Raw genomic sequence first — 124010 nt, 5'->3', positions numbered from 1 at the left:
GCAGCATCTGATGGGAAGAGATTGGCAGTTGGGGGACGATTTGGGAACCTGAGTTCTTGTCCCCAGTTCCTCCCTTTTCTCTCTTTCTGCTTCCTGGATGCCACGAGTTGAGCGGCTTCCCCCTGCCATGCCCTGCTGTGGTGTCCTTTCTGCCTGGGAGTCTCCCACCCGATCACCTGACACGCACAGAGTCCTCTGAGACCATGAGCAAGATAACCCTTCCCTCCTCAGGTGCGCCAGGAGTTTGGTATCAGTGACTAAGAAAAATGACTGACGTGATACATTAGAAGATTTTGAAGGATGGTTCAGCTCATGAACTTAATTCTTTCCCTGATTCTGGTTAGAAACTGAATCAAATTTGCTGGTTAGGTTCAATGTTGACCTTATGGAGAAATTTAATTCTGTTTGCAACCAGTTTGGCTTGAGACCAAATCATGGAAATAATTAAATTCATAATATTCATCTCAAGAACTCACTCAATGGGTTGGGGATATAGCTCAGTGGGACAGTGCCTACCTGGCAAGTGCAAGGTCTCGAGTTTGATTTCTGGTAAAACAAACAAACAAACAAAAACCCCACCTCACTCCAACATCACTGACATTTTAAAATTAATTGATCTTGAACAGGAAATTATGCACATGATACAGAATTTAAGAGAAGTAAAGAACATGCAGAGAAAATGTATATACTATTACCAGGTTTTTGGTACCAGGGATCAAACTCACAAACTTGTGCATGCCACGCAGGTGCTTGTGCCACTGAGCTAAATCCCTGGCCCACTAGAGATATTTTATGAATATCTAAACTCTCTAGCCCCCTCCATACACCCACACACCTTCAAATACAGTCATGGATTGTTTAAAATGGAATAGAGGGTATCCTGTGAGAAATGCATTCTTAAGTAGTTGTGTTATTTAGTGAGCATTATAGAGATTTACACAAACTAAGGTAGCTACAATGTTTCTCAGAGGTATAATCAGTGTAATTCATCATTGGCTGAAACACTGTTATATGGGCATGTTATTATTCATTTAGCAAGTACATTCAATAGGAGTCTATGAATTGTTTTTTCTGAGCTATACCCAAGCTCCAAGCTTTTGAAGACTTGGTGCAAGAGTTTTAGTTTAGGAATATTGATTGTTTCTTTAGGGAAATTTTCTTCCTATGAACTCTGCCAGTAACCACCTCACCTGGGATGAGACCCAGAGGATCCCTCAGAGGGAAGCTCATAATTGAGTGTAGGGACTGAAAGTGATTAAGGAGGAGGATCAAGGCTGGTGAAGACCTATTTGGTGGCAGATTATGACTCTAAGACTTTAATCAGCTACCTGGCAAGATGGCTATGAATTGTTCTTCCCCATTTTGTAGATGAAGAGTCAAATATAGGAAGATGCTGTGGCTTGCCCAAGGTAGCACAGCTAGAAAGTTGAGGAGGCAGGATTCACACTTATGTCAAGCTGATATTAAAATCCCAAGTGCCCAGTGCCTTTCGAGCAATGAACAGGCAGATTAGGAAAGGAAGGGAAACAAAATCAGACAACCTGACCTTTTCAATATCAAAAACAGTATGCAACAGGCAAGTTAGCAGCCCATCAGCACCTCTTCAGACATGTGGGCTGTGGACCAGAATCCATGTTAAATATTCATAGGGGACAAATGCGACACAATCACTCAGTGATCATGGGATTTTGCTGGGACAACAGGAGTTCTATACCTAGTGTTACTGTTTTAGTCTATTGAGAGATTCCGTGCAGCTTTGACAAGGTAGAAATTGGTTATCATCACCTGAGCACATTGTTAGAAATTTTAGTAAATGAAAATTTCTGCCTAAAAAGCTGGGCATCTTCTTCAGCAATGGTGATGGTGTTTCAGAACAGAGTATGGACTGGGCGATTCAGACAACAGACATTTGTTTCTCACAGTTCCAGGAAAGTACAAGATGAAGGTGCCAGTGGGTTTTTTCCAGAGAGAGAGAGAAAGAGACAGGCAGAGGGAAGAGAAAGTGTGGCAGGGGAGACAGAGACAGAGAGACAGAGAGAGAGAGAGAGAGAGAGAGAGAGAGAGAGAGAGAGAGAGAATGAGAGTGGGGAGAGAGACCTGTTAGTCACTTATTATAAGAACACTAATGCCAAATTCTAAACTTGGGGTCTCCCCATGAGTCATCTAAGGCTGAACATCTCCTAAGGCCCAGCCTCCTAATAACATCTCCTTGGAGTTAATGTTTCATTGTATGACTTTCTGACAGTCACAATTACAGTTTTTGGTCCATAGCACTGATGATAGCAAAATAATGCATTCGTGTACACTTAGCACGTTTACTTAGCCGCTGGCAAAGTAAATTCACATAAATCACCTCATTTGAACCCCGGGGTTGTTATATGTGAGTTAGCTATTTTTACTTTCCCTATTTTAAGGATGAAGAAGCTGAAATGAGAAGCGTTTGGTGGTTCTCCCAGGGTCACGTGGCTAAGTAGCAGCAGCGGAGTGCAAAGTCAGGACTTCTGATTCCAAATGCTGTGTTCTCACAGCTGCACCAGGATTTAGGCCGTTCTACCCTCATATTACCAGCAGCACTAACAAAAGAGGCACAGCAGTGGGTGTTTGTTTAGTGCTGTGCTATGTACCTGTTTCTTTCGGCACACAGGTGGAGGACAGATGAAACTCTCTTGGAGCAGATACCAGTACTCCCTTGATCTTCCATCCTTGATGAAACTTCAAACCAGTGGTGAGGAACCTATGTGTGCTTTCTTTTAAGGCAAAAGATGCTAAAGTATGAGTTGTTTTTCTAAAAACTAAAACCCCAATATTCAGGTTTAAGGCAGTGTTGGTACTTAGTGATCACTAAGTGGGTTTTCAATTACAGTTTGGGCACTGATCTCTGAAAGGTTCATCATCACTGCTTCAACTTAGCAGGGTTAAACAACTTTCCAAGAGCACAGCTGGTACATGACAGACCAGTGGTGGCGAGTCTGTGGCATGTGTGCCACAGCGGGCATGCAGAGCCTTCTCTGTTGGCATGCGAGCCAGGTTATCCCAGCAGCTCAGCGTTGAATAAGAGTTGTTTTTTTCTAAACTAAAACCTCAGTATTTAGGTTTAACTGCACTGTTGGCATTTTGAGATACATAGTAGGTTTTGGGCTGTAGTTTGGGCACTTGGTCTCTACAAGGTCTACCATCACAGAGATAGGCTGTCTTTGACCCAGGTCTGGCTGACTGTAGAGATTATGTTCTCATTAAGCTACTCTGCTATTGTGGCCTTTAAAAATACTCTTTGAAAATGATATGTAAGATGAAAATATTCTGTTAGACATATTTTTTCAAGATTTTGGTCGGAAATGGATTTCTTGCCCTTTAAAAACATTAGTGTCCTACAAAGTACTCCATTGAAAGTCCTCTTTCTCAGGCACACAGATGGAGGACAGATGTTTCTTTATGCTCTAAAAGGTCCACTCTATGTAGCTGACTATAATGAGATAGTATTTGTTCTGAATGTCTCACAAAAATGGCATTGGGCAAATCATTCCCAATGAAAGGCAAATCAAAGGAGTTACTGCACGGATGTGATGAAAAAAAGTCCCAAACAACAGGGTGCTATTCAGTGGTATGGGTAAAAACTTTTCATTTCAGAGTTCACTCTGAGCCCAGACATCTGCAGATGTGTTCCACCCTGGCATTCAATCTGAAGTCAGAGAACTGCGTGTGTATCTGACTGAGGGCTACGTGATGGGCAGACAGGACAGGAGAAAGGGCTGACAGAGATTGTGTAATACAATGCTGAACTGTACTTTGATGAAACTCAGAATTGCATGGAGCATGGAGAGTGCATGGAAACTTTGCTGTTACTGAATTAGGCTATTCAGGTGCATGGAACCATGGCATGTGCTGAGAAAAATCATACGTTAATGTTCGAATCTATTTGAAATACTCATTTGGAAGAATGATCAGATGGACTTCTGGAGGTAGTGTTTTGCAGCTTTTGTAGGGTTAGAGTCTGATTGCAACCTCTGAAAACAGTCTTTCTCGGCAAACACACGTGCACTCATGTTTTGATTTCCAGGCATGGAGATCAGAGAATCATAACATCACCAAGCACACAGGTAGCCTTAAGTCATCATGTACATCTAATCTCATTTCATGAAAGAGAAAACTGAGGCTCACTAAGAGTCAGGGACATGTGAAATCAAATTCAGTGCTCTGGGAGAGAATTTCCTGGAGATCTGAAGACTATTACTCAAAGTGGTGTTTTCAGCTTTGGTTGAATTTTTGCATAGTCTTTAAGGACAAAAATTTTGAAATGTGATCTAGATTTTAAATCAGATTCTTTTCTTACCAGCCTTTTAAGTTTCCCAAAGTGTCAGTTTCCTCATCTATAGGATGGGTATAAGATTTTCATTTTGCTGTGTAGGGAAGTATGTGCTTATAATGTTAGTACTCTGGAAAGCTGGGGCAGGAAGATGGAAAGTTCAAGGTCAGCCTGGGCTACACAGTGTGTTAGTGAGAACCTGTCTCCAAAACAAAAATTTTTTTAAGAGTAGGAAGCTAGGGATGTTGCTTAGTGCAAAGGCCCTGGATTCAATCCCTACTACTGAAAAAAAATTGTTTTTCACTTAACCTAATTATGCCACTGTACCATTAGAAGGTGTAAATTATTTTCTCCGCATTCCATTCCCTTGCCTACATATTTTTAATGTTTCTACAATCAGTACAGTTTCTGGCACTAGACTCCCCCTGTGCACATGAGATACACCTTGCTAGTGAGGCTGTCTGCCTTTCACACATTCTGTAGCTACAGTGTGCAGGCACTGCACCAGCTGAAGGGGAAAAAGTATAAACAAGAGTTGCTTTCTGTCATCAGTATAGTTAGAGGAAAATCCACAGATATCCTCACTGCATTGTTCTAAGGGTTAGGTATAAAGGCAGTTACCTTTCAATTTCAGGGAGGGAAGGTGGTCAGAGGTGACTCAGATGGAACACAGTCTTGAAGAATGAACTGAGGTCCAACAGACATTTGTCTAAGGGATAAAGAGAATTCCAGCTGAAGAACAGCCTGGGTGAAGCAGGGAGGTTGGAAAGGATGGCATGGAAGATGGCCTTGTGGTTCCATGGTGGCCCTTCGGGAATGCACATGGGAAGCCCAGAAATGCTTGGAGGATTTGGGTTCTGACCAAAGGAAAACCACCGGGGTCGAGTCATGCCGCTGCTTTGTGAAATCCCACAGGACACAAAAGGGCAAGAGCTTGACATTTTCAGTGAGTCACATGCAAATGGCTGCTAAGTTGTCTCCTGCAAGGTATCAAGGCTTCTTTCATACCAGATCATGGTGAGAGGTCAGCACGGTTAATTCCCCACCACAGAAACTATTCCAGCCTTGTGAACTGAGATTTTAGCTTTTTCAGCTCTCTCTTGCCTGTTGTTCTGGTGAGATGTTGTTCTTGAAACCACACTCTCTGGCTGTGATGATAATGGACATGAGTATGCCTGTGGGACACGGCTTTGAATAGGACCCTGGCTGCCCTGTCCTCAGCAGCTCTGATTTGGTGCAGGATAAGTGCTTGTTAAACACTGGGAACAAACACCAACTTTGTACCCTGATGTGGCTTCCAGTTGCTTCCATGGAGTTGTGGGTGCCACTCATATTTTTCAGTTATTTCTTGGCCAGTTTTCTTCTTCATGGTAGGAAAAAAGAGGGACAAATGGATCATGTGCTCCCAGTAGGTCAGATTCTTTTCTGGCTCAGTACAATTTTTTATTTGGAAACAAATATCCCTGCAAATGTTAGCAAGTCAGATGGTCAGATATTTATGGAGAATCTCAAAGCTAGGTACTGGGACTCAGGATAGACATGGATACTTGTCTCTACAAAAGGTTTTAGAATACTCAGGAAAACAGACATCAGAGAAACAGCCATCACCAAAGTGACACATGCCTCAAAGTATAGAGCCAGTTGCCATGGGAATGTACAACAGAGGAGCTAAGTGTGTGCAATCCTGGTCAGAAGTCCCAGTGTGGCCATTGATACTGAGAGCTGAGTGAACAGGAGATAACGAGCAGAGTGAGGAGGAACCTCGTAGGCAGAAAGAAATACATACAGACAGACCAAAGTGCAAAGGGCTTGCTTTCAAAGACTTCCTACCATCCTTGGAGGGAAAACTATTAGGGTTAACATGTGGTGAGCACCCACCAGGGTCAGATGAAAAGCTAAGCATTTGGCATACGCATGGAACACTCCTAAATTTGTAAGGTTTGTTTCTAGAAAGTTGGGGCCGTTTGTCCCCACTGTTCCTGCTTCCCCAACCCCAAGTCCTCAATATTAGAGGTAGCATTTGGGCAGTAGCAGCCAAATCAATATTTGCAGAAGTTTATATTTGTAGAAAAGAAAACTGAGGCTCAGAGATAAAAGATAGACTAAGAGTTACTGGTGAGAGTAGGACTCCAATGCAGCTTAGAGGTGAGTGTCTTCCAGGCCACCAGCAGACAGCTGGGCTCTGTCCTAGTCTTGCCTTCTCTTTTTCCTGGCGCAGTAGGCTCTGTAGCTCTGAGTCCTGGCTGCCTGTGTGGCACCCTGGTCTGGGATGCCCTGGCATATGGTGGATGAGCCTGATGGTGCACAGCCTGCTCTGTAGCCTGCATTCTAGGTTTAGCCAGAGGCCCTCCTAAGGGCACCCACACTGAGAGGTGCCTAGGAAGGAGCCTGCTAACTGAGCTGGCACTCAGGCCCTGAGCCCCACGGAACAGGAACTGATAACTGCAAATTGCAGGCATCTCTCTGCCCCAGGTCATACCCTGGGCTGGAACAGGATCAGCCTCAGCTCTCCACCTTTGGTGTTAAAATCCAAGAGGACTGAGCACCTCACAGGTCCCTGCTGACCCCTGCAACCTCAGGACATTTCTCCTTCTGGAAACTGTTATGCTGTATGGGCTCTACAGGAAGTGTTTCTCTCTGTGCTCAGCTAAGCAGATTCTGTTCACTGTGGACTTGGCTCTCCTGATGGTGAGACTCTGCAGATAAACAGCCTTTAGTTTTAGGATGACTATATTTCTTCAATCCCTATGTGCTTCAGGTTCTTCAGTGAAAATTTTGTGTGTCAGAAAAATGAATCATTTCAAAAGCTGAAAAAAGAAATGCATGACATGTTCTAGCTCTTAAGAAAATTACTCACTATTAACACTGATCAAAGCTTCCCACTCATGCAGCACTTTATATACATCAGAACACTGGAGTCAGAAGGCACCTAGGGAACATCTCTAGGCTGAGGCCGGGACCCGAGCACACCGACACCAGGTCAGTCACGCTTCAAATGGCAGGATCCTTGGGTGGTGGTGGTGCTGCTGAAGCCCAGAGCCCCACTTTTTCCTCCCTCTTTGAGACAGCCTCCAGTGTCCTCAGCACTGTGAAATTCCGAGTCACAGTTCGCCTTGGAAGCCTGTTATTTTCCTCTGGGCTCCTCCAGTCATTGGCTCATTTCAGGCCTTCCCATCTGACATGACGCCCAAGCCATTTGGCTCATTTCCAGCCCTACAAAAAATATCCTCTTGATACTCTCTGCTAAGCCCCAGGGTTTACATTCTGACCAGAAGAGAAGGGAGAAGGGCCAACTTCTTTCATCTTCTAGCAGAAAACAAAAGGCATCTGATGTGACTGTGTGAAGTGCCAGCGAGGTCCCTAATGTGTCATATTCCATCTTTCTTTTATCAGCAAAGTTCCGAGGAGGGGCAGGGGCACCCCCGAAGCATTTCGGGTTCCTCTGTGAGCCTCAGAGACAGCCAAGCCAGGTGATGAAACGCCACATGGCTCAAAGAGCCAGTATTTGGAAGATCCAAGCAGAAAATGCCAAGTGAGGCAGCGCTACAAGGCAGTGGTTGTGAGAACTTGGGCTGACACGGCACAGCCAGGCGGGAAATGCCGGGGTCACCGCAGCATCTCGGCCAGGAACACAGCTTCTTATCTGGAACACGGCATGAATTCAATCAGGACAGTCTCTCTCCACCCTCCTCCTCGTGCTCCAGCTGTTTAAATCAGCAGCAGAAGAATGAAGTTAGCTCTGAACTGTGGTAGGAATTCATTTTTTGAGTCTAAAATGTCTGCCAGCATTTTCCTATAATAAATCAGGACTGTCAGGGAGGTAATCGTAACTTCTATTCTCTTAAAAACACAAAAACAAAATCCAAACTAGGTGCCTCATTGGCAAGTCAGAAACTTATATAGCTTCAACAACTCTTTTTTAATTGGTTAGGGTCTTTATCCCCCATCACCCTCAGGGTCAGAAATCCAACAGGGACACACAATCCTAATGCAAGCAATATGCTTATAGATTTAGATTAGAATATTAAAATAAAAGCTGTGCATGTTCAAAAATAACCATAAGGCTTAGAAGTAGTCATTTGATGACATTATATTTACACTGAAGTGTTTAAAACTGTGTCTGTTGGCATGAACATGTGTATCAAGTCTTTCCCATAATATTCATAGTTCATGCATTGTAAGGGAAGCATACTTGGTAAGGTGACAGTATGGCTGTGCTCACAACCTCACCACTTGCTGGACACGTGACCTTGGTAAGTTTTAAAAAGTAGGTTTGTGGTAGAAAGTCTGGTTCAAAACCTGGCTCTGTCAGCAGTTTGATATGTAATACAGAAGCTAGAGTGTTCATGTGCCTGAGTCTATTTTGCATTTATATGATAGGGCTCATGCCTGCTTAGTAGCTGTAAGCATTAGTGGCATTTCTAAAGTCTATGGCAGGTGCTGTAGGCATCCTCAGTAATGGTAGCCATTGGAGGTTATCTAATAAGAAGAGCCCAAAGTGCTCTTCAGTGACATTGAGCATATGAAGGGTTTATAAAGACTGAGATCCCCATTAATATGGATACAGCTTGTTGGGGAATGCGCTGACCCTCGAGTTAGGCAGGAGGTGCACATGCGAGTCGGGCTATGGTTAAATGCATGTTATCTGTGTCTGTCAGAGCTAGCCCAGCAGAGTGAAAAGAGTGCTTGCCAGGACCAGATACAGACCTATACACTGTCTCCTTTCTTTAAAGAGGCTGGGGTCTCCAACCAGCCACTTAAATTTTCTCAGAAAATTCTCCATGGTTCTTTCTCATGTCGTATGGTCTATGATTCCAGGCTTACATGAGAGGATGAGGTGGACAAATTAAAGGGACAGAAAATAATTCATTGGTTCAGAAAACAGAAACCAGGGCAGATACAGAACAGGAAGAAAGCAAAGGTATAAAACAGAACAAAAGACACCACTGAGTTCTGAAAGTTTTCAAGGCACCAAGGTGGAGGACAAAACCCTAATGCTAAGTGTTCAGTTCAATTTCTGTAGAAATAGGCTGTGCAGATCTGTAAGTTGTATATGGTTCCTCTTTTGAGCAGTTGTGAGACCTTGTGAGACCTATATAATTTTTTTGAGACAAGGTTTCATTATGTAGTCCAGGCTAGCTTTGAACTCATAATGAGCCTCCTGTCTCAGCTTTGTGAGGGCTGGGATTACAGGTGTGTGCTAGCCCACTCAGTAGGTTATAATTTTTAAGATTCGTATCTCTCTTATTTTTTAAAAAGTCTTATTACCTTTGGAGTACAAAACAACTCCATTCATTGCGGGGCACTGGTACATATATGTAAAACATGCTTCCTCACTTGCCTGTTTTCCTTAAGAGAGTTGTTCGATGGACTGAAACAGCACACATGAAAAGCCAATAGAGTAAAAAAAAGTTACTCTTCTCCTCTCCCGTGTTAATTCCCTCTACGGCGCTGCCTTCCAAGTTTAAGGAGCATGGACTATATGGTTGTATCTCTATCTCTTCCTAATTTCAAGCTGTGAAAGAGGTTTATGATGTGCATTATTCTTCCCTGATATTGCAAGGTCACAAAATTTCCCTTAGGTCTCTTAAATATGAGCTGAATCGAGTCTTCACTTGGCCTTTGCCTTGTCACAGAACTGGCTGAGCAAGGGTCCATCTACTATGAAAAGGATCACTGGGCTGACCTGGAAAAGTGACAGCTGTTATTTTTTTCCTTTCAAAGGATCGAGTGCTTTATGCATATCCATGGGACTAACAAGACAGATTTGAATCCAACCCAGATGGGTGAAGTAGAAAACTCTCTTCACAGAGGTGGCACATGGTTCCCCCTAGTGGTGCAGTTTGGGAACTCCAGGAAGGAAACCTTTCCCTTATTAGTCCTTAACCATGTCGAGCATTTCATGGAGAGGAACAGTTTCTTCATCTGCAGTGGTCATTCACTGATGCATGTAGAGAAAAAAATAGTCGTGGGCAGGATCAAGGCACTCACATTCCTGGATGAGTTGAATTAAGGGTTATTACATTTAGATAGTTTCCTGTGCATATTAACTGAAAAAGTGTCAAACGTTACTTGAATAATTGGAAATACGGGGTCAGCAGCTCAGGCAACACAGGTCACCGGCCTAAGAAGTGGAAGTAGGCCTTCTATTCAGCATATTAATCTATTTTGAATGTGAAACTGGCAACAAACTACTTCCTAGATGGGAAGAATCTTGGTAGAAGACAATTTTGTTGATAAACCAAAGATAATAGGTGAGGTATTTGATATTATTGGAAATGACACTGAGGTAGGAAAGAGGTGGAGAGAGGGAAGGAGAGAGAAAGGGAGAGAGAGAGAGGGAGAGAGAGAGAAGAGAGAAGAGAAGGGGGAGAGAGGGAGAGAGAGAGAGAGAGAGAGAGAGACTGATCTCTGATGGGGGGCGGGGCAAAGGATGGGGACCAAAAAAGAGGGTAGGGTGAGGTAAGTTGCTTGGAAAAAGAAAGCAGAGCCACCCAGCAGCAGGCAGCTTTGCTCAGGAGGCCCAGGAGATGTTGGTTGGCGGTGTTTGACAGAAATGCTATGACATGTGGGAACTGTCCCTACAGCTCCCATCTCCACTTGCCTTTCTGCCAATCATGTTTGAATTCTACCCTTGTTAGAATTTAATTTTTAAAGAAGTGATTACAAGACAGTTAACATAAAGATCCATGGATTTTACTAATGGAAAACTAGTTCCCAAACTGTGATGCCACATACCTGTTGTCTCAGCATACCAGGAAGCTGATGCAGGAGGATCACAAGTTCAAGCACAGCCTGCCCAACTTAGTAACTTAGGAAGACTTTGGCACAATAAAACAATAAAATAATTGGGGACAGAGCTCTGGCTAAAGGCCTTGGGCTCAATCCCAGTATCAAAAACAATCAAAACGAGGTCACCTATCTTTACCAAATTTATGTGGAATATTCAAAGCATGTTCTCTAAAGGTCTGCCCAATTCTTATCCACCCAGGGATTCCACATCATATTTTGATTTTTCATGCCAGGCACTGCATAGGATTTTCTCTGGGCATCTAATTTGAGACAGTCACTGAGACTAATGTTAAACTTTACCTGGGGGGGGGGCGGTGTCAGGGAGCTGCATTTCATAAAGGTGAGGGAAAGCAAACCTAAACATCAGAGCAGCAAGTGGGGACACTGTAGTTTAAAGACGCTATCAGGGAAGAGAAGCTCAGCTCTGAGGCAAATTCTCTAGTAACAGGGCTGCCCTGCAACTATGTAGGCTTCTCCCACGTTGAGGGGAGGCCCTCCAGGGTGGCAATGTTGACCCAAAGAATGGATGATAAACCATCAGAAAGCATCTTTCCTCTGACTGTGGAGGCTAAGACTGAGATGCCACTGTACTTGGCAATAAGTAATTGACAATCTGTGTTAAGAGAAATTACAGGATGGAGCTGCATGTGGGACATGAGCCGAACCAAGTGGATTAAGAAGTGAACAGTAAGGGAACAGGGCTGGCCAGGAGCTCTGGTGGTAACAGAACTAACAGAATGACTGTGTAGGCCGGGTAAACATAAAAGTTGTTTTCCCAAATGAAAGAACGGGCTGCATACTTGGTGGGTGCCCCAGCTTCTCCTGGGCTTACTCTCCACTCAGCAGCAGAGGGAGGTAGAGAGCAAAAAATGCTGAGGGCTGAGCCCTACAGGAACAACAGGAATGCATAGAAAAAGGCACACATATTTTAAGGTACTACTGACATACTCTGAAAATCTCAGTAACAGGCAGCTGCTGTAATGAATCACTGGCAACTAGCAGTCAGAAAAGCTTTACCTGAGGAAGATGACTTAAAATGGTAAAGGAACGTCAAGACTGTACACTTTTTAAATGACTTTTTTCTTGGATCTTTGGCCTGTGCTACTCACCATTATGGAAACATGGGTCTTGAGTTAAAGATCCAACATTGCAACCTTTGGGTAAACTGCTTTTTCTAGACCTCAGAGATGAAGGGTGAGAACATGAGGTGGGAGCTGTGCATTGAGGAGGAAGCAGAAAGCAGGGCAAAATATGCAGCTCCACAGAAGGGCACCCTCCCAACAGTGTCCACCCAGCCTCCCTGCCAAGGTCAAGCTCTTTATGACCATTTTTGAAGTCATTTTGAGAGATGAAAGTGAATGCTGATGCACATGAAACCATAGCAACGCTGTTTGTGGGGACTATTAGCTCAGGACTTCCTCTCAGAGCTCCTAGCACTCCCCCAAAGGCTGCTTAAGTCTCCCGGCAAGCATGGCTAAGGCCAACGAGAGCATTGTCTTGGGAACAATGTAGCCAGGAAAATGCTGGGTAGCAGCTGTTGTATTCGTCATTTGCTGTGCGGACACCGTAGCTGAAACCTACACTTTAGTGGGAGAGCTTACATTTGGCTCAGGGCTCAGGGTTTAGTCCATGGCTGGCTGCAAGTCACATACACCCATGGTGAAGGGAGTGGCTGAGGAAAACTGCTCACTTCTAGGCTGTCAGGAAACAGAAGGGGAGGGAACTGTAACCTGGAGAGGTTCCCGGGAGACCACCCGCCAGTCGGGTCCTTCCTGCTGAGGACGCATCAGTGAACTGACTCAATGGTGAGTGTCACAGCATCACGGTCCAATCTCTCCCATAAGCCCCACTGCTGAACAAGATAGTTTTGGGGAACATTCTAGATCTAAACCCTAACAACTTTCTAATGCGGGCCTGATGTGTGTGTACTCAAGTGAGACTGAGAAATTTTCGATCCAAAACATCACACTGTTATATGCATATTTTACCCAGTAAGTAACTTTCTTCTCCCTTGACTATCTTCAGCAGGGCCTGTCTTGCAGTTACTTTGGTTTTATGTATCTGGTCCACTGCCCAGTGTTAGTGTTAATACTAAACAGAGGAACAGGTGACAATAAGAGAAAGTTGGTTTCTGAGTATTTGTTCCTGAAAAATATTCCAAGGACAGACATTGTTGGAAAGAGACCAGCGACTCTGGATATCTGCGCCCAGACTGCTGGAGTTCCCTCAGGCTTCCAGGTGCAGTGAAGGAGAGAGGTGGGTTTGAGGCTTCCACATCAGCCTCCCCATTCCCGGCTTCATTTGGAGACCTGCTGAGCTCCCGATAGGTGGGCTGGCCCACACTACCAGCCTAGCCCAGCCTGTTTAGCTGCCGCGCCTGGCCATTGGTCTGCAGAGGAGGAGCTGGGCAGATTTGGGGTGCCTGCATCGGCCTCTCCATGTGTCTGGGGGACTGTGGGTATCTCTGCAACCAGGGAGGGTCCACAGGTTCCTGAAGCACTGCGGCCTGTGGTGAGTACCCTAACCCGGCTGCAATTGAAGAACTGTGGAGCTTCCAAGGGGCAGGTGGGCGCACAGTGTCCCTGAGGCCCAGCTTGTCTGGAACTGCGGAGTTCTGAGCAGGCAGAGGAGGGCCACTGGTTCTGTAGGACTAATGGCTTGGGGTAGCGTGGCGCCAGAGTCTCAGTAGCTCCAAACATAGAAGGGGATTTTCAACAGATCCTGAGGAAGCTTTCAAATAACACTTGAAACACAGAAATATAGGAAAATGACAAAATGAAAGACCAAATTACAACCTCAAGCCTCCAGCCCATCTCAAGAAACCCTAGGAGCGATGTATATAGAAGAAAATATATCCCATCCACCTCATATATTGGACACAATAGCCACTGAAATTGACAAGCAACTCCAGGAAGCTTTAAAGAAATTCAAACTCGAAATAGTCTCCCAGATAAAAGAAGAAATGATAAAAGAAATGAAAGAGATTCTAAATATATCTAAAGAAAACACAGATAAAAAATTGGAGGAACTAAACAAAAAGATAGAATCCCTAGACGAGCAATATAAGAAACAAACAGAATGCATAATGCAGATGCACAGAGATATACAGGAAATAAAAAACTCCACTGAAAGTTGTAAAAACCGCCTTAATGAAAGTGAAGATAGAATTTCAGACCTTGAAGACAGGATTGCAGCTAGTGAACAGGAAAGGAAAGATCTTTTGAAAATAACAAGGAACCAGGAAACAACAATTCAACAACTGCAAGACGATGCAAAGAAGAATAACATAAGAATGATAGGGATTAATGAAAGAGAGGGAGACAACATGAAGGATGTCAGGAGGATATTTAGAGAAGTAATAGCTGAAAATTTCCCAAGCATGAGATCAGAAACTGACATCAGGATCAGTGAAGCATATAGAACTCCAAACAGTCATAACCAAAATAAAACTACACCCAGACATATAATAATCACCATCCCAGAAATCCAACACAAGAATAGATTATTAAAAGCTGTCAGAGAGAAAAGACAAATTACTTATAAAGGAAAACCTATCAGAATCACAGCAGACTTCTCAGCACAAACAATAAAGTCAAGAAGAGCATGGAGTGAAGTATTCCAGATCCTAAAGCAAAATGATTTCCAACCAAGACTGATATATCCTGCAAAACTATCATTCAAAATAGATGGTGCAATACGATACTTCCATGACAAAGAACAGCTGAAGAACTTCATGAACACCAAACCAACCCTGCAAAAAATATTGAAAGACAGTTTAGATACACAAAGGAAAAAAGCACTAAGCAAAGCAAATAATTAAACAGAACAGAAAGATAAAGATGCAACAGCAGAGAGATAACATTCCTACAATTAACCAGCATTTAACAGTAATAACCATTAATGTAAATGGTCTCAATGCACCAATCAAAAGAAACAGACTAGCAGAATGGATCAAGAAACAAAATCCAACCATATGCTGTTTACAGGAAACCCATCTAACCCAGAAAGATACTCACAGACTGAAAGTCAAAGGATGGAAAACAATTCTTCATGCAGCAGGAATCCAAAAAAAGGCAGGAGTAGCCATTCTGTTTGCAGACAACGTGAACTTTAAACCAACAATGACCATAAAGGACAAAGAAGGTCACTACATACTCGTAAGGGGAAAACTCCAAGAGGAAGAGATAACGATCTTAAATATATACGCACCAAACTCCAGAGCACCCAGTTATATAAAACAATTATTAACAGAAATGAAAACTCAAATTATCAGTAACACAATTGTAACAGGAGACCTTAATACACCACTGACACCAAGGGACAGATCAACCAGACAGAAAATGAGCAAAGAAATAACAGAACTGAATCACACCTGTGAACAAATGGGTTTGATAGACATATACAGAATGTTCCACCCAACAACATCAGAATACACATTCTTCTCAGCAGTACATAGATGGATCATTTTCTAAAATAGACCATATATTAGCTCACAGAACATATTTAAGCAAATGCAAAAGAGTTGAAATCATCCCTTGCATATTATCGGATCATAGCGCTCTGAAATTAGAAATTAATGACAAAGGATACTGCAAAAATTCCGCAAACACATGGAAACTAAATAACACACTCTTGAGTAATCAGTGGGTCACAGAAGAAATTAAAGAAGAAATTAAACAATACCTAAAAGAAAATGAAAATGCAGATACAACTTACCGGAATCTGTGGGATGCAATGAAAGCCGTTCTGAGAGGAAAATTTATTGCACTGAGATCCCACATCAGGAAAACAGAACGAATACAAATAAATAACTTGATGCTACACCTCAAACAGCTAGAAAAAGAAGAGCAAGTCAAGCCCAAAGCCAAAAGAAGAGAGGAAATTATAAAAATCAGAGCAGAAATCAATGCAATAGAGACTAAGAAAACAATCCAAAGAATCAACGAATCAAAGAGTTGGTTCTTTGAAAGAATAAATAAAATCGGTAAGCTCCTAGCCAACCTTATTAAAAAAAGGAAAGAAAAAGCTCAAATTCATGCAATAAGAAATGAAAAAGGAGAAATCACTACAGACCCAATAGAAATACAGAGGATCATCAACACCTATTTCGAAAACCTCTACTCTCAAAAGTTTGATAACACAGAAGAAATAGACAGATTCTTAGAAGCATATGAAGTACCAAAGCTAGATCAAGAGGATATAAAACTGTTGAATAACCCAACCTCTGCTAATAAAATTGAGAATGTAATTGGGTCCTTGCCCACCAAGAAGAGCCCAGGCCCAGATGGATTCACTGCAGAATTCTACAAGAAATATAAAGAAGACCTAATGCCGACACTCCTCAAACTATTCAATGAAATTGAAAGGGAAGCAATCCTTCCTAAGTCATTCCTGGAAGCAAATATTACTCTAGTACCAAAACCTGAGAAAGACCCAACTATAAAAGAGAACTATAGACCGATCTCCCTAATGAACACAGATGCAAAAATCCTCAATAAAATATTGGCAAATAGGATCCAGCAAATCATCAAGAAGATTATACACCATGACCAAGTGGGATTCATCCCAGGAATGCAAGGATGGTTCAACATACGCAAATCAATAAATGTAATCCACCATATCAATAAAGCCAAAAATAAGAATCACATGATCATCTCTATAGATGCAGAAAAAGCCTTCGATAAGGTCCAACACTTATTCATGATAAGAACTTTACAGAAAATTGGAATAAATGGTCTTTACCTCAATATAATAAAGGCCATTTATGACAAACCAACAGCCAGCATCATACTAAATGGCCAAAAATTGAAAGCCTTTACTTTAAAATCGGGTACAAGACAAGGATGTCCTTTATCACCACTCCTATTTAATATAGTACTGGAAGTACTAGCCAGAGCAATTAGGCAAGAAAGAGAAATAAAAGGGGTAAAGATAGGAAAAGAAGAAGTTAAATTATCATTGTTTGCAGATGACATGATACTCTACATAGAAGACCCCCTAAACTCCATTGAAATACTCTTAGATACAATAAATAAATTCAGTAATGTGGCTGGATACAAAATCAATACACAGAAATCAATAGCATTCCTATACACGAACAACAAAATTACAGAGAGGGAAATAAGAGAAACTGGACTATTCACATTAGCAAGCAAAAAAATGAAATATTTAGGAATTACTCTTATGAAAGAAGTGAAAGACTTATACAGTGAAAATTATAATACACTGAAAAAGGAAATTGAAGATGATCTCAGAAAATGGAAAGACATCCCTTGCTCATGGATAGGAAGAACAAACATTGTGAAAATGGCCATTCTCCCAAAACTGTTATACAGATTCAATGCAATCCCAATATAAATACCATCAACATACCTTATAGATCTAGAGAAATCACTCCTAAATTTCATCTGGAACCAGAAGAGACCTAGAATCGCAAAGGCAATTCTAAGCAGCAAAGACAAAGCAGGAGGCATCACAATCCCTGACTTGAAGTTATACTACAAAGCAACAGTAGTAAAATCAACATGGTATTGGAATCAAAACAGAGCTGAAGATCAGTGGAATAGATTAGAAGATACAATCACAACTACGAACACACTCAACCACCTTATTTTTGATAAAGGAGCCAAGCAGGTTCACTGGAAGAACGACAGTCTCTTTAATAAATGGTGCTGGAAAAACTGGCTCTCCATTTGCCGAAAACTAAAGCTAGAACCATGTCTATCACCATGTACTAAATTAAAATCTAAATGGGTCAAAGATCTGAATATTAAAACAGAAACACTAAATCTATTGGAAGACAAAATAGGTAGAAACCTTGGAGACATAGGAGTAGGTAAAGAATTCATGAACAGGACTCAAACCGCACGGGAAATACTTCCCAGAATCATTAACTGGGACCACTTCTTATTAAAAAGTTTCTGCATGTCAAAAGAAATCTCCAGCATAGTGAAAAGAAAACCCACAAACTGGGAAAAGATTTTAGTGAACTCTCTCTCAGACAAGGGCCTCTTGTCTAAAACATATAAAGAATTAAAGAAACTCAGACCTCTGAAATTCAAAGATCCAATCCAAAAATGGGCATCTGAGATGAATATGCAATTCTCAGATGAAGAAATGCAAATGGCAAATAAATACATGAAAAAATGCTCATCATCATTGGTCATTAGAGAAATGCAAATTAAAACCACACTGAGATACCATCTCACTCCTGAAAGAATGGCCAGGATCAAGAAAACCGACAACAAATGCTGGAGAGGCTGTGGGGAAAAAGGAACTCTCCTGCACTGCTGGTGGGAGTGTAGACTGGTACAGCCTTTGTGGAGATCTGTCTGGAGATTTCTCAAAAAGTTGGGACTGGAAATCCCATTTATTCCAGCTATTCCACTTCTAGGCATATTCCCAGAAGAACTGAAAGCATCATACCACAGTGATATATGTGCTCCTATGTTTATAGCAGCACAATTTGTAATCGCCAGATCTTGGAAACAACCCAAGTGCCCATCAACTGAGGAATGGATAAAAAAAGTTGTGGTATTTCTATACAATGGAGTATTATTCAGCTATAAAGAAGGATCACATTGAGATATTTATCAATAAATGGGCGCAGCTTGAGACCATACTCATTAGTGAAATAAATCAATCTCGCATGTGTGAATACCGAATAGTTTCCCTAATGTAAATAATGATTCAAATATATAAAAATATGTGGTAATCATGATTCCCCATTAGGTGGCCTTGAAGCCTTATAAAGTTTTCACTCATTAATTAGAAAGGCTTTATTCTGGGCTTCTTGATATGAAAATATTTGAAGCTAAAGTATATGAAGTTTTATCCAAATATTTCAAGGAAAAAGACACTATGGTAACTACTATTAAGTCAGGTTATAAGGTGGTGAAGTACTAGGTTGTTGAAACAGTCATGCTGTGACCTCTATTGTTATATTGTTATGTCCTGTTTTATCTCAATCTCCCCCTTATTGTTTCAAAAAAAATTATTTAGTCATTTCTTATGTTTGTCTTAATTAAAGAAAAAATTAAAAAAAATTAGGATATATAAATAGTAACTCTTTTCGATTTCCTATTAACTTGTTTTGAAGTCCTGTAGTACTCCCACGATCTTGTTTTGACTGATTAGACTCTGTTCCATTCTATATGATAGTATCAAGTTTGAAGACATAGGCAACTACTTTGAAGACAGTAAGATTCACTAAGATACCCATTCTGGTTTGACTATTGTCTTCTTTGGAAGTCCTGTAATGTTTACAATGCCTAAGTTTTATTGGTCTTGTTCTCTACTGTTTTGTCCAACTTTATAATATCTAATAAGATAGACAAGGGACAACGTTGATAACCATTGTTGATAAACTTGTACTCTGTTCTACACCATGTGCTATGTCTATCCTTGGTATTGACTGACAGCTTTGTTTTGCCATATTTGACTGTATTCTTCCCCCCCCCCCAAAGAAAGTAATAAGCACTAAGGAGTAATAAAATCCAAGATGTGTAAATTTTGTTGTAAAAAAGAGAGGGAAAAAAAAAAAAAAAGAAAAGGAGCTCTAACGGATATAACAGCAAGTGTGTTTGGGGGTGATAAATAGCTGACTTTATCAATGTTTTTGGAACATTGAACACAGCTGTTTGCAGTCTCCCTGTTTGAATGTCCACCTTGTGTTCTTTGATACTGTGATTTGAGGAACTATTTTCAAGAAGATAGTGTGTAATCTACTAGCAGGTGATTTCTTACTGTTATGTTTTTTTGTTTTGTTTTGTTTTGTTTTGTTTTGTAGTTCTGTATTGCGTGTACCCTTACGCCGCTTTGGTTTGTTTTGTGTTTTTCTCTTTTTCCTCTTAAATAAAAAAAAAAAAAAAAAGAAAGAGACCAGCACAAAAGTGACAGCCTGCCCCCTCCCCCATATTCTAGGACCCAAGTTCCTCTTGGTCAGGTGCTCCCTACTTTGTGGCCACTGAGCGTATTTTGAAAACTCATACTGTCATGAGATTCAGTGTAAATCTGAACTCTCTCACCAGGAAAATAATGGCACAGCTGTCGGGGGTCATGAAAAGAGGGAAGCAGTCACCGTGTGAACCTCAGCCCTGGTAAAATGAGTACAGCCAATATCTTCCAGAATTTCATCTGCTTTTATTTGCCATTATTATAAAAATTGAACCTTTATTTTTGCACAGATACTTTAAAAACTGTAAAATTTACCAAAATCTACCGAACCTGAGGGATTCAGCAGAAGTTGAAACCTGAGGGCCAAAAATATTGAACAAAATCTTACATTTTTCTAATAATTTATTACCAGAACCAAAACCTATTGAACAAATATGTGACAAACATAAAATAATAAACCCTACCCTTTCTTGTGAAGAAAAGAAAATGCCTACTCAAGTCTGGCCCGTTTAAGAGCAAAATGTTTCAAGAATTAAAAAAATCTTGTACAGTTAATATTTACGCTGCTACACAATATACATGTGCACAAACACATCCATTGTAACTCTGTACCCCTTTGTATTTTTACAATTGCACCATCTCTGTTAGAGATAATGTAAACATGCAGATGGCATTCATAATTATTTTCTCTGCAGTAGTATCAGTCAAATGCAAAATTTTAAATATGAAATAAAGTTCAATTGGAGGCCATCTCAGCTAAGTACTTTGGCTCATACGTTTGTGTTAATGCTTTAGTGCTAATTGTTCATATAACAAAATTGAAAAAAAATAGTCCATTACCAAAAGTACCTCAGGAGAGAGATATCACCTGATACAGAAACAATGAACTAGAATCAAGAAGAGGCCAATTAAATATGATCAAAGCATTTTCTTTTCTCTCTCTTTAAGACAGGGTCTCACCATGTAGTTCAGGTTGGTTGTGAATTCACTATGTAGCCTGGGCTGGGCTTGAACTTGCCATGAGTCTCCTGCCGCAACCTCCCAAGTTCTGGAATTAACAGGTGTTGTACCACCACACCCAGCTAAGATTGAAGCTTTTTAACTGCTTCTGCATTTAGCTTCCAGCTGAAGATAAGAACTAATGCTGTCCAGGGCATTTTGCAACATTACTGTTTTATAGTATTTCACATATATAATATATTCAGAATGTAAAGCAGGATGCAAAATAACTCCTTTCCCCTCCCACCAATCTTTCTCTTGTTCCCAGGAAGAGACAGATGCTAATGCAATGTACAATTAATGAGAACAAACTGAACCTACAGCTGTATTCTTGCGTTTTGGTAGAGATGAAGGATCATAGGATCAGTTCAAAATACTAAAGGGATGGACACAGTAGAACTACTCAGGCATAATTATAGTGCTGGCTTCCTCCCAAGTGAACAGGAATTCAGGTGTCACTGAGAATCTTCTAGCACAAATCCTGTTACTATATAAGCACTGATTAAATTTAGTGGGGTAGGAGAGTGTAGAAAAAGCAAAATACCTTGTGGATAGTACAGTGCTGAGAGAAAATAACAGCAGAAAGACGATTTCATTGAAAAATTCAAGGAAGTATTGTCAAGTCCACAGAATGATCATTTTAACAAAACTATCAACATTATGAAATATTTTAATTAAGAATATAAAATGTCATGAACACTTGAAAAACAAATGTTCACTATCAAATGGTAAGATTATACACATAAATTACTGTTCCACACCACAGCACATCTGTCAGAGCGCTGCTGCAGCACCAACTTGCTTAGGATCTCCTTTACCCTGATTCACATAACACGAATGTTGGTGATGCTGAACTGTGGTGACATGCAGGGGAAAAAAGACTGAAGGTGAAAAATGAAACTATGGCACCTCTGTTCTGCACAGATGTGCCCGGATGTAGGTGAGGGAAGGAACACTATAGCTTTTCAGGAATACTCAAAAATACTTCTGTTCGCAAACTGAGATTGAATATTTGGTTTCTTATAAAGTGATAGAATACTTCCTGATTGCAAGTAATGGATTTATAAAGATTGCTATCCTTATATTAGCCCATAACCTCTTGCAACTTCGGAAAAAATGCTAAATATAGCAAACTAATGTTACAGTATACATACGTGGAACGTGTGTGCGCGCGCATGAGTGCAAATGAAACGAACCAATGCCACTGCCTGCATAAGCCATAAACTTTGTTTTTAATTCCCCACATTTAGTTTTTGGAAAATACATTCTTGGGAATCAAATGCCAACCAAAGTCGCATGATTATAATGTAGCAAATGTCATTTTTTAAAAACATACAACTCTTTTAAATAAATGTGAACACCTCTAAAATAAAGATCTGCTCCAACAATGTAGTCAATGCGGTATCAATACCACGCTTTCCCACGACAGACAATAGTGTCATTGTTCACTGCATCAGGGCTGTGTTGTGTCACAACCTGCACAAGCTGGTACACGGCATCTAGATAACAAAGACACTGAAAAGCTGCAGCATCAAGAACAACACAATTTGCACCAGTTACCACACTGTGGTGTGTGGGAAGCAGCTTATATATTCGTTACTCAATCTCCTACCAAACTGCTCTGGGAATTTTCACAGGTGATAAAGATTCCCTCCCCGACTTTTTTTGTATCAGGGATCAAACTTATAACCTCATGTTTGCCAGGCAGGTGTGTGCCGCTGAGCTGTACCCCTGGCCCCATAGTGGTAAGATTTATGTGCACTTGAACAAAACCAGTGCTTAGCCATAGAGAAGTTCTAGTTTGTTTGGTGAACGGTAGCACATCTGAATTCTGTTTTGAAAATTCTTCCTGTTAAAGAGGGTAGGGTTTCTCATACATACTGTGTGTAATTATGTGGCCAAAAACATTTAAACATCCCTCCACACTTTACACTCATGTGGAAAACTTAAGAGAATCCTATCCAACACTGGAATCAGTACACATGACAGTGCTACTGGGAAGCACTAAAGTAACCACCAACTCACAGTTCAGTAAATGAGAATAACAAAACCTGGGTAGAGTCAGTTATGCCTGGATCCCTGAGAACGTAAATGTTCTGAGTAAAGGCAAGTTTTGGTAAGAAGGAAATCTTTACACCATCATTTCCCATTCAGAATACACAATAATGTGTTAGGCAGTTTCTGGTGTCTAAATTCTTTATGGCTAATATTCAAATTTAATTTGATGTGAATAATTCTTTTCTCTGAACTTCAGCCCAGGCAGATGTGGCAGGTGAGAGAAGCTACATTTCTTACACTCTCCAGTGAGGGCGAACCTTTTAGAGCTCTCAGTGATAGCAACAGTCTGCTGCGGTACATGTGCCATAGGCTTGCCGATACAAATCTAGACATTTACTTTCAACTTGCTGGAACAAAGCTACAGAAAACATACACCACGCAGCACAGTTCCATGTTTACAGTGCTCTTTACCCATATGGTTTTCCAGTTTTATACAGATGCAGGTAATAGATTACTTCATAGTTATATTCAAAATGAGGCAGTATCGTAAGGCCTAGACCCATTAGAGAAACACATTGAAAATGCACATTTCCCAAAAGTGTGTCAGTTTTATTCATTTAATAATGTGCATGATAATAAAAGGCCAACCGCAAAGGTCTTTATGAAGAGGAGCAAAATGTTTTCCAGGAGAGTTAAAAGCATGAGATCAATTTCCATTCAATGGATTCATTTCTATGAGAGCTCTGAAAGCTCATTTTAGATACTGGATAGACACCCAGAGATCATACAGATGGAGGGAAAAAAGCATTTTGCTTTAACAATGAATTTCTACAAAGTATTGTAAAATCAATTCTAAAATCCAAATCTGTCCCTCTTTTCTCCATCACAGGTTTTGTAAGTAATTAAGAATTGTAAGCTTGGTGTTTGTGTGTGAAATCTCAGAATTGGGAGGCTGAAGCAGAAGGATCCCATGTGTTCATGCCAGCCTGAATACACAGAGTTCAAAGCCAGTGTGAACTGCTTAGTGAGGTCCTGTCCAACCCCCCTTCAAACAGAAACATTGTATCCATACAATTACATAGCAGCAGGGGGAAAAGAGAGACAATGTAGACATCTTCTCACAAGGAAACCCCCAAATATTTTACAGCATGAAACACAAGCCTTTCATTATCTAAAAGTAATTAATTTCAGAGTACAAAAATCATTTTGGTGCAGAATGCACACAAACATGACAGACAGAGAATCATAAACAGACCAAAGCAAGTATCGTGAGTTCTTGAAGAAATGTGTATGGTCTCTGTACCTTACAAAAATTATTTTCACAGATGTAAAATCCAGGATCACACAGTAGAAAATATTTATATTTTATATTTTATAAAAAAATTCTTAACAAATAAAAAAAGCTTTGACAATAATAGACAAGAAAAATTTTTGAGAATATATTGATTTTTAGAATTCTCCAAAGATGACAAATCTTAATGACCCTGTCCAGGCAAAGGCCAAAGTCAGGCCGTTTTCTCAGGGCTCCTCATGGCTGTTCAAAACAAAGCAGATTAAGGAAAACTCAAGCTGGAAAACGAAGCAAAAATTGAGCCAAAAGGAATTTTGCCAACCACAATACACCCTATCTAAAAACATGTAAGAACATAAATCATAGACAGTAGTGAGCATACATCAAGGAAATTTATATTGATGAATTGTGATCTCTGTGATGATCATCAAAGCAGGAAGTCAGTAAAAGCAAATGTGGAAATAAGTAATAGGTTCTGGAAAGAAAGCAAAAAAACCTTATAATCTTCAAGGGTAAAACTACAAGTAAAGATTTAATAATTTCATGCCTCCCAATTCATCCTCAATGTATACTGCTTATAATATCTCAATAAATTAAAGATCACTTACAAGATTCCAGTTCAGTGTTAATACTTTTACCTGTTTAACTTCAGGACAGACACTGAGTTGCTTTAGTAAGATATTTGGTGGATCATAATCATCACCCTTTATTGAGTTTTATAACTTAAAAATCACTTCTCCTTTAAAGCTGTGGAACATAATTTCAAAAATGCTCTTGAGATGTGGGTCCCTGATCTTTAGGTCAACATTTATCTAAGCATGTCTGCAAACGTTCAGTCACAGGGAGAGGAAGTGTGCTGAGCAAATTGTCCTCCACAATCAGACAGCTGCGTTTCAGAGCCTGACACCCTTCCAGCTCTGGAGGCAATGTTTCCAAGTAATTCCCAGTGAGCTCCAGATAAGTGAGGTTCGACAGCTCACCCACGTGAGGGGACAGTTCAGTCAGGCTGTTTCTCCCCAAAAGCAAACACTGCAGCTTCTTGCACTGAAACAGCCCATCTGGTAGTGTCTCGATCTGGAGAGGAAGAAAAGAAGCCGGTGAAACTGGCTGGATGTACCGTGGTAGGACATGCAGTTGCTTGAGACCCTAGATATGTTTCTCTAAAAACACACCTGCATGTTTACAAGGATATGCAAACAATGGTGATTAACTTGAGGTAGATAAAAAGAGGAGGGGAAAATAAGGACAAGAGTATCCTAGGGATACATGATGATGCTCTTATGAGCCTCTGATGCACTGCTGTGCATGGGTGGGCAGCTGATTTCGCTCTGGGCATTCAAATAAGCAATTCTTAATGACACAAACTCATTGTCCCAAGTTTAAAAAACAACAGCAACAACAACACAGTAACCAGGAAAATCATTAATCTTGAGGCCTGGATCAGAAGCAAATTACTCTCAAGAGTCCTCATAAAGCGTTTACTGTGTATTTAATGAGCAGCATCCTTAAAAACATCCTAAAAACAGTCACAAGTCTTTCTCCTACATTGTTTCTCTTGGTATAAACTGAAACTTGATTCTGTTTTTTAAAGTCTACAGTAGCATGGACAAGAGGGTATGACATATGCATGTACATTCTGACCCCCTCTATATACTCCCCTCCCCAACACAGCTGGCACAGTGGATCTGTGTTAGTGCATCAGAGGATGCAGGCTGAGCCCCAGTGTTCCTTCACTCCCATTTCTAACAAAACCACTTCTCGTGTATTTAGCCTTCTTTCTAAGCTCTGAGATGGTTTCAACTAAATAATTCATGTTAGAGGGGTAACTTAAATATAATAAATAGCCTGACCTGCTGGACTGCTCCCACAGTGTGCCTGGCAGGCTAGAGGCAAGCAAGGAAGTCATAGTGCACAGGTGCCACGACGGGTTCCCTGTGGCGAGATGACCAAGGAAGTTGAGTGCACATACTTCAGCTCGTCTCTCCATGGAGGTGGGTTTGAACCAAGCACTGTTGGACTACACAGCTGACATATACTATGCTTGATCTTTGCCACAAGGCTGAGAAGCGATTACACCTCACCTAAATAAAGTATTCCAGATATTGGCTAGGGACAACAGGAACCTGTTGACACTGGCATAGTGTACTGTATAAGCTCCTTGATTCAGGAAGCAGCTTTGTTACAAATAGGGCTGGAAGGTACCTGAGCTCAGCCTGCATCCTTTGATGCACCTCTGTTGGGGAAGCTAGCTCTGTTGGGGAAGGAGATCCTAGAACTACCCAGAACTCTTTCCTCAAAAGGACAAGCACTCTTCAGATAAACTAAAGGATGAGCAAACTATTTAAAAAATGCTTGTTATTTTAGAAATTTCCTTCTCCTGTTTCACTACTACATACATTCATTGCTGTATATCTTTGAAAATAAATCTAAAGGTCACTGTTGTTAAGACCAAAATTTAACATAGATCATCACAATACACCACGATACTAAGTATAAGCCTAAAAAAAAAGCATACACACATTTCATTTTTTCTCAAGAGAAGATGTATACCTATGCACATAGATAGTCAATGTTGAGCCAGATGAGGTAGCGAGCTGAGACAGACAAGAAATATAATGCCTCTAAAAGCTACCCTTTCTGATCATAAAACCTCCAGTTCATTAGTAGGGCCACTGCTGTAATGTGGAGGGAAGTCTGCTAAGTATGCCTGGTGGTGCTTAAACAATGACTTAGACAAATTCACAGGAAATAGGGAAGGCTTGACTTTTATGCATTCAATGGACATGAGCTAAAAGCTTCTTTACAGACTCAAAGCTAGGTGCTGGGGATAAAGTACTGAGCAGGACAGACAGCCCTTGTGAACTTTCATTTAGAGGTGGGGGTACAGCTCAGTGGCAGACCACTTCTGTATCATGTTCAAAGTTCTGGGTTCCAAACAAACAAGTGAACAAAGAAAGAACTTTTATCTGGGCCAGGTGGCCATGAACCTCGTAGCCTTGCCACTGTTGACACTCGGTGGGGTAATTCTCCATGGGGCCATCTTGTGCACTGCAGTGTTCAGCAGCATTCCTGGCCCCTACATACTCACCAGCACCACTTTCCTCCCTAGATGGAACAAAGGAAGATATTTCAAGGCAAATACATCTTGATAGAGTAAATCCTTCCCACCTTCCAGTTGAGAAGCACTGGTCTGATGGGAAAGAGAAACACTAAACAATAACACAAAGAATGAGAGAGTCTGGAAAGGGTGGTATGAGGGAGACTGCTCTAATCCTGCAAGAAGGAATATATATTCCCCTTATTTAGTCAACTCTCACTCGCAGCAATGGATGAATTGGGTTGATTTTTTACTGGCAGATTAGCCTGAAACCACTACCCTCACACTCCTGTCCAGTGTCGGTGCTGTGTTCCTACCAATTCTCTTTCAAATCTCCAAATCTGTAATTTTAGTGGACTTCTCATCCTACAGCAAATGATTTCACTTGGCAGTGGAGGGGGTTCTAGGACTGGGCTCCAACCTGCCAGAGGCTCCAAGGCCCTTCAACATTGCTTCTGGGAGTGATCAGGGGCTGTGGTTGGTGGGATTCTCTCCTACTGCTAGGGCTTTCTCTGTTTGCCAGTGCCCAGCTAAGAATGAGGCCCTTAACATCACCTCAAATTCAATTTTCCAAAAGAAGGGTGGGGAACTCTATTAAAAAAACTGAAGTCTCTTTTCAATTTAGTAATGTTATCAAGAGTAAATTTATTTGCAAATAAAAAGATTTCCTTGAAGTTTACATGAACATGAAGCACATCTGCTTGTCAATAAATTCTATAAAAATGCTTCATAACATTAATGTATATTTAATTCATTTAGTGTTCTTTCTCTTAGACTGTATGATACACAAGTCAGAGAGGAAATGTTACTTTAAGCTGACCATTGGTTTTTCACAAAAGCCAAGGGAAAAATTTACAAGCTATTAGAGATGATAAATTTCGTAAACAGATGTTTATACAATAAACTATAATACATAATATAAATATATACAAAATATATAAGAAACTAAAAAAAGCATAGAAAAAACTAATAACTGTATTATAACGCTGTATCCCTGATAACCAAATATCTTCAAAATGGATTGGAGACCCAGGACATAGTTTCTTTCTGTATCTATGGCTGACACCGATAGTTGAATACCCGGCCCTGCCCTGTTCCAAAGACTGGGAGGGACCTCCCTTTAGAATCCTTCTCAGTATTAGAATTCTTTTTTAAATGCATGGTATTTTAAGACACAGTAACTAAACCCATGGAGTCAATATTTTAAGAAACAAGGCAGTATATTCCCATTTAAGTAGTGATGTCAAAACAATAATAAAAAGCACCATCATGTAGATGAGCTTCATATTTACTTTATGGCTAGAAGGCTTTGAGTTCATAAAAGGAATAATGTATCAATGTGGAATGTGAAAGACTGGGATGTAAACTGGAGTGGTTTATAACATTTGAGAAAATTTACTTAAATCTCACACCTTGTGCTTCTCCTTCAAAACAAATGCCAACATAATCTACATAATCCAAAGTTCTTTTAGCACTTGGAGAGGGATGGAGGCTGTCTCCTCTCCCAGCTTCCATACCATGCCCACACATCTGAAAATATTATGTACTTATTAAGTGTTATACAAAATATTATGTAACTTTCTCAAGTTTCTGAGAGAGACCACTCATACATTTTTAAGTGGTGAAATTAAAAATATAACATTTGAGTATAAATTCTTTGTAATGCAGGCCTACTGATGAAAAGAATGGAATTTATTCATGAACACTGGAAACTGAGTTCCATGTAATTTTCATGTGTCATGAAATGTTACCAATTTGATTTTTCTCTGAATCATTTAAAAATATTGAGACCACTCTTTTTTGGATCATATGAAAAAAAATAGGCTGGAGGTGGATCTGAGCCCAAGCTAGTAAGCTGCAACCTTTGGATCAGACAGTGCACAATGTTCATTTGAGACATGCACCTCAGCCTCTTGTTTTAAATCTAACCCTACTTTGAACTCATAACCAGTTAAACTTTCCATGGAGATTTGCTTGAATGCCCTCTCCCAATCCAGTTGTGTGCATATTCAGAGCTTCCTATGAAGCTCCAGGTGCAGATTACTTAGCACTTTCAAGTCTTACCTACTCACTGTCCAATGAGTCACACATAAACTGGAGGCAGACTTTCAGTCATTCCCCATTCTCACCCGCCTGGTTAAACATTCTTCTCTCTTATCACACCTGGACATCCTATTGCACTGCCCTGCATGCCCTCTATCATTTTACATTTCCTGAATAGAGTATTCTTAGGGTGTGCTTCACGGAACTCCTCCCAGAAGTTGCTATGAAGAAGGCATCTTGCTCAAACATGTTGGCAAATGTGCACACTGCATTTTCCTTTTGGAAAAGCACAGGGCATAATGACATGCCACAAGTACTGAGGATTCTTGCAAGGATATGATTAGAAAAGAAATATTTACTTTTTTTGGTGATAGTACCTGTCACCATCCTGTGCAGAAAACTCTGGAGAGACCTATTAGTGAATAGCTGTCACCTGGAACTCCCAACTTTACGGTTGGTGGGAAACAGAGCTCATTTCCTTCCACAGAAACTAACACAACCAGATTCTTACACCCCTATACCCCTTACACTAGGTTATGGGCATTCAAACACTGCTGACCAGGTACTCAGACTCAAGCTTGGAACTGAGGCTGTCACAAATGGAAAATATGAGTAACCAGGTTTGTTTTTGGTGGGGTAGAGGGTGGAGAGGGAGGCGTGCAGTTTTCAGAGGCAGAACTGGCACCCACTGCTGGTGTGTTAGCGTGGTCAGTGGTGGGGTACCCTCACTGTTTGCTTTTGTGTCACTCTGGCTGTAGTCCTCACTGCTATGTGGCTTATTTTGTGTGTGACTATTCCAAGCTTGACTTTGTGGCCTTTTTGTTTTTCCTCATACTCTGAGATGCTCAATGTCCTTCTACATAAAATGTCACATCTAAGTATCTATGAATCCAATATGTTTTATTTTCTAATTTTCATAAATGTCTTGGTCTCTCTTATAGAATCATGAGAATCCAATGCTACCTTACAAACAGTTAAATCTCCATATGGGACATGAATCCGACTTCTCTTAACATTTCCACCAAGAGGCTGGTAATTTATGTCTCGTGAGTTTTGGTAGGAACACAATCCCTTCTCCCTCCTAAAATACTCTTGCCATTGTTTAGCAGCTAATATAGACATGTTTAGAAACTCTATGGCTACCCCCTCAAAAGCATGTTCTTCATGTATACCTTCCAAATATGAGCCCGATATAGTAACTAGTCTCCTTCCCACCCCACTTCAACAGCCCTATCATTAGGTGGGAGTATTCTATCAGAGAGCCACTTTTTATCTTCCTGGGTGCTATTCCGTGTGTGGATTCCAGTGAGTTTCTTCATCTCTTAAATGAATCCTCACAGTGCTGCTTTTGATTCTAGGTTCTGAGGTGAGTGTTTCTTATCCACTAAAGGTATCATGTTTTTTATTTTGGCTCTGAGGCTGTTTAGCAACTGTCTTTTCTGAGGTTTCTAAGACGGGGCACTCAAAGAAACTGTTCTACTTTGGCCACAGAATACCTTTAGCCTAACATTTTTCACGTGCTATATACTATCTCCCCTATGCATAACAGAACTTATTCAATAAAGGCTATGTCTGATATTCTCCTTTCAATCTCTCAGCCAAGACCAAAAATTTTGTATCAAAAGTACCGATGTTGTTAAAAGTTTCATTAAATTACCCTAAAAGCACTAACCTGCCATATATTTAAATTATGTGTGGCCAGTTAACAATTTAATGAGTTGTGTCTTTCAAAAATTATGCACTATAACAACTTAGTATAATTAATGCTTCTCAAAATAATTATTTATGTCTTTTTACTACTAATCTAACAATGGAAAAAATGTGACCAAATATTAAGCCTCTAGTTTTGAGATTTTCAGAGGCTAGTCACCAGGAAAACATCATCAGTTGGCCTGGAAATTTCTCAGAAATGTAAATTCTTACTTACTACCCCAATGCAATCAGAAACCTGGCGGGGATTGGGTAATCTGTGTTTTAGCTCTTCAGGTAACTCAGACCTCCAGGCTAGACTGATCTTAATGTAGGTTTAAAACTTTATAATCTGAAGAGTTCTCACATATCTTAGAATAGAATCTCTGCTTTTACATATGAGCAAAGCCTCAGATTTCTTAAGAAAAAAAGCATGAATTTTCTTTTCATTTTCCAATTTTTGGCATTTTTCTCACATGCATGGTTTTCAACAATATCTGATGATTATGTTCACTAGCCAACACCACACTCATAGCTATGTTTAGAACAAAATATGAATTACAAAAAGTCTAAAAGATAATGCAATTTTGGGTGGGGTAGGAGAAAATAGCAGTACCCACTTTGCAAGTAGAGGAAGATCAGTTTCCTGTCTTGGGCAATCTCATTTCTTTTTCCCTTTGGACATAATCCTTATTCTCTTGTCCTTCAGACTTGGCCCAAGTTTTTTTCTTTTTCCTCCCCCTTCCCATTTTAACCTACAAAACTGCTCATTTATTTTTTTTTTTCTTGTTTCAGTAAAGTTACATTTTTCTTACTTGGCTTTACTGTTGCAAATTATGGTTCATTTTTAAGCATGGATGCTGGAAAAGGCTTCTAAGAAGCCCTACTGTTGCATTATAGAACCAGGCCTTTCATTTTGAATTGTGTTTCTAGATATCCAAGCAGATGTCAAGTCTTCTTTTTAAACGACATCACAAAAAGGATTTATGAATAATTCAAAATCTTGATATTTTTAAACAAAAAGTTATTCTTTTATGATAGATTTAAGAGGCTGCAGAGTTTTACTAAGCTTTATAAGTACTTAAGAACTTTCCAAAACAAAAAGAAAGCTCTATTATAGTTCATTAATTCATTTAAAATACTTTAACTGTGATGCTCATGTAGGAAATGGAGAAAAGGGCTACAGAGAACAAACATTTGTTGAGCAACTATTATGTGCTTGGAACTATGCCAATACTTGCATATTTTTTTCAAGCACAGCAGAACCTTAAAAGACTAGCAAGCATGGATTTACTCACATTGTTGTTGGTCAGGGCCAAGTACTGCAAATTGCTCAGATACTGGATTTCTTCTGGAATGAAGGTCAGGTGGTTATAGCTTAGATCCAAATAATGTAGTTTGGTGCATAGAAAAAGCTGCAAGGGCAGATTCTCAATATTATTATGATCCAGGAAGAGCTGCTCTAGGTTAGATAATGCCCCAATCTGGGCAGGAATATAAGCAATGTTATTGTGCCATAACTTTAAGCAGGAAAGATTCTGAAGATGCTGGAAGCTAATGATCTCTTCCACAGTTTTCAGGTTATTTTCCTTCAGATCTAACTCATGCAAATTGTTCAGGCTGAAAATGGAGTGTGGAATGCGTTCCAGGTCACAGCTGATCAATTCTAGGCTTTTCAGATTGACCATCTTTTTCAAGTTGTTCAACACAACCAGCTTGCTGCCCTCGTTATCAAGGGACAATTTCTGCAGCGAAGGGAGGAGGTCTGTAACAACCTGGGGGATCCGGGACAGGTTGCTCTTCAGGTAGAGGGTCCTCAGGTTTTTTAAATCCTGAAAGGCCTCCAACTGCATGGTGCTTAACTGATCAGGGAGAACACAGCCTGACAGATACAGTTCCTTGAGATTTTTCAGGTGAAATACCCAGCGTGGAATTTTTCCCATTTCAGTGAATTTCAGGCGGAGGATTTTTAAATTTTCCTCTAGGAAGGCCAGGGCAGGGTGGTCGACCACTAGGGAGGAGTGGTACACGTGAAGCTCCTTGAGATTGATCAGCTGTGACACTGCAGAGGGCAGCTTAACCTCGGGGATAAGTTCTAGGCTTAGCACTTCCATTTCGGTTAACTCAAAGACATTGTCAGGAAGACCACTGAGCATAAAAAGATGCAGCTCTATCTTGTCCTGGGAGTTTTTCACAAGCTTACTTTTCAGTTTCTCAACTGTCCACTCATTGTTGAGGTTGATCTGTTTCAGTTTGTTCTCACTGACCTCTGACAGGAATATGGAGAAGCGTTTGGAATAAAGAGGATCATACTGATCGGCCAGATGAAGGATGAAGGCAAAATCATTTTTGACATCTGGGATATCACTGTAGTTACTTTTTTCTCTTAGTGCTTCAAAGGAATATTGCTTCAGGGAACTCCTCAGCATCCACCACAAGCTGTAGGAGGAGGTGAGACCGTAAAGTATTACCAAAATGACATAAAATGAAGCCAGGACCTTAAATATTTCTGCCAAGGAGTAGACACACTGGTAGCGCTTATATCCTGTAAAAGCCTGCACATCAACTGAACAGTCAATTTCAAGAGTTATGTAGGTTAAAAAATATGGAACATAAGTTATGATGAAGACAAACAAAATGACTTTGACTATAATCTGCTTCAGATATACCCGATAAATTATGTCCTTCTGTTCCACATGCATGCGGAATCTTTTCACTTTTTCAAAGATGGCTTTGGCCTGTTCACCCTCCTTTTTGTCCAGGACACTGGAAGTTGGGCTTTCTATGCCAGCTGACTCCAGGCCTGGCTGTGGGTAGGGCAATGACTGCTTGCTGGAATCAATTTCAGCCGAACACCCTGAGGTTGAAAGCAAAGTCTTGGACTTGGAGGGCTTCAGGGGCCTCACTGACTGCTCGGCCACTGTTTCTGAGAGTGCCCGGGTGGTCCACGGAGAATCAAAGCACTTGTGAAGGATGGCCACAAAGTGCTCCAGCCTGGAACTGGTACTGGGGTAGTGAAGCCAGAAGTTGCTGCAGGCTGCAAAAATAAGAGTGTGCAGGAGCACCAGGTAGGGGAAAAACTTTGCAAACCAATGGAGCTGCTTCTCGTAACAGACAGCATCAATGTAGGAGTACTGCTGCCGGTGGAGATCGTTCTGGATTCGAAGGGGGAGAGGAAGTGGCATCTCAGAATTAGAGGATGTGTTCATGCTGGCTTTCAGGATGTCCCAAGGCACGGCGCAGTGATTGTCGAATTCCACTTTGCATGGAAGACAGCACAGAACCCTGCTCTGTGTAAGCTGGAGCGCTCCAGCCAGCACGGCCACCAACAGCATGATGAGAGTGATGTAATACCAGAAGACGTCCCACCATGGTTTTAAGATGTGATAAGATGATTGGGCATCTGCTAAACATTTTAGCTCTGTTAGTGTAATCATGACTTTCCTTTGTATGAGTACAGAAACTGCAGGAGGAAAATAAAAGACACACTAATGAAATGAGCACTCAAATTATGCATTAACTCTAATCCTCGTATGTAACATGTTACCTAGGTAAGATTTAACTCAAGGGTAAAACATGTAAGGTAGGGCTGATCAAGGGCACATAAGTCTTGTGGTTTCATTTAAAACTGCAGCCCAAACCAACTCTGCACTGTCCAGTTCCTCAGATGGGACCATTTCATAAGAGAATGGCTCCATTAAGGGATAAGGGATTACCTTGAGGTAATTATTTACTTATCTCCCAGACCTCAACTCCAGTTTGGGATACTAAAAATTTTCTTCAGCTGACTCTGTAAGAGTCAGTACTCTTGTTTTAGTACTACTACTTTGTCCATTTCATACCCCTAAAAGGTCTGAATAAGTTTCTCCCCACATCCCGCCTCACGAATACATCAAGAATTATGGAGCCTAAGTGTTATTGCAGTCACCACAAGGAGTACCTTGTGAACAAGCTGAGCTTTAGAAAACTATTCTTCGGTCTTAGAGCAATATCCCCATTGCACCTCAAAGCAATCTGCCCCTGAATGGGTTATCTCCTTTCCTTTCTAAGCTCTGGTTAGATTTTTTTTCTCTTTATAATTTAAGTATACAAACATAGAGGATAGATGAAATAAACAGTTTTGGACTTAAGATGCCAAAATACCACAAACACAATGCAGGGTTGGCGGATGGAGTAGCAGAAACATTACTGTATTAAAAAAATGTAAAAAAAAAAAAATGTATGGATTTTAATTGACATGAACAACTTCAGTCAATCACATGACAGCTCTTATGCCAAAACAGTGATACACAACCTTTGGCCGCGTTGACAGTGAACCAGAGAAAAGATGAGGCTTCTGTGTCTGCCTGGAACTCTAATGCTCAATAACAGGTTAAAGATTAAATAGGCAACAAAATAATCAGAAGCTACAACCTAAAACCATTCCTTAGAGAGGAAATAGGGAATTGATGATATTTAGCTGAGATAAAATTGACTGGTGGAAACTGAGAATTTATCTTTACATTTTTGTGCAAATACCTTGTGGATTAAAGAATAAACGGCTTGGTTTCAGAGGCAGAGCAAGGTGGATAGAAGATTTATAAAGTCATATTTTGATCCAGTCTGTTGCTGGAACATCACAGAAATGGTAGATCTTCCAAATAATTTAGCTTCCATCCCCAGCTGAGTCTATATGGATAAAATGACCATCCACCGAGGAGGTTGCAAAGGAATTTCCTGTAATGGATAAAGAGAGTGCACCAGATAATTTTAAAGGGCTTCTTCAGCTCTGAGTTCACAATTTTATTTGTCCTCTATAGGTTCCTGAGAGTTGAATTCATTTAAGACATGCAACTGAAATTGCAAAAGAATAAAAACAAACAGCTCACATGATGATAAAGATACCTGACCGAGAACAGAGATTTACGTGACCAGAAATACAAGCCAGCATTGACCAAAATTAGTTATACTTACTAAAATGGAAAAAAATGAGTCAAATGTATCACTATGTTTCAATCAGGAGGTCTACACCTTTTGAAGTTTCTTAGACACACCATCTCTGAGTCTGTCTTCATTCTATTAAGAAAACATAAATATCTTGAAAGACATGGACTTACTCAAATAAAAACATTGGAGAGACACTTTTCCAAAGACTTTCTCCATCAGCAGACATGACATGGCCAATTGATTTCCATAAGCCACTTTCTTTTCATAGAGGAGCCCATTTAGGCAAAGCTATAATTCAGGACACCACCCACACTCATCAGATCACACTTCCTGAATTTTGTTTAAATCAGAGAAGTTTCTACAGACATTTAGGTGCAACGTATTTTAAAATTCTGTATTTATAACACTTAGCTTTCTCCAAATAAATTACATATGCTAATTTCTCTCACTGAACCTCATACACAGTTGGTCTTATTTGCATTTATCAGATGGCTTGTCAAACCATGTAATTTCTGTTCCCTGATTTAAAACTGCATCTATGCAAATAAGTCTCAAAGCTCCAAAAATTTAGCTTACCAATTTCATTAGAAAAAGATGCAACACTTTTTACACATAACTCAGACATATGGCTAAAATATTCCTAAATTTATTAGTTATTAAAAATATCAAGCTGAACTAGACACGGTGGTACACACCGGTAGCCCCAGCACTCAGGAGACTGAGGCAAGAGGAACGCCGTGAGTTCAAAGCCAGCCTGGGTTACACAGTGAGTTCAAAGCCAGCCTGAACTACAGTTCAAAACAAAACAGGAGAGTAACAGCAATGAATACATTGTGTCTTGCTATCTTTAAGTTAGTTACTCAGAGTACAAAACATAGACATTTAATTGTTCAAACAATAGTAGCATAAATCTTTCTTTCGATAAATTAAGAGCAATTAGTAGTATAGTGTAACTATCTTAACTACTGTATGTAAGGCTTTCCCCTTCCTTCTTTTCTCCTTTCCCCCATCCCAGTTTCTCTTTCCTTTTGAACAGTTTCTTCCCATTTCACAGTATCGGTTATGCATTTTCGATCTTATTTACTTTTCAGCTTCTCCACTCTAGGGAGACAATATGATGTTTACATATGAGTCTGATTTATTTCGTTTGTGAGTATGGTCTTGACCAAGCATTCGGTTACTTATAAAAGTCTCCAGCTTATCCTTCTTTATGACTGAGTAGTACTCCATTGTACAAAAAGACCACTTCTTTTATTCGTTCCTTGGTTGATGGGATGTTATACATTTTGACACTGTCTCTGAAAACGAGACATCAATCCCACCTGACAGCAGTATTCTAAAATAATCATGAGAAGTGACTATGAACTCATCAGCAGGACTGCAAATGAATTAGGATTGCCATAATTATTCTAACTTGAAAATTAATTGTATAGAACTTTTTCTATTTTCCTTTTTAAAAACTATAAACTTAACTGCATGTGGTAGATGTGTACCCTTAATTCTAGGACTCAGGGAGGTTGAGTCATTTCTGGGAAATTTGGCTAAACTCTGCCTCAAAATTAAAGAAAAGAAGGCGGCCAGCAGCAAGGAAGGAAGCAGGAAAGAAAGAAAAAGGAGGGGAGGGGAGGAGAGAAGAGAGGGAAGGAAGAAGAGAAGTGCGGATGGAAGGAAGAAAGGCAGGCAGGTTGACCGGCTGGCCAAACTGGGTTTACTCGCCCAGTACCACAAAACAAACAAAACAAGAGAACTATAAATTATCCTCTATTCATCTAACTCAAAGTTCTTTTGATGGGTTGCTTATCAGTAAGAGTGAATAAAAATCTATTACTAATAATCTATTATCTGCTTGTTTACTTTCATAGAGCATTTCACTTATATTCATTTCAGAAGTCACTGAAATAAATGGTTCTCCTTTTCACATAATAAAAACGTGGAAAATGAAAATGGGCCAAAGAATTAACCTTGCTCAAGGTAACAAAGTTGGCAAGAAAAAAATTACAACTGGAGCTTAAGAACTCAGCTCCCACGCCTTGTTCACTCCAAACCACAAGGCCTCACCAAATCCAATTAACTATGCCACGTCTCAGTTTTCTCAAAAGCTGGAGAAAAAGCTATTTAACTCTTTCCTTCAACCTTGTAACTGGGTTCATTATAATCCTGAAAAACAAGGATGCAAATTAGTTTTCTGCAAAGTCTCCAGCTGCATGGCTACATATCATGTAGCCTACTTTCTTAGCTAAATATTTTTCTACTATATATTTTCTCCTGAAGTATCTAAGACTTAATGTTTAAATGCATAGCATCTGAATTTAAGGATGCATGCAAGTTTCAACCATTCCTGTATGTCAAATGCTGCTAATTTTTCTAACTGAAGGGCTTAACTGGAGTTAAATTCATAATACAACCTAACACTCTTTGTGTGTGTCCCATACTTTTTCCAGACCATATTTTACCAAATAATGAGAATTGAATCCAAATAATATCCTTATTTCTAATATACAAAGGCATCAAATCAGTTGAAAGAAATGATGTTAAGAGTAAATGAATTTTATGATCCTAATCCTATTCTTTTAACCTTTAAATCTCTTGGACAAGCCTAAAAGCTTGTCAAAGCACATGAATTCATCTGACAGTTTCATCCCAAAGACTCTAAGACTGCAACAACAACATCAAGCTGGCACCTTTATTTCTCAGTAGTCCTTTTACTTTGAACATATTTCGAAAACAACCAGTGAAACATAAACAAATGATCAGATGGTATTCAGAGTCATTATAATTCTGGGAGGCGGATTCTACTTCAAAGACCTGTCTCATATTTCAAGCAAAAAGTGGGGTTCTCTACCTGACTCTTCTAAAAATTGATTTAAAAATTATCTTACAATCCTCAAAAATGTTCAGTGCTACTTCCCATCAGTATGTTACTTGGGTCTTGCCTATATCTAACTGAGATTTAAATTTACCTCTTGGAATTCTTTCTCTTGGAAATGACAAATGAGTATTTCTGATTAATTTACCCCTCTTCTTATGCTAAATAATCCCTTTACTCTTCAGAAATCTGTGGACAAGCATTTGACATTTCTTGTACTTAGGTGACCATCGGCAAGGACACACTTGATACATCACTCTCCTTATGTCCCTTACCAACTCTTTCACATCATACAAGTAGAAATTTTCAGGTAACAAACATTCTTTCCAAACATAGTGGCAGTTTTGAGACCAAGAAAGGAGACTAAGATTTAGTTACTACAGAGTTTTTCTAACATTGATGTCCATAAAAATCACCAACAGCTTAGTACAACACAGTGATAAATCCCACAATCAAGAGTTTCTGATTTGTTGGGTCTCTGTTTCTAACAAATGCCTTCTTAATGTTGATGCTATTGGTCCAGGGACCAGCTTTGGAGAATCACAAGTCTAAGATAGCAGTTCTCAGTTGTGGCTGCCTTCACAATGGAACCACTTTTATAAGAAGCCTAATCATAAGCCCCACTTCCACAGAGCAGTTCAAGTGGTCTAGGTGAGGGCCAGAATTATTCCTGGAATAAGAAACTTTACATGATAAATTGCCAATAAACTATCTGTAAAAGGGTCTACCTTTTAAGTCTTCTTGAAAGTTGCACTAGATGGCTAGGATACTCTTCTGCACAGACCAGAGTCACAGCTACCACCCCTATATGAGACCTTCAGAGACGCAGGTATGCAAGAAAGTGAGTGTTTGAGCAACAGAGATGGACTGAAGGAGGAGAGATCAGAAACACAGAGCCAGCTGAAAGTCTATTTCAATCATGGGATAAGAATAAGACAAATAAATTGTATACTTTTCAAAAGAGAGAACAGTTGAAATAGTTACTTTGTTTTGAATCTTGACTGTCCCCCCCAAGGCTTATACATTGAGAGTGTGGCTCCTAGTCTGTAGAACTACTGAGAGAAGGTAGAACTTTAAGAGCTAGGGGCTAGAGGAAGAATTTATTGTCGGGATGGCCTTTGAGGGGATACTGAAACCAGGTCCCTTCCTTTTTCTGTTACTTCCTGGCCACTTGGAGGTAAGCAGCTTTGTTGGCCAAGGCTGCTGCCACAATGTGCAGTCTCACTGTAAGACCTGGAAGAATGGGGCCAACCGGCCATGGATCGAAACCTCTAAAACCATAAGCCAAAGTGTACCTTTCCTTTTTAAATGTAACTATCTCAGGCATTTCATCTTTTTTTTTTTTTTTTTGACTAGTCGAGTGCAGTAGTGAGAAGGGGGGAAAGAGTTGAACAAGGAGTTCAATCTGTACTGACTGTGAACAATCAATTGAGATAACTCACTACCTTCGGACCGGCCCAGGCATTTCATCTTAGTAATAAAAAGTTAAGTGAAATTCAATCACAACTACCAACATGGATAGAGGTTCATGCAAAAGTGGGAGACAGATTTAGATCTTACTCTTATGCTCTTATTGTATTCTCACAATACATAAAGTTTCTAGTACATAGTATACTATGTACATAGTATAAAGCTTCTAGTACATAGTACACAATGAATGTAAAATATGCTAAGTGTATAAAAAATGCAAAATACAGGGGAAAACCTTTTTAAAGATTTTTATGCAGGGTTATTAAAAGTAACAGAGTCTTTAAGGTGGTCTTAGGAGGCATGTGGTTAGAACTCAGCATCATATAAGGAGGGATTTTGAAATATTTCACTACATATTCTAAACCCTGATTTTTTTTTTTTTTTTTTAAATTAAGGCTTTATTTCTCAAGGTTCTCTGGGGGGTTCTTCTACTTTATGCTACTGGGTAGTACAATGGTAACTGGGAGGTCCAAATGTACTCATTCAGCATGCTGGCAGTTGCCCACTGATGGCTGATAACTTCTTCATAAGGAGACGCTATGTGGTACTTTATGTATCTTAAAGAGCATGGCGGATTCTGAGGTAGTGCATTATCTACACACACGTCAAAGTCACAGATCTTTCAAATCATAGCATTTAAAGCCACAAAGAGCTACATGTTATGAAACCTTTTAATCGAGGAAGCCATAAGGCCAGTCCAGATTCTAGGTGGAAAGCAGCAGATTGTACCTTTCAGTGGCAAGAATGACAAAGAACGTGTAGCCCTGCTTATTCCACCACGGGCTACCCTCTGTCCATAAGTGACTTATGTTCCTCCTGCATACAATCTACCGGCCCTCTCCCAAAAGTTTCACCCCACCAGGGCTTCCAGTTCAGGCACAAACACCACGATTGTGCCATCTGAATTAAGTGCAGAATAGGATAATGCCGCTGAGACTCTTAAAAGCCCTTTCTTTCATCTAGCGTATAGGACGCTAGGAGGGATGGACTTAGAATTATTTGAAGTTTTAATACAAGGTCTTACAGCTGTGCCTTTGCCTTTTTACTTTACCTTGAGGCCATGGTGTACTGGCAGTAGTGCTGTGGATTTGACCTTTGGACACGAGCCTGATTCTTTTTTTGAGTACCTTTTGTTGTGTGGAAGAGCTGGGAATGAGAAGTAGTTTTATTTACAACCCTAGAAAATTCTGGATTAGAAATATGTCCTCTAAAGTCCAAAGTAAAAATTGAACAGTTTCTTCTTAATCCATTTTTTATAATACTGTGGTCATAGAGGGTCTAAACAATGAACCAGTTTCTGTGTGCAATATTATGCTAAAAAAATTAGATCCACAAGTTTTTTATGCTACTGGTTACATGTTTATGTTTTGTGTTGCACGTATGTAATGCAGTTGTTACATGGATATTACCTGCATGTTAGCTGTTATATATAACTATGTCTATGTTACATGTTACTGTAGGTGATACTTCTGCTAATGTTATGTCTATATTAAAACAAGGGTACCACTTTATATCTTCCAGTTGCAATTTCCTCACTGACATTTAGTTACCATTAATAGTATTCTTACTCCGCCAAAGGCATTCTCTGCCACCTCCTCCAAAGGTAATGCCACATATTTTCTTATGGCAGATATCAATTTCGGTGTTTGGTTTCTTATTCTGTGTACCAAACCACACTAAATCTCAGTGACTAAATAACAATTCATTATTTCTCTCTGTTTTGTGGCACTTGTGTCATATAGCATGTGCTGGGGTGACCAGAAGGTCCAAAGTGCCTCAGTCCCTGGCTGGTACTGGAGAAGAACAGAATCTTTGTCCAGATGAGGAAGAATCATTAGATGAAGTATAAAAGAGCAGTAGTATCACTGAGATAATGGAGTTTTTTTTTTTTAATTTTTATTTTTTCCAAATACCAAGAATTACTGAGCTGTATCTTTAGCTATTTTTATTTTAGACAGCATTTCAGCAAGTGGCTCTGGCTTGTCTCTTCTACCTCAGCCTCCTAAGTAGCTGGGATTGCAGGCATGTATTTTGGGAACTCATAAATTAAAAGTTTCAAGGAAAGAACCTGACATCATTGTCAAATAATACAGAGAAAACCAAAGAAGAACAGAGATGTGTATCTACCATTTGGCAATTTGCTATTCAAAGCTGTAGAGAGGTAATGGTTCTGTGACCCAGTGAAAAAAACCTTTTTAAATATTGAGAAAATCACCCTAATCATCAAGCCCCAGGAGACAGTGACTAAATAAATTAAATGGAATACATAAGAAATACAGTTAGTGAATGAATTAAAAACCATGGGAACAACTCGACAAATCTTAACAAAATGTGAATTGTCCTGAACCTTGAAGAACACTGTTTTACTATTCCTTGTTTCTAGTGGCTCTGAAATATATATTTAACTTATATAAATGCATTTTAAGGAAAATACCTCAGTTATTTGATGCTGGTAGTAGGCTGCCATGTTATCTAAACATTGCAAGTAAAGACATTGATGATTAAGCTTAACCATCACAAATATGTAGCTGCTTTAGATGGGGATTGTCAGGGAAGCTCATAAAATACAGATTAACATAGAGCCAGTCACCAGATCAAGTTGAAGCAGATCATTCCAGGGAGAAGGAATAACAGGAGTAGGATGTGTGAAGATCAAAAAGGAGGCCACTCTGGCCGGAATCAGAAGCCTAGAGAAAAGTGAGTGCCACATAGCCTGCAGCCAGAGTAAAGAGCTTGGATAATAAATAATCCAAGAGTGACAGAAAAGTCACTGAGGAGTTAAAAATCAAGGACAGAAAGTTCTGTTATCAGCATTTAAAAGTTTACAGTCAGCTCAATAAATCAGAATGTAAACAGACATATATCCTCTCTAATTGAAAAAAAAAATCAAAGGTTTTTCACTTTTTACCTGTAAAAAGAAAAGTTCAGAATACAGCAGGTAACAGATCTACTGTTCTCACCACTGAATTGCCTTGATTATATGTTTATAGCTGGGTGACACTTTTAAGACATATCCTGTATTCACGTTCCTAATTTATCGTGTCTATGTCAAAAGCTCTGCCACAGAACTAACAAGATTAATCTTCTGCAATTATAACAGGAGAATGATGTTTGTGAGAAGCAACAGAATATCGGGCTTATTTAATTCTGTCTTGCCCAGTCAAGAAAAGAATGGGCATCTCTCACAGAATCACAGTAACTTGATTCTATGGATTAAGGACGCTCCCTTAAAGCATCAGAAAGAGACAGACATGGATTTTCAAGTCTCTCATAGATATTTACTATTTTTTAGATCTTTAAGGTTAAAAAAGAGGACAAGTATTATACATAGGCAAATATAGTAGATATTTTCCTGCTTACCAAACCCACAAAGGACAGGAAGATGGCATTTTAATTAAAATATACAAATTTAAATTTGTTTTAAAAACATCCTAAGGCTTTACTTGAAACATCTGTAACAATAAGGATCTTTCTATTTTTTTACCCCAAGCTACCAACTTAATTGTAATTATCTTCACCACGTGATCACAATTCAAGACATTTATCTTACCCTATGAATGCTGGTCAACTGGAAACTGCAATTAGTTTCAATTTGAGGAATTCCTAAAGAGAAATCATAAACATATTGTCATATATTATACATCACGGACTATAAGATTATTTATCTACTTACATGGTTCTAAAATTTTTAACAGGTATAATAATTTTATAAAACATAAAAGGATAACTTTTTTTTTAAAAAGTAAGTACTTTTTAAAAAAAAGATCAGCCTATGACCTCTCATAAAAGGTATTAATACCCCGGGAGAGAAACAAGTCATGTAACAAATTACATATACAATCTCATCACAATGATAATGTGCAAGACATAAAATGTGAGTATTAAATTTTTAACAGAGAATAACTATTGTATCTGAGGCACTGGTTATTTTACAAGTAAAAGAAAAAACCCACTGAAAAATGTATTCTTCCTGGATTCAACAGAAAGGAAATGACCAGAAAATACTTAATATTTGGGGGCAGTTTTTGTCATCTAATTTGATAATTATTTTTGTTGTTTGATAATCTGCTAGTTTGATTCATGACACAATATTAAGATTTGATTTTGCCTCATTATATATCATGGACTTTCTTAACATTGTTAAAGTTTTCTCTAAACATCATTTGGGTAGAAGATAATAGTTTATACATGAATATGTCATAGTTCACAAAACCACTCCCCTAATGAACTTTTAGATTTTCTTTTCTTTTTCCCCAACAATGTAAACATCTGTATACTGTACTCTGTCATATTTCCAAAATAAGAGCACTGGGCCAAACATCGAGAACCTTTTAAAGTTTCTGGTATACAGTATTAATTTATTCCACCCCCCCCAAAAAAGTTGTAGTAATTTTCTTTCTTATAAACAATGTACTAGTAGTACTCTCAACAGGTATGAGTTGTCATTTAAAAAAATTTGCCAATTCCACACATGAAAATTAGTATTAGTTTTATTTTGCATTTCTTTGAATTAGGTTGACTATTTTCTATCATGTATATTGATGCATTTCTTTCCCTTCTCTATTCAAATTTACTAAAATCAGAGGAGTATTTTGCTAAGAAGACATAAACGCAGAATTTAATGAAAGCTCTCAGAGAGAAGCCATTGCTACCATGTAAAAGAAACACAATGTAACATAGTTTCTTTAACCAGGCTAACACTAAGTGGTTCAAACCAATCTTAGAAACTGTAGCAAGTGTTATCCTCTTTCCTCCTCTTCAGCATCATACAACAGTAATAAACTGGAGGAATGAAATCTGAAAATACTAATTAGAAATGTTTCTTAGAATAAATTATTCCTACCAGGCAGGATAAAGCAGACCCAGCAGCCTGCTATGCTAATTAATAAGTGTTACCAAACTAGCTTTAACTACCCCTCAGAACATTTTCTCTCCCTATAGGTTGGACACAACATTGTATATTTTAACCCTGAAAGTCAATTCCAAGATAACCTTTCAAGCAAAGTACACTGGAAGGTTTGGAGAAAACAAGCATACCACTGAGAATTCCCTTCTTTCTCAAATAAGAGGTCCTTTTAGAAGGCTCTCAACAAAGGACATAAGGAAATCTCCAAAGTGACCAAGGATTAAGGAACAGTAGATGCCATAATCTGATCTTTGATAGAAAAACAAAAGATCCCAAGGTTTTTACTGTTAAAGTAGACAAGTCTGGATGCTCTTTCTTCCCTCTGGTCAGCACAGATTAGGGTCAACAAAATAAATTTCTCTATAGTAGGGCAAGAATCTGCTATTCAGTTTTGGAACCTGAAATGAACTTCACATGAACTTCTCAAAGTGATAAGGCACATAAAATAACAAAGGAAAGATCTAAGCAGCTGCCAAAAATTACTCATTTATTCATTTTTCTGGTGCTAGAAATCAAAACTAGACCGTTGCACATGCTGGGAAAGTGCTCCAGCAGTGAAAGTATCCCCAGCCCTCAGTCAAGAATCACTGAGAAGGACCTGAGGGTGAATGCACAGTCCTGGGACATTGTACAGGTCAGCTATGGGGGAGTGAAGCTACGGTCGGTAATGTCATACTCACTCACTCTGCCTTATGCAACCTGTAAGTTCAAGTATATAGTTAAGTACACAGTTAAGTTCTCTTATACCATCAAGTTGAAAATTTCAAAATCAATGTCCTAAAAGGAGGACACTGACATTCATCATCTGTCCCATTCAGGACTGTATAGAAGCTCTTCATGGGCCACTCTGACCACCACAGGCAGGGTTCCTTTGCTTCTGTTTATGGGATGCATATTTACAGATATTTTTCTTAAACTGTTTATGGTATATGTTAATTGCCTGAAGTTCCTTGAGCTCTTATTTATGGGGCAATGTTTTATTTATTTAAGCCCCAGAAATCAATCACAGTGTCTTTTCAGAGCTAGATTAAAGAAGATAATGAAAGTTTTTATTTGTAGTTTAGATTTCTCATATAAGAGAAACCATGCAGTACTGAAGTTGTGTTTCTAATTTATTTCACTTTATATTATGGTCTCAAGGTGCATCCATTTACTCAAAATGTAAATAAAAATAAAAGATAGGTAATAGGAAGTAGATCTTTCTCAACTGGGAAGGGGAATAAGAAATGAAGGGGAAGGAGGGCAGGAGAAGGGAATGAAAAAAAAATTTTAAAAAAAGTGTAAATAGAGCTTTTGTAAATGGGAAGACAACCAAGAGTTGGAAAGAGCAGGGAGGGATTGGAAGAGTCAGGATGAAAAACAAATTAAGATGGGTTATATACATATACAAGTCACAGCAATAAATGTAATTGTTAATTACTGTGAACATGTACTAAGGGGGAAAAACGGAAAAACAGCAGGAGAAAATAATGGAAGTGGCTGGAAGGAAGAAAAGGGTCCTAGCTGCTATTTCTCTGGTCAGCTGAGATCCCGGAAAGTGGCAAAAGGGAGAACTAGAGGGGTTCTTAAATTTTCTCTCTCCACATGCAAAGTATTTGGTTTTTCCACTTAAGTGCTGTGAACAAATATTTAAAAAGTAAGTCTGACAAAGTATCAAATCTTTAACCTAACCAATGCCCAGAGTAATAATGACTGATTGGCACACCTCGGGTGACCCCAGGTCTGGTTACGCCCAGTGTGCACCATGAGTATCTTAGTAGTCATCACTGAATGATTACACGACATGATGCCAGACCAAATTCCATTACACAGTTAGGAACCAGGAGGCCTGGCTCTCAGAAAATGTGAACATAATTTGTACGCAAGGATGCTAGCAAAGAACGTGGTAGAGACAGAGCCACAGGCATTTTCATTTTACCATTGCAGGTACAGAGATCAGGTGCATGGGCTCAGCCTTCACCTTTCAGGAATAAATAAGAAAAATTCATACCTGCCAACTTAGCCACCAAACACGACATCTCACAAATGGAATGTAGAACTGTTGTCAAATTCAGCATGACTGGCTGCATTAGAATGACTGTAAGTCATTTTGAATTAGTGATGGGCCACTGCATAATGACACCACATTCTTAAATGACCTAAATATCTTACCGAATTATTTCACAATTTTTTTTTTACCATGTTAGCCTTATAATGCATCAGGAATAATGCTAAGATGAAACTAGCAAGCTATCGCCCAAACGAGGATGTTGCATACTGTGCTGTTCTATGCCTACTAATTGTATTGTTTGCTTTCTGTCAAGACCATGAACTCCAGGAAAGTGAGGACCTTTCTTGTCTTCAAAAGGCCTGCATGAGCCAGGGATTTAGCTCAATGGCATAAGCACCTGCCTGGCAAGCACAAGGTCATGAGATCCCTAGTATCCAAAAAAATAAAAATAAAAAATAGAAGAAGAAAAAGAAGAAGAAACAACAACAAAAGGCCTGCCATATATCAGGTGCTCCATAAATATTAAGATTCCACAAACCTGTGAGCAGTAATCAGGCTAACAATATTGCATATCCTTGGATAGTTTTAGTTTTATAAAGTTAGTCACCTTTAATAGTAATCACTATAAAGAGTGCTGTATTTGTTGTAATACAGTACTTGACACAATGACAAAAATTAAATTGCTAGGTACTACAAATTAGCTATAGTTGCAAGTTAGTCTAGCCAAGCTTCAGCTAACTTCTGACCAAAAAACAGGTTTAATACCCAACAGTTGCTAAGTGATCATGAAGCATAAAAGTCTTTTTTTATTTATTGTAATGGGGTCAAACCTAGGGCCTTCCCAATGAGACACATCCCTGAAACATGAAAGATTCTTAAAATGAACGCTGCTACCTGACTGGTTCCTCCAAATCAGTAGTCATGCCATACTTTACCTTTTTTTAAAAATTTTTTTGTGTTAATGAGGATTGAATCCACAGCTTTCACACTGAAATATATCCCCAGCCCTTTTAATTTTTTTTTTTTTTTTTAGTTTTGAGACAGAGTTTCACTACATTGCCCAGCCTGAGCTTGCAATCTCCTGTTTCAATGTTCCATAGTCCTGGGCTTACATGCATGCATCACCATACCCAGCTAAGTCAATCTCATACTTTCTTAGCATTTGAGAGTGTATTATACTTCCATTAAGCTATATCACAACTATCTGGTTAAAACCTTTCCTGTCTCTGAGGTCTTGGAATAGTTGAATGTGCAGGACAGAGCAATGGAACAAATTCCCAACAATTATTTCCTAAGTGCACAGGAACGATAGGAGATAGAAAGGGGAAGGCTAACATTGGTACTGGGTGAAGTAGTTATTATGATCTCAGTTCTGAAGGTAAGAAAGCTGAGAAATCAGAGAAATAAAAAAACTTTCTCATGTTCACAGCAAACCCAGAATTCACACCAGTGCTAAGAGCCATCTGCTGCACAGCCTTCTCCAAAAGCTATATAAAAAGGAGTTTTATATAGAATATGGCATCTCTCTTTTTCAAATCTATAATTCATCTTTTAGAGAAAAGAGATGATTAAAAAATGAGATCTACATTTCTGTTCTAGTTCATCATCCAGTATTCCTTCTAGCAAAACAGAGCTAACAAGAGCTTCTTCCATCCTGCCTGCCTATTAAGTAATTAAGATTGACATGATAGATAGCTAGAGTAATGTTGCATCCTGCTTGAACAATCTCATACAGAGAAACATGCACCCTCCAATTTAATAACACGATAAATAACCTACATTTAATCTGTATGTAAATGATCGTATTTTGCATGGTTTTTGTTCCTGGCATGCACAGAAGTTAAAATAAATTTCATACCACCTAAATACAGCCTGGTTTTGAATGGATTAATAAAGAAACATCATTTGCCTTCAACATGTTAAGTTACAGTGTTAGGTCTGGTTCTTATCCTAAAATCTTAAAGAACATTCAGAAGACCTGGAAGAGTGAGTAGCTAGCTAACTTGCTAAGATCAGTGTCTTTGTCATTTACCACCTGTTGCATTGCATATATGCTATCCAAGTATCACCTTTCTCATCTATAAAATTGTAAGAATGGTAGCTTCTGCTGAATGAAATTGTTTCAGGAAGTAAATAAGGCAACTATAAATCAAATGCTTATCATAGAAGCAGGGATAAATCAAGCCCTTAAAATGGTAATTTATTAACATAATAGTGGCTTTATCTAAGATTAATCATTTAAAGCTTGGTTCTCTACTATTATCCTACTATAATCAGACTTGCTATTAAGGAGTTTAGCTTTCCACCTAATTAATGATTTCCAAGTCAGATTTAGAATGTATCACATTACTCCAGAACTGTAAATTTTCTCAAACATGTACCATATGGACCACAAGGAAAACAAAGTTTTGTTGAGCTAAAACAATACACTGAGATGCAACATGTAAAGAAAGTTAGTATCTTAGTTATTTTTCTTGTTGCTGAAACCTGACACCCACAAGTTAAAGGGCAAAGTTTTACTTTAGCTCACAGTTTGTGGAGGTTTCAGTCCATAGTTAACTGGCTCCAAGGCAGGGTAGCATGGTGGAGGGGCATCAAAGAGGAGAAACAGTTCATGACAGGCAGGCAGAAAGGAGCAGCAGCAAGCAGACTTTCTCTTTTATCCCATCCAGACTACAAACCTTTTGGGCAGTGTCACACCTAGGGCAAGCCTTCTGTCTTCAGTAAATCCACTCAGCCACACCCAGAACTACGATAATTCCAATCAGTACACCATTTTAGTATTACACGCCTCAATACCACTATCACATTCCCTAGATTCAGCCAGCTCTGAAAAGCCCCACCTATCAGTGCATGAGGCTTTGGGGGTCATCTAGATACAAAACCCAACAGTCTGTGAAGTTATCTTCACCCTTTGACACAATCTCAGTCAAGATTTCTGCTGCAGACAAGTCAAATATGACCAATGGACCCCTAGCCAAGGGCTGTCTTTAAAATCTACAATAATCATGGTTGTAGAACAGTATGAATCAGCCTAATGTTACTGAATTGCACATTTAAAATGGTTAAAATAGTATACCTTGCATGTGTATTTTACCACAAATATCATAATCATATAAAAGAAGAAAATTATTTAGTGCTTTAAAAGGAATACAAATCATACAAATTTAACATACATACAGTGGGGCCCTCAATGTTTTAGAAAACAGGCAAACACACAAAGCTTTTTTTTTTTTTTTTTTTTTTGTCTTTTTGAGACAGGGTGTCACTATGCAGTTCAGGGTGCTCTTGAGCTCACTTTGAAACCCAGGTTGGACTTGAACTTGCAACAGTCCTCCTGCTGAATGCTAGGATTACAGGTGTGGACCACCATGCCTGGCTAAAAAATAGTATTTTAATGTGTCAAATTTGCTTTGCCTATGACTCACAGTACACTATAATAAATACTAAATAATTATCAATTTTGTTTGTGACTCTGAATTAGAAGGATTTGGTTAGGAGACATGTTAGATTCCCCAGATTTTTCCAAAAAAAAAAAAAAAATGCTTAGGTTTTTTTCTTTTTCTTTTTTTTTTGTAGGTAAATGGCCATACATAAGCTAAGATAGTAAGAAAATTTCCAGTGGTTAGTGAGTTAAATGAAAATGAATTTTGTGATTTTTGTTTTTAACTAACGTAACCATTTAAGCATACACATTTACAAAACATTAAGTACAGTAATAACTTTAGATGGCTTTGAAGTACTGGACCTCCCCTTGTTTAGAAGGTCAGCCTATCTGTATCAGAGGCATTAAGGACAGCATAATGTATGCCCTTAAAATCTACAATAATTTTGTAGAAGTAGCAGGTCATAGTGAAGAGATGTGTGAGTGTTTTGTGTATGCATGTGTGCACACATGTGAGTGTTGGGAAGTGGTTAAAAGACAACATTTATAACCCCAGGGGCTTAGTGATAGCTGACTTACTTACTGGGCACTTACATGCATCAACAGATCAACTCCCAAGAGTTTCAGAATAACCACCTCATTTTTGCAGGATTGGCTTGTTTCTTCCTTGCTCTGTGGATGTATAGAGTTGAAATCCCCACCAAAAGCACGAGTGGAGGCAGTTGGCCCTGTCAAATGAAAATCAATTTAATAACAGAGAAATAGCTACTCTACTTTCTCATGGAACTACAGTCAGTACAGTAGAGGGCAACAGGAATGTGATAATGTGGTTGGGTTGTCACAAAAAGGAAAGTAAACATCAGTGAGGCACGGGGAAGAATTAAGACTGTCTCTTTCTAAGACAGCTGCTTCTGGATTTGTTAGGAGATCGAAGTGATTGAAGGTAGTGAGTGGGAAACAAACCTCTTCTTGCTTCCTACCTTTAGCCTCTTGGGAGTTTCCTTCCCAGGAATGCTAGGATTTGACTCCCAAAGGCTTGGTTAGTATATTCTGTGGTCATATAAGGGATTTAGCAGCTGTGCCCACAATGCCCAATGGGTAACTAAAAACAGAATAGAACTGGCATCTCTGCCTTCATTTTTTTTTTTTTTTTTTTTGGTACTGGGGATTGAATTTATGACCTTGCATTTTCCAGCCAGGCATTTGTGCCACTGAGCTAAATCCCTGGACTCTGACTTGATTTTGTATCTGTATCCTTTATTACCTTAAAACTTTGGGTCAGATCCCTGCTTAACTTACATATAGGAAGGTTAATTACTTGAACATCTGTCTAAAAACCAGTAATACAACATTCATTAGACCTAAATTTACCTAGCCTATCTTATTCTCCTTTAAGGCTGAGGATATAGGAGTAACTACCATATTTTCAAGATTTGTAGGGATATCTAATTGCCAGCTTTTGCAAGATCCTATCCTAGAAATCTACAGCCATTATCTTAAACCTGCAATCTCCTTAGATTCCAGGAAAAGCTGAGACTTTTAAAAAGATCAACCCATGATAAGATCACTTCCAAGTGGCAGCAACTATCCCATGGTGGAAATGAGGCTATTTTCTAAGCAGTCACTTCACAGGAACTGGATTTCACCCTGGAGTCCTAAGGTCTTCCCTGGAGCCACACTGTAGAACCAGTCCTGAGATAACTATCAGGATTGGTAATCATGGACTGGCCAGGATTACCTACTCTGCCAGCTACTCAAACCTTCAAACCTTGTCTTTTCCATAACAGTGCAAATTTCCTGTCTGGACCCTGAAGTCACACCTTGAGCCTTTGTATCTGTCCTTCCCATGTGGATATGCTCATTTCTTTGGAGTTAAGGGATGGGAGGCCAAGCCTGGTCTATGGGGACCCTGGGAGCTGGGGCTTCCTCACAAAAGCTCCAGTAATAGTCGTAGCAATCACTGATCATATGACAATAGCTCACAAAGGAAGATAGGGCATTTCACCATATGTGAGTGTGGGGCGCTGCGGCCACTCAGGAACTCCAACAAATCAGTTTAGTCACCTCTCACTTCACCATGCTGGCTGCACTGTGGACTTTGCCAGTCTGAACCACTGTTGCAGAGGGAAGAATATTGTTGTTTAAAGCTTTTTACTCTGTCTCTGTCTGTGTCATGGAGTTGGTGCTCACAAACATGGGGCATCATTGCAAAAATTTTCTTTGCTTACTGGTCTGCAGCAATCAGTTATCAGTCATTTCTAGAAGAGGTTTTCCTATTGCTGATCTCTTGCCCTATAAATGTTTTGAGGCCACTTTAGGTAAAAGCTATGGCTCCATTTTTATTTACTTTCCTATGTTTTGTTCACAAGCCCCAGGGGCCAAGGGTTGACTGAATTTAGTCTTACGTCACTTTTCTACTTCCTCCACCAGGGGCTGGCTTTTCACAGTGGCAATATGGCAAATGTATACTTGAGTCCCAGGCCTGTCTCCACCATCATCTATGTGGCCGTAAATCTAGATCCTCATTCTGTCAGCTTTAAAATACAAGCACACTAGCCAATGAGATGATACTAATGGTAAAATAAATGTCGTGGAAATACACTGAAATCATTACAGTGACAAATGAAAAGGGAACTCATACAAAGTCAATTCTTCTTCTGCTAAAATAATTTAATCTTTGCCATTGGGACATTAATTTAGACTGAAGTAGAACAACCCAGGAGGTAAGCTTTATTTATACCACTTTGATTCCAAGGAATCATAACAGCAAGGACTGTAAAGTCATTGACAGTCTATAATAGTTAAGCCCTATTACACATGTAAAAGAAACTGTCCCAGGAGTCCAGGGACAATAAACATGTGGCCCAAACACAGTATATCAGTGATCCCTTTCACTGTGATAAAACAACTGGCACAAAATTCTTTCTCAAATCTACCTTTCAATAATGGACCAATAATGGATCAGTTGACTGTTTGTCAGTTGGGGACTTGGAAAAAGAAAGGAACCAGTAACATCATCCATAATCTGTGATTTACAGTGCCAGTGAAGTGCAGCTATTCCTACCTGCCCAACCCAGAGAAGGTTTTTGAAAACCTAGCCAGCCAAGGCTGCTTATCTCTTCCAACTTCTATATTCCCTGGAAGAAGGTGTGGGAAGTGATGAAGCATTAGGCAAGAGCTTTAAGACAGAAGCAGGCTGTTTTGAAATAACAAGCTATTACATAACTTACACTTTATGTAAAATGTCTACTTTCACCTTAGTTTTAATCCAACCTTTTATCTCCAACTTAGTAACTGCTGGGAGTCAAAATCGTAAATTGCCATTTGCTCTTTAATGAGCAAGGAAAAATGTCTCCTTTACTTTTAGGGGAAACATAATGCCACATTCCTTCTCAGACTACTTCCTCTGACATCAACTGGGTGCCTTAAAATTCAGAGTTAGTCTTTATTAACTAGTGGAGTTAGCATCAGACTGCACAGGCTTGATGGCTAGGTGCCACAATGCTACCCACACTTTACATGCCAACTCAGGTCCCAGGTACCCCGGCTACCCACACCTGTCTGATGTGACTATTGATGTGGGTGTTTCCACATCTTCCTTGTTTGATGATTTACTAGGATGACTCACAGCATGCAGAAAAACACCTTACTTTTATCAGTTAGTTATAAATGATACATTCAGGAATCATTAAATGGAAGAGATGCCTAAAGCAGGGCCCTGGGGTGAGGGGTGGCTTTCCTGTGTTTTCCATATATGCCACCTCCCAGCACTTTGACATGGTCCCCGACCTGGAAGCTACTTGAATTCTATAATTTAGGGATTTTTATAGATTTCATTACATAGGGATCACTGCTTAGTTCAGGGGCCACCAGTGACTGAAAATCTCCAGTTCTTCTCCTCTTTCAGAGGTTGGGGTGAGACTGAAAGTTCCAACCCTTGAATCACATAGTTGACTCCTCCGGTGACAAGTCCCTACCTGAAGTTAGGGGCTGAACATGAATCACTCCATTTGCACAAACTCAGGAATGGCTGAAAGGTCTTCCTATGAGGAAACCCTGAGGGCTTTAGGAGATCTGTGCCATAGAACTGGGCAATAGCTAAGTATCTAGTTCTTGTTCTAGACAAAAAGTCTGGAGCTACATATGAACCATCTCACAGTGAAGAGTGCCATGGAATTCACTCAGCAGGTCAGGCTCACTTTCAAAGCCAAATAAAGCAGTCATTTAAGTCACTGATGTCCCAGGTCTTATAAAGCTGCTTCTTAATACCCTAACCAGTTCCTTTATAACATGTTTTTGATGTTCTCTATTCCTTCTCTTCATAACATTTATCACCCATCTACCCACAATTGCTCCATTAAAGCTGTATTTCTTCCCATTCCACAATAAGTTCCCTGGGAATCTGTATGCTAATTGTTGATCACTGTATCCCAAGGCCTAGCATAAATCTTAGTCACTTTTCTTGCCACTGAGATACCGTATCCAGTTGCCTACAATTTAAAAGAGAAGGGGTTTATTCTGACTCATAATTTGTAAAAGTTTACATACTGTGCATGGCCAGGGGGCACAGCAGAAGGAAAAGTGCTCACATCATAGCAGTGGGGAAGCAGACAGTCAAGGAGAGGAGCTGGCAAGGGAGATGTAACAACAGCAAGTCAGCTCTAACGGCCCTATAATCCAACCCCTCCTTAAAGCCCCACCTATGATTCCATGAGGCTCTGGAAGGATATCTAGATATAAACCGTAAAGGCATTGAAAGCTGCCACAGCATATCTACTGAAAAACTAAGAGTTAAAATTAGATTTCCTTGCCTTGAGCAAATCTACAGCTTATTATAATTTTCACATCATCTTGCCTTCCATTTACCAAATTCTGCATGACAGAAAAAGGTTCTGGAGTCTTTTAGCAGAGACTAAACTCCAGTGAGCCCCATCAATAAGAGGAATTTAGCTCCACCATATCATTAAGAATAATTCAGGGAAGCTGTGGGCACAGTAAAGTACTAAAGTGAGGTTTCTCTAAGAACTCACAAAAAAAATCAACAGAATCATTTAGAAGGCCCATATTTCAAAGTTTTGCCAAATTAAGTTGGCTTCATACTTCAGAGGACTCCATAGCTTCACTTGGTGTTCCTCTCTCTGGGAATTTTAGAGTTCTGATGGTGTTCTAGGAGACAGAGTCCACATTCTCTATTTGGAATTTTAAAACATGACTTCTACATCAGGGTAGGACCTTGTCACAGCTCAGTGACAAACGGGTAGCACAACATGCAGAGTTTCCTGTCAATGACTGAAGTTTCTCCTTTCTGCAGAGCATACAAATCTATACTTATTTCTTAGCAACCAAATTTAAAAGGCAGAAAAATTATGCCAAGACAGCCAATGATGAGTTTTTTCCTGTCCTTTTTCCTTCTCACCCACACACAAGAAATATTTTCCTATTTATATTGACAGCACAGATGGTGTTTTTATTGTGAAGAGTTTTATCCACTGAGGAAAGACAACTTAGTCACTGTTAGTTGAAGAGAGGTAAAAATGAATATGGCTCTATGTATCACAAACTTGGTCATTGCTGGAGATGGTCACCAAGAGAAGGGGCACGAAGAGAATGTTACATGCTGCATCCACTCTGACCCCAATTATGTTCAACAATCGTGGCCAGGCTTCTTCTAGGTACAAAGCACCACACCTGATCTTCCAAAGGATCTTATGCTTTTATCAAAGAAGGCCCAAATGTAATTATGATAAAAGAGATCATACAGCTGTGCTTTAGGGCAATATACAGGAAAGGAATAATATAGTACCTTCACAGGAATTATGAGTTGGACCAAAAGGGATTCCCAGAATTTGTATAGGGTTTTGACAGGATATGAAATAGAAAAGAGGGGGCTTAATAATAGGTTACATACTATTTTATGTGAAGGAATAAAACAATAAAAGAAATAAAAAAAAAATAAAACAACAAAAAAGCCAAGGTGAATTAAAGGAGGTAACATAGGGACATATAGGTGGAGTGAGACTTTTGAGATACAAAGATGGTAACAATGAAAAGTAATATCAGGCTAAGAATTTTTTTGGAAATAATTTAGATCTAGAGCATAATAGGCATCTGAAAATTATTGCTTTGAGGACAAAAATATTACTTTTAGAATTAAGATTCAAAGATTTTCATGAGCAGAAACAAATCTAGACTTGACCATTTTCATGAGCAGAAACAAATCTAGACTTGAAAAGCACAAATAACTCACTGATGGTATCTGAACAAGGGAATTATGGGAAAAATACACTTAGGGAACATTATATGGTCAGGAAATTAATTCAGAAAAAGCATGAAAAACTCACTGCAAGAAGTTTGATACTGTAAGCAGGAAGCCTAATTTTATATTATAGTATATACCTAACAACCTTAAGAAATAAAACATATAGATTTCAAAATAAAAATTACAAATAGAAAAAGTTACGCTATTTAAAAACTCAAATTTCTAGATTAGTCAGTAAAATGGTGCAACTTGACAGTGCTTAGATTTTGAGGAAGTAAGCTTTTTCTGAAAATCTCAATTGATTTTTTTTGAAAATAAAAAAGTGGATTTGATTTTTTTTTTTTTTTTTGATTAGAAAGTACATGAGTACCGCAAAGGAATTAAATGCTTTATGGTAAAAATACTACTTTTAGTATAGCTAAATATTTCATGCAGTGCCAAAACACACAAGAATAGCCATTTAAAACATGCACACAAAAGGGCACCAGGATCTGTTATCGGCCATGTTAACACACTGTAAACAAACCACCACCTTAAGAATACACAGTGCCCTTATTCATTGGAAAAACCATTTGACATTATGTCACTCACCAAGCAATCAAAGCTCTGCTTAAAATCAAATTGCAATCACTCTAATTGTTGACCAATATTTCATTTGTTTTACACTAGTACTTAAACAGTTCTATAAAAGAGATGATTTTATCACACAGTAACCTAATTAATTTCAATATTAAAAAATTCTAGTTTAAGAGTTCAATCACCAATTTAGGTATTAGAAATTTTATTTCTATAAAAATTACCAAATAACCTAAATTTTAAACAAGCCCAAAATGCCCTTATCCGTTAAGAAATAATGTTCTTTCATAAACATGTTATTTAAATATTTTGCAGCAACAGGCTTGTGAGGACAAATGAGGAAGTGAAACAAAATATTACTGTGAAAGATGAATAAAATGAAAGAATACATTAGGATTAGCTGGGGCAGTATTACTTCATTTAGAAGCCCATTCCTTTGGAAACATCAATTTAATCAAAACAGTAATAAGAGGAATTTCAAAAGCATAAGTCTTCATTATGTTGTTTGGCAACTTCTCCAATCTTTTACGCAAAAGTCTTTTCCTGTAGCCAGGCTGGGTCATCTGAAATGTGATCACTCACCCAACATGCTTGGTGACTGGAGCGTGGGGATAACATACTATTTTGCTATTTGTAAATCACTCACACACTAGTAAACAATTGTAGTCTTTAATGAGTTGCTTTGGAACAAATTTATCTTGCTTCTTAGGTAAAAGGCAAAATCTATTTCTCTTGTTTTGCTGGGATTACTGTTACATATTTTATTCTATTACAAACTCCTTAAAAACTATAACTGTGTTTTACTGTTTCTTTTTTTTTTTAACCAACACTCAGTGACCCAGGCATAAGAGTTACAAGTACCTAGTTCATGAGTGTTTCTGCTGCCCAAGGAGAGTGGTAAACAAAACTTGCTACTGTATAATTTCTTTTCAAAGATGAACAGAACCACCATTAATTTTTTGGCTCCATTGCCAAATTCCTTATTTTAAAAAGTTGGTTTCAGGAGAAAGCCTAGAAGATATCCATATAAAAATAAAAATAAATTCTCATGCAATTAATAGGTTTTCCTGGCATACACTGCTTGAAATTCACAATTTAAAAGGACAGAAGTTGATTTGGTGTATAGCTGCAGGGGATATAGTCCATAATCTACTGGTCATTCTGACCTTGAGGGAAAGTCAGAAGTGGCATGGTACCAGATTTAGTGAGTACAATGGATGAGGATACACTGTAATGTTTTTGTAAGTCTGTCTTTCAGTTGGATGGCAGTTGGCAGCTTTCATCACATCTTGTAAAGATACTCACAAAAGAGGATTTCCAGAACTGCCTCAGAAAGTAGTAACAACGATGGGACAATGTGTGTTTGGAAAAAGGGAAGTGTTTTGAGGAGGGATTAATGGTAACATTTCTTTAACTATAATAAATATTTAAAATTTAAACTTTCAGTGTATATTCTGATCACCCCTTGAACCGATATCATTCTGCAGCAAAAGCTTACCAACTGCTACTACATATGAAAAATAAGTTTAAAAGGAAAAAGAAATCACAGATATAGTCAATGACAGACAAATCTATTGGTATGCATATGTATATGTAGACACATATAAAATGTGCAAATCATGTGATTAGTGAATTCAATAAATACTTGAGATAATACTATGTGGCATGGACAGTGTTATACCTAAGAAGGAGAGCTCCTTCTGTTGCCATTCTGCTAGAATGAAGAGCTTACCTGGGCATGTACTCCATAGAATGCCCTTAATTTTAAGATAAGGATACTAGGTCAGAGAGGTAAAAATAAGCTGTCAGAGACATTTGGCTAGTGGGTAGGAGCTTGAGCCTAAAAGCTCTGATTTCAAGCACACTGTTTTTGCAGCCATCTGAAGCTGCTGCTGCTGAGACTGACAGCTGTAGTTCAGGAATGGAGAAAGACCATCAGTCTCCAGGGATACAAGGGAGTAGGAGCAGACACAGTCTCACTTGGAGAAGGGCGGAAAGGAGGTCCTGAGCAAGGAAGAGTAACAAGGCATTAGGGTCCATCAAGGAGAGAACCTTCATAGCCAGAGAGAGGAGACTTTTCAAATAAATGAGACTGTAAGTACACTTAGGGCTTCAGATTCCACAGTAAAGAGTATACTTGACCTAATATACAACAGAACCATTATAGATTCTACAAGAACGAAGTATTTCAGGAAAACTGACCTGATGGGGTATAGGAGATACACAGGGCAGGGCCAAGCCAGGCTAAAAGAATGAAGACAGGGGAGCCAGGGAGGGCTCTGCTGCAGTAATTCAGCAATGAAGCTGTGAGGATCTAGAACAGGAGAGTGTCAGTGAGGACCACCAGGCGGGAAGAAACTTAGTGGGACTGGGGCCTTGGGGGTGGGATCTAACAGGTACTGGCTGACGGGAGAGTCAGGGAAAGGAAACAGGAATGACGTTGGGCTGGTGAAAAGCTCTATCTTATTTTTTTTTAATTTAAAACAAAGGATTAAGATAGAAGAGGACATAACAAAACAAGTCAGAACAGAATAATTTAAGCAACATAGTGTTTCACCACAAGACAATCCAACATAACAGTAGCTACCATAGTGTCTTTCCTTGAAATATTTGAGTATACCTTCATATACTATAGTATCAAACATAAAAACAGTGTAAAACCATTCAAGAGAATGAAAGTATTACAGGGTATTCAGAACCAACTAACAGAAAACGGTTACTATATTATCTCCTTGTCTATAAAGTATTTTATTTATATTATCACATATAATAAAATCCAAAAAGATACAGCATGATAAGACCTACTGAAACAGAAGAACAAAAGCATAGTGGGACTTCAAAACAAGATGATATTAAATCATCACTAGTTATTATAATCTTGTTTTCTTCAAAATAGCTACTTATACCATCACAGACAATAAAATCAAGCAACACAGAATAAAACCATTCCAATTAATGAATGAAAACATTATAAGGCTTCAAAACAATATAATGGGGAATCATGATTACCACATACTTTTATGTATTCTTTCCATTTCTTACACTAGGGAAACTATTCGGTATTTATACATGTGAGTTTGATTTATTTCGCTTATGAGTATGGCCTCAAGCTGCATCCATTTATTTATAAACATCTCAATGTGATCATTCTTTATAGCTGAGTAGTACTCCACTGTACAAAAATACCACAACTTTTTTATCCATTCCTCAGTTGATGGACACTTAGGTTGTTCCAAGATCTGGCTATTACAAATTGTGCTGTTACAAACATGGGTGCACATACATCACTGTGGTATGAAGTCTTCAGTTTTTCTGGGAATATACCTAGAAATGGAATAGCTAGAACAAATGGGACTTCCAATCCCAGCTTTCTGAGAAATATCCAGACTGACTTCCACAATAGTTGCACCAGGCTACACTCTCACCAACAGTGCAGGAGAGTTCCTTTTTCCCCACAGCCTCTCCAGTATTCGTTGTTGGTAGTTTTCTTGATCCTGGCCATTATTTGAGGAGATGGAATCTCAGTGTGGTTTTAATTTGCATTTCTCTAATAAGTAATGATGATGAGCATTTTTTCATGTATTTGCCATTTGTATTTCTTCATCTGAGAATTGTGCATTCATTTCAGATGCCCATTTTTGGATTGGATCCTTGAACTTTGGGGGTCTGATTTTTTTTCTTTATATGTTTTAGACAGAAGTCCTTTGTCTGAGGGACAGTTCAGTAAGATTGTTTCCCAGTTTGTAGGTTTTCTTTTCACTATGCTAGAGATTTCTTTTGATGTGCAGAAACTTTTAATAACACATGATCCCAGTTGTTGATTCTGGGAAGTATTTACCATGCAGTTTGATTCCTGTTCATGAATTCTCTACCTACCCCTATGTCTTCAAGGTTTTTACCCATTTTGCCTTCTAACAGATTTAGTTTCTGTTTTAATATTTGGATCTTTGATCCATTTAGGTTTTAATTTTGTACATGATGATAGGCATGGGCCTAGTCTTAGTTTTCGGCATATGGAGAGCCCGTTTTTCCCAACACCATTTATTAAAGACTGTCTTTTCCAGTGAACATGTTTGGTTCCTTTATCAAAGATAAGGTGGTTGAGTGTGTTTGTAGTTGTGGTTGTATCTTCTAATCTATTCCATTGATCTTTGGCTCTGTTTTGATTCCAGTACCATGCTGAATTTACCACAGTTGCTTTGTAGTATAACTTCAAGTCAGGGATTGTGATGCCTCCTGCCTTGCCTTTGCAGCTTAGAACTGTCTTTGCTATTCTAAGTCTCTTCTGGTTCCAGATGAATTTTAGGAGTGATTTCTCGAGATCTATGAGGTATGTTGATGGTATTTTTATTGGGATTGCATTGAATCTGTATAACAGTTTTGGGAGAACGGCTGTTTTCACAATATTTATTCCTCCTATCCATGAGCAAGTGATGTCTTTCCATTTTCTGAGATCCTCTTCCATTTCTTTTTTCAGTGTATTAGAATTTTCCCTGTATAGATCTTTCACTTCTTTCATAAGAATAATTCCTAAATATTTCATTTTTTTGGTTGCTAGTGTGAAGGATGTGGCTTCTCTTATCTCTGTGATCTTGTTAGTGTATAGAAATGCTATTGATTTTTGAGTATTGATTTTGTATCCAGCTACATTGCTGAATTTATTTATTATATCTAGGAGTCTTTCAATGGAGTTTTGGGGGTCTTCTATGTAGAATATCATGTCATCTGCAAACAATGGTAGTTTAATTTCTTCTTTTCCTAACTGTACCCCTTTTATTTCTCTCTCTTGTCTAATTGCTCTGGCTAGTATTTCCAGTACTATATTAAATAGGAGTGGTGATAAGGGACATCCTTGTCTTGTGCCTGATTTCAAGGTAAAGGCTCTCAGTTTTTGGCCATTTAGCATGATACTGTTGGTTTGTCATAGATGGTCTTTATCACATTGAGGTAAAGACCATCTATTCCAATTTTCTGTAAGGTTCTTACCATGAATGAAAAAAACACTCTATCTTAATGTGCTAGTTAATGTTCCAATATCCACTGGGGACCAATCTGTAAAATTTTCCTTCACTGTGAATCAGTTAATTAACATAATTAAGGTGTGATGCCTTATTAAGGGTTTGACATAGCTAAGTTACCTTTTAATTTTAATTTTTATTAGGACATGTGTGCAGTATATAATGATTATATTCACTTGGGGAGTCAGCACATGTATATAAACATCTTAATTCTTTTATGTCCCTGTCTCTTCCCCCTCTTTTCCTCCCCTTCCATCTCTTAGTCCTTTTTCCCTTTGTGAAAGATCTGTTTTCCTATTTCCTATTAAATTTTGACTGATTATTTCTCTCAAGAGTAAACCCGGTAGACAAGCTGCAGAAGGTAAGATGAAAGGGCCATTTAAGTCTAGATCATAAAGAGGTATGTAAATCATGCTACAGAACCATTGAAGTTATTTCTGGAAGGGATTGACATCATATGGTGTCAAATTTTACATTCAGAAACTAAGAATTTTCTACTTTGGTAGCAGTATGAAGGATTTACTTAAAAAGGAAAATACCATATAAATCAGCGGTCCAGGAGATAAATATGGAGACTTAAACTAAGGACATGGATGAGAGTGAACAAGTGAGGTAATAAAAAAGCAAACCTACACCAAGACTTTTAGGCATTTTCCAGCAGGTGCTCTGCTAAATACCTGATGGGTAAGGAGTGTAAGGTTCCTTCAGCATCCAACACAAGGATGCGTGTTAACCTGGAGTGCCAGGAAACCAAGCAACCCCTCCCCTGCTGGTGAGTGGCTGTGAGCGTGGCAGGCTGCGCCAGCCCAGGACCAGAGCCACCGGTGTTTACTAGCACCCACGCCATGCTGGGACCTGGATTGCCGGGAAACCAAGCAATCCCTGCCCTGCTGCCTGCTTTGTTTTGTTGAACTTCAGTGTACATGAAAGTATGGACAGCTATTTTGAAGAGAATGAGAGGCTCTGCAACAGCCATTAGTGACTTCCCTATTGTCTGATTTTGAAGACCTAAAACGTCTTTCTCATTCTGTTCGGATCAGTTTTATACTATTTTGTTTTGTATGAATTCTCTGTACGCGAAGACATGGACAACTATTTGGAAGAAAACAAAAGACAATATGATAGATAGTGAAGATCTCAGGTTGACTAGCTTTGAAATTTATATCTCTTACATTGCTTTCTTATGTCCTATTTTGTTCTGTTTTGTTGTGTTTAATTTTACCCCGTTTAAAATAAAAATTAAAAAAAAGAATGCATGTTAGACTACACATTAAGAAAGCCATGATTCAAGGATGCTAACCAACTCAATTTTGGCTACTATGTCAAAATAGAGGAGAGTCATGAGTTTGGTTTGCAGTACCTTTGGGCCTTCAAGGACAGAGGTTTAGCAGGCAATTGAAAAAAAAAAAGCTTTGGGGAGAAGAAGGAATATGACCTATTTGTTAGGTTGCTTATTTTCATCTTGGTCCATCTCCTACAAAAAGAGATCTAGTAACTTTCTTACCAATATTTCCATTTAAAGGTTGAGAATTTTGTGAGAGTTGAACAGAGTAAGAAATTGTATGTTATAAAACACACACACACACACACACACACACACACACACACACACACACAACTATCAAACATCTCTTTGAATGGCCACTATTTGGCTGACCAATTGAAAGCATTTGGGACATCTTGGTTTTAAATAACACACAGCCTCCCAACCACAGGTGCTTTTTGTCTTTCTGATCATGAACTGCCAGCTGTCTAACAAAATTATGTAAGGACATATTTTTCTTTTTACTTCAGTGTGTGTTAGGAAAAAACAAAAAAACCAAAAAAACGCTACTACTTCTCCCAAGCCACCTGAACTTTAATCTGTGCTTTGAACTACTGGTTGCAGACAGATGGAGCATATTTGGTATATTAACAGGGCTAACAAAAACAGGAAAGATGATTTCACAGGTGATATGCTTTGCACTTTATAACTATAAATGTACTCTCTCTGCTAGCTTTGGTAGAGTTGGAAAATGTATCCTTGGGGAATGTAATTCGGAAGAATTATTCCTGCTCTGTTTTTCTCCACAGAATTTACCTCTGTTTAATGTACTCAGCAGCTATTTATTCTACTGTCTTTGCCCACAAGGTGGTAAGCTCTAGGAGCACAGGGTCCCTATCTGTGAAATTCACTGAGGTCTCTCCATCATCAAGCCCAGAAAGTAGAGGTCAAGCAAATATCTGAGTGGAGTGAGTCTATGATTATTCCCCTTTGCTAACTTAACATATGCTTTTCTTTAGCAATCATGTCTCAATTTCCATGGTCCAACTTAATTTTGAACTGTGATACCTACTTATATATTCCAAAGAAATGTGCTCAGAACCTACAGTGTGGCGTGGCCTTGCTGGGCAGAATGCAGCCCAAGGTGATCTGCAGTTCCTGTGTCGCCAAGTGACCTCTCTGCCTTCTCTTTCAGGAGGAACTGTAATGATTTTTCTCCCAGTTCTAACATCTGGTTTCCCTGTTTTCAGTTCCTGTTTGCAGCATCTGTTTCAGTCCTGGTTTTGTTTGGTTTTGACCCTAGGTTACCTGAGCTGGACATCTGTTGTTTTCACTCCTTAAATTTGGCATTTTTTGTGTGTGTGTGAATAAACTTTGAGAATGGTCTAAGATTGTATTTCTTTACAGACCATGAACTCACATTATCTAAAATTACAAAAATATTCTGGACTACTTTTCCCTGAAGGCCCTTGGTGTACTTCTCTATCCTTGCTATAAAACCAACACTTTCCTTAGCACCCTGTTTGATAAGATAGTTAAGCACTCCCCACCCTATTTTTAATATTATACTTTCTTCCGATCAACTGGATTTCACTTTATGAATTATTATATAATAGAATGTAAGAAGAAATTTACCATAGTTCAAATTTATATTAAGAATAAAACTAAATTTGAACTCAGAAAAAAATGTGTTTCAGGTAATTTATGCTGTAATTTTTCCTATCTACCTGTTAGAAAAAAATACTGTGGTTTTGTTCTTCTTGAAAAATACAGTAAGTATATACTATAGGCTGTGCTTTCTTGTCATTACATTGGGACTAATTTATTCACAGGTCAGTAGTTCTAAGACATCAGTAGTACTGGTGAGGTAATATTAGAACGACTCTCATCATCTGTATAGAAGAAAATTCACTCAACAGTGTTCCTTTCTTTGGCAGGGACTCAAGTCAGCCAGATAGAAAATGAACCTGAAGGATACACAGCTGCCATGTGGGCACAAGTAGTCTTACAGAGCAATAACCATTTGTTTTCCGTATTTGTATGACTGCGTTTCTCAACAGGACTGCAGTCCAACAAATGTATATTTTTCCTCTGTGAAGAAAGAGCTCTTTATGCCTAGGGAGGGAACCATTGGATTCATTGGCCTTTATGGGCATCATACACACACAGCGCCTAGTAATTTCTTCATTGTATTTAATAAGAAACAGATCTTTAAATTCAAAAATCTGTAAACTATTTATAAAATAAAGGTTCTAAAATTTGACATTAATATTTTATCAAAGGAACATTGGTAACAAAATTCAAGGGATAGACAAGGGCCAGACTGGAATTCTATATATTTGCCTGTTTTATTTCAAAATATATCTGTAAAGCACAAAGTGTCTTTAAAAAATACAAGCAAAATACTATACTCATAGTGGTATGCTGGTAGATATTTACCAACCAGTTCTCTGAAATATATGAAAAGGTCTGATTTTTTTATCTCTGCAATATTCCATGGTATAATTATACCCACCATGACCAATTTCAAACTGCTAACATGATGTCACTGAACCTGGAGTTGAGAAGAGATGTGTAGCACACCATTCTTTAGTATTTCTTCTCCACAGACATATTAGAAATCAATAGTAACCCTAAGAGCAGATAGTAGCAAATTATAGCCAAAAAATTAGGAAATGCTAAATCTGAGAATTATTTTTAATAATTTTTATTTTAAAATTTGTGTTTAACAATTGACTCAAAATTTCTAAAGATATAGCAAAGAGTTTTCACAGACTATGTTTGTCAGCTATACCATACCTCTAATGACATCCAAATAATTAACCATGCCTTACTACTACTGACAAACTGAATTTCTCTGACATGGCTCTTTCTGTCCTTTTTCCCCTTACCAGTAAGTATGTACTTAATCAGGGAGACAGAGGGAGGGGACTCTCCTTTAGAAAGTCACACCCAAGAGGCTTCCAGATGATTCAGTGCTGCCTTCTGGGTGTAACTCAGTCTGCTGCTGAAGTCTATTTCCAGGAGACTAGATCAGATGTCCTCATGAATATGTGGCTTTATATCACTGGGGAATCACAGTAATGCTTTTAGCTTGTTTGTATTGCTCATTCTCAGGCCCCCAAGAGAAAAGAGGCTGAAAAAGAACAGGAACAGGTTTTGGAAGAGGAGAAAATGTGACCACTGCCAGCAAAAAAATCTTACGTTAATGGATTCTGAAAGGAAGAAGACTGCTGAAATTATGTGAGACAATCTTCTGTGCCTGACATATCCTGCCATGCCAGAAGCTGTCTTCCAAAGTACTTTCCAGAACCAAACATGGCATCAGATGTTGTGGGCCTAAGAGGACTGGAAAGCATAAGATGTTGCTAAATTTCCTGCCATGTTGAGCATGCAATCCCACCTTATGCTCATAGCCAAGCAAAACTCTAAATCTAATCCACAAACCTGTGTCTACCAGGACACCAGGACTTATACACTCAGCTCCACAGTGTTCTTTCATGCACGGTCTCTTAGGAAATGTGCTGCCAGTTTGGCTTTCCAACATTTCCCACTACGCTTTGAACATATCCTCTATTCAAGGCAGGCTAGCCTACCCACTATCTCAAACTAACAAATCGTTCCAAAATCCAAAAACCATATGGCATATTCCAGTGGTAGTGAATCTGTGGCATGCATATTTTTCTTTTAAGACAAAAGATATTAATGTCTGAATTGTTTTCTCTAAACTAACATCTCAGTGTTCAGATTTAATTGCAATGTTGGCACTTTGCCGTAAGTGGGTTTGGGGTTGCAGTTTGGGCACTTGTGTCTAAAAGATTCACCATCACTGGTATACACCATTTTTATTTTTAAAAATACTATTAGTATAAAGTCTAACACACGTAAAAGTATACACAACAGCATAAGAATCCTTCATATATCCTTTACCTGCCTCTAACAATGATCAACTCATGCTAAAGCCATGCCAGTTTGTTTCAAAGTGAATCCAGAGTGAATCACTTAATCCATAATTATTTTGATACTGCATAGACCCCTTCCTAAATACTTCTGCTCAGACATTGCCCTTCTACTCTCTCCTTCATCTTTCTAAGTCCTATCCCATCATGGAAGGCTGCACTTCTACACTATTCCCACTGAGTTTGTACTTAAGCCAAGTGTCTTCTTAGTGTGTCTACCGTCTTGCTGTCCTATTGTTCTAAAGTTAGACGATCACAATGCTACTGGCCAGAAAAGCAGGAAACTTCTCATTATATGTAATAGTTCAATAATTTATGCTTAGTAGGGAAGGATCTGACAGACACAGAACTAATTAAATTTTGGTACAACAATTCTGTGCAACAAATTACCAAATATATTGTGCAGAAAATGTCTTGGGAAATGGCATGGGGCAGAATATACAAACATAGTATAACAGAGTTCAAAAGCCTGTTTTTTACTGTGCCTTCTATTTACATGTTATTTGAGTTTATCATGTGGCTCTCTGAGCCCACCCATAAAACAAGAGTTAGCTATAGCCATTCCTCTCACTAAAGTGTCAGGATCAAATTACACACACACACACACACACACACACACACACACACACACACACAAACACAGGCATGCACGTACAAACTGATGTATAACATTACCTATAAACACAACTGACTTGCCCTATCTACAGCAGATAATAAAAACATCTACTTTGGATCCTGGGTGTAGAAGAATAAAACAGGAAAAAAGGAGATATGATGGATAGTACAGACTTCAAATGGGATTCATAGCCAAGAAAATAACCCTGGAGGAATGTAAGAGCATACCTACTGTCTTTTTCAGACTTCCAAACCACTGAAGTAATTAGACAAACTGAAGTACTCCTAATAAGAGATTGCCAAGGGGGAAATAATACTTTCAGATACATGAGAAAAATCCACTACATTAAAACAATTACATAAAAGGCACAATTCAACATGTGATTTCCTCTTCAAATAGAACTGTACTATCACTCAATAAAATGATTGTAATTCTGAGTTTATGCTTTCCCAGGGAATTCTCAAAATCTTTCTCAACTTTCTATTCTGCTTCACTAAAGCACAATCATTAACATCAGTGGTGGATTGACAACTGGTGGTCAACTTGTGGCACCCAGCTGAACTGAATCAGTGTGTGCTGGGTATAGGGGGCTCATCTGGGGATTGTTACCAACAACATAAGAGGGATAACTGGACAGGAAGAAGTAGTACGGTGTTGTTTGTTCTTCTGGAGAATCTTGTTGAGCTTTTTTCCTGATACGGACTTGGCTGTTCTCATCAGAGGTGCTCGGGACCTTGCTGTTGCTAAGAATGGCTGTGGTTCACTTTGTGGGAGCTCTGGTCCTTACTTTACTGCTTCCTAGATCTGGAGGGGAAGATGGTGTGCTGTTCAATTTCTAGAAGGTTGTCATGCTGGCTTTCTGATATTAATTCCACTATTATCACAGAAGGAGCTCGGGACCTCATTGCCACTGAGGATGTCCTGTAGTACTTCTTGGGGAGCCCTGATCCTTACCCTGAGTATTGCTTCCTGGCAGAACCCTCAACCTACTGGCACAGATCCTTCATCCCGTTGATACAGACTTTGTACTGCTGACCTTTGGGACTTTCCAGTGCAGCTCTATGAAACAGACTTACATGAGACATTGTCATGGACTCTATATCTTCAACTGGACTCATGCAAGTTGCTGCTGTGGGATCCAGGTCCTCAGCTGGATTTTTTGGGGTCTTTAGTGTGTGGACAGATTTCCTGCACTTTTTGTGTTTGACTCTCTGGGTGGCTATTATAGAATAACTCTACAAATTATGTGTCATGTATTGAATTGTTTTCCTTGCATACCCTAACTACATCATGATCAAATTGTCAGTGGTTAGTACATTATGCCAAACACTATTGAAATTACAATTGAGGGCCCTTCTTCCTCCAGTATAAAGAGGATAAATGGAATTCCAAAGACGTTCTGTTCCATAAACCACACTGTCAACTTTATCTTGTGAGAGATCTGCAGACACTAGGCTTAGCTTAAGGAAAAGTTTCTGGAGGTATTATGAATATTACTCTTTCTTACAAGTAAATAAAATTTTATAAAACTTTGAATAATGTAGGCCAACACTGAAGAATGTGCTTTTGAACCTTAATGTGACTTAGCAATAGCCGATAAAAACAACAGCTGCTGAGCCTGGTAAATCCAAATGAGATTATTAGGTTGAAATCACAGGGCTAGACAGAGAACATTGCAAAATCCTCAGCACATGGAAAATAAGGCACCAAAACAAAATTTCATTAGGGAAGAAAACATTTTGTTTAGAAAGAACCTTTCTTAAAAAAAAAAAAAAAGACTTTATCATGTGTAACATCTCTTTAGTTACTGGAGAGGAAAAACACAAAAGATTCAAAACTGTATACTTCCTTCCTATGCTTTCTCTTTTCATTAAATCCACTTACTGCACACACCATGTAACTATGCATCCTTACATCTTGTTACACACATACAGAGAGACAGACTGATTCAAAAAAATCATGTTTTGAGTTTTCAAATTATGATCATATTGTTAGAAATAAACTTTCTCTTGCACAGATGGCTTTAAGACAAGGAAACCACCAGAGCAATTGATTTGCCATGTTTATGTATACAGGAAAGAAATAAGCTTTTAAGTCTTTTAACAAATAAGGATTTATTCCTTCCTGTTACTTTGAGAACTACTGAGAATTGTTACCCATTGAGATCAATTAGTACAAAAGCCTTTAAAAGTTATAGTCTACATTTCTCAAAATGTATTAAAAATAGGAGGACCATAGTTTCCTCCCTTGACCAACTGTTGAATAAGGTTGAATTCGGAGATTTTTTGTACTCGGGCTCTGGGACAGCTCTAATTCTAATTTTTTTTGAGACAGGTCTTGCTATGTGGCTCAGGATGGCCATGGAACTCACAGAAATTCTCCTGACTCTGTCTCCTGCATTTGGGGATTTTTAGATGTATGCTACCATGCCTAGCTCTTCTAATTTTCTTATTAGAACTATGTAAGTCTAATTTTTCAGCATTAGGTACTTTATCCTACCTTAAAAATAATGAGCAAGAGTATTTAAGCCTAGTTACTGACAAATTATAAATCACCAAAAGATAAACCTCAGGTAGAACTTTCCTAAAAACCCAGTGTAAGCTCCAAAGAAGCAGTTGACCTTAGCTTGATACAATCTAATATGCTGAATGTAATGATCCTGGAAGCTCATGTTCCTCATGAGGTAACTATGTTAGGTACTCTAACTACTTCATATGAACTTACTTAATGTCGCTGATGATCTTGTGAGGGTTTCTGCATTTTACACAGGGCAAATGAGAGAGTTATGTGACTCATCTCAGCCTATACAACTATTATACTCGAAATAGTAAAATCAGCATTAGTAACGATAATCCTCAGAGATCTTTTCTGTTACTATTGTTTTGCTGTGCTGAGGTTGAACCCAGGGCCTCTACACTGGCTACATTCCTAGCCTGTTTTTCATTTTGATACAGGGTCTAAGTCACTAAATTGCCCGGGCTGGGTTTGAACTTGTGATTCTCTTGCTCCAGACTCCTAAAGTGCTAGGATAACAGGTACACAACACCATGCCTCTGAGGGAAACAAAAAGCTGTTTAGCTGTATGGAATAAACAACAGACTAAACATTCATTCATTCAGTGAAGAATGAATGGCCATTAAATGGTGAATGACACTGGAGAATCAACAGTGGTAACCAAAATCAATGACATTGTCAGATATTAACTCTATCTTATGACATTTAATGTCTGGGATAAAGTGTGCATTTAAATAGTTTTGTGATTATTTTATTGCAATCATAAGTATTCCAGATAGACGAAGGCAAGTAGGACCACCTTACTTTATAACCCTGAGGCTCACCGGAGAGCTACAATGCAGGGAGAGTACAGTCATGGTTAGCACCATAGAGAGTTCAAAAGCTTGCCCTAGCAGAAGACCCTCACCTAAACGAGGCACAAACTCAAAAAATAAAAAAGTATCCAGAAGGCCAGGAAAACAAGTTATTATGTTCAGGGCCAGAACAACTTTGTGTAATTCCATCTTTCTGGTACACAGGCATAGGCTTCGATTTATGTTCACACTTTAAATGCTCTTAAAATTTTAAGTCCTTTTAAAAGTAAAATCCATATACCACAGTTTAAATCATGAATTTAAATGATATAGTTAAATATCAAGAGATAATAAAATTATCAGTAAAATTTTATTGGCATTGCTAAGCCATTCTATTCAAATGAGTGCCTGAAGTTGTCTACTTCGACCATAAGATGTAGTATTGATGTCTCCATAAAGACAGAGAATCCTGCCTATACCATATTCTGCCTTAACTCAAGCCAACTTAAACAGTCTCTCAGAATGCCAGGGGTTAACTGGTAAAAACGGAAATGATTCTACCTAGCCTACTTTCTATTTTTATATTGATGATAATGTCAAAAGTCATGCAAACTACATCTGCCCAGGAGGTATCAGAGAATAGTAGTCCACAAAAAAGGAAAGATCTCACAAATACAGCCTCTGTTCTCCTCAAGAGGTGAAACCTATCCAACATGCCCCAAGCCTTCCAGCCTCCTAGAAGACAATGTGCAGCCCAGCCCAGGGATCACTTAGTTTCAGCAAAACTCCCTTCTGCAAAAGGAGTCTTTATTCTTCCCATAGAACAAACACTCTTTCTCCCAAATCTCTTCTCATTTGCAGTCACAAGACATTCACATTTAGAAGCTATGGTATTAAGAGTTGTGATACTATAATACATTCTCCCTGGTAACCTGAAATTTGAGGATTTGATGAATTTAATCCATTTCTTCTCTGAAGAATGACTGAAAAGTCTAAAGTTACAGTAAAACTAGCAAAACTACAACAATAGTTTGATGCAATTATCATAGGATTTTTGTGATAAAAAGTGGAATTTTTAATTCTATGGCTTATTTTTTTAAAAAAAAATATTTTTTGGTCTTCTCTGTTTCATCTCCCTGACCTACTGATCTCCCAAGATGATCTCCCTGGCTTCTAAAATACCCTCCACGCAAGTTCCAGTGTTACTTCCCTAAATAAATCTGCTATCAATTCTCCTCTGAAAACTTCCTGGATGGTTCCTAGGAAAGCTATGTGCAGTTTATAGGGTTACAAATCTACCTCCAAGGCAGAGGCTGACAAGAGTTGGCAAAGGCACGCCAGCCACCAGTCCTGCGGCTGCTTAGTGCCACAATGGGAGAAGCTGACCTGGGCAAGGAGGAATACACCGTGCAGGCATTTTCAGAGTGTGGGGCTGGTTCCAAGCATACCTTCAAATCAGTGTTGGAACCATTATGACAACTAACAAAACTGACAAATACAGGTTCATCTTGCAAAAAAGAAAGGAGCCTACCAGGTACAAAAACAGCTTACAGCTGGAAGAAAATTTAGGCCCTCATGCCTACAATTCAGTAGCACATGAAACAATCAGCTTCATTCACTCTAAAAATTTGATTTGTGAATCATGACTATATATACACACACAAACACACACACTAAATTAAACTGCTTGTGATCTAAGCAAAAAAAAAAAAAAAAAAAACAAGCAATATAAAACTTTAAAAATGATGATAAATTAAGTTAAAAATAATTGTCCAGAAAGTGAAAATGAGTAACTGGGATATCTTATTTAATATTTGGGCAATTCATTAAGGACATGTAGACATAAAATACACAAAGACAGAATATATGAATAAGTTGAACATTGTATTGAATAAGTTGAACATGTAAAAGGTTAAAAACCAACCATAGACAACTCCTCAATTTATGGAAATCACTAATTTTCATATCATATAAAGAATACTTTATTGTAATTCTAAAACACAAAATGAGCATGCATTGACTATTTTGTTTCAAAACAGTCAAAGACCAGAAGCCAGTACTGTAATCTATTACCAATTAGGCTTGATTTTTATTAAAAGAAAATTGAACGCAAACCAACTACCTGGAAGAGGGATAACCCTAATATTTCAGTTGAGCTTTACCAGTTTAAGTTACAAAATACAAAAATAAAGCAACAGAGTTAATGTCTGGTAAGCATTAAAACTCACGTAATACACACATGTAATACACTTTGGTGTCTTTTGAAATGCACTGACTATGTCTATGGTACTGATTTCTGTATTACATCATCTTTCATTACCACCATGATTTCTGGATGGAGACAGCATTGGTGAAATAAGGCCAACGGAGTAGTAAGGCCCAAAGTGATCCTTAACTCTTCTGTTCCTTCCCATTTGGGGTGATCTAGTTCTGCCACTGATAAAGAATGTCTGAAAAATGCAGATCCCTTTTTAGCATAATACGCCTTGCAGGAGATGCTTATTACATCTGCTTTGTTCTGGATTTCTATGGGGCCTATCACCATAGAAACAAGGCACACATATCAAAAAGTGGCCCAGAAATTCCAAAAAATGTGGGTGGGTATGGGAACATTGGAAAAAGGACCTTTCACGGAGTAAAACAAAAGGCAAGAATTTCTTCTATCAGAGTTGTCAGTCTTTTTAGGGGCAATTCCAACTGAAAAAAGTAGTTTTCTTTTGTCTTCATGAGAGCAACAATAGGAAGTATCTTGAAAGCTCAATAAATATCTATGTTTACAGTGGGTAGGCTTTCCAGGCCTCAGTTTTTAGAGCTAAATGTATCTTACTAGAAGACCTTGAAGATGCCAATTAACACCTTTAAACAGTACCTCCTTTTGGAAACTGTAATAATTCCAGTGTGTAACACTTAAAATGTTTTAGTGCTAAAAGTTGAAACATCTCATTAAGGAAGTGTGGTGGGAAAGATAAGTTGCAACAAGGAGTATTTTCCTGACAGTGAGTTTATCTTACAAGCTACAGTACAGTGTTCTTAGAACAAATTACTTGGTAGGGGTGACTTTTACTCTACCAGAGTCACTGCCTCTACTGAAAGAGGGACAAGGTTTTTCCTAGCTCTTTTGCTGCCAGTCCACTTGGAAACCTTCAAAGGCACTTGATCATTTCCCATCCATTCTTTAAAATCACGAAGTTTGAAAGGTTCCTAACCATTCAAGGTTTTCATTTCTTTGCTGCCATCAGCCTGGGTTCCTGCTATTTTCTAGAACTGTTCAATACTTACAGTGTCACCTGTGTGACTGGCAAGAAAATAAGGAGCCAACCCTCCCATGGGACATTTTACTGTATGTAAATAAAAAATGGCACATGCATATCTTAGTCTGTTCAGGTTGCTTACAGTGAAATTCTATAAACTGGGTAACTTAAAAAAACAGATGTTTATATCTCACAATTCTGGAGCCTGAGCAGTTCAAGTTCAAGGCAGTGACATTTGACTGTGTCTTCATGTGTTAAAAGGCACATATTGGGCCTTGCAATGGTTTGGATATCATTCAGATGTGCTCTGAAAGTCCATGTGAGATGTGGCCCCCAGATGTTGGTAGTGTTGGAAGGTAATGGAACTTTTAAGGAGTGGAACCGACTGAGAAATCCTTACAGTTTGCAAATACTTTCATAGGGATCACGAAAGGATTATTACACAAATGAGTAAGCCTGGTCCTCCTCTTGCTCTTTCTGTTATCAGACTAGAAATGTAATCCTTCCGCTGCACATGTTCTGCGATTCATCATGTACCCAGTGTCTGCAATCTTGCTGTAGGAACTTTCAGCCTCCAAAACAGTGTGCTGAGTCAGTTTCATAAAGTTACCAGCCTCAAATATTTTGTTGCAGCTCAAAACAGCTAATTAAAAGATTCTGTTGTTGTTTTGTTTTAATGAGGGCACCAATCTCATTTATGAGAACTTTACCCTCATGATCCAATCACCTCCCAAAGGCCTCCCCTCTTAACACTATCAACTTGGGGATTAGATTCCCACAAAGAACTTTGGGGAGTGGGTAGACATTCAAACTATAGCAATGCATTAAAAAAACAACAACCATAAAAACAATCAGAGGATGTTCTTCTAAACCATAACTGCTTTTATATCTGGCTAACAAAGTCAAAGCCTCTAACCCTAGCACCTTTGGGAGAACTTGACATACCAGCTACTTACAGATTTTAATGAAGACAACTGACAACTTTGTGAAAATTTCTGATTCTTGATTTAGCCGTAGTTACAATGTCTTGAATAATTTTTACTTTGCCTGTCTCAACCTTACAGTCTTATCAGTAAAATAAAATATCTCAAGTAGAATGGAGACATTAGCTTTGAAAGGGGGTTGTAAGGATGATTGCAAGGTATGTTCAAAATTTTATGCACATGAGCATGTGCGTATGGTAGGAAAGAGCCTCAAGGATATCTGGGATGTAAAAGGTTAACCACCAACAGATACCTTTTAGGGTCTCTTCCACTGAACTTCAGAATACCATGACAAATCGTGGTATTTAATTTACTTTAGCCCCACCACTCTAGCTCTTCATTCTACTTTTTCTTTACAGCATGTCTTAGGATATGTAGTACACAAAAATTTTATTTATTGTCTTTACCACTGGATGTATCCCCAGCACCTGGTATGATACTTAGCACGTATTGAATGCTAAAAAAAAAAAAAAAATCTGTTGAATGAATTTTTAAAAATCTGTAAAATGAAGCACATCACCCTAACGACTCAAATACATTTCTTGTTTAAAAATCTGGGAGTCTGGTATGAGCTATGTAGTGTACTACATATTTTACAAACATATTTATTTCATTGACTTAGTATCACTTTGCGGGAAGTTTCTAAATCCTTAGAGTCTTAACAATCTGTGAATAGGAGCCAGGAAATGTATCACAGGAAAAGTCACTTTATTAGGATTTGAGTTAGTCACTATGTATGACGTTTGCTTAGATAAGCCATGTATTCCCTGTGGAACTCAGTTTCCACACTTGTATTAAGGGATAATATCTGGTCCATGTCTGCAGTTATGAGGATGACAAGTGTGGGTATCAATAAAGTGTTAGAAGTGACATGACTAACGATGTAATGTAATCCCATTATTGTTGCAGGAGAGATTTGCTATACTGAAGACAGAAGTGAGACAGCAAGGAATGGCTGCAAAGTGTTCTCTGACACAAGGAACAGAAAGTGCAGGAGATCCCAGGAAAGTCTCCTGATTCAACAGAACAACAGCCAGGTCAACTGTAAACCAGGCTGTTTAGCCTTTCTCAGACTACATTACTCCACAGAAAGAATGTCCCAACTCCAGCCCGATCACAAACATTTTTGCATGTCGTGTTTCATAACCCCCTTCAGGGAAGAAATTAGTATTTTCAATAATGTTAAACATTTTTGTTTTCACTAGGACTAAGACTCTTTTTAGGGTAAAAAACCCCCAGATTTTTCTTAGAAATCAGTCCCCCACTGACCTAGATGACTCTCAGTTAAGCACCCAGTGATTTAGCCAAAGTTTTTGTTGTACTTAGTCTAATAATAAGTAGCAAAAGCACAGTATCATTCCTGCCTGTTCATGTGTTTGGCGAGTTCATTCATGTGTTCCTAAAATATATGATGATGATAAATCATTCTGGTATCCAGTGAGATTCTACTGGATATATTTAAAAGAAAGATACACTTTAACCATGTGCTTTTCCTATTGAATGTCCCACTACCAAGAAGAAATCTTTAAACTGGCCTTCCAGGGACCTTTTACCTCTTAGAAATGAAATATAATTTGATCATTGAAGGCTAATTTAAAAGCCACCCAAACAAGTGATCTCTAAGCTGGAGTACAAGGTCTGAGGTTTTTTATTTGTATGAAGAGGTACCCTAGAGGCATCAACTAGCATCATCAACTAGCACTGCCTAAAAGTATCTCTTTCCAAACATTGGTTGCTTTGCTGGTTCTTTCTATTTCCTTTTCTTCTCTTTTCAAGTTCATCATTTTTACATATCATTAACACGGGTAAACACTCACTTCTTAGGAGTTAGCTCATGGTATTTGGCTTTGGTGTGTAAAAATTTTAGGTGAACAAGCAAAAGGTCATTTTGAAAAATTCAAAGGGTTAGAAATGTTGAGAAAATGAAAGACTTGCAAGACTAAGCAGCAAATCCATCTTAAAGTTTCAGTTATTTTGCTTAGAACAGTATCAGAAGATAATCAAGTTGTCAGCAACAGGACACTGACAATCAGTTTGGTGTTCATTCACTAGGAAATTTAAACTCAGTTTTAAAAATAGGTTACTGTTTTATCCCATTTTACCTTATTTTTGGCTATCATCAAAAAATCTAGTTACAACAAATGCTGTTGAGGCTGTGGGGGTGGGGTGGGGAGGAATCCTTCTACATTGTTGGTGGAAATGTAAACTAGTACAACCACTGGAAATGAGTATGGAAATTCCTCAGAAAACTAAAAATACTAGAAATTCCATTTGACCTAGCTATGTCCCTTCTAGGTATCTTCTCAAAAGGGTTAAAAAAATCATCATATTACGGGGATACATGCATACCCATGTTTATAACAGTACAATTTATATAGCTAGATCTTGGAAACAGTGTATATATCCATCAAAAGACGAATGGATAAGGAAAATGTGATATTTATGCCTAGTGGAGTACCAGTCTGCCATAAAGAAAGATAAACTTGAAGCATTGATAGGCAAATGGATGCAACTTGAGAACATGAAGTAAAATAAGTCAGACACACAAGCTTAAATATGTGGGTTCTCTAATATGAGAAACTCAAAATATAAAAGAGAAAATATATATAAGAAGTAGGAATAAGTTCAAGTAATGATCCAAATTATCTATTCCATTGCTTCAAAAACATTTTCATATGCTAATTTATTTCATTTACACTCTAGGTACTAGTTTTTCTTAGTTCACTAAAAAAATTTTTGTGCTACTGTTTCTTACTGTATTTTTATGTCTATGTCTTGAGTTTTGAGAATTTTTAAGATTATGATACAGTGTATTAATTATTGATCTCTTATTTTGTTATGAATTTTTTTTCTTCATAAAATTAGAATGGGATTATACTGCCTTCATTCCCATATATTTATGTCTGTGGAAAGATTTCAATAGTTTTCTGTCACAAGAACTTTAAAATAAAGTTAGGGTGTGTATGTATTATAGGAGTATCAGGTAATCAAGCAGACATTGAAATACAATACATTCAAATTAAGTTTTAAAGGCGAAGAGGAACGAAATATATTCCATGTTCAAAATAACTATGTAAACACCTTGACTTTTTGTAAAAGCTTGGTCATGTATTTCTAAATGGACGATAACAGGCATTACAGTTAACTTCCACTGGGTACATTTAAAAGGGTGTTTGAAAATCAACATTTGCATTATCAGAAATATCTTTCACAATTACTTAAAATAATGATAAAAATTTTAGATATTAACTTTAAAAATCTATGAGAACAGCATACAGCTCTCAAAATCCATTCAGAGGGTACTCACAGAATACTGAGAGACAGTTTTAAACTACCTTTAAGTCAGGAACCTACGCTAAACATGTGAAAGGGTGACTTCTAAAATAATCCCAGAGTCAAGATTATTAAGAAAAGTGTAAATTTTGCCTAACACTTCTCTTGCAAGTTGCCAAATGTGGAATTCTGAATCCACTAAATGTCTAATAAACATAAGCTCAGTGATGAAATATTTTTGCTATTCAACAGTATCTTTTAAATGTTAAGTATCTAACCCCCAAGGAGATATTTTTTCAAATCTTAAGTTAAATACTACTCAAAAGTATGAAACTGAAATGCACCTCTACACTAAGAAATACATATGCCAAATTTCATTCCCTAATTCTCCTCTGGACGTCTACTGACTGCACGCTCACAGAATGTGGGCCCACATATACCTAGACAGGAAGCCCATATACCCATGTTAGTGACTGAACACAAAACTGAAGAAGGCCCTTCTTTTTTCACTGCAGATTGAACTCAGTGCCCTCCACATGCTAGGCAAGTATTCTACTGCTGAGCTACTTCCCCAGCCCTTTACATTCGAGACAATCTCATTAAGTTACCCAGGATAGCCTGGCCTCCAAAGAAATCCTTCTGCTTCAGCCTTTTGAGTAACCAGGATTATAGGCATGCACCACCACATCTACTTTAAAAGACAATTTTTGTTTTGAAGAAACACCAAGGAGGACGCAGAGCTGTTCTCTGGCACAGGTTCACTGTTTTGAGGCTCCAAGGTAGCACAGAGGTAGGAGTCGAAGGCCTTGGAGTAGGTCAAGTAGTGAGATTATGTCAGGCATGGTCTTCTAGAAGAGGGATACTTGAACTGAGTCTTAAAAGATGTGCATTAGTGTCAAGAGGATCCTAGATAAAGAGAAAGAACAAAGCCGTAGAGCCACCTGGCTACCTAGAATCTTCCTATGTGGCAGATAATTCAGGAGAGCGGTTATAGGGTATAACTGTGAACACCACATCCATGGTACCTGCACTGGGGATGCAGAAATGACAGAGTTGCAATGGGTCAACCTGAACAATGGCAAGAGTCAGACAATAGGGGACTGTATTACATGGGACACCGAGGAATCTGAGCTTGCACCTTGTGGCAGAGCAGGCTCGGGAAGACAATGATGGGATGAGATTGGTTTTTTCGAAAGACGACAGTGGACAATAAATTTGGGGATTAGGAGATGGAAGATGGGTGAGAGTACAAATTAAACTATCAGCCAACAATTTCTCAGGTGCTTCCTGGAAGGACTCTCACAGTGGAGGGGCTGTGGAGGGCAGAGTGATACCATGGAACCTGAAGGGCATGGCCTCCAGACAAATGAGTTCCTAGTGATGCAAGCAGGAGTAGAAAGTGAAGAAAGTGAAGACGGATGATTTTTAGTTCCAGGTTTCTCTGAGTTAGATATGTCGTTGGACAAACAGTATTTAGCTGCAAAAATACAGAATCTACAGGTCAGTGATGGTAAGCCTTTTAGAAATGAGTGCCCAAACTGCAATCCAAACCCCATTTAATCCATTGCTAATTGTCAACATTGCAATTAAGCCTAAGTACTAGGGTTTCAGTTTAGAGAAAACAACTCAAGCATTAATATCTTTTGTCTTAGGAGAAAGACAAAAGACATGTGTGCTATACGTTTGCCACCATTGCTATAGTAAGTTGTAGGGAAAAGGAAGATGGTCAAACATTAATTCCAGGCCTGTGTTTGTTCTGTGAAGTAGGTGGCACAAGTATTAATATCCCTGTTTATGCTTAGTGGGGTAAAATTATTTGCCCAGAATCACCTGGGCAGCTTATCACATAGTAGTCTTAAGCATAAATCAATAGACTGAGACAAAGTCCTTGCTTTTGCAGAGCTTGTATCCAGGCAGCGGTGAGGGGAATAGAACATAAATAAGCAAGCAAACCATAAACCCAGGTATGAAAGACTGATGGAGATAGGAACAGACACACAGGGACAGTTTCTGAGGTCACAATGGTAGTGATCTTTTCCTGAGGAGCAGGAAGTAGGCACACTCATATTGGAAGAGGGCTGAATCTGAAAAGCCAATGCTGTACCACTGAGGGAGGAATTCCAAGTGACAGGACAGATGTTGAGGAAGAAGTCCAAGTTATAAGATTTAACTGGGGGAGGGGTGGATATGAGAAGTCTGCCACCTTACAGCAGCCTGTGAATCTGACCACTGTACATAACACAGCACTGCAGAGAGCAGCATTATGACTCACGAACGCTTTTGGAAGACGAGTCAGAGCTCAGTGGAAGACTATTTTGGCACTGAAATGGGGCCAGGAACAAACCAATTTTGCTTAGAGAGATGAACTTTTAAAAATTTCTAGATCTACAGAATTCATCTTAAATGTATCTACTCCAAGCAAGAAATAACCTAAAGTCCAAGAGTTGAGGGTTTTGTCACACCTCCCCCCCAGACTCAGTCATAGCACCCCACCATGGGTGGGGAGTACATGGAAGCACAGTTTCTTTCAAGATTATGGCAGGATGAGCATTTTTGTACAGTTTTGTAGCTCCTCAATGGATCAGGTGGATAAAGCAAAGGTATATGGATCCCACCAATGTACCTGCCATTGGTATTTGGGGTTTTGCTCACAAACATGAAAGCACAGCGGGACTGGATTTGGGGACTTTCACTGCCCTCCTAGGCACACAGGCCTCTGGAGAACACTGCTCATGCCCCTGACCAGGTCATTTCTACTGTTTCTTTATATACTCATTATTTTGTAAGCAGTGTGTCCTGTTTGTTTACATAGTTTCAAATTCCAACTTGCTAAGGGAAATATCACACTCCTAGAACTCTCTTTGAAAAGATCTTGCATTAAAGCTCCCTTTCTAAGACACATCTGCTTGGTGTATCAAAAAGAAACTATCTTTAAAGTTTACTAGTCTCTAGCACAGTAAATTGAGAAAGAACTATTCTTGAATTATGTAGCCACTTTCACATTATCATATAACATTTTATCACATTATATAATAGGTATATTTTATATATTTATTTTAAAGATGGCTTCAAACATCATGAAATGCTTCCTCTGGAATGCCGCAGAACACCTGCAGATCCTTGCCTCCAGGCAGGCTCATATCATGTTTGGGCTCATTTTAAACCACGTCCTTCCTTCATCAGTTATTGTAGCCCAGAGGCCAATTTTTCTTTCCAAAACTCACTATTTAGTCCCTCAGTACAAGGCATTTGCACACGCTTTCACAGCACCTCCACATCTTCCTGACAACTTCCACAATGGCAATTTTCAGGTGAAACTGATTCATTCACCTGTCTATCTCCCCCAAAAATCTACAGCTTTTGTGAGGGCAGAACCAGATGTAGTTTTCCTTTCCACTGCATCCCCAAAACCTAGCAACAGTTTTTGGCACACAGTAAATGCTTAATAAATAGCTGCTACGAAATAAGATGATATATGTTTAGCTTCTTTCTGAGGGTGAATCAGTCCAAACTTTAAATCAAAGCTAAACGAGAAGGTTTGGCTATCTGCTTTGCTTTATTATTATTATTATTATTATTATTATTATTATTATTATAACTACCGTGTTTTGATCACTTTTCTTGTTACTAAGATAAAATACCTGAGAACTACAACTTAATGAGGGGAATTTTTTTTGGCTCACAGTTGTACAACTTTCAGTCTTGCATGGTCATCTGCTACAAGACAGGACAGCAAAGTGGAGGGGTATGGTGGAGGAGAGCTGCTCACACATTAGCATCCAGGAGCAATGTCAAAAGAGGAGGGAGGAAGGGAGATATAATCTTTACGGTCAATCCAACATTTCCTCTAATCTGCCTTCATCAGTCAACATTGTATTTACCTGTAAACTCCCACTGATGAGAATCACACCCTGATGATACAATCACCTCCACAAAGTCTCACCTATGAGCACATGGTGCTATGGGAGAGACATCTAGATATAAAACCATAATATTCTGCTCCTGCCCTCCCCTCCAACTCACACGCATCTCTTTATGCAAAAGGCATTTAGCCAATCTCTGAGCTATTGCCACAGTTGAAACAGTTTCAGCATAACTAAAAAGTCCAAGTCCCAAGTGTCCTCTGAGACTTAAGGCAAACTCTGAGTTGAGAGTCCTCGTAAAAAATCAAAAGAAATTAAATACTGTTGAATACAAAGGCACAGGGTATACAATCCCATTCAAAAAGGGAGGACCAGGAGGACAGAAACCAAGCAAGACAGAAATCCAGCAGGGCAAACATTAAATCTGGTAGTTCCATGTCTAGCACCTAGGGCAAATTGTGGTGACAAGATGTGGATTCCAAAAGGTTTGTGTGATCCTGAGCCTACAGCATTGCTGGTGGCTGCAGCCCTTATGGTCTTCTCTCTTGGGCTGATTTTGCTCACTTGTTGCAGCTTTTCTCAGATTACCTATATTCGTGGTTTCTCTAACTTTTTGGGGGGTCTCAACAGCATTTTCAGCTACACTCTTAGTTTCATTCACTGTCCTTTCAAGGGCACACTGCCTAATCTCCCTGGCCTTCTCCTGAAATCTAGATGGTAGCCTCCCTGACCCCGTATCTCTTGCATTCTGTGTGCCTCTAAAAGCAGCACCATGTGGTTCATGCCAAAGTCTTCTGCCAATGGGAACAGTAGTCAGGCCCCCTTAAACTGCAGCTGCAGAGGTGTCCAAATGACCAGATGGCTGACTGATAGGAATCAAATCCCAGGGAAACTGTGGCTGAGTGCTAGCTTCTGAATCCCAGGGAACAAATTCCCTAGGTACCAGAGCACAGTGCCCCAGGGCTGTCTTTTCAAAGCAAAGTCTCCCACTTCTGCAATGTTGAGCCTGCAAAGGGTGGCTGGGGTCTTACTTATTCCTCACATTCCCTCAAGTTATGTTTCCTTCTGTCCTGTTGTGGAGTACTTGGCTTCTTTTTAAATGAAAATCCATTTGACCACTAAGCTCTTTTCTGCTCCCATCTTTCAGGTCCCAGCTTTATCTGTGCTTCCATTGTGATCAAATCCAAAACTTTTTGTCATTCCCCTATGTTCTTTGTTGTTCTTAGTATAAAGTTGGCTAACTCTCCTCCCTCAATAGTAGCCATGCCACAATCTGAATTGTGGGCTATCTTGAAATTTCTATCACCAGATTAATCTACCACCCTGAGAACCTCAGTCTCCTGCAAAATCTTAGGACATGAGCAAAATACAGATAGATTTTCTGCCATACCATAAGGCACATAGTTTGCGGTTCAACTGCCAAGTCGTTCTTTCTACTTGAAATCTCCTGAGCCTAACCTTTTAACATTTGCCTTTTTACTGGCATTCTGGTCTTCTAAGCTCCAGACAAAATTTTTCTGAGGTCCACTAAGCTCTGGTTACGGGCATTCTAAAGCTTCCTCAGCTAGCACCTATAAACTTTTCCAAACCCTTCCTACAAAGCAGTTTGAAAGACTATCTGCAGTACCAAAGTCTATATCAGTGTTCACTAGAGGAACAGATGTAATATAAAAGTGATACATAAAGGATATACTAAGAAGGTTTATAATTGGCCACTTGTGGAATCAGGGGTGGAAGAATTCAGTAATTCAGATCTGGCCAAATTTGAAAGGAACAACTACCTCCTATATTAGGCATAATACTAAGTATTTAAGATACTCTTTCTTTACATAATCCCAGTATCTCATAAGCATCCTAATTTATACATACGGAAACAGTAAGAGAGCCTATGGTTGCACATTAAGTGGCAGAGCCAGGATTCCTATCCAGGTCTCTTTGATTTCAAGAGCACATGTATGTTTAAACCTAAATAGTGTTTTTAACTAAGAAGTAAATTCTGTTATGTTTTTCTTTGCCATTCAAGCAACCCACCAAGTAGTGCAAATGGCCAAATGCCAAGGTACAACCCACCATGCCAAGGTGCAACTCAACAAGTAGTGCAAATGGCCAAATGTTAAAATAGGATTTGACCTGGTACCGATAAAAAGGAAAAAGACAAAAAAAAAAAAAAAAAGGATTTGAATGCTAACAATGTAGCAGCAGGGAAACAGAAAAAGAATAAGGAAGAATACAAACTAGCCTTTACCAAAAGCTTATCTTACGTCACATACTGCATCAGATGCTTTAATGTGTATTTCTTTTAGTTTAAGAATCCTGTAGGATAATACTAGAAAAAAAAAGTAGGGGGAGGTTGGGGGTTTGGTTTACTGGTATAAGTGCCTGCCTGACAGTGCGAGATCATGAGTTCCATCCCTGGTACCAAAAACAAAACAAACAAACAAAAAAGAAGGGGGAGAGGATTAGAACAACTGTGATGTTTGGCTACCCCAATTTTCATTTCACCCCTTATTCTGCCACTAAAGATGAGATCCCCCCATACACTTTTTAGCTAGAAATATGACTGTATAAATGATACATTTTCTGACTCTCTCACGAGGGGAGGTCACGCACTAATCTCTGAGCAATGATATGTAATAAGAAGTATACAGCAGCTTTCATAAAATTATTGTATGAGACTGTAGGCTTTTGCTTCTCCCCTCCTCTTCCCTTTCTTCTTTTCTCCTTCTGCTACCTGTAACTTTGATGTGATGGCTGAAGCTTCATCTTGGGTCATAAATTGAGGGCTTTGTATTATGTATGGTAGATACAATATATGGAACTTTAAGACTGCAGAACTGTCACAGATCACTGGATTGTCTGAGTGTCCCTTTTTTTTTTAATGTGAAAGAGAAACATTTCTTTGATTAAGCTATAGTTCTTTGTGGTCTCTAACTGGTAGCTAATCTGAACTAATCCAGCAACTCATTCAAGTGATGACAGAGTTGAAATGCAAGCCCACTTGTCTGGAAAGTTCATTCTCCTAGATCTGAAGAACTCTTTAATGTAATTTGCAATAGATTTTTAAAAAAGGTGTTTCAAACTGCTGAAAAAGAATTTGATAGAAGAAAATATGAAGGTTTGAATACGCTCTCAATTCTGCATGCCTGGAAAAGACTCCAAAGGAATATACTACTCAACAGTAAAGAATTTGGTCTCCACCAGAGATGAGCAGAGAAAAATGTCAGGAAATCTCAGTAACAAGCATAGAATTGGAAGTAAAACTGGTGGGGAAGGGTAGTGTGTGGGGAGGGAGCTGGTAGCTTCTGAGAAAGATGCTGTGAGTCGAATGGTGGACATTGCAGAAACGAGCTATGGCAATGCCCGGGATGAGACAAGAAAAAATTACAAAGGGCTATGTAACAGAACGAGATGAAGTTCCAATACACACAGCCTGGAAACAGACAAGGAGAATCATGTGCCCATATCAAAGCCAGAATAAAGTTCAAAAAGGCAAAAAGGAAAGGTCATGGTGGAGGCCCTGACAACTCATTTTTATTCATTTCCTTTACTCTCCTCACAATAGCACTGAAGGAGGGAATTTAAGTTGTGTTGCAACTGAGTAGAATCTTAAGTGAAAGAAAGTCATAAAGCACAGTCTACTATTAACTTTTGTTGAATTTCTAAATGAACAGCAGTGATAAGAACTGAGGAGAGTTATGCAGTGATCTGAGCTAGTCCTGGTTTTATTCAAGACTAATCAATGATCCAGAAAAAGAAAAACAGGTTACAAAGTCTACACTTTGTACATTTTTAAAGTAAATAACAGTAAATAAATCACAATAAGGGCATGCAGGAAGTTTAGAAAATATACATGAAAAATAAAAGGAAAGTAGGCAATAACAATAAAAAGTAGCAATATGAAAATGGACAGGACACAAATTATAAGGTACTTTTTCACTGGGTAAATCAATTCTTCCCTGTAAATGGGCCTCCATACTTCTTTTGGGTGGTCTCAGGTCCAAGCTATTTGCTGGTGCACCCAGGACTCAGAATTAGGACAGCAGTAAGGGATATGCTATATGGAAGGCAAAGCAAAGCACTTCACCAGGTGTGGAGTAACATGACAGAATCACAATAGCTTTTGATAGTATCTGTAAATGGCAAAAGGATGCTAGGAAGGAGAAATCAAATTTGGACATTCAACTTATGTGACTCTCAATGAAAGTGATGGACTGAACTCAATCGATTATTATTGCATGGATAATAACTAAAAAAAGAATACAACATAATCAGATGCCACTAAAATGATTAGACATTTCAAAAAATAACTATTCAAAAATTTCAGTTAAATGATTCTTCTAAATTTTAAAATGTTTTCTCCCCTTCAGTTTCAGAAACCTAAACAAAAATGACGAAGTTCAGACCACTGTGGGAAAATACCCACATAGACTATTCTAAAACATTTTGAAGAATCTGATACGTTTTTCAAGTTTTGTTGAGGCCTTTTTCATGTTAGTGTTGCTGTTTTCTTTATGAGGGTTCTAAAAAGTAAAACAGCAATGGAGAAGGGTGACGGCAGTAGGAAAGAGGCTTCAAAGGAAAAAAATCTCAAATGAAATCACTCAAAATGTGAAAGAAAATGTTCACATTAAGTTTTGTATGCTGGAACACCTTTCCAACCGAAGAAAACTAGAACAAGTTTCAAACAACAGTAAATTAATTGCAACACAAAGATATTTTGGAAACAATGTTTTAGAAACTCGACACAAGAAAATTCCATGACTCAACTGTGCTTAACGACAAATGTGCACACTTCACTCCCTGAACCAAGTTTTAGTATCAGACATGTTAAGGCTAATAATCTTAAATCACACAGGCCCAAATTACTGGGGGATCCAGCTGTCATGCTGTATTCTTTTCTAGAATGGTGCGGCTGACTGGCTGACTAAGCCCAGGCAAAAGAATGTCACCTTGGCACCCACAAATCAAGAGGGTTCTCCGGAGATGTCAATTGCGCATAAGTGTACACCAGAATTGCTAACTTATTATACTACAATTAGACTTTGTTACTTTGGCCTGTGCCCAGGTTTACAAAACCAGTTACTATTGTTATTCAGTGCTGAGGACTGAACCCCAGGCTTTGCCCATGCTGAATACACACTCCATATCACCACTATACACACCCAACCTGTGATTTCTTAACATATGCTGAACAAATTGCCTATTTTAAGTTGGCGGCATATTTATAACTTTAAATTTTCATACAGGTAATTAAGTTTTTATATAAGTTGAATGTATTCAAGGAAATCCACACACTGGTTCTTGTTTTTAGATCTAGGTTTGGGGTGCTGCTAAGAAGCCTTTCTGTCCACAAGAAGTCTTCCACAAATGTCACCGAACTAACGGCAACCTATGGATTTTGGGAAGTCAGACATTAACGCGGACCATTAAAGAGCCAACACAGCCTCTTCCCTTCCGACCTCCCAGCTACAACCCAGGAGGAGAAAAATCTTTGCGCCTCCCTCTAAATGGGCTTCAGTTGTCTTCTTAAAAGACTGAACACCCAACAGCACCAAATTGTTGGGAACAATGACTCTCCAAGAGCTTCAGATGTTTGCTAACAAGCAGCGCCAGGGCAGCGGGCAGAGCGGGGGACCCGGCGTGGACACACTGCGGGGAGGGCGCTCACCGAGGGAGACCTGGGCGGGGAAGCAGCGCCCTCCCGCCGAAGGCTCTGGCGCACGCGGGCTGCGGACGGCACACAGGGCGCCGCCTCGGCCGACCGCCCACTCCTCTCGCTCGCATGGCCCCCGCCCCAGCGGTCCTCTCCGCCAAGGCGAGGGCGCGGCGAAGCCGCCGCCTGGCCCGCTCGCAGGTGGGGCGCGGACAGGTAACCGCACCTGCTCGGCGCCCCCACCTGCTGCGCCCCTTGCTCAACCTCTCGCTTCACCGCGGTTCCCAGGGCACCAGCCCGCGTGTCCGCCCGGACCTACTTGCGCGCCCCGGCCCCGGACGCCAGCGCTCCTCTCCAGGTCTAGGCAGCGGCCGGGCGCCCGCTCTCGGGCTGCAGGCGGCCGCGGGCTCAGCGGGAAGCCCCGGCGCTGCCGGGCTCGGCGCTGACCTGCTCGCCGCCTCCAAGCGGCTCCATTGTGACGCGACGCGACGGCCGGCCAATGGGAGCGCGGCGGCGCGAACCGCTGACTGAGTTCGCGGGCGGCGGAGGCGGGGCGGAGTGGAGAGGCGGGGAGAGGGCGGGGCTAAAGCGAGGGGCGGGGAGGAGGCGGGGCGGCGAGAGGGCAGGGGCTGAGGCGGAGGGACGGGGCGGAGGCGGGGCGCAGCGGGGAGGCGGGGCGGAGGCGGGGAGGCGGGGGGCGGTGGGGCGGAGGCGGGGAGGCGGGGCGGAGGCGGGGAGGCGGGGCGGAGGCGGGGAGGCGGGGCGGAGGCGGGGAGGCGGGGCGGAGGCGGGGAGGCGGGGCGGAGGCGGGGAGGCGGGGCGGAGGCGGGGAGGCGGGGCGGAGGCGGGGAGGCGGGGCGGAGGCGGGGAGGCGGGGCGGAGGCGGGGAGGCGGGGCGGAGGCGGGGAGGCTGGGGGATGGAGCCTCAGCGCTCGGTCGGTAGCCGCGCCTGCAGTGGACTTTTCAGCTGCTAGGCCCGAGTGCTTGCTTGGCCGTGGGGCCGCGGGCCGGTGACTTACTCTTGCAGTCCTAGACAAAGCGCGGCAACCGCGGTCGCGTGGGGGACCCTGCGCAGGGGCTCCCAGCCTTCCCTGAGAGCGAACCTGGTGGTGCCCGTGGGCGCGGGCTCGCCATCTCACGTGTGCACCCGGGTAACTTGTTCTTTTCAGTAACCGTGCCTGGCCCGGGGAAAGAGTGGGGCCTCACCCCCAAGGTCCTGGAGCTCTCTACCCTGAGGGTTAAGAAGGGCTGCAGGCTGAGACCACAGCACTAAACCATGCGGTTTAATCAGATCCTGGGTCTCTTAAATACCTCCCATTTGTCAAAATGCTGTGCTCAGTTGCATGGTAAATGGACCCACCCCTATACTCATGGCCAGTATTTTAGTGCTTAACAGCTGCAAGTCCACTGTCTACGACCCCAACGGCTTCTGTCTGCAGTTCAGTGGCCCTGACTTTGAAGAGTAAGAACGTGCCTTACAAAATAAGGAAAAAGTTAATCCAAACCCAAGTATACTGGTGTGCGTGTGTGTGTGTGTGTGTGTGTGTGTGTGTGTGTGTGTGAGAGAGAGAGAGAGACAGAGAGACAGACAGAGAGCGAGAGTTTTATCATCCTCAGCCACTCCTTATTCTCTCTTAACTCTACGATGTTTAACTCAGTCTTTGCCCTGGCTGTCCTTTCCCGCACAATGATTCAACTAGGAAAGATTTATTTCCCTTAGTTGTTATGGGGATAACATCCCTATTTTTTAAATAAGAACTCTGCGAAAGCCACTTAAAGGAGTAAAATAAAAATCGTGAAAGACAGCATCTGATTAATTCTGAGCTGCTTGCCACAGAGACCACTACATCTGCAGCATCCAAAGGAGAAGAAAGCCATCTTTGTATCACTGCTCTGTTCTTCCCTTGCCGGCTGCATCCTGATTTGGTGGCTGTTTTGTGAATCTTAGAGGAAAACCTCAAAGAACATTTCTTCATTTGTTGCTCAAGTTTTTATTGAATTGTATATGTCAGACACTGTATGGACAGATCTATCAGACTCATTTAGATTTGGGTATGGTCTTCAAGCTGCTTATGGGGGGAGAATATATATATATATATATATATATATATATATATATATTATAAAATACATATGAAATGAAAAAGTGCTACAAAAGATATATATGTAGGTGTGTAATATATAGGTATATATTACAGTTTTATCATAAATACATATATACCCATATATATATAATACGTATACATATATAGAATATATATACCTATATATAGACCTATATAAGGTATATATACCTAATATAGGTCTATATAAGGCAAAACTATAGTGTTAAAAACTTGAAAATACTCAGTTTTGAATTTGTGTCTTTGAATGTTTGGAAAGAGGTATCCATGAACAGATAATCCATTTTTCCACCAGTAATGCAATTATTTGTGTGACTCAAGACAGTTACTTAATCTCTTTGCAGTCAGTCTCCTCATCCACACAGAATGTAAACTAAATCTGCTAAGATTATAGTTCTAATCAGGTGTGGTGGCACATCCCAGCATTCTAGGCCTCTGAGGTAGGAGGACAGAAAATTCAAACTCAGCCTAGGGAATTTAGTGACTTTGTGAGATCCTGTTTCAAAATAATAAACAAGGGCTGCAGATGTTGCAAAGGCCCTGGACTCAACCACTAGTACTAGAAAAAAAGATTATTGCTCCAGTGATATAAACAAAAAGTGACTTCCTTGCTTGATAATCCAAATTTTCATCGAAAGATCACGTTCATTCAAACTGTATTACCTTTGAGTAACTTCAAATATGTAGTTTTGAAATGTGTTTATTTTATCCTAATTCTCGTCAAACAAATCACACTCCATGATGGCAGGACTTATTAGTACCACTGGAGAAAAGAAGACTTCTGAATTTTTGATATTACATTCAGGAATACTGCAAAGGCATTAAATAGATGTTTCTCTTGTTTCTTCATTTTATGATGTTATACAACTATTCACATCACAGCTAAGACAAAGATGCGTAACCTCAACTTAGCTTCTCAGAGAACTTTTTAAATACAATGCACATGTTATGGGCCCATAAAGGAAAGTGTATTTAATGAACAGAAATTTTTGACATCCAAGGGTAGACTTTATAATGAGGAATAAATACTGTTTGACTTCTTATGTCCATTCTAAATTTTCCTATTACATTACAATCTCTTTGAAAAAAGAATCCAAGCAGCCTTGGAGTATATTTACTACTTGCAAAATTTCCTCAGGGATGCTCCAATTTATTTCAATAAAAAAGTGTAAAAGACTTGGCAACTATTTGCACAGCCACATTTGCTCGACTAAAATAGTAAAAACTGCTTTAGGAATATAAAGTGCTAACTCTGTACTGTGCAGGGTAATGGACATCATAAGCTATACAGTTTCTGACTTTTGCCACCCACACTTTAGACAACACAGGAAACAATCATGGATTTTGTTAACAAAAGCCTCTTGCACTCAAAAGTGGGGCTGTTGAGAGGCGATTGAATCCTGGGCAGGGAGGGGAGTGATACTCATCAGTAGATCCGTGAACTTGAGTTCATAGCTCAGTGTGACACTGGAAGGTAACACTTGGTTGGAGGAGGTGCATTACTTTCCTCCTTCTCTCCTCCTCTGATTTTGGTCTGCTTTTTGCTATCTCACCATGACCTGTTTGTCCTCTTCAATGCCCCTGTGCCATGCCTGCTGCCTGGAGCCAGCTGGTTATGGAATGAAACCTTGAGCCAAACTGTAAGGCAAAATAAACCTTTCTTCCCTGGGGTTGTAGGTGTGGGATATTGTGTCCCAATGACCAGAAAGTACTAGCTAAGACAGGTTCTTGGGCTCAAAAAGAGAGGAGATAAAACAATGAGAATGAGAGTACTCAGAGGCACCTCTGTGAACTTTCTTTTAAAAATAACTTTTAAATTTTAAAGCAAAACAAAAAACAGGACAAATCAGAACAGAACAATACAAGCAGCAGGACAGTGGCTACCATAGTCTCTTGTTTTCTTCGAAATAGTTGACCATTTCTTCACACACAATAATATCAAACATAACAAAATAGTATAAACCCAATCAAAAGAATGAAAGCATTACAGGACTTCAAAACCAGATAACAGGAAATAAACAATGGTTATTATATCTCATTTTCTTCAGAAAAGTTGTCAGTACTATCACACATAATAAAATCAAAACACAACAGCATAGAACCAATCAAAACAGTAGAACAAACATGACAGGACTTCAAAAAAAGATGATAGGAAATTAGCAATGGTTACCATAATGTCTTGTTTTCTTCAGAGTAATTGTTCATAACATCTCACATAATCAAAATAAAATAGAATAAAACCAATTAGATGAATGAATGAAAGCATAAGAGTTCAAAACAAGATAATAGGAAACTATGGTTACCATAATATATTCCTTGCACTCAAAAGTGGGGCTGTTTTATATGCTTTTATATCATTCTTTCAAGGTTTCCTGACCGGCGCAGCTCCAATGAAACAGGAGACAGGAGACGCTCTTGTGGACGACAGTTAACTGCTAGTTTATTTAGGCGGGCTCTGGTTTATATATTCGGCCGTGACCAATCACAGGCTGCCACAAGGAAGCAGGGCGGGAATGGGATGTAGGCTCCGGCTACTATATCCAGCTGTGGCCAATCAGGAGTTGCCACAGAGTATGGAGTGAGCACGAAGTGCACACGTGTTGGCTAATTTAAAGAGGGACGTAGCGCATTGCGGAAGCTGGCGTGGTCCTTAGTCCCGGGTGGGGTATGGTATGTTGAGCGCCTGCGCCCAACATCTCCCCCTTTCTTTATAACTGACGCAGGGTCTCCAGAGGTCGGTGCCCCTCGTGAGGTGTCACGCTGCAGTCATGACAGTGCCTCACTACTCGTTGGTGCTCTTTTGGAGGGGGCGGGAAATCTGTTTTATGAGCCCAACCCGCGTGCTCGCCAACATGGGGACCGGGGTGTCTCCTGGCCAAGGACGACACCCCCTGCCATGCTTTGCTCCACACCTGCATCACAGCATGGCGAGCCATGCTGCCGGGCTTTGACCAGATTCCATGATCAGCAATGCTTGTTTGATACTTTGTCCCTATTCCTTTGTCTGCGAATCCGACAGAGCAGAAGTAGACTGCCGAATGCGGCAAGTGTAGTTATGGTAGCCAGAGCCCCTGTTCCTGCCCATTCCTTTATGAAAGCCAATTGGAGAGTTGGCCCGAGCTGGATCACAGGAAACTCGTCTGAGTCCGCCATAACTGGAACCGGTGCGAACTGGAGTACCTGCATAACAACAGCTGAAAGTGCACTGTTATCCCAACATTGTAACATATAACAGGTTGCGGTGGAGCAATTTAGAAAAGTCATTGGCTGCAAGGACCGTACGCGATGCAAGAAGGAGGGGAAAAGGAGGCTACTAACCAGGGGAGTTGGCCAAGGTGCCATAGTTAATGGGAGTTGTGGGTATACTTGCTTGGTCTGGCTTGTGAGGCTCCTGTTGGTTCCCCTGTTCTGTGGTTGACGTTTCCTCTGGGTCAGGGTCTGGTGGTTTGCAGGGACGTATCAGGCGTTCCGGGACCCAGACAGGTTCGCTGCCTTCTTCCTGCGGGAAGATACAGACCGCCCCTCTCGCCCAACTAAGTACTGGGCTGGGGCCTCTCCACACCCCATGCAGGAGGTCTTTCCAGCGTACCCAACCATGTTTGGGTGCGACAGGGTTGGCATGTAGCTGTGCTGGCGTGGATCCTTGTGGGTTGATGTTTACAAAATTGTAAGTGAAGAGGGCAAGATTTAGTCTGGCCCTAGGTGTCATGCCCTGGGCAATACCCTCCTTTTGTTTAAACAGAATAGACTTGAGGGTTGGATATGGCCTAACTTTAATTGCTCTTGAATAAGTTTGGATGTGGCTTTTGCTTTGTCTCGTGGTAGGGGCTGTCAACAATGGCAAGCCCCGACTCCTGCCAAGTTAACAAACTACACCTGGTGCTGACCCAGAGCAGCTGTGAGCTGCTTAATGAGCAGCATGGCTGTCTCTGCGTCTCCAAAAATTCTCCCTGCCGCCTCCATCATGCGGGCCACAAAATCTGGAAAAGGCTCGCTCGGGCCCTGCAAAATTTTTTTCAAGTGGCCTGAGACTTCTCCCCTAGCCGAGACCCGTTTCCATGCTTGTATGGCTATTCTATTTATCTGTGCATACACCTCTTGTGGAAATATCAGCTGGTTATTGAGATACTGCCCTTGTCCTAATAACATATCCGCGTTCCAGGTGGCCTGATTGTTCTGGGCATTAGCTTGGGCCTGTTCTGTGTCAAGTTCAACATTCCAAGCTTTCCAATCAAGATATTGGCCTGGGCTGAGCACTGCTTTGCACAAACTGGCCCAATCAGCAGGTGTCATGGCATTTCCTGCCATGGCTTCTACTAGGGACAGGGTATACGCCCCATTAACACCGTACATGGTGCTGGCCTCCTTAAGATGCTTTATCGCCTTCATATCTATAGGCAGGTGGGCTCTGTTTCCCTGAGCATCTACAGCAACCGGAAAAGCCTGGAGAAAACGGCCCAGGCCTCCTGGGTCCTCTCTTTTGACTTGATGCCAAAGGTCTTCCTGGAATGTCCCAGGGGACGTCTGGACCCATTGCGGACAGCTACATAGCTGATGGCAGGGTCTCCGGTGAGCATGATAATCTGGCGGGTAGGGAGGTAGAGCCGTAGGTCTTATACGGGGCGGCCCTGGGATCCCGTACTCACTTTCATTGACCCATTTACTCTGAGAAATCCTGCGTTGCAGCTCATTTATGGCCTCAGAGTAAGGCCCTCTTGACTGCGTGTGTGTGACTTCCCCTCTTTTGGTGGTGTCTGCATCCACCATTTTGTATACTTCTTCCTCCCCCTCATTATCTGACGAGTCCTTTGTTTCTGAGTTGGGTGGGGTCACCTCGCCTACGGCACTGGACTCACGAGATTGCTCGCGGGAGGATTCTGCCTGATGGTAATCAAGCGCCATGGTGCCAGCCCTTATATGGTCACGACAAGAGGGGTCTGCAAGGCAGCTTCTCACCACTGCCCAAAGGGGTCTGACTCCTGGCTCCAGGAGGCCATTTTCTGCTGCAAAGTCAAGATCTCTCCCTAATTTATCCCAGCTGGGGATGGTAATGGACCCCGTGGGACCAAACCAAGGTGCTACCTTATCGACCTGATCGAGGAAGTTTTGAATTTGTTCTTGTTTCATTTGTAATCCCTTTTCTCTCAGTAAGTCGCTTAAGGCGACTGACAGTGGCTGAGTAGCCATGTTACCCATGTTAACCGGAATTTCAAGAGTTTCTTTTTATTATTTTTTTGTTTGTTTGTTTCTTATTTCCTTTTTCCTTTTTTTTTTTTTTTTTTATACACGGACAGCTTAGTCCCCGCGCCCCTTTACGGCGCCCCCAAAACCGGCCTCTTTACGGCCCCCGGAACTCTCTTTACAAGTTCCTGACCCTTGCGACGCGTCCGCCCAAGGTTGCCCGATAGCCCCCGCTATCCGGCCCGCAGCCCCCGCTGCCTGTTGCGTAGCCCCCGCTACCAACGTTGAGCAGTTTAACCTGTCAGTCCCCGCCCGCCGAGTAGCCCCCGCTATCGGCGCTTGACGGTTTTACCTGTTAACGTCTCTGTTCCATCGGAGAGAGGGTCTCAGCGCTCCTCGTACTGTCGGAGAGAGGGTCCCAGCGCTCTGGGAGAGAGGGTCTCAGCTCTCCGGGCTCCCCGTACGGGCCACCAGTTGACCGGCGCAGCTCCAATGAAACAGGAGACAGGAGACGCTTTTGTGGACGACAGTTAACTGCTAGTTTATTTAGGCGGGCTCTGGTTTATATATTCGGCCGTGACCAATCACAGGCTGCCACAAGGAAGCAGGGCGGGAATGGGATGTAGGCTCCGGCTACTATATCCAGCTGTGGCCAATCAGGAGTTGCCACAGAGTATGGAGTGAGCACGAAGTCCACACGTGTTGGCTAATTTAAAGAGGGACGTAGTGCATTGCGGAAGCTGGCGTGGTCCTTAGTCCCGGGTGGGGTATGGTATGTTGAGCGCCTGCGCCCAACAGTTTCCATCATTTGCTTATGTTCCTCTTTTTAAAAATCTATGTCTTCTTTAGATATGCTGAGCAATTCTTTATGTTTGTGATTTCTTCTTTTATGTGATATATTATTTCTGATTTGATTACCTTTACAGTCTCATGAAATTGTTTCTTTAGTTCTTTTGTTATCCACTTGGAGGTTTCAGGTGTGTCACTACTATTTTCTTCCATGACTGTATCTACAAGACTTGTTCTATGTGGGCTATAGGTCTGGGATTGCCTTTTGCCTCTTTGTTTTGACATTCTCTTGTGTTCCTCCCAACAAGCTGGTTGGGGGGGGGCAGGCACTTCCTACATTCATTGTCCCTCTGGTATAGGGGAATGGGGCAGGTATCTGGGTTCCTCTTACAGAGTGGTGGCAGGTGAGGGCAGGCGTCTCCAGACCTGTGCAGCTACACTGGGGCTTCCTCAATGATTAGGGATGCATTGTGGTGGAGCTGCTTCTCTTAGGCTGTGTATCTACACTGGGACTCCTATGATGCGACAGGCACACAAGGGTGTGTTTGCTGATTTTCCTGGTCGGTGCTGGCTGCCAGAAGGAAGCAAGGGCCATCACTGGGTGGAATGCATGGGCTTGCCTGGCTGTATGTTACTGTTCCCACTGGCTGCCCACAGCAAGCAAGTGTTTTATTTTTGGAAGCCGCAGATGGAGGTCAATCTGCTGGCTCTTTATCATTCCATTTTCTTCCATGACTGTATCTCCCAGATTTCTTCTGTGTAAGCTGGAGGTCTGAGATTGCCTTTCACTCCCTTGTCTTGAAATTCTCCTAGCTTCCTCCCAACAAACTGGTTGTGGGGCCCCAGGCACTTCCCACATGATGGGTGGGGTGCAAGGGTCCTGGCTGCATGTCCCTGCTCTCTGCTGGCTGCCTGCAGGAAGGAGCTTCCTGGTGGTGGTGTCCAGCAGGTGGAGGTGGATTTGCTGGCTCTCTCTGCCTGCACTGGCTGCCCACAAGAAGGAGCATCCTGGTGGTGGCGCCTGGAATCTGTTGGCCTTCATGAACTTTCAATTTTGAGAGAAGAGCAGGATTGAGAAAAACTCTACCCTATATCCTTGCCTTGTCTACCCCAAATATTGTCTATAAATGACATTTTTCCTTCAAGTTTTTTTTTTTTCTGGTGAGCTGAAAATCCAAGGAAAAAGCTGAAAAAATATACTACTTTCTAAAACATCTCAAGGACGTCAAGTGGTAGGGTCTTTGTTTATATCCCTGTGATAAAAATTGAGGAGTAGGAACAGCTAATGTGGTTAGCTCCTCTATACAATGACACAGGCAAAATTATGAATAATAGAAATGAGGTGACTGCTCTAGGTTTGTTGTCTTGTTGCTGAATTCTCTGACACACATGAAGTAATCACCTAACTCTGGAGACTGGAGGTTTCTTCTTGACTGATTCCCCCAAAGGAAAGAAATTCTTGTGTTTTTCAGATATAAATATTAAGTTCTGCTGTATACAGGTTATTGAACAAGAGTAGATTTCCCTAAGTCTTGAAACAGTATTTATGAATAGTCAGAAAGGTTTTTCAATATTAGCATTTTTTTCTATTTCAATGTTTTATAAATTCTGTATGATAATGGAAAAACCCTCTTTTTAAAAATTAAATGTTGAATTTTATAAAAGTTGTGAGAAAACGCTGGGGATCTGACAGAGGGGAGGAAGAATAGTAAGATAAACATAGGTTTTTTTCTTAGAGCTATGACATCATGGCAAAGAAGGTATACCCAGAGAACATCAGTTTCCTAAAGTAGAAGTGAGGTTAGTTGGTACTGTAGGGTTAGGAGAGCATCATTCTGAACATGGGTCTAAGAAATGTTAAGAACTTTGAAATGTTATCTAGCTTTGGGTCTAAGAAATGTTACCTAGCTTTGGGACTGTAAGTTGAAAAGTTACTCTAATAGTACATACTTCTTTTAAATCTTGTCTCAGAATCATGGCATAACATTGTTAATTCTGTCATAGTGCCAAGAAAACAAAAGAACAAGTCACAAGCCACTCACTCATACTTTAGCATCCTGAGGCAGTTTACCAGATCCTCCAGGTCCAGCTGTATGTGACCGAGCACCATGTCATTAAGGAAGGATTTTTATTTATTTATTTTTGGTGAAACAGTGTATCTTGTTTTTCTGACCTTTTCAAACTTTTGCTTACAGTGGTTAAAATGAGCTTTGCTTGGGTTTGGCACAGATTCTGAGAATGCCCCCAGAGAATGAACTCAGTGGTAAGAATTCTCAGACAGGGAGGATAAATTGGATATTGCACATGTGTCTGGAATAAGGTAGTTTGACCTAGAAATCTGGACTGAAATTGTGCAAGGCCAGATGTACCTTTGTGTGTGAGTTGATCTTCTATCGTGCATAGTCACAAACACTCTATGTTATCACCCACTGTGCCAGGTGTCCCACATGCCTTAACCAGACATCACCTTTTCTTTATCCCGACCCGTGCTGTGACGGTGGTCTTCTGTTGAGTCCTTTCCTCTGAGAGAAAACATCTTTCTTGCAGCAGGATGTCTAACATCCTCAGTTGATCTGTCTTCTGGGAATTTGTCCAAATATTTCTTTGAAAGTTTCCCAGGCATCCTATTTAAAGAAAACATGCTGTCATCTCGGTCACATATTGGAATCACCATAAAGCAGCCAGGCAGTTGTTGATTCTTGTCTTTCCTTATCCATAAAGAGGAGGTGATTTCTAAGAAAATATATACAAGTGGAGCCAGGCTAAAAGCCAGAATGAAAGGAGAACTGGTGTGGAGGGGTCTAAAATCAGTTCTGATTAGTTCTGCTAGAGACTGTGACAGGGCTTACTGGGATCCCTATAAGGGGTTGGTCTGTGTTCTCTGAGCCTTGCTGAAATCTGGGCGAGAGGTCCTGATTTAATTGAAAAAGCAGCCCATATAAAAGAACAGGTTTTTTGGAGGTGGGAAGGAGTACAGGGTGTGACTAAAATTGACAAATAGCTACATTTGCCAGCAATAAATTAAAAAATTATTCATTGCAAGTTGCTTATATTTGTCATGGTTTTGGATGTCTTCATCTTTTTTCTCTAATAAAAACTTCATCCATATGGGCTTTGGACCACACTTTTCAACTTGGGTTTGGGTGTCATGAGTCTTTGAAGAATCGTAATATCTTGAGTTTCTTTGATAATTATTGACAAGTCAATTGTGTTTGAAATCTTAGTCTGGAAACTGAGATGATTAGCACAAAATAAAAATGCAGTCTAAGGACATACATCAAACCAAGATTATCTGAGTTCAAATCTTAGCTTTCTCCTTATGACCTGTTTGGTCTTGGTCAAGCTATTTCATTCCCCTGTGTCTTAGTTTTCTTCTTGAAAGATAGGTTGTTGTGAAGATTAAGTGACTAATATGGGAAAGGTATTTTCTGGTGTAAAATGAGTCTTATCTATCTTTTCCCTTCAGTTATCCCAAGGTGTAACATGGTATCTGGGGACAATTGGTAGCTAACAAACTGTAATGAAAGTAGAAAAAGTCCTTTGTGTCTTATGTTCCTGTATTTGTGGGGATGGATCATAGAACTAACTGCTATGCCTTCTCTAGCTTTAAAGCTACTAACAAAATATTTTAAAGACATTAGTGCTCTCTACTGGAGATCTTTGTACTGTGAAAATTTTTAGGTGATTAAATTTTCGATGATAGACACTGCTTTGTTTTTAGAAGCTCTGGGTTTTAGAAGTAGGCTGTGGCAGACAGACATGGAGCATTTCAAGTACAGATTTGGTGTTACAGAGGATGACATGATTTGACTCCCGTGCCAAGTCTCATTTATTTTGTATTTTTTCTCCTTCCTCCAGAGCTCTATATGTTCGTGCAAATGCAGTATTCTCTCTTGTCCTTTGTAAATAAATAGAGACAAAAACAGTGTTAATTAAAATATCAGTGTTAAGCCGCAGAATAATAGAAGACCTCTGCAAATCATATCTAATGCTGGAGTTTATCCACAATAAAAACAACTCAAAACTAAGAAGATTAATAACAAAAATACAAAACTGGAAAGGATTCTTGAAAGATGCATGAGGAATCACTCTTTCTACTTACGTAACACTTGTAGTGGTAGAAACTGTCTGTCATCCTATTTTGAAACTCTAGAATCCACTGCAGGCTTGCAGCTTCCAGGGAGTTGGAGGGAGCTGTATTTAGTTTCAGTCATTTTAAGTCTCAGCACAGTGTTAGTTATACCATCTCCGCCACTGCCTCTTTTGCCCCATGGGGACAGCAGTGCGTGTGTTCATCAAATTTAAACACAGCTTGTCAGAGCCAAACGGGGCAAAAATGACTCTGCTTTCCAATGTTTGAAGATCTGTGCTGTGATTGCCCATTTATGCTTCTGATGACAGCAGTGCAGACCAGCAGCTGGTTGGTCATTGGTGGTGTTTTCCCTCCTCTCCACTTTGTAAGTCCACAGGCCTCTGGCTGAAGATACCGCAAAAGTTTTATGGGACCAATGCTCTTTTATACTCACTTTATGTTTTTGGTTTGCCCCTTTTGGGAGCCAGACATTAAAGCCAGGCCATTCAAAAGCGACTTGATTTGTAGAGAAAAATTAGGACACACATGTTCAGAAACAATCATAGGCTCAGAAAACACCCTATACCTGAAGTTGATACTTCAGGCTGACCTTGGCATAGGGATAGTCTACAGCAACAACAATAAGACCGATAAATGACAAAAATAACAAACACCAAGGAAAGATGAAAATCTGATTTCCAGAGTGGCTGTGTTGTTAGATTCAAATGCCCAGTTTTCAACAAGAATCGCAACGCATATAAATAAACATGAAAGCATGGCCAATTCAGAGGAAGAACAAATAGAACACTTAAAACTGCTCATATAAAAGGCCTGCTATCAGATCCACTGCACAAAATGCATCTGTCTTCATGTTAAAAGAGCTAAAGAAAGATGCAGACGAAGTTAAAGAAGTTGTATAACATGGAAATATTAATAGTGAAATTAAAAAACGAAACAAAAAGCAAATCTAGCTGAAATGTATAATTTAAATTAAAAAACTCACTAGAAGGGTTCAAAGGAACAAGAAAACTTGATGAAACAATGGAAACATTTATATCTGCAAAACAGAAATAAATATGATTGAAAAACTGAACATAGCCTCAGGTACATGTGGAACAACACCAAGTGTACCAATATTCACACAGTGAGCATGTCATAATGAGCAGAAGGGAGAAATAATATCTGATCGCTTCCCAAATGTGAAAAACAATATGAATATAAACAGGAAGTGCTTAATGAACTCCAAGAAAGAAGCACTTGAAAAGACCCACACTAAGACATATAATGAAGCTTTTAAAAGACAAAACAGAAATCGTTAAGCCAGCAAGAGAAAAGCAAAATTTTGTATGCAAAGGATTCTCAGTAAAATTATAATCAGATTTTCCACTAAAAGCAATTGGAAGCAAGAAGCAAAGGGTTGGTTGATACAGCCAAAATACTAAAACAAAATAAAACAAAACAAATTGTCAACAAAGCAATCTGCACTCAGTAACTTCCAAAAGTGAGGGAGCCGGGTGTGGCAGTGCATGCCTGTAATCACAGCATTTGGGAGTTTGAGGCAGGAGAATCCTAATGAGTTCGAGATTATATTGGCCAACCAGAGCTGTATTGTGAGACTCTGTCTCAAAATGAACAAACAAACAAAAGAAAACAAAATTGAAGGAGAATTTAAGACATTTCCAGGTAAACAAAAGTTGACATAGTCTGTTAGCATAAGACCTGCCCTGCAGGAAATGCTCAAGGGAGCCCCGAGGTAAAGTTAAAGGTGAGCAGACACTAACTCAAAACTGTATGAAGAAAAGAAAACTTCAACAAACGCAGTACATAATTAAAAGAGGTAGTATCATTGTTAAGGAAGGTTTATAACTACACTTTTTTCCTATGTGACTTTAGAGACTAATATATTTTTAAAACATTTGTCTAAGGTTAGTTTAATTAGGGTCAGGGTTTAGCTCAGTGGCATAAGCACTTGCCTGGCAAGTATGAGATCATGAGTTTGAACCCTGGTACCAATAAATAAAGTTAGCACAATTATAGTTGCTCAACATATGAAAACTGATCAATGTAATTATAATGTTAATGAACTAAAGGAGAAAATACTTGATGCTCTCAGTTGGTGCAGAAAAAAAGCATTAACGAAATTCAACACATTTTCATAAGAGCACTTTAATAATGAAAGAAATTCCCTTAGAGTAAATATCACGTGAAAACCCACAGCAAACACCCATACTTAATGATGAAGAATGGCAGGCTTTCTCTTGATGATCAGGATCAAGATAAGGATACCCGACATAAGCACCTGCCTTGCAAGCAGGCAGTCGTGAGTTCGATCCCTGGTACCGATAAAAACGAAAAGATATATTAAAAAAAAAAAAAAAAGGTAAGGATACCTACTTTTGCCCTTAAATTCAACATATATTCACTGGAATTCTAACTGTGAAAATTCACCCTCTTCCCCACCAAAAGACATCTAAACTGGAAAAGGAAAACACAAACTTTTCTTTGTCCATGAATGATGGCAGTGTTCTATATGGAAAACTCTACAGTTCTTGAAAGTCTGCTAGAGCTAGTAAGTGATTTTTGTAAGCAAAGTTGCAGGTTCCAAAATCAACAAACAGTATTTCTACATACTAACAGTCTGAAAAGGAAAAAAAAATTGAAGTAGCATGGAAAAGAATAATGTATTTAGGAGTTAGTGTAGCCAAGGAGATAAAAGACTTGCACAATACAAACTATATAATATTGCTAAAATAAATTTAAAGGTAAATAAATGTACATATATTCTATGTTAATAAAAAGTATAATATTAAGATGTAAATCTGGCCAAATCAATTTATAGATTCACTATAATTTCTGTGTAAGTTAAAATGATATTTTTTGCAGAAACAGAAAATCATGTCCTAAAACTCATTAAAGGGACTGTTTTGAGATATTGTCTTGTTATATGCAGCTTTTATTAGGGGAATCTAAATACCATGAACAATCTCACAAAAGAAGAGCAAAGCTGAAGAACTCTTAATTTCTGGTTTCATATCTTACTACAAAAAATGATGTTGATATAAATACAGACAATTATACTGGTGGAATACATTAAAGAGCCCAGAAATAAACCCTTACATATATGGTCAAATGATTTCCAGTAAGGATGTTAAGATCATTAAACTGGGAAAATATAGTCTTTTCAACAAATTGTGATAAGAAAATCAGATATTTGCATATAAGTCCAACACTTACCTGTATCATATAAAAGTTTCTCATTCAAAATGGATAAAGGTCATAAATGTGAAATCTAAAATTATATCTCTTAATAGAAAACAGTGAAAACTTCACAACATTGTATTTCACAGTGATTTCTTGGATAAGACATCAATGGCAGCAAAAGAATAAGTAGACAAATGAAACTTCATGAAAATTAAATAATTTTGTGTATAAAAAGACAGTACAGTAAAAACAACTCACAGAATACGTGAATATATTTGCAGATTATATCTCTGAAAAGGATTAATTTTCAGAATATAGAGGACACCTATATTTCAGCAAACCCAGTTCAAAACTTGGCAATGAATTTGAGCAGGTTTTTCCAAAGAAGATACACAGATGGCCAATAAAGGCATACAAAAATGGTAAAATCAGTAATCCCTATGAAAAAATAACTATAATGAGATATCAACTTACACCTATTGGGAAAATCACATTTTTTAAAAAGAACCCAAAACAAGAAATATTGTTGAGGATGTCAAGAAAATGAAGCCCTTGTATACTCTTGGCAGGAATATAAAAATGGTAGGGCCATAATAGAAAACACTATAGCAGTTTCTCAAAAAAAGAGTTAATATATAACACAAGTTTTTCTACTTCTGAATATTTACCTCCCCACATTAAAAGTAAGATCTCAAAAAGATATTTCCATTCTCATGTTCCTAATAGTATTAGTCACAAGAGCTAAAATGTCGAAGTAATCTAAATGCCCATTGGTGGATGAATGCATAAGAAAATGTGATACATAGAAACAGCGCAAGAGTATTCAACCTAAAACAAAGAAATTTTGAGCCATGCTACAACATTGGAGAGAACTTGAAGACATTATGCTGAGGAAGCTAGTCACTAAAAGACAGTTATGATTTCACTCATACATCATACATACCATAATCAAAATCATGGAGACACCAAGTAGACTGGTAGTTGACAGAGACTATAGAAATGAAGAGGTAAGGGCTTATTTTATTGAGTATAACAGTTATAAAAAATGAAAATAATCATGGAAATGGATTATAGTGATTGCATAACACAAGGAGTATATTAAATACCACTGAAATACACCTCACAATGACTAATATGACACATTTTATATGATGTGAATTTTACCATAATGAAATATTGCATAAAAAGAGGGAACATATTTGAAGACACTTTTCCCTAAAAAGATCTGCAAATGGACACTAGGTACCTGAAAATGTGCAGAAGATCATTTGTCATTAGAAAAATGCAAATCAAAACCACAAGATAAGCTTTTAGATTCATTTGAATAAATAAAAAGAGGTGATAAGAAGACTCAGTGACTTGGAGAAACTAACACCCTTATCCTCTGTAGGAGGAATCATAAAATTATGCATCTTAGCATGTATTTTAGCATTCTCTGAAAACATTTTAGTATTGTCTCAAAATGTTGAATATGTAGTTACCTTATGACTCAACAGTTTTGATGCTAAGTATGATCCTCAAAGAATTGACCATATATAATCATACAAAAAAATCTGTACATAAATATTCACAGTAGCATTATTCAGAAAAGCTAAGCATGGAAATAGCCCAAATTCCACCCACTGATGAATGAATAATAAGTTGTGGTTTATCCATATCATGGAAATTTCTCAGCTATAAAAAGCAATAGAATATTGATATATATATATGATAGTATTTATGAACTTTGCAAATATGCTAAGTGAAAGGAACCACATAGTCATAAAATGCATGATTCCATTTATAAGAATTGTACACAGCTAGGCATGCGGTGTATTTTCATAGCTCCAGCTATTCAGAGAGCTGAGGCAGGAGGACTACTTGAGACAAAGAGTATATTCACAGTGAATTACTGAGACTGTCTCAGTGACCTATCTCAAAATCCAAACCAAATATATACAAAATGAAATTTCCAAAACTAGTGAATGCATAGAAACATAAAGTGGCAAATGGTTGAGGTAATAGAATGGAAAGGAACTTATAACTGGTACAAGGTTTCTTTTTGCGGTATTGAAAATCTTGTGACATTGGATAGCCATGGTGACTGAATAACTCTTTGAATATTCTATAGCAACTTCCTGAATTGTACTCCAAAGAGGTGAGTGTGAGGGGCTGAGGTGTAGCTCAGTGGAAGAATTCATGCTTAAGCATGCTTGAGGCCCTAGCACCATAAAAATTTTTTTCAATAGCCAAAGGAACAAAGTTTCAAGCCTTTATAGATCTTTTGAACCTCAAATTTTCCAGGTAAGATACAAAGATATCTTAGAAAGTTAAGCATGTCAAGTGTTTTTTCCCCCACTAAAGAAATAATCTACTAGATAGTGTGGTATATGCCTATAGTCTCAGAACTTTGGAGGCTAAAGTAGGAGGATCTGAGTGCAAGCCCAGTCTGGGCTACATAGCAGAATGTATCTCAATAAAAAAAAAGCAAAACAAAACAAAAAATAATCTGAACTGTATTTGTACACTGCCAAGTAACTGATTAAACAGTGAAAAGAGAAAAGAAGCACTAGTAGCTATTTGGTTCTATTAAATTTAAACTTATTTTTTTAACCTCAGATAAATCATTGAATATATTTTTCAATTAATAGTTGTATCAGTCAACTTTCCATCTCTGAGAAAAAATATCCCATAATTTAAAGGAAGAAAGTTTATTTTGGCACATGGTTTTAGAGGTGTCAGTCCATGGTTTTCTGGCTCCAATGCAAAAACTTTATGGCAGAGGAGAGGAAAGCTGCTCACCTCCTGGTGACTGAAATCAGAGAACAAGTGGAGAGCTAGAGAGTGAGGTGCTGGGACCTGACAGAGACCTCAAGATTGGGCTCCCCTGACCCACCCAGAAATACCCAAAAGTGTACTTTATTGATCTCCTAAGTGTCTCACAAACCAATAAAGTTGACAATTAATACTATCCATGGCAATAGTACAAAAAAGAAATCCTGTTTCTAATGATTCCCAAACTGTGCATTTCTTGATTTATAATAAATTCTGGCTAGGGTTTATAAAGGATAAGGAGTCCAGAGTTTAAACTTGGAACCCTTTAAGTATCATCCCCTCTTTATCCTTTATCATCTCCAGATCTCAGTGAAATGACATATACTCTGTTTATACAGATTTGCCTTTTCCATATACTTTATATAAGCGAGATGCTCTGTGTCTGGCCTCTTTTTTAGGCCAATATTTCTTTTTTTTTTTTGTACTGGGAATCGGACTCATGATCTTGTGCTTGCAAGGCAGGCACTTATGCCACTGAACTAAACTCACCATTAGCCCAATATTTCCAAAGTTCATTTCTATTGTAGCAAGAATTAGTACTTAATTCCTACTTTTAATTCGTGTATTAGTACTTAATTCCTATTTTTAATTTGATATTTAACCATTATAAGGATGGTCCACATTTTGTTTATCCATTTATCAGTTAGTAGGAATTTTAATTTTCTCTGTTTCTTATTTATATGAATAGTTCTGCTATAAACATTCATGTACAAGTGTTGTGTGGATATGTGTTTTCCTTTCTCTTAGATATATGTCCATGACTGAAATTTCTGGTCATAGGTAATATTATTTTTAACCATTTGAGAAACCAACAAAGGGTTTTCTGAAAATAGTCTCACTATATTACATTCCCACTAGCAGAGTAGGAGGGTTCTCAATATTCTTGATAAAACTTTTCCCTTCCTCTGTTCATGCTCCCTTGTTATTTGGCAGCCTAAGTGGGTGTGAAGTGTTACCTAATTGTGGATTTGACTTGCATTCTTTGGTGGCTATGGATATTGAGCAGCTTTTGATGCATTTTTATTCATTTCTATATTCCTTTGAGAAATGTTTGATATCTTATATCTGAGTTATTTTCTTGTCAATAATGAAATTTTTTATCTAGATGCAAGTATCTTATCAGATACTTAGTTTTCAGATATTCCTAATCTATGGATGGTCTTTTCACATTCTTTGGCTTTCAAAGGATAAAATTTAAAAATAATCCTCTAGCACTCCATTGCCAAAATAGAAAGTTATATAGATATATAGTGTTGGATTTATTGTTGCTGGTACAAAATGCCTGACATCTGCAATTTAAACAAGGAAAGGTTTAATTTGGCTCCTGATTTCAGAGGTTTCCGTTTATGGTCAGTTCAAGACAGAAGCATCTTGTTGAAGGGCATGGTGTAGCAAAGCTGCTCACTTCATGGTAGCCAGAAGCAGGAGCACAGGGGAAGAGTGCCCTAAAGAAAGAGCTAGGGACTAGATTTAGTCTCCAAAATCATGCCTCCATGATCCACCCAGTAACACTCAGAAGTGTGTGTTACTAATCCTCAGGTTACTAATCAGTTACTAAGTTACTAAGTCAGTCAAGTTGATAACCCAAACTAACCATCACATGAACTTACACTTTCTTGTAGGACTTGTACAATTTTAGCTCTTGCATTTAGGTTGTACAGCCTATTTGACTTCATCTTTGTATGTGATGTGAGATCTAGTCCAATTTCATTTATTTGGCATCTGGCTATCCATTTGTTGAAAAGATTATTTTTCTTCCATTGCGGATCTTGATATTCTTTTTGAATATCAATTGACCTTATAGACAACATGGTCTTTATTTTATTTTTTTATTTTGAAGAGAATAAAACCAAATGAAAGAAAACAAAATGCAGTCAAAATAAAAGGGTGGACATAGTACATGACTTAAAACCAAAATACAAAGTGATCAACAATGGTTACCATAGTGCCTCTTGTTATCTTCAAGAGAATTGCCCATATCATCAGGCATAATAAAATCGAACAAAACAGTACAAAACAAAATCAGTAAAAATGAAACACTGGAAACATTATAGGACTCCAAAAGAAGGTAATAGTCAAGCTAGAATGGGTATCATAGTAAATATTATTGTCTTCAAAGTAGTTGCCTATACCTTCAGACTTGATATTATCAAACAAAACAGATTTGAGTAAAATCAGTCAAAACAAGACAGTGAATGCAATATAGGATTTCAAATTAAGTTAATATGAAATCAACCTTAGTATATCAGTATATCCTGCTATCTTTGGAATAGCTACCTATGCCATCAAATCTAGTAAAAGTAGGCAAACTGTAACAGAATATAATCAAACTAAACAGAGCAATGAAAACAATATGGGTTTCAAAACATGATACAGGATTAAAAATAGCCACTGACTTCCCTTTTTAGACAATTCCTTCCCTTTCACTTTCACAGGGTGCATTGTACATTTTGTACCCCACTAACTCCTTTTTAGGTTTTTAGGTTAGGGAGGCAACCTGCTATTCACCTAAGTGATTCTGAACCTTTTAGCCCTTGAGCACATTTACCTACAAGAGCCTCAAGGTTTTCCTTGGTTTCAGCTGAGTAGTTCTCCATTGCGTAAAAGTGTCATGTCTTTCCAACTAATCTGCAGCTGATGCACAAGCTACCCCCCTATTTTTCTGGTTCCCTGTCACATAGAACATTATTTTCTCATCTTTGACTTTCAGTTCATAAACCCTCTTTCAGGTTACTTATATTTCTTATCTAAATGGACCCTATCTCCTGATTCACTCTGTCTGTGTTTCTTTTTATTAGTGTATCAAGGCCACCTATGTTAGTAATTATGGCCACCCTTCTCTGCCTCATCTCTGCCATGCTATTTTTCTGCCATTGGTTGTCTACTTTTCCCCTTCATTCTACTGTCTGCCCAGTTCCATGAGCTCCCTCTGCTGCTGTTCCTGAAATGGTCTTCTTTCTCTCTCTCAAAATGTCATTCGGTACTTTTTGTAGAGTTGGATCAGTGGTCATGAACTCCCACAGCTCCTCTTTGTCATGGAAACATCTTGTTTCTCCATTAATTTTGAGAGATGGTTTTTCAGGGTACATCAATGTGGGTTGGAGGTTATTTTCTTTTGGGACTTGGAATACTTCACTCCAAGCTCTTCTTGATTTGATGGTTTGTGTGAAGAGGTCTGTCATGAGTCTGATGGGTTTTCCTTTATAAGTGATCTGTTTCTTTTCTCTGACAGCTTTTAATATTCTGTTCTTGTGTTGAACTTCTGGGATCTTGAATGTTATATGTCTGGGTGTAGATCTATTTTGATTATAGCTGGCTGGAGTTCTGTATGCCTCATTTATCTGAATATTATTTCCTTTTCCTATGCTTGGGAAGTTTTCTTTAATTATTTCTGTAAATAGCCTTTGTATTTCATTTGTATTTATCCCCGCTTCTTCAATCACATTTTTTTTTCACTCACATTTTTTGTTCTTAAGTTATAGATCCTCTTGTCATATTTTAGCCTTTGTATTATTCTTTCTGGGTAAGAGATACTTCCTTTCATGATTGCAAGCAGCAAATCTTCAAGGTTTGGCAGTCTATCTTTGGTTTCTTTCAAGCAGTTTTGCCAGCTTTCAATGGAGTTTTTAATTTCCTGGTAATCTCTTTGAATCTGTTTCATGTATTCTAAATTTTTTTATATTCTTCTTTGAAAGTTTCCCTCCTTTGTCTATGCTCCTCTGTTCTCCCATCTGTGTCTTCTTTAGAGGTGCTTAGAATTTCTTTTATTATTTTTCTTATATCTTCCTTTACTTGTAATAGTATTTCTATTTTGCGTTGTTTTATAGTTTCACGAATTTTATGTCAGTGGCTGTTGCTTGAGAAATTGCAGGTGTGGGACTCCTGATGTCTTCTGTGTTCACCTCTCCTGGACCAGTATTGCTTGGGTTGGAAGCTGGAGATTGTCTTTTGTTTATTCCTCTTGACATGTTCCTGGTTTCTTCCAGATAAGTGTGTAGTGGGGTCCCTGGTACTTCCTCCCATTGGTTATAATTACTCTGAAGCATGCTGGCTAGGGATTACTGCTTTCCCCAATCTGCTGGTGACTACTGGAGCATAAGCAGGGGTGGGGCAGGCTAACCCCTCCCTCCCCAGCTGGTTAACCACAGGGAGTCTTCACCAAATTAGTGTGTTCTGTGTGGATGGGATTGGTTAGGGATAGCTTTAGGGAAACATTGGCCTTGGCTATTGGACTGCACACAGGAGCAGGACTCAGTCAAAGCAATTTTCATCAATCTGCTCTGTGCTCGGAGTGGCTGAATGAAGCCAGCTGCAATCCTGGTTCTGGGTTTATGCTGCCAGACTCCACAATGGCACCCAGCCAATCACCCACTCCTGCAGGAGGACTGAGTCTCCTACACTCACTGTGTAGCCAGTGCAGTTCTCCAGTCCACTGCTCCCTTCTGCCACTGCGTCTCCCTGTCAAGGCCTTCGGGCTTGTCAGCTACCACTTCACCGTGACTGTCTCCGGATTCCAGTGGCGCTTCTCACATAGTGGGCCCAACTCTGGTGAAGGCACCTCCAGCTACTGCCTTTTGTTTTAAGTTTTTGTTCCTTTCTTTCTTTTTTATTTTTTTAATTCTTTCTGTGGGCTTTGATTCTTACTTTTGTTTCTTCCTGGGTCAAGGGGACCCATTTCTTTCCTTCTTGTCTTCTCCAGAATGCTATATTCCAGCATCTGGGCTGTTTCTCTCAGAGAGGCTATTTACTCTGCTGCTTACTGTTCTGCCATCTTCCCAGAATTGGTATTTCGTTTTCTATAAAGAAGCCAACTGGAATTCTGATAAGCATTATGTTAAATATGCAGGTAAGTTTGGAAATCATCACTACCTCACCATTATGATGTTTTGTGATCTTGAATAAACAATTTTTCTCTTTTTTAAAGATCCTCTTTAATATTTTCAAGTAATATTTTGCAGTTTTCCAACAATACATTTTAGACTTCTTTTGTTAAATATATTGCTAAATAATTTATTTTTAAAATTCTTGTTGTGGATTGTTTGTTAATTTTCTTTAAGATTATTTGTTACAATTGTGTTGAAATACAGTTGCTTTATATTGATATTCAGTAGGACTGGTTGAGTTATTTTTTGTAAAGTTACACTTCCTCTTCCCTAAGTTTCTTGAACATACATACACACACAGACACACATCACAGCATCTTATGTAGCTTCTTGTTGATATATCCTTAGGTGTGCCTGCAGTCACCCTGGATGGCAGTGTTTATTTTTTAGGCCTTTCTCTCCCGGGCTATCTGAACACATCCATTAGAGAAGCACCAACAGTTACTAGTTTTTGCTCTATCATGGCATTTGGCCTATACCATTACACTAAAGAAAATTCAGGCTCTGTTGAAGGGATATTTCCCATAATCAGTGTTAGACATTTACATAGACTTTAGGAGGGTTCAATTGTCTTTCTGTATTTTTCTTGATTAACTAAGAGACTTACAGTTTAGTCAATATCTCTAATATATCTCTCTATTAGTATCCTCCAAATTGTCTTTCACCAAAACTGTTTTTGAGAGTACCCATAAGTATGAACATAACACACTGTTGCAAAAAAAAATTTAATTTCCCTGGGGAGAGATTTTAGGCTGTTTTATGGCTTACTTTTCATCCCAGGAAAAATACTGTCCCACAGCTGTGTCTCTAGAGGAGGTGAGGCAGGAAATCAGGGTATGGCAAAGCTGAGTGAGGGTGTGTGTGTGACCAGATTCCAGGACACACATGCCAAATAATTCATAAGTTCCCATATATGGAGTTTTTGTGGGTTCCCAAGGTGTGTAGAAGAAATAAAGAGATGGAACACCACTAAGTTGTGTATTACTAGGGCTTTTTTCATGGTAGCCTGCCCTGTGTTACCCAGGGTATACTTTTATTTTGGTTTTTATTATTATTTTTCCTTTACTTGGCCCAAATTTGATCTGCAGAGCCAATTTCTCCTTTACTGTTTACTTTTAATTTCTCAAACTTTTTCACCATTTTTGCTCATTTCAGTCAATTCTTTGTTGGAGGCAAAAAGAACCCAGAACCCAAAATTCCAGCACGCCAAAACTGAATAACATATATTTCTTTCAAGGGACAATCAGCTTTAGGGATTGAGTACTCAGTGGAGGTAGTTGTCCTTGGTTTGTGTCTCTTCATTTAGAACCCCTTCCCATGGACCATGTTAAGGGTAATTGGGACCTTACTGCTTTAAGTAACAGAGTTATGGCTTGTGTTTTGATGTCCTTCCAAAGCCCATGTGATCATACATGGAACTGCAGACACAGCGGGGTCTAAGATGTGTAATGGTGGGGTTAAGTGTGTGATGCTGGGATTAAGCATGTGTGGCTACTAAATTAACCCACTGATTGGTCTGGCATAGTCCTGGGTGTGGATAATGGGAAGGCACATCCTAGGTGTGGGTGGCACCAACAAAAGGGTGGGTAGTGTGGAAGGTATAAGAGGTAGAGGTGGGGGGCTGCTGCTTTGCTGCCTTTGCCAGCCATAAACTGTTTATCCTCTTTGATGCCCTCTGCTATGCCATCCTGTGACTCAGCCAGCCAACTATGAACTGAAACCTCTACAAAATGTGAGCTGCAATAAACCTTCCTCCTTTAACTTTAGGTATTAGTTATTTTGTCTCAGCAACAAGAAACTAAGTACTAAGCAACCAGGTACTAAGTACTAAGTAACTAAGATACCAGGATAGTCCCTTCATCCTCTGAGCTGGGTGGAAAATGGAACTCCTGACTCTTGGTTGTACCTGTCATAAAGCTTGTATGAACAGCAAGTAGCTGGAGCAGCAAGAGAAAGGCTGATATCCTGCCTATTCCAGAATATACCCCTGGGTTTTGAATCCTGGGATGTGCAGGACTCAAAACCTGGTGTTACTGATTCTGCTGGTCTGTGGTGAGTGGAATTTCTCTCCTTCAGAGCCAGGGGTAAGGAGGGAGAGTGCGGTTTTGTAACACAGACTTGGTTTAAGTAACACAGACTCACAGGTTTTTGGATTTTCTAGTGTATTTTATAAAATAAATGTTTCCTCATTTGCTATGTACTCAGAGCTATTTCTAGAGACATTAAGCAGCTTTTTTAAAAAAATCAATATTCCCCAGTTTTGCTAAAGAACAAACCCATTGAGGTTCTCATACTGACATGCCAGAGACAGAATTGGAAGCAGCAGTTTTGGTTTAATAGATGAGCATTGTCTTTACCTGAGTACTTGCAGTATCTTTGGTTGCTAGAGAAAGGTCTAAGATTTATTTGAAACAATAATAATTTTTCTCAGGTTAGTGCCCTAGAAACAAAGCCTAAGGTAAGAATGCTATTATTTATTATTATTTTGATTTTATGTTACCACTGGAACAATATTTGTTTTCTTTCAATGTATTCATTTTCAGTAAATTTTGTTTTCTCTCTTCCCTTTCAATATCCACAGAACTCCAGACAAAGCTTATTCTTAATGCGGCAGATCAAACTCTTTTAATTTCCCGTCTCCTCTTGCTAACTCTTGGGGGCTCTGCCCCAGTTAAATCAATTCAAAAAGTGTCAATGGCTGATAATAGTTTAATATTTAATTAGTTTAATATTAAATAGTTTAAAATTAACAAATAACCACAAAAAGTCATGGAATGTTTACTATGTAGTAGAGGAAGTAAGTATATGTTTGTATTACATGTTATAAAATATGCATACACAGACCCACACATACATATTCACTTTCCTACATACCCTAGACAGGCCTATCCATTCAAATAGAAATGTAACAATAGTTTTATGACTCTTAAAAAGTCAAATTTTATTTTTTCCTGATGATAGTTTTCAGATATGAAATATAATAAGCATTGTAGAATACTTCTTGCAAAGTCTGTGACATTGATGAATGAATATATGAATTATGGGCTGTGTTTGTCAGCTTTCTTGTTGCTAGACAAAATACCCAACACTCAAAATTTAAAGGAGCAGAGGTTCTTTTGGCTTATAGTTTCAGAGTCCATGCTTAGCTGGCTCCAAGACAGAAACATCACGGTAGAAGGATGTGGTAGAGCAAAACTATTTAGAACTTGAAGACTGGGAAGCAGAGTAGGGGAACAATGCCAAAGAGAGAGAGACAAGGGGACTAGATACAGACCTCAAGGCTATGCTTCCATAGTCTGTGCAGACACTCCCAGGAGTACTTTGCTAATTCCTCAGTTAGCTCCTATTGTAGTCAGGGTTGGCAAAGAAAACAATTTAATACAAGACACATAATTTAGAAGATCATTTTATAATAGTCACCCAAAGAGTTAAATACAAAAAAGTGCAAGAAATCTATCCACACATTTAAAACCCAAAGAATCCAGCTGAGGGCACTGATTTCACAGCAGTGTCTTGAATGAGTGGAGCTCATGACAATGGCCCCCATGAGTCTAACTGGAGTCCTGGAGCCCACAACAATATCTCATATAAATCTGTTTCATGGATCTCTGCTGGGAGGGCCCAGAGGTCAGTGGTAGAAGCTAGAAAGTCTGTGCCATAGGGATGAAAGATCTGTGCCAGTACACTGAGGGACCTGCACTGGAATCAGGAAGTGATGCTCCAAGTAAGCACAAGAGTTCTACAGCCATTCTCAGCGACAAGGTCCTGAGCTCCTCTGATGATGAGAACATCCAAGTTCATATCAGGAAAGCTCGACAAGCTCCTCCAGGAGAATCAAGAACAACAGGTGAACCATCAACACATTTTCTTCCTCTCTAGTTCTCTGTTTTATGTTGGCAAAAATTCTCATGTGGGCTATCCCTACCCAGTCTTGCATGAGCATGCTGATTCAGTTCAGCTGGGTTTTACAAGCTGACCACAAGTTGTCAATCCACCATAGCTTCTAAGCCCATCAAATTGATAGTTAAGCTTAACTATTGCTGTGGTTTACAAAGAAGTCAGTGAAGATATCTCATTTTAGGCAAACAGGAGCTAGAAATCTAGAATTATAGAACACACTAATAAAAAGTGGTTATTTAGCCCATACAAAGATAATTCACAGGGTTATTATACATTATAAACTAATTTAAAAGCCATTATAAATAAATTTTAAAAATTTTGTATGCTTGGTTGGCGTATACCTGTTACCACTATACCTTACAGATTCATCTATCTGAACCACTTCATGAAAATACATTCATTTTAAGCAAGTGTGAAATATAGGACAAATTTTTAAAAATTTCCTTTATTTTAATTTTAGTTTTTAGAGTGAAAGATTGAACCTAGGATGTCATATATGATAAGCATGTGCTGTACCCTTGAGCTATACTCCCAGTCTGTCAAATTCTCTTTTTGACAATTGAGGACATTGAGGGTAGAAAAGAAATAAGCACAGGTAACTAACATTTATATAATATTTAGTTTTTCCAGATTATTTGCTAAGTGCTCTTTCTCTGTAACCCACTTAGCCTCAGAACAATTTTTATGCCAGTGTTCATATCCTAACTTTGCAGATTGGAAACTGTGGCTCATAGCCTTTGTTGTACAGTAAGAAATACTGGAAAGAAATAGAATCCACATGTACATAACTCTGAGATTCATGCCTTTTTTTTTTTGAGAAAAATTTTACCATCCATAAAAATGTAAGCAAAATCATTATTTGATTTTGGAGTAAAATGAGAACATTTTTTAAATACGAAAGCACAGATTGTGACATGATAGTTATGTGTAAAGTGGTTTTCCAGTCAGTTAGTTTTCAGGTAAAATAATATAGATAGGCTCTTCTAAACTGTGGCTTTAGTCTTTTGAGAAAATACTGAAAGTTTACTGAGCATGAAGAAAATGATTCATTATTTTGACTACAACCTACTGGCATATCAAATGCTTAGTTCTTATGAGAAAACCATGCCAAATGTAGGGTTATTTTAATCAGTGATGTCTTTCTTCATGTAATAGATACTGCTTTTAGTGGTGTCATCCCCAGCAATACAGACGGGCTGTCTTCGCGTGATGCCTGCCTGTAGAGAGCTGTGTTTGATGTTTGAGTTGGATCTGAACCAATTACCATAAGATGGATGCAGTCATCCGTTTGATCATCAGTTGTCTTCATTAGCATTCATGTCTGCTCTGAGGATTCAGCCCTTGCCCAGAGTGGTCACTGAAGCATCTGGTTTCCTGTCCCTGGTTGTGGGTATTTTTATTAATTGCAGTGTGAGTTTGCATCATTCACTGGTTCCAAATGTTCTTAAAATACCACCAGTATAAATAATTCTTTGTCCCTTATTTATAAAAGGATCACAGGGTTCAAACTATAGGCCCATTGTGACGTCTGTTATTTCATTTTTGATATGGCATGAATGAAGCCATTCTTCGGATGTGGGGAGAATTTTGCCAGCATTTTTTCTGTGTGATTTCATTCTATACTTACTTTGCCTTATCTTACTCTGCATGTCTTTGAACTTCTCCCACTTCTCTACAACTTTCAATTCTTTTAAAAAGTAACTATTACAAATATCCAGCAATGCCAAGTACCAGATGTCACAGTATTTCACTTCAAAACTCTCATGTGTTCTTATCTGGGTAATTTCACCACTACTTTAATACTGATCAAGAGACTAGTCAAGTGCCTGATGGATCTAGAATATGTAATTCTTTTTTTTTTTTTTTTTTTTTTGTCTTTTTCATTTTTATCGGTACCAGGGATTGAACTCACGACTGCCTGCTTGAAGGCAGGTGCTTATGCCGCTGAGCTAAATCCCCAGCCCCTAGAATATGTAATTCTTAATTTGTTTCTTTATTTCTTGATTCTTTCATCTTCGGGGTAAGAGGAAGGTCTAGGAAATATTATTTTAGACATAAAAGTTCTTAAGTGGCATAGAGCACATTACTGTGAATGAATCACATATGCTAAAGAGAAATAAAATAACATCCTACAGCATCCCAGTGTAGCATCAGCCTTGGATTCTACATTAGAGCCTGCCCAAACTACAAAGCCCATGATATACAGAGAACGGCAGAACTTGGGATGCCATATCAGGAACCAGAACCCTGCTACTCTCTCTTTGCAAGCTGTGCTACACTGGGTCTTGGGATGGAGTCACTAGGACTCACTGATTCCTTTACTTGTTCAACAAATACTTGTTGATGATCTTCTATGTGCCAGGATTCATTCTAGGAGCTAGGAATATAACAGAACACTCACTAGAAATCAGCTTTTTCCTCTGTCATCCATCACCAAATTTTGTCCACTTCCAAGTCAGTATATTTTGCCTAATTGTTTTTCTTGTTGCAGCTTGTCTCACCTGTGCAGGAATACATTTAAAGTCATGTGATAAAGTCACTTTCCTTTTCTTTTTGCTTAAGTATATTTAGCTTTCATCCTTGTGATTTAAATCTCAGTACAATTAACATTGGGGTAAATTAATATATTTTTCCCTTATAAATGTGCATGCATTAAATTAACAATGTATAACAGCTAATAACAGCTATTTAACAGTATATAACAGCTATAAACAGCTTCATGGTTTTGCTAAGCCCTGTCTTTACTACTGATGAGCCACCAATATTGTGTAAATTGTATAATAAATATGTGCCTCAGTTTCTTCATTCGAAAGGCAATAATACCCATTCAAATGGTTGGTGTAACAACCAAATACAATTGTCCAATACTTCACATGGTGACTGGAACCTAACGAAGTAGTAACAAATGTTAATTCATTTAGCTAAAAAGACTGTGAGGGGGGCTGGGACCTGGCAATAACTGCCCACAGAGGGACTGATGCTGGTAGTGGGCAAAATATCTGAGGGCTACAGTAAGGTTCAACTGGGAAAGAGTTGATAACAGAATTATTGATGAATGCAGCATCAAAGACTTGAAGATTTTTGACTATATGAGAGTTAAGTTCCATTTGCTGATGTCTAGGACAGTCATGTAGTCCTTCCGAAGGGAACTATGAAGTGTCCTGGGAGGGAATCGGAACATAAGCAGGTGGTTAAGAACTAGGGGATGCACCCAAACTATGCATATATCACAGAGGGAGATGCCAAACTTGGTAATGCAGTGAAGGCCCAGATACCAGAAGTAGGGCCTTGAGCCCACGTCAGGTTGAGAATACAGGGATCAATGAGGGGTCCTAGGATATGAAATGAGGGCTGTTCCAGGACAGGACAGCTACTGATGAGGACCTGGATCCAGAACTGTGGTTTGGGCGGGAAACAAAACAAAGCAATATGAAAGAAAACAAAACAAAACATGGAGGCCATCAATCAGACTACAGTGGACCAAAGTGAAGCCCTTTATAAATCTGGTATTTTATTCATCTGTATTAGATTACTAAACTATGAACGTTTAGTTAGCTGTATGTATGTAATTCTCTTGTGCTTAATGAATATTGTATTCTGCTAATACTCTGAATTGCACAGATAACAAAAACAGATGTGAAGGTGATTTTCAACTGTTTCAAAAATTTTTTAAATGGAAAGCACTGTGGCTATTATTTATAGTCATTTTCTCATGATAGCAATGATATGCCACATTTAAATTCCTTTTTCATTCACATGCTTACCTGAATATTTCCATTAGTACAATATGATTTGTATATTGAATCAGCACGGTCAGAAGAATGTTATTTAAAAAAGCAAGTTTATTTTTGCCCCTCACTGTTACTTTGACATGTATTCAACAGGATAAGTGCTTTTCCTGCTGCTGTATAAAAACTCACAGTACCTAAGGACAGAAAGCCCCATAATTGTTTTAGTCGCATAACAGAGCTTGATTAAGAAATTAAAATGTCTTGTCTAAATTGTGCTCTGCATTGAAAGGTGAGATTTCCTGCTTCCTCCCATCCTAGTGCTCATAGCTGCCTCATGGCAAGGGGCTGTCATTGTTTCTCTATCTACCAGTGTCTGGTCTTTGCTAGAGTAGAGGTCCGGGAGTGGCACAGGAAGACAGAGTCTTACATTACTGCATCGTCCTTCTGGTTTTTACTGTCTGGGCTGACTGATGTGTAAAGCTGAACTTTCATCCCTGAGCGCATCCTACATTCTGTGACCGTTGGGTTCCCCTAAACTCTGCTCTCTCCCCGTGGTACTTCTCATGTGCTGACTGCTATACTGCCCTTTAACTTCTGGACTTCTGAAGTCTATTGGGATTCACTTGCTCTTTGGCCAAATCCCTGGTTGAGCAGACAGGATCTCTGAAAATCTTGGCAGCAGAGATTTTCCCAGATCATTCTCCATGGAAGAGTCAGCATCAGTGACTCTTAGATTCCCTCAGCCTAACAGCTACCATGTCCTCTACCCCATCCTGTGATTTGTGTCCTACAATAGCCTAATATCCTCTTTAGATGCAACGTGCATCTATTAAGGCCTCCAAGTTTCTTCCAGAATTCTTCCTTGATTCATGTGAAGGGTGAAGCTCTCTTCAGTAGGTAGTTTCCTAACAATTCAACCATCTACATCTGTTCAACTGTTTAGATCATTAAACTGGGTGAGAGATTTTAAAGGTATTTAAACCAGTTCTCTTAATATTATTTGAAAATTAGCATATGGTTGCTGGGCATGGTGGTACACACTTGTAATCCCAGCACTTGGCAGGCTGAGGCAGGAGGATTACCATGAGTTCAAGACCAGCCTGGACTATACAGTGAGACTGTGTCTCAAACAAAAATCTAAGACAAAAAAGAAAACAAACTTTTTAATAGAAGGCCTACTACTTTACTTTGAAATTAAATGTCTACTGTAAATTGATGATGATATAAACTTCCCATTTGATATCCTATTGTATAGCAAAATGTATTAATGAAACAAGTTCTCATAAACAGGTAAGAATTAGGATACTAGGGGGCTGGGGATTTAGCCCAGTGGCATAAGCACCTGCCTTGCAAGCAGGCAGTTATGAGTTCGATCCCTGGTACTGATAAAAACGAAAAAGACAAAAAAAAAAAAAAAGAATTAGGATACTGATTTAGAGTTCATTGAAATACAAAATCAATAGGAAAAATTTTTACATGTCATTAAAATCTAAAGTTCAAGATCCATTCCTTGATATAAGGGGTTGTTAGTGCAATTAACCTTTTCTCTTTGTTTCTACTGTGCTTAATATATTGCTGCTATCATATCTCTTATCATTCCACTTTAAAATTTATTAGATTTGTAGTTCCTGGAGAATAAGAATATGCATCTATTTTTTTAATATCCTGTGCCAAGCATGGTATCTGAAGTATTGTGGTAGATGAACACATTTTTATTAAACCAAATTAAAGGAATATAACGTTTCTTCTTGAATTCTAATAAAAACTACTTGAGTGGCTTAGGAGTAGAGTATTCCTACTATCCAGAATTATTCTCAGTAAAATGAGAAAAATATCATTATACTTATTAATAAAAATGAAAACTTGCCAAAGTGATTTAAAAACCATTCTTCAAACAAGGTAGCTTGACAACACCTGTCATGAATTCTATCACATCCCACATCTGGCAGTCCCATCCCCCCAGATATACCATCAAAACCATCTGGTTGCTCAGGGGATTGAATTCTGTGTTCCCCTACAGTGTTTATTGATTTTGCATCTTTTCGAAGTTTGAGTTTATTATATGTATGAATGTAGAATGTTACAAAGTTGGGAACTGACTTAACTTTTTTGTTTTGTTAGAAGTGAGAGGTCAAATACTCGTAGCACGATGGTGGGAGAAATGTATGTCATATGTTTTTGTAAAATATTTTTGTTAAACTTCTGGAAAACCAGGAAGGGCAAGTTTGATATTCTCTTATGAGTCTAGGAAACACACCCATCCAATTCAGCATGCGTTAAAGTATTTTTCTGTGTTGCTGTGTAATAATTACTTCAAAACTTTCTCTGAAGCTCAACATAGTGATGATGTTTAGTGATTCTTCCTGTAACACTGGGTGGCCATAGATTTCAAAGCTTGGTATAAGGATGTTCTGCACCTACGTTGCCCTCTTGTGGCTAGAGTGTAATCTTTTTAATAGAATTTTCATTTCAGTTTCATCAAAAATAAAACTCCCACTTTTACAACCAGCTCTGTAAAAGTGGGAATATAATTCTTATGAATTTATCAAAAGTTGATCTCTGAGGTATGATGTTACCATAACAGAAAACTGACTAATAAAAGAACAATATACACATATGAGATATACAATTATATTTTAAACATATATTGGGGGAAGAACATTTGTGTCTATAAAGGTGTAAAGTATCTTAAGAAGAATACGTTAGGAACTTTTAATAGAATAAGTAGGTGCTAGGGAACTGGGATAGAAATTTGGCCTTTTCCTTATGGAGATCCTTCCTAGGACATCCTTGTTGAGGAATCTTGTCCTCCTGTGTTGACCTTGTGGCACTGTGAGGAATGCATGTAACTTAGGAAAAGGAGAAGGAACCTTAGCCACCTAAATCAGCCATCCTTCCTGGTGATAAATGGGATGGCACATATGAAAGGCAGATAGTTTTAATTTCCAGATTTTTATGAAGGTTTTCTAAGTTGACTTTCTGCATACTTAGGATATTTAGTATTATTCAGAAACCTCTGTAGGATTCAGCTTGTTTGTATTTTTCTGTTTCCAATTCTACCAGATTACCATGGGAAGGAAGTTGAGCTATGAAATATGATAGGTGGATCCATTGCCTGCTTCAGGAGTTCTCTTTTAATGTGTTAGTGGACAAGAGTGACACTAACCCTTACTCCGTTAGCAGACTTTACATCTGAACCCAAAACTTATTTTAGTCCATATGTGGCCCCCATTATTTTATTTACCACTTCCACCTGTGCCTCTTTCTTGCATCATATATGTGCCTCAGTCACAGGTTTTCTGTTTTGTTCTTGGGGTAGGGGTTGAGAAATGATCTTTCTATGTAGCCGAGACTGGCCTTGAACTTGCAGTGATCTTCCTGTCTTAGCCTCCCAAGAGCTGGGATCACAACCAATGCCACTACACCTGACTTCCATCACAGTATTGTAAGCTCACAAGATAACCCTAGCCAAAATGAGTAAAAAACAAGTGTCACTAGAAATTTGTTTTTAAAGAGGCAGAGACTCAATGAGACAGCAGAGGATTCTAAGACTACCATCAGAAAGAAAGCTGGATTTAAAAGAAAATACCGAGTCCCCCTTCAACTATGACTTCACAGCAACAGGTGATTCACACCCTTCAGGCACATTTTGTATAGTATATGGAGACTGACTATCCGATGAGGCCATGAAACTTCCACAACTGTCTATTCGCATGGAGACAAATCACCCTACATTAAAAGACAAGGCTTTGGAGTTTTTCAAATGAAAAAACAAGTGAACACAAGAACAGAAGCAATTATTGAAACTCACCATTTCATCAAACATGTCTGCACTGAGAACATCATTCTTGGTGGCTAACTGCATTGATAAAGTTAAGAAGCTCTTTACTCTTGGTGAAGAACTGACCTTGCATGCTGTTAAGGACATGTGTAACAACTTTTAGGAAAGGATGTGGTTCAGCAGGTGGAATGTATTCCTTTTTTGACAGCATCATATCTGAAAGAACTGATGATATAGCAAAAAATATTTAGGCATAGCTGTATAAGTCACCATGGGGTGCTATTCAGGTTGATCAGTCTATGGAAGGAAACAATGGTTGTATCTGTGTGATACATTTTCAGAAGGATGCACACAAGGATGTGCAATTTCTTTTTGTCAACCAGTGCCACAGCTGCAGATCTATTCATGTCTTTGAATGATTGCTATCAGGAAAACAGAGTTAGTGATTTTTATGTTGGTATATGCATGGATGAAGTTGGTGTCACGAGAGGACAGCTTTCTTGTTTCACTACTTGAGTTAAAGAGGTCATTCTGGATGTGAATATAAGTAGTATGTCACCCACAGAGAAATGCTTACTAGCTGCAAATGTCTCTTACACTTGACTTTTTGTAAAATGTGATTAAATTTATCCACAGTATTGAATTACATTCCCTTAACTCATGTCTGTTTGTGTAGATCTGAGATGTTTGTGCAGCAGCTTTGAGATGTTTGCAGAGCATTGCTTCTGTACAGGAATAAGATGGCTTTTTAAAAGGAAGGTCACTGGTCAGAGTTTTCAAGTTATAAGAGCCATTCCAGTGGTTTCTTTTAGAAAAACAGTCACCATGGATGGCACATTTCAGTGACACAGTGTTATGAAAC

At 39.1% G+C, this 124010-nt stretch overlaps 1 protein-coding gene and 1 long non-coding RNA gene across 5 annotated transcripts; one reads left to right on the top strand and one right to left on the bottom strand.

Annotated features, from left to right (window-relative positions):
* The first annotated feature begins 2496 nt into the window (after nucleotides 1–2496).
* On the top strand, nucleotides 2497–9726 carry LOC134477042 (uncharacterized). The gene is made up of 3 exons (XR_010048948.1): nucleotides 2497–2725; nucleotides 7195–7282; nucleotides 7697–9726. It is a non-coding gene; the product is annotated as an uncharacterized LOC134477042 (long non-coding RNA).
* A 10490-nt stretch (nucleotides 9727–20216) lies between these two features.
* Lrrc8b (leucine rich repeat containing 8 VRAC subunit B) lies at nucleotides 20217–89132 on the bottom strand. 4 transcript variants are annotated; one of them, XM_063253895.1, is made up of 7 exons: nucleotides 88993–89132; nucleotides 51234–51378; nucleotides 43920–43972; nucleotides 36061–36162; nucleotides 35626–35823; nucleotides 32406–34570; nucleotides 20217–25352 (listed from the first exon to the last, which is right to left on the bottom strand). In XM_063253895.1, the coding sequence occupies exons 6-7, from the start codon at nucleotides 34542–34544 to the stop codon at nucleotides 25080–25082; spliced, it is 2412 nt and encodes an 803-aa protein (XP_063109965.1). In that variant the 5' UTR covers nucleotides 34545–34570; nucleotides 35626–35823; nucleotides 36061–36162; nucleotides 43920–43972; nucleotides 51234–51378; nucleotides 88993–89132; the 3' UTR covers nucleotides 20217–25079. The 4 variants fall into 4 exon arrangements, with proteins under 4 accessions (XP_063109965.1, XP_063109957.1, XP_063109966.1 ...); XM_063253887.1 differs by having other exon boundaries at nucleotides 51245–51378; XM_063253896.1 differs by lacking the exon at nucleotides 35626–35823 and having other exon boundaries at nucleotides 51245–51378.
* Nucleotides 89133–124010: the final 34878 nt, after the last annotated feature.

The sequence above is a fragment of the Cavia porcellus genome, unplaced genomic scaffold, assembly GCF_034190915.1.
Source record: "Cavia porcellus strain 051 isolate PalLab524CR breed Dunkin Hartley unplaced genomic scaffold, mCavPor4.1 scaffold_1, whole genome shotgun sequence".
In the NCBI taxonomy this organism is placed as follows: Eukaryota; Metazoa; Chordata; class Mammalia; order Rodentia; family Caviidae; genus Cavia; species Cavia porcellus.
This window is presented reverse-complemented; position numbering and strand designations above follow the sequence as displayed.

Excerpts from the sequence above, each read along its gene's own strand:
- Lrrc8b (XM_063253895.1), bottom strand. The coding sequence starts at position 34,544 with ATGATTACACTAACAGAGCTAAAATGTTTAGCAGATGCCCAATCATCT. Across the intron at positions 25,353-32,405 it reads TGGCCCTGACCAACAACAAT|ATCGAGACACTACCAGATGG; the intron begins GTGAGTAAATCC and ends CTTCCTCTCCAG.